Source organism: Ranitomeya imitator, chromosome 1 (genome assembly GCF_032444005.1).
Source record: "Ranitomeya imitator isolate aRanImi1 chromosome 1, aRanImi1.pri, whole genome shotgun sequence".
Classification (NCBI taxonomy): domain Eukaryota; kingdom Metazoa; phylum Chordata; class Amphibia; order Anura; family Dendrobatidae; genus Ranitomeya; species Ranitomeya imitator.
The window spans coordinates 774673842-774818020 of NC_091282.1; the positions used below are offsets into that span (position 1 = coordinate 774673842).

At 47.6% G+C, this 144179-nt stretch overlaps 2 protein-coding genes across 2 annotated transcripts; one reads left to right on the plus strand and one right to left on the minus strand.

Moving 5' to 3' along the window:
- The first annotated feature begins 32844 nt into the window (after nucleotides 1-32844).
- On the plus strand, nucleotides 32845-69273 carry LOC138645285 (uncharacterized). Its single transcript, XM_069734506.1, has 6 exons — nucleotides 32845-33288; nucleotides 57151-57250; nucleotides 63556-63785; nucleotides 68058-68199; nucleotides 68304-68454; nucleotides 68535-69273. The coding sequence occupies exons 1-6, from the start codon at nucleotides 32845-32847 to the stop codon at nucleotides 69196-69198; spliced, it is 1731 nt and encodes a 576-aa protein (XP_069590607.1). The 3' UTR covers nucleotides 69199-69273.
- A 21-nt stretch (nucleotides 69274-69294) lies between these two features.
- Nucleotides 69295-72085, minus strand: LOC138645345 (uncharacterized). Its single transcript, XM_069734635.1, has 5 exons — nucleotides 71933-72085; nucleotides 71367-71470; nucleotides 71127-71273; nucleotides 70228-70623; nucleotides 69295-69307 (listed from the first exon to the last, which is right to left on the minus strand). Exons 1-5 carry the CDS (start codon nucleotides 72047-72049, stop codon nucleotides 69295-69297), a joined length of 777 nt encoding a protein of 258 aa, XP_069590736.1. The 5' UTR covers nucleotides 72050-72085.
- Nucleotides 72086-144179: the final 72094 nt, after the last annotated feature.

The window sequence follows — 144179 nt, forward strand, 5'->3', positions numbered from 1 at the left end:
TCTTATCCTCCAGGTCTTTTATTAAATAAAATGAAATACTTTACATGACAATAACTGTGATACATTACAAATAAAACACAACAGAACAGAACATAAGAACAAAGCTCCAATCAGACGACAACAAACGACAAAAGCCACAAAGTAATAACCGGAAATGGGACAAAAATGGAGAAAGTTCATGACCTACAAATCAGGGACGAGAAAGAAAAATTCCACTAACATAAAAAAAAGCAAAACTAAAAGACAACAAACAAATACTCATAACTAACGTGAATACCTGTAAAAAATCATAAATAATAAATAGTATAAAATCATGTAAGACCCCAGCCCAGCTTCATTCATACTACTATATACAACCCCAACTACATTCACACCGTCCTATATACAATATTATATACAATATATACACTATAAACACATTATACTAAACCAAACCCTATACAACACCGCAAACACAAGAAAACCCTACTGGTCCCACTGCCTTACCTCACTGCCACCCCTTACACCACCACATTCACCCTACAACAAACCTAAACACAACACAGTGTATAACATAAATAAAAAAAACAAAAAACAATAACAAATGTTATTTATTTATTTTTTTATTTATTTTTTTTAATTTTTTTTAAATATATATACACAAATCTACTCTAACTATCCCGCCACCCCTGATCCAGCTCTGGCCACAAAGTTCAGGAATCATCCGAGCTAGGATCAGGCCCCAAAGTTTTTCCCCAGGCGGGGCCTGGGCCAGGCCAGATCAGTCTCTTATCACCGCCGTTGAACCCCCCAATCCCCCCACCCAACCTAACTAAGACCCTCTATTATACACACTATATACAATATATACAATACACTATATACAATATATACATAAACCAACATCACAGAACACAACCTACATTCTCACCACCCGAGGCTCAAGTTCGATGCCTGCAAACCTTCTATTCAGGGAACAGAAATACAAAACAAAAACCTAGGGTGTAAAGACATCAGCCCACCACCAGGATATAGGAGCGCTAACGGACTAAGGCATCCTGAAGGAGAAACCCCTCCAGAGATGGGCTGCCCTCCGGGCACCCAGTCTTTCGCACTCCAGAGAACGCACCTCCACCAGGGCACCTAGGATGCTGCTACAAACTTCATCTACTCGGAGGATTTTACTCTGCGTCGAAACTATAACTCGTGCGTTCCACGTGAAATACCTGACCACTGCGCTGACTAAGAATAAAGTGGCTCGGTCCCTTCTCCCGAGGTCTCTGAACGCTCCATAGGCCCACTCCGCATAGGACAGAGTGGCCAGCCGCGGCCAACCAATGGAAGCGCCCACCCTGTTGTACACCTCTGTATTAAAGGGACAATGAAGCAGGAAGTGCTCCATGCTTTCCAGCATGGTAGCGCAAGCCTCACGGGGACAATTCCTGTCCGCGGAGCTCCTGTGCTTCAAATTGTCCCTCACATACAACTTACCTTGGAAGCAGCGCCAAGTCAAGTCCCAATACTTTTTGGGGATCCTGCTAGAATTTAACAAACTCAACCCAACCTCTAGATCCCGACTCGGGCAGTCCTTGAGGACCAATGGTCTCTGAAAATGCGAAAGCAAGACCCGCATGTCGAGGAGTTTCCTCGGGAGGGACCTCACTTCCCACATTCCCAGACCCCACCGGCGCATCATTTTCAGAACCGGGGTAACATAAGCCGGGAGATGCCCGTGGGGTGTGCGAAGATCCTTCAATCTTCCCCCTGTCTCCCATTCCTGGAAGAAAGGCTGAAACCATCCCTTGCAGGAGAATAGCCACGGAGGAGCCCTCTCTTTCCAGAGGTTTGCCACGTTAACTTTCAAAAAGGTGTTCACTAGAAACACCACGGGGTTCACCATATTCAACCCCCCTAGTCTCCTCGTGCGATAAGTGACCTCCCGTTTGACTAGGTTTAGTCTATTCCCCCATAACATCTGGAAGAACAGACTGTAGACCCGTGTCCAGAGAGGCTCCGGCAAGACACAGACGCTGCCCAGGTAGATTAGCAAGGGGAGCAGGAAAGCTTTGCACAGGTCAACCCTTTCCCTCAGGGTCAAAGACCAACCCTTCCATTGGTCCACTCTTTGGGCGACACCTTTGATTCTGCCTTCCCAGTTTTTCGTGGGGTAATCACCCTGGCCAAATTCGATGCCTAGGACTTTGGCATGTTCTTGGGGTTTGGGGAGGGTGTCCGGAAGATCAAACGTGGGATCCCCGCCTCCCAGCCAGAGACTCTCACACTTGTCCTGGTTGACCTTGGACCCGGATGCCTCCGAGTAGCTCTCCACTTCTGACATCACCACCATCGCCTCCTCTTGCGAAGAAACAAAGACGGTAACGTCATCGGCGTAGGCCACTACCCTCAGGATAGCCTCTGGCGCCAACCCGCCCATCCTCACCCCCGCCAACGGTCCACAATCAACCCTTCTGAGGAAGGGATCGATCGCAAACGCGTAAAGCAAAGGGCTAAGAGGGCAGCCCTGGCGGACACCAGATCCCACCCCGAAAGGTTGTCCAATCCACCCGTTTACCAGAGGGAAAGTCTCAGCCCCTGCATATAAGGTCTTAAGCCAGTCCACAAACCCTCCAGGCAGACCATACCTCAAAAGAGTGGACCAGAGGTACTCGTGGTTGACCCGATCAAAGGCTTTTGCCTGATCCAGGGTCAGCAAGAACCCCTTCCAAAGGCCTGCCCTGCCCTGCTCCACGGCCTCTCGGACACCCAGAACAGCACTGAAAGTGCTACGGCCAGGAACGCAACAGTGCTGGGCCTCCGAAAGGAGCCGTGGCGCAAACTTCACCAGCCTGTTGAAGAGTATCTTAGCCAAAACCTTCCTGTCCACATTGAGAAGTGATATGGGACGCCAATTCTCAATGCGTGACGGATCCTTACCCTTTGACAAAATGATCAAAGCCGACCTCCTTAATGATCTCGGCAGAGTGCCCGAGGAGAGACACTCATTAAACACCTGAGTCAAGAGGGGGACCAAGGAGTCCCTAAAGGTCTTAAAGAACTCGGATGTTAAGCCATCCGGACCTGGCGATTTTTTGGGCCGGAGCCCATCGATCGCCAGTCTCACTTCCTCTTCCTTGATCGCTTGTGTCAAAACGCCCAGCGAGAGGTCAGCCCCTGGCTCTGGAACAGCTTCAGCCAGGAAAGCCGACATCCTGTTACGATCCAGTTCCTTCCTTCCCAAGAGGTGCGAGTAGTATGAACTGACGACCTCCAAGATCCCTGATCTGGACCTTCTCAGGGATCCCGTACTGTCCATCAGCCCTGTCACTATCTTACTATTCACTGACATCTTGCAGCTTCTGTAAGGGTCGGGTGAGTAGTACTTCCCGTAGTCCCTCTCAAAAACCAAAGATGCGTGCCTATCGTACTGACACCTCTTTAGCAAGGATTTCACACTGGAGATCGCCTCGCGGCTACCCCCAGTCGAGACAAGATGCTCGAGTTTCCTCTTCAGGCTCTGATACAGGCGATCCCTGTTCAGGCTTCTGAGGTTCGAGAGTTGCCGGAAGAATCTCGCCACCCGATGTTTGAACATCTCCCACCACTCAGACTTAGTGTTACTTAGGCCCAGCAGCGGTACCTGGCTCTGAAGAAATTCCTCAAAGGACCGTCTTACAGCTTCTTCCTCAAGGAGTGACGAATTCAGCTTCCAATAACCTCTTCCCATCCGAGGGGTCTCTGTAACGCTCAGAGAAAACATAATCAAACAGTGATCGGAGAATTCCACCTCCACAACCGACAACGGCGAGGAGACGGCCTCCTCCTTCAAATAAAACCTGTCTATCCTAGACCTGCACTGACTACCTCTAAAAAAGGTGAACCCCGCGTGGCCTGTGTTGTGCCGGATGTGGACATCCACCAGGCGTGCCTCACTTACTATCCTATTTAGCGCGACACAATCGTAAGCCAGCCGGTCTCCGGAACCTCCTCTATCACAGGGTCTCGTGACGTTGTTGAAGTCCCCTCCAAAGACCACCTGCCGGCTCGAAAATAAGAAAGGTTTGATCTTCATGAAGAGACACTTGCGGTCCCACTTGGACTGGGGACCGTAGATGTTAATGAGCCGAAGCTCCTGTCCCCCCATGGAGACATCTAGGATCAAGCATCTCCCCATTTCTAACTCGATCAATCGTCTGCATTCAACCACTGCGGTCTTAAAAAGGACCGCCACCCCGCTATACGGCTCGGCCGCAAGAGACCAGTAGGAGGGCCCGTGCCTCCACTCCCGCCTTGCCTTATGCATGGTTGATAGGTCGGTCAACCTGGTCTCCTGCAAAAACAAAATGTTGGCATCAAGTTGGCCGAGAAAATGAAAGGCCATGTACCTAGCCGCTTCTGACTTTATGCTGGCAACATTAATGGTTGCCAGCGTCAATGGGGTGGGTGCCGCCATCATGATTGATTGAATTAGACAGCCTTTTTCTTCCCACCCCCAACAGTTTCACCCTCTTACTCTGACATTGATGAGCTTTTAGTGCGTTTAAGACAAACAGACTCATCCATTCTCTCCTTACATACACTCTGGCCCTCGTCTGGTGGTCCTGAGGTAGTCCCCCCCCCAGAAGGCTTTGTGTTTGCCCCCTGAGAAAAAGACCCAGCGACCTCCTGAGCCCCAACAACCTTGTCCGCAACCTCCGGCCCCGGGTCCCCATCGCCCCCCTCTGAAAGGGAGTCCTGGAGGGCCCGGAACCGGTTAGAGAGATCCACCAGAGGGGGGGAGGCTGGACCTTCCAATGGCACCTGAATCAGGGCTACGGAGTCAGAGGGGTCGCACTCCAAGGAAGAGGCTCGAGGCCCGGACCCCCTCTTATCCTTAGTTGTTTTCCTGTTACCCTTTTTCTTTTGCTGTGACCACTCGCCCTCTCCCTCATCCAGACTGTCACCGGATGAAGGTTCCTGGGCAGACATGGCGTCCTTTTGCTCCTCCCTTTCAAGTCTCTTGACTTCCTCGCTCAATTCGTTGTCTTTAGGATCCTCAGCTGCAAGTGAAGCACCCGGGTCAGAGTTTAGGGTCATTACTCCCTGCCCCCTGTTCCCATGGCGCTGCTCCTGCCGCCTGATATTGGATGGCGGCAGCCTGCTCCTCACCGGTTCCCTGCCTCCTCCGCCTCTGCTGGTCCCTTCACCGGCGAGATTGGTCCCGGCTTTCGCCTGTCCCGCACTCGCCGCTTTCAGGACAGCATTGGCGAAGGAACGCGGACAGCGACTGAATGGCAGACGCGGTACTGAATAAGGTGCGCGTCTCTGACTGGGGAGCACATAGAGAGCTGCACGTAAAGGTGGTCTGTGCCAGTTCCCCCCTAGCATCACTCCCCCCCCCCTTTAGTGATGCACTAATTGGAAGACCCCCAGCCGGCCAGTGGGCACTAGAGGGGAGGGGTCCTACGGCCACTCCTACAGGGGTTAAATCCAGGTGTCCGGCCGAGAACTTTCTCTTTCACTCTCGGCAGGACACCTTCCGGTCGCGGCAGATCAGCGCTGAACACAGCGCTGGCCAGTCCTCGGTTGCCTTCCCTGCGGGCACATATACGCCGCCCGCAGGGGGTAACCTGGGGGCTGGTTTTAACCCCTCACTTTCCCCACAGTGCGCTGATCGGTCGAAATCGACCGATCAGCGTGCTGATTTATCACCTGGCCTGACCACCAGCCTACCCCCGGCAGACGCAGCCCTGATGCCTGTACGGGGGTATCAGGGGTCAGGCCGGAGAGGTCACAGGGCGGCTGAAGAGCGCGTTGTTCGGTCCCATGGGACCGAGCAAGGCGCTCAACAGCCGCGCAGCGGGAATCATGGCGACACCTCAGTAAACGCACCAAGCACAAACACATTATCACCTCCCCCCACTGCCCAAAACCTAAATAAAAATTATCCGGTAACCGCTGCCCCGTCAAATCCCAGCAATGGGGATGAATATGGTTACCTCCTGACGCCCCCCCTTCCGATTAGCGTTACAGGACCATCTACGGCCAATTATCCCCCTCTGTCTACTGATAGAATCCCCCCCATTGCACCGCATAATAACGGCGGACGAAGGCGTAGGCGCCGCACGTCCTCCCAATCTTCCTCCGATAACTCCCGTCGCCGTTCCCGCTACTCCTCTAAACGCCCCTCCCGTCACCGTCGCAGACGCAGCTTCCATAGGAGCCGCCGCAGATCCCGGGCCTCAGGATGGCTTTCATCAGCAACATCCGAGGGGTCCGAGGTATCGCTAAGTCCGGATAAGAGTCATCGTGAACGTGGCAAGTCCTCTAAATCGCGGGCACCCTCTAGGGCTTTCAGCCGGGGAGAACAATCCCCCGCGGCTTCCAGCCACAACAACCATCACGCAGTCGCTGAAGACGGAGCCATCAATCCGCCACTATGTGGTAGTAATCGGGCTCCCCCCGCGGCTTCCAGCCACAACTATCACCGCGCAGTCGCTGAAGACGGAGCCATCAATCCGCCACTATGTGGTAGTAATCGGGCTCCAACGCACGATACTCAGCACATCGGCCAGTCCCACGCTGTAGCGGGAGCCAGAGTTTCCCCGTCCTGCGACATCCCCCCGTCAACATCGGCGGGGGTTCCTCCAGGATCGGTGTCCACTCGTCCAGAATCACACAGCGGTGAGTGTTCCAAGGGTAGCGAGGAAACGTTACGCTACGGGGTTAATGTGAAGGAAATGGAGCTAACTTCAGCGTTAAAGGAGATAATCCTGCAATTATCTCAGGCAAGGGGAAATGTGGTGAACAATTCAATACCACAATCCGCTAATCTACACAAAGACGCCTTCTTCTGCGGGATCAGTCCGCTAGGCGCTCATATAGACCAGGAAACGAGACTGAAGATATGGAGCAACGATTACATAGATATATGGTCGCTGTTATCAGCCGACCAACAAACGGTGGATAAAGCGAACGATAGGGGTTTTGATAGGGGGAGATCGAAAATTGCTCTAACCATGAATAATTGGATCCAGGCCTTCGCAGTATTGGGCTGTATTATGGGCCAGAAACATCCGGAACGCTGCTCCGAATTGTTTATATATCAGGACATGATATATAGTTCGTACAAGTCGCACGGCGGTTCAGCCTGGCGAAGGTACGACGAGGAGTTCCGCAGGCGTCTGGCCCTACAGCCCAATCTAGGCTGGGGGGTAAAAGCGACAGACGTGTGGTTGCGTATGATGTTGTCTCAAAAGCAGCCCCCCTTTTCAGCCACGACCACTAATTACTCCGGAGCCGCAGGTCAGAACTCAGTGGTCGTGCGAAAACCCGGGGCCTGCTGGCTATATAACGAGGGAAACTGCCGTTTCCACGCGCTATGCAAGTTCAGACACGAATGCTCCGCTTGCGGGGGGGGACACCAAGCATCAAGGTGCACTCGTCAGCCGCACAAAGGGCCTACAAGGCAGAACCCCAGTGAGCGTAACCGCGATGGCCCCCTGGCTAAAGCTCTACCCCAATAAGAAAGCGGCTCAGCAGCTGCAGGCGGGATTCTCCGACGGGTTCTTCATTCCCTTTAGGCTAACAAGAACGCCAACCCTATCCGATAACCTTAAATCGGCTCGCGAATTCCCCAAAATTCTTAGGCAAAAAATTGGAAAGGAGGTAGAATTGGGTAGGGTAGCAGGCCCCTTTACGTCGCTCCCCTTCAAAAACATTAAAATATCACCGTTAGGCATCATACCAAAAAAGGAACCGGGTAAATATCGCCTAATCCATCATTTATCTCACCCAAAGGGCGATTCGGTTAACGACGCAATTACTCCAGAAGAAGCTTCTGTCTCATACGCGTCTTTTGATAGGGCGGTAGAATTAGTGCGGGCAGCCGGGACCGGCGCCCTGCTCGCCAAATCGGACATTGAATCGGCATTCCGTTTACTACCCGTGCACCCCGAATGTTTCCACCTGCTGGGCTGCAAAGTGGACCAACACTATTACTTCGACATGTGCCTCCCAATGGGATGTCACTATTTCGAGCTATTCAGCACCTTCCTAGATTGGGTAGTTCAGTACAAAACGGGCAGTAAATCCCTAATTCACTACCTCGACGATTTCCTGTTCGTTGGCCCCAGAAATTCTAAACTCTGCTCCGATCTACTAGAAAAATTCAAACCTATCTCACTCAAATTCGGCGTGCCATTGTCACCGGAGAAAACGGAGGGTCCATGTAATGTATTGCCCTTTCTGGGCATTGAAATAGACACCAACTTGATGGTGTTCCGCTTACCAGAGGATAAAATACAAAAAACCCTGCAAATGTTGAAAGGCTTCCGCGAAGTTAAAAAGGTAACCCTACAGCAAATGCAGGCGTTATTGGGTCTACTGACGTTTGCCTGCCGCGTAATGCCGGTCGGCAGAGCATTCTCACGCAGACTATCTCTGGCAACAAAAGGCGCTTCGCAGCCCGGCCATAGAATTAGGCTCACTCGTTCGCTAAAAGCTGATCTGCTGGTATGGCAGACGTTCCTGCAATCGTACAACGGTCACACGTGTGTCATGGCTAGAGAGATCACAAGCAAGGAATTAGGGCTGACAATAGGGTGGAACAAAAAGGAGGGTTTCGCAGCAATCTATAAAAACCAATGGTGCAAATCTGGTTGGCCAGAAAGATGGACGACAACAAAGTGGGGGCAAGACCCAGCCCTATGGGAATTGTTTGCGGTAGTAGCAGCGTTGGAGATATGGGCCGATCTGTTGAGGAACACGAACATTCGTTTCCAAACTAAAAATGTGAAAACAGCGAGGAGTCTAAATCACATGTCGTCTTCATCCTTGCCCATACTCGCTCTCTTGCGACGGCTCGCACTGATATGCCTAGAAAACAATATTTGGTGTAGAGCCACCGTGGTGGCGGAGGTTGACGAGAATATCATTAACCCATTGTTATTTTCCAATTGGCAGGCTTTCAGAATCCAGCAGCCCAACGCGCAACCCCTGGGTATCCTGTGTCCACTGTCCCTGTGGGATACAGTGGCCAATCATTGATGCCCTTAATCCGGGCCTCCGTTTCGCCAGCTACCTGGCAGGTGTATGGTAAGGCTTGGGAGGAGTGGTGCTCACTAATTCGGGGTAGGCCAGTCGATAAATGCGATCAAGCACGAAGCGCGGTGACAACTGATTTTCTAATGCGGATGAGAGGAGATGGGGCGTCGGGCACCTCGGCACAACGGAAATTATCGGGGCTAGCATTTTTCTTTCAATTATTGGGATGGGTAGACGTAACTAAGTCCTTTTGCATAAGACAAGCCATAAAAGGTTGGAAAAGGCTTCAGCCAAGCCAAGAATGTCGCCGCCCCATTTCACTGAGACTATTGCAGGACCTGATTGCGTTATCCCCGTCAGTCTGCTCATCGCAATACGAGGCAGCCCTCTTATCGGCAGCTTTTGCGACCGTCTTTTTCGGAGCACTGCGTATCAGTGAATTGCTACCGCGGTCAAAAAACGCGTCGGAAGGCGGCCTAATTAATGAGGACATAGTAATATGCAGCGACGCCCTGCGCATCAGGGTTAGAAAATCCAAATGCGATCCCACCGGTAGGGGAACATGGGTCCTGGTTAACTCCACTGATGGCCCAGCTTGCCCGCTAAAAATGGTTAGAAGATTCGCCGAGATAAGACACGCTGGTAGATTTTTCTTCACTCATACAGACGGGTCCCCCCTGACCAAGTACCAATTCCAGGCGATATTCAAGCTATGCTTGGAAAAAAACGGCGCAAACCCAAAGGAGTACGGAGCACATTCGTTCCGCATTGGGGCAGCCACGGAAGCGGCTAGGGCAGGAGTGCCAGAGGCCGAGGTGCAGAGAAGGGGTCGTTGGAAGTCCGCATGCTTCGCCAGATACATTAGACCCGACTTGCTTAATTAACATGTGTTGTCTCTTACAGGGGTTGAAGTTTGGGTGGTAGGAGATTCCTACGTTTACTGGGCCGAAAAGAGGGCCGAACGGCGGCCAGGAGGGATAAATCTTTACCTCCCGGGCATAAAAGTTAAATGGAGGGGTGTCAGAGGCCTCCAGTGGAAACAGGTGTTCAAAGAGATGGTTGGAATAGCAGGGATGGCGGAACACCCGGTGATAATGGTGGTACACGCGTGTGGTAATGACCTTGGCAAACAAAAGGTGGCCGAATTGTACAAATGGGTGACAACTGATATGGAAAGGTTCAGCTGTCTATTCAGGAACATGATACTGGTGTGGTCGGATATAACACCACGGGCCGTCTGGCACGGAGCAAGAGATAAAAAAGCCATAGAGCGGACAAGGAGCAAATTCAATGCTCGGATTGGAAAATATGTGAGAGGAAGAGGCGGTATCGTGATTCGTCACCACCAGCTACAAGGGGATAACACGCCACAATTAAGACCAGACGGAGTTCACCTAACGGACATTGGCCTCGATATTTTTCTGTCTGGTTTACAGGATGGGGTTGAACAGGCCTTAACATTGAGGGGTGGGGTCGGAGTCCCGCGTAGGTAGTACACGGGATCCTCCGTGGCGGAAGAAGCGGGGGAGGGCAAAGGTCGTAACCGCTCGTTGGGCCAATTCCCCTGTCGATCACGGACAGGAGCTCGGCGCGAGCCGCTCGTTACGATATGTAATTGCCCTTTCTCTGCTTATTTAATTAATAAACTGTGACCGACCTGTTCAACCCACCTAGGACTGTGTGTGTTTGATTACGGGACTGATGGGAGGGGGGAAGGCACTGGTTACGACACCCAGGTCTCCACAGTCTGGCAGACGCGGTACTGAATAAGGTGCGCGTCTCTGACTGGGGAGCACATAGAGAGCTGCACGTAAAGGTGGTCTGTGCCAGTTCCCCCCTAGCATCACTCCCCCCCCCCCCTTTAGTGATGCACTAATTGGAAGACCCCCAGCCGGCCTGTGGGCACTAGAGGGGAGGGGTCCTACGGCCACTCCTACAGGGGTTAAATCCAGGTGTCCGGCCGAGAACTTTCTCTTTCACTCTCGGCAGGACACCTGGAAGCGTTTGTCCCACCCACCCTCCCTTTTAAAGGCTAATTATGATACTAACCCGCAGGAGAATGTAAATGTGTAAATTATGTTGTAATATATAAAAAAAAAAAAAAATGTTTTTTTTGCATACGTATGTGATATAACTAACCCTGGTAACCTTTATTAAGTCACAGCGGAAGAAGCGGGGGAGGGCAAAGGTCGTAACCGCTCGTTGGGCCAATTCTCCTGTCGATCACGGACAGGAGCTCGGCGCGAGCCGCTCGTTACGATATGTAATTGCCCTTTCTCTGCTTATTTAATTAATAAACTGTGACCGACCTGTTCAACCCACCTAGGACTGTGTGTGTTTGATTACGGGACTGATGGGAGGGGGGAAGGCACTGGTTACGACACCCAGGTCTCCACAGTCCGGGTGACCGTGGTCACCACACAAGTTACACCTAATCCTGCCACAGGTAGCAGCAAGATGGCCGAGGTCCCCACACAGTGCGCATTTCTGGGTGGTACACTGCGCACTGAAGTGTGTGGGGCTGCAGCACCTGTGACAGACCTTAGGCTGCCCCCGGTAGAAAATCAAGATCCTGTCCCTCCCCAAAAATGTTGAGGAAGGGATATGGGTAACAGTGTTTCCTGAAACCTTCAATTTCACCATGAAGGTCCAGGCTCCTGACCAGATACCATGCTCATCGAGGGTCTTCTCGGGAATACCGACGATGTCGCCGTATCGTCCAACCCAGGTGGAGATGTCGACACAGTAAAGTGACTCGTTACTGGTCAAAACGGTCACCTTCCTGACTGAGTTCTGGCGGGATATTGCTACAGCGAGGAAACCCCGCCATTCGGGGCGACCCCAAGCCAGTTCGTGGCGAGACCAGAAAAGCTCAAGGCCCTCCGGTCTCATGAAGCTGACATCGAAGTAGGAGGTCCCATAGGGCTGGATCAAGGCAAAGATGTCATATGCCGCGAAGCCCATCCCCAGCAGGAGCTCAGCAACCTTTGACCGATCAGGACAGGCATCCTTGCTTACCCACTGGAGACGGGCCACGTTCCTACGGTTACTCCTCTGCCCCGGTGTCGGCAGAGACCAGACAGTCTCTGCCCCTCTATCTCGGAAGGTGGAAAGACCGTGTCTCTCTATCCAGGAAGACAGATCAACCTCCCTCCCCTCTACATTGATGGAACTCTCCCCTCTCCTCAGGGCGTCCAGGAAGCGCTGCTGCAAGTCACCATCCTCAGGGTCACCAGACAAGGACGCACTACTACCCCCAGCAGTGACAGCTCCTGAATAGCTTGGGGCTGAAGCCCCCGCCACCGCTGGGGGGGCAGCGGGACCACCACCTGCTTCCCCTCCACCAACACCAATAATGCTCTCCTCATTCACTCCACCACTACTCCCATCATTTGCAACACCACTACTCCCATCATTCACTCCACCACTACTCCCATCATTCACTCCACCACTACTCCCATCATTCCCCTTACCATTTCCACCACTTCCCGTCACTTTATTACCAGTATTGTCACCACCATTTTTCCCAGTGTTCTCTGCACCTTCCACAGTCACATCCATTCCTTCCTCACTTGTGTCTGGCTTCTCTGCACTCACTCCTGCTGGACCGGGGGAGGGGTGCAGCACCACACCCGGTTTCCCTTGATTGGTGCTGTGTTGTGTCTCTGGAGCTCCTTGCCCCCCCACTGCAGCAGTTTGCATTTTATTATCCTGGGCCTGCTGCTTGTTGGGGGGCGCCGCCTGCCCCGCACCCACAGACTTCGGGGTCCTGGTGTCACGTTTGGGCGCTGGAGCACTCTGTCCTCCTGTCACTGCAGGGCGCCCAGTGTTCCCTGCAGATGATTTTTCCTGCTTTTTTTTCCTTTTTGGACTCGCTGCTCCCCTGTCGCAGCCGCGTGCCTCTTCTCTGTTGAGGCGCACTGCGCCCCTGTCACAACAGTGCGCCCCCCTTTCGCCGCACCAAGTCTCTCGGACCTGCCCGCCACAGCCCCGGCGTCGGCCGGCTCAGCCGTAGTGAGCAGGGATGGAGTCTGCCCACACCGTCCCCCTTTCGCAACGGCGCGGACATCCCCCTCGCCCCCCTCAGCCCCGGTGAGAACCGGCTTAGCCGCAGAGGGCAGTGAGGGAAACTCCTCGGGGTCCCCTATGTCCGGCGCCGTGAGTACCTCCACAGCCTCGCCCCCTGCACTGTTCCCCGCACAGACGGCAGCACCGCCGGACGTCCTCCTCCTCTCCCCACCTTGCCTATGCCCCGGACCCACTGCAGAGCCCGTGCCTTTAGGTTTGGTGGGGTTTACACAGGAGGCGGTAGGTGTAACATCATCCATCAGTACATATCTGTAACTCACCACCTCCCGTGCGGTCTTCTTCCTTGTCTTCTTCCTCTTCTTGGATTCCTCTGCTGGTTCGTCCTCACCAAAGGAAAAGCTGTCCAGGTTCACTGGAGACTCCAGTTGTCGGATCTCCTCTAGCAGACCGCCCTCCTCCTCTTCCTCCGCTGACACTCCAGCCTGTGCTGTCGGAGTCCTCTGCCGTGCCGGGAGGCCGCTTCCCTGTTGTCGGCTCTGCGACTCACTCTCCCGGCTGGTTCCAGCTTGTAGGACTCCAGTCACAGCCACATCGTCCTCCTCCTTGTCGCTTAGGACGCCGGCTGGCGGCTCTCCTGAGGTATTTAACCCCTTCATTTCTGAGAACCGCCGCTGGTTCTTAAACCTCTCCAGGAAGGGACCTGCGCTTTTCTCAATCCCCTCCCAGAGGAGCACTAGCCGGACCATCTCATCTTTGAGGGCTCTGAACCTCTGGGAGGTCGCGGGTTTCTCTTTGCTAGAGGCTTGGGTGTTCAGGACCCGAGCCACCCGCAGCTTCTCCTTCAGCCCGGTCAGTGCTTTGCCGGCGTCCTCGTACTCACGTAGCATGGCGACCACTCGGGAGGAGAAGGTACTCGAGGACTCGCCGGAGCTCGTTTCCCCCCAGGATGTTCCTGGGCTCTCCTTCCTGGGGCCTGGGGCGCCCCTGTCTCCCTCTCTGGGCGGACTATGAGCCATCTCAGGGTTGGTGTAGGTGGGTATGGTTCTTCTCACCCGTCCCGACCTCCTCAGTCCCTCTTGGGCCGGTTGCTGCTGCTGCTCTCTGTCCCCCGCCGGCACAGACCGGGGAACAGAAGCCTGGGAAGCCTTGCCGGCCTCCCAGGAAGCCTGCCTCTCCCTGGGGAGAAGAGAGGCAGACTCTGGGCCTCCTGCTGGAAGTGCTGGAGCTCACAAGGCAGGTACTGCTCCTAGCAGGGTGTGGCTGATTGTGGGCACCTATCCTCCAGTCACCTCCAGAGCTGCACCCACTATTCTGCTAATACATCATGTCTTATCCTCCAGACACTTCCATAGCTGCACTCACTATTCTGCTGTTACATTGTGTCTTATCCTCCAGTCACCTCCAGAGCTGCAATCTCTATTCGCTGTCACATCTCCCTGCTGGGTCAGTGGTGGGATCCTGCACTCTCATTGGCTGAGCCTCCTGTCAGTCACCAGCAGTTCTAGCTGCACCTGTGGAGTGTTGCAGGGAAGTTACTGTACAGACTCGTCCTTATTCTCGAGGATGGAGCTCATTATAACAGATCATACTACAAATGACATCTTCCCCTATATAAGAGACGATTGGGTTATTGATCCTGTGCAATAGACCCTGGAAGTCCTCTGCATTTATCAGAGCGGACCGTGCTGGCTGAAAATCGTTCTGCGGCATTTTTTACATTTTTTTTTAATGTGGATTTATTTTCAAGCTATTTTATGCCCCAGAGAGTTGAATATTAAGCCACGCCCCTTTAAGAGTGCGACGCAAACGGCGTCATAAACATAAGAACTGGGTCCGAAACCGGTGGCCACGATCTGACCTAAAATTCCCCAAACGCGGAGCCTTTTACTCCGCAGATGACGCTCTGACAGTGGCGAATCTGCAATATGGCTACTAATGTTATTTCTTCTGGATCAGAAAGTAAGCGGAGGAATGTAGTCGCCCGCATCTGGTGATGAGCGACTCGGCCGACTCCAGTGGTTCCGCTCCACTTTGGCCAGGAAATTTGATGTAACCGATGTGAATTGAATGACTATAAGTTTAAAAAAAAAAAAACTTTTTAACCCCTTTCTGCCCTTTAGATTTCCGCACAATGGAGGCCGGCTGGGTGATTCACCGGAATCCAGGAATTTGGGAAATTCTAAACTAATTCACTTAGCTTAGAATCGATTCGCTCTGCTACATTGTGTCAGTGTCCATTTATTTATATTAAATGCAACAATGTATCAATGTGGAATGTTTATGTAACTGTACATCTGGTGGAATAACGTTCTCCTAGAGCTCTGCTGGGCCTTGTGGTCCCCCAGCAGCAGTGCCAGCACCGTTCCCCTTCCCTCTGCTGTTGCGAACGTCTCTCAGCGATGCCGTATAATGGATTCCTCCGTGTGGGCGCGATAAGTGATATTATCCCTTCTGAGTTGTGTAATTTGTTGGTATATGGCGAGGGCAGCACGAGAGAAGAGCGGTAAATGAAGCAGCAAATGAGATTGTAATTTTAGATTCTTCTTCTTGTCTGAATATTGTGCGAGAGACATCACAGCTCCTATTAATATTACAGCATCCTGCGGGCTCCAACCTCTAATCACAAAACTGGAGGTTAACGGGATCTGTCTAACTGCGCCCAGGAGACCTGGCGGCTGGGGGAGGGGGCTCTGACTACAGCATTTAAATCATAAACCAGGAATTATATACTTATCATCTTTTATTTTATGGCATTCACTTAGCATATTGAGAAGTTGGGACTGCTCTTATAGCGCCCCTAGAGGACGGGCTACGACATCACTATTACTTATTGAAATGGCGCCTCTAGTGGCAAATGCACATGGTGACAGTCGCACAAGTTCATCCATGTTGATTCAAAAGTAAGAGGGAAAGCAGCAGCCACATATTGGGGAGAAAATAATTTCATCCACCCCAAATCGGAATCAAGGTTTGATCAGCAGCGTGACATGCACATAGCCTGCCATATTGGACACAGTGCCCTGGGAGCATGTCCAGCATCCACCAATACAGCGCCCCTAGTGGTGGGTTGTTCACAGCACACGCAGATCTCCCCATGTCCAGTGCTCTCATGGTGCTGACCCAGTTCATCCTGATCTGCAGCTTTTCTATGTCGCCGGCTCCGTTTCTTCTGGGATATTGGGGCCGATGATTGTGCAGCCGGTATGGATAATCTCATATGTCAGGAGGTGACTCCTGTGCAAGAACGGTATATGGGCCCCTGTGCAAGAACGGTATATGGGCCCCTGTGCAAGAACGGTATATGGGCTCCTGTGCAAGAACGGTATATGGGCCCCTGTGCAAGAACGGTATATGGGCCCCTGCGCAAGAACGGTATATGGAGCCCTGCGCAAGAACGGTATATGGGCCCCTGCGCAAGAACGGTATATGGGCTCCTGCGCAAGAACGGTATATGGGCTCCTGCGCAAGAACGGTATATGGGCTCCTGCGCAAGAACGGTATATGGAGCCCTGTGCAAGAACGGTATATGGGCCCCTGTGCAAGAACGGTATATGTGCTCCTGTGCAAGAACGGTATATGGGCTCCTGTGCAAGAACGGTATATGGGCTCCTGTGCAAGAACGGTATATGGGCCCCTGTGCCAGAACGGTATATGGAGCCCTGTGCAAGAACGGTATATGGAGCCCTGTGCAAGAACGGTATATGGACCCCTGTGCAAGAACGGTATATGGGCCCCTGTGCAAGAACGGTATATGGAGCCCTGTGCAAGAACGGTATATGGACCCCTGTGCAAGAACGGTATATGGAGCCCTGTGCAAGAACGGTATATGGGCCCCTGTGCAAGAACGGTATATGTGCTCCTGTGCAAGAACGGTATATGGGCCCCTGTGCAAGAACGGTATATGTGCTCCTGTGCAAGAACGGTATATGGAGCCCTGTGCAAGAACGGTATATGGGCTCCTGTGCAAGAACGGTATATGGGCCCCTGTGCAAGAACGGTATATGGAGCCCTGTGCAAGAACGGTATATGTGCTCCTGTGCAAGAACGGTATATGGGCTCCTGTGCAAGAACGGTATATGGGCTCCTGTGCAAGAACGGTATATGGAGCCCTGTGCAAGAACGGTATATGGACCCCTTTGCAAAAACGGTATATGGGCCCCTGTGCAAGAACGGTATATGGGCTCCTGTGCAAGAACGGTATATGGACCCCTTTGCAAGAACGGTATATGGAGCCCTGTGCAAGAACGGTATATGGGCCCCTGTGCAAGAACGGTATATGGAGCCCTGTGCAAGAACGGTATATGGACCCCTGTGTAAGAACGGTATATGGACCCCTGTGCAAGAACGGTATATGGGCCCCTCTGCAAGAACGGTATAGGGGCTCCTGTGCAAGAACGGTATATGGGCTCCTGTGCAAGAACGGTATATGGGCCCCTCTGCAAGAACGGTATATGGGCCCCTGTGCAAGAACAGTATAGGGGCCCTCTGCAGCCCAATAGCTCCTCATAATGCCCAATCCCACCTATGTAGATGCATGTGGCCCCTCACCTCTTGGCCCTGTGCAGCTGCACCAATGATATGTCCACCCCTGGTATATGGGCACCGATAGTTCGGATAATTCTAGACTTACTAACATTACAATGCCCTGTCCTGAGACCACCTAGGACATCCCGGACCACCTACTTTTGGGCAGGTCTTGCATACACCTGCCCATTTTGACGGTTTGGTTGCCAGGATTGTGGCGGGTGTAATGCCATGTGATACTATATTAGGTTGATGCCCTTGTACTGATGCTAGCACACTGGGCGGATAATACAGGGGTGGGAATACTAAATCCCTACAGATGACCCCCCGGATACATTGCGTGCCCATGTCTCACTGTAGCCTCCTGCCATGATTGTGTCCTTACTAATAACATGACATACAAGCAGAACATGGTGCAGAGTCTGACACCCTGACAGCCGATAACCTAGCAACACTGACAGTTGGCACAAACGAAACTTTGATATATTTAACCATATATTTGTAGTAATGGCGGATTGTACCATTCTACCTATGGGGGGATCACCTCGATGTTCCATCCTCCGGAGGCGCATATGGCAGACCTGAGCCTGGTGTAGGGCGAGTGCGATATGTACCATTAGGATATATGTACGATATTGGACTGTACAGTGCTGCAGAATATGTTGGCGCTATAGAAATAAAACTTGTTATTATTAATATGTATTATATACCTTGGTGCCTGCGTCGTGGCCAAGAATATCCCGAAAAGTCCTCACCTTCCAGATCCCTGACACAGCACAAAAATCTGTTCTTCCTTCTCATTTTTAGTAATTAAATTTAATTACCACCTAATTAGTCCGGATTGGCGCGGCGCCCGCTGTAGGCTCTGTCATCCAGATCTAAGGGGAGAAGCAAGGACACAAGAGCCTGTGTGGCCCCTCTGTGGGGCATAGGCATAAGGAGGATCCTCAGTGCATGGGGTCTGGGGGATCCGGCAGAGCTGAACCCGGTTGTGCACATCTGTGTGAAGGGTTAACGGCGTCCGGCTGCAGATTCTGCATTTTCGGGGATGGATCCGGTGATGGATTCTGCCATTCTCATGACTGACGTCCAGAACCGGCTGCCGAGTGAGAACCTGCAGACGTGGCGATAAATGTGACTGCCGCCTGCTGAGCGGTAACGTGAGCGGAGAAGCTGCCGGTGGATGAGGCTGGGATCGGCCAATGTCAATCACCGGTGATTGGAAGAGATCAACCAGAACCGACATGGCGGGACTAGTCCTGTCCCAGATACGCCATGTACCAATCACTTGCTTTCAGGATCTCTGCTTGCTGTCAGTAAAAGGGAGCGTTCTGATGCTGCTTACATAATAATTTTATTTCTATAGCTCCAACATATTGCGCAGCGCTGTACAGTTGAGGGGTACACGTACCGACAATAAAGACAAAATAACACATTCAGTTACCATGTCTCAGCGTGGTCAATCTTCTGATCTGCCCCAAAGCTCCCCTGGTCGATGGCTCTTACCTGCACTCAGGACCGGACTGGCAATCTGGCAATTCTGGCAAATGCCAGAAGGGCCTGTCTGGTCATGGGCTGCCTTGTCTGCTATGTTGTTAACAGAATTGGTGTTCTTGAGACATCCATACTGTTAAGAGTTGTGACGGAGCAAAAAGTCGCTGACTCCATCACTTACCCCAGCAGGCCTCTGGTATCATTAGAAATATTGGTCTTGTAGTAAATCTTCCTTTCCTCCATCCAGGGTAATATTAGTAATATATCCCATCTGGTTCATGGGGACGGGGACAACATGGGCCTGTGTGATTTCCAATGCCAGGGCGGAATTTCCTCCCCAGTCCATACCTGCGCTGCACTGATACATTGTAACAAACCTTCAGCTGTGTGGACAGGACATTATATATTCCTCCATTCGTTGTTCTGCACAGAGTAGTGAGTGATGGCAGGAGAACGGCACCGTGTCAGCCATGTGTGGTCTGTGCGTGGACCCTTATAATTGTGTTTATACAGCAAGGTAATGACAAGATTATTTTACTGAATGGCTCCCAGGCTGCGGACCACCGGGCTGTACATCTGCGCCCCCGTTATTAGCCCAGGCTGAGGCCCGCAGCTCTGGATACCACATGGGTCTAGTCCCTGTCATTGGGGGGCGCTCTGATCACTGAGAGTTTACAATAAGAGAAGTCTCTACTGATGGTGTCAAACGGCCAAATATTTGGGTATAGGCCCCTGTTCACACGAGACCATGGACGACGAATGGTCATTCATCCGCAGGTGCAAAACAATCTTGGCCATCATCGGCCTGGTTACAATTTTTATTTTTTAGCCAATAGTACAACCAATGTAACAAGTGACAGGTCCCCCCCAGCTGAGAGAAGTGCTCTGCAAGGACTAGATCATTCACTCTGATAATAAGTTGGCGATCCAGGATGATAAACCAGCTCACCTCTATGGCTGGCTGATTTATTGTGATAATAAGCCAGTGCATACTACAGAGCTGCACTCATTCTGCTGTACAGTCACTGTGTCCATACATTATATTACTAATCCTGAGTTACATCCTGTATTATACTCCAGAGCTGCACTCACTATTCTGCTGGTGCAGTCACTGTGTACATACATTACATTACTGATCCTGAGTTACCTCCTGTATTATACTCCAGAGCTGCACTCACTATTCTGCTGGTGGAGTCACAGTGTACATACATTACATTACTGATCCTGAGTTACATCCTGTATTATAACCCAGAGCTGCACTCACTATTCTGCTGATGCAGTCACTGTATATATGCATTACATTACTGATCCTGAGATACATTCTGTATTACACTCCAGAGCTGCACTCACTATTCTGCTGATGCAGTCACTGTGTACATACATTACATTACTGATCCTGAGTTAAATCCTGTATTATACTCCAGAGCTGCACTCACTATTCTGCTGCTGCAGTCACTGTGTACATACATTACATTACTGATCCCGAGTTACCTCCTGTATTATACTCCAGAGCTGCACTCACTATTCTGCTGGTGCAGTCACTGTGTACATACATTACATTACTGATCCCGAGTTACCTCCTGTATTATACTCCAGAGCTCCACTCACTATTCTGCTGGTGCAGTCACTGTCTACATACATTACTGATCATGAGTTACATCCTGTATTATACCCCAGAGCTGCACTCACTATTCTGCTGGTGCACTGTGTACATACATTACATTACTGATCCTGTACTGATCCTGAGTTACATCCTGTGTTATACTCCACAGCTGCACTCACTATTCTGCTAGTGCAGTCACTGTTAGTGTTGAGCATTCTGATACCGCAAGTATCGGCCGATACTTGCGGTATCGGAATTCCGATACCGAGTTCCGATACTTTTGTGGTATCGGGAATCGGTATCGGAATTCCGATACCGAGTTCCGATACTTTTGTGGTATCGGGAATCGGTATCGGATCCATATTAATGTGTAAAATAAAGAATTAAAATAAAAAATATTGATTATACTTACCTCTCCTGAGGCCCCTGGACATCACCGCTGGTAACCGGCAGCCTTCTTTGCTTAAAATGAGCGCGTTTAGAGCCTTCCATGACGTCACGGCTTCTGATTGGTCGCGTGCCGCTCATGTGACCGCCACGCGACCAATCACAAGCCGCGACGTCATTCTCAGGCCCTAAACTCCTCATTCAATCAGAAGCCGTGACGTAATGGAAGGCCCTAAACGCGCTCATTTTAAGCAAAGAAGGCTGCCGGTTACCAGCGGTGATGTCCAGGGGCCTCCGGAGAGGTAAGTATATCAATATTTTTTATTTTAATTCTTTATTTTACACATTAATATGGATCCCAGGGCCTGAAGGAGAGTTTCCTCTCCTTCAGAACCTGGGAACCATCAGGATACCTTCCGATATTTGTGTCCCATTGACTTGTATTGGTATCGGGTATCGGTATCGGCGATATCCGATACTTTTCGGGTATCGGCCGATACTATCCGATACCGATACTTTCAAGTATCGGACGGTATCGCTCAACACTAGTCACTGTATATATACATTACATTACTGATCCTGAGATACATTCTGCAGATCTTTTATTATAAAAATGAAAAACATAACAATAATAATAGCAGAAAACATAACAAAAATATTAGTCAGAAAATAATCAGCATACTGAACACTGGTCCAGCTGCTCATTCTCTCCTCTCACACAGTATATACAGAATAACTACTTTGACCTCTGGTCCGGTCACCAAACAAAATAATAATAACAAATAAAATAAACAATGGCAAACAAAAACTATATACATTAACTTTTTTTTTTTTTTTATATAATTTTTTTTTTTTTTAGTTTTAAATAAAATAACTACAAATTAAACAAATATATACAATACTAAGCTATCCTTCTTTCCCAACCCCCCGCACTGACCTGAGAGCTGGCCCTGCGTCTCATGCCTCAGTCCATGTGCAATGTCCATAGGCCAGATCAGGCAGTGCCAGTTTTCCCCCAAACAACCCAGTGTCCCATAGTCCCACAAGATAATCCCACCTCCCCCCTTTTCCCACCACCCAACCTAACACCTACACCCAATTCTATATCCCTATATACAATATATACATTATATACAGCAGCACACACCACAATAATTACAAATCACAAAGCCCAAGTTCGGCGCCTGCAGCCCTACATCACTGTATAATGATCAAACAAAACAAAATCTACAGTGTCAGCAGTAGCCCACCACCAGGAAAGGAGATGACCAGACTAGTGCACACTAAAAGAAAAGCCCCTCCAGAGGAGCGGCCCTCCGTGTGCCCAGTCTCCCATACTCCAGAGAGCGCACCTTCACCAGGTCACCGAGTATGGTCCTAAACACATCTTCCACTGGGAGGATTTTTCGTTGCGTCGATACTAAGCACCGTGCGTTCCGCGTGTGATACCTAACCACTGCGCTAACTAGAAATAAGGTGCAGCGATCCCGACCACCAAGGTCTCTGAATGCTCCATAGGCCCATTCCGCATAGGAGAGACCGGCTAGCCGAGACCAGCCAATGGAGGCGCCCACCCTGTTGTACACCTCTGTGTTGAATGGACAATGAAGCAGGTAGTGGTCCATGCTTTCCAGCAAGGTACCACAATGCTCCCGAGGACAATTCCTGTCCTCAGAGCTCCTACACTTCAGATTGTCCCTCACACACAGTTTCCCATGGAAGCAGCGCCAAGTCAAGTCCCAAAACTTCGAGGGGATCCTGTTAGAATTCAAAAGATGCAAACCCACCCCAAGATCCCGACTTGGGCAGTCCCTGAGCGCCAGAGGCCTCTGGAAATGGGTCAACAGAACCCTACTGTCAAGGAGTTTCCTTGGCAGAGTCCTGATCTCCCACATTCCCAGACCCCACCGATGAATTACCTTCAGAACCAAGGTAGCGTAAGCCGGAAGATGTCCATGCGGTGTGCGAAGATCCTTCACTTGCCCTCCTGTCTCCCATTCCTGGAAGAAAGGCTGAAACCATCCCCTACAGGAGAATACCCACGGAGGAGCCCTCTCTTTCCAGAGGTTTGCGATATTGATCTTAATGAAGGTATCCACAAGGAATACCACAGGGTTGACCATACCCAACCCTCCTAGTCTCCTCGTACGGTAAGTAACCTCCCACTTGACCAGGTTCAGTCTATTCCCCCATAACAGTTGGAAGAACAAACTGTAGACCAGAGTCCAGAGAGATTCCGGCAAGATGCATACACTGTCCAGATAAATCAGTAAAGGGAGCAGATAGGTTTTGATCAGGTTTACCCTTTCCCTTAGGGTCAAAGACCAACCCTTCCATTGGTTCACCTTCTGAGTGGCGATCTCTAGCCTGCTGTCCCAATTTTGTTTGGGGTAATCCCCCTGGCCAAATTCGATGCCAAGGACTTTTGCAGAGACTTTGGGTCCTGGAAGGGTGTCCTGGAGATCAAAACCAGGATCTCCTCCTCCCAGCCAGAGACTCTCACACTTATCCCGGTTGATCTTGGACCCGGATGCCTCCGAGTAGCGATCTACCTCTGACATCAGCCACCCTGCCTCCTCATGAGAGGAAACACAGTGACATCATCGGCATACGCTACCACCCTCAGAGTGGCTTCCGGTGCTGCCTGGTCCATCCCGATCCCAGCCAACGGTCCACGCTCCACCCTCCTAAGAAGAGGGTCAATCGCAAACACGTACAGCAGCGGGCTCAAGGGACAACCCTGGCGAACACCGGACCCAACCTCAAAAGAGCTGCCAATCCAACCATTCACAAGCGGGAAACTCTCTGCCCCACTGTACAAGGTCTTAAGCCAATCAACAAACCCCCCCGGCAGGGTGTACGAGGTGTATGGATCAGAGCAGCGTATGAAAGGTGTATGGAGCGGAGTTGTGTGTGTACGATGTGTACGGAGCGGAGCCGTGTGTGTAAGAGGTGTACGGAGCCGTGTGCATGAGGTGTACGGAGCGCAGCCGCGTGTGTACGAGGTGTACGGAACGGAGCAGCATGAGAAAGGTGTACGGAGCGGAGTCGTGTGTACGGAGCACAGCCGCGTGTGTACGAGGTGTACGGAGCGAAGCAGCACGTGAAAGGTGTACGGAGCAGAGCCATGTGTGTAAGAGGTGTACGGAACCATGTGTACGAGGTGTACGGAGTACAGCCGCATGTGTACGAAGTGTACGGAGCACAGCCGCGTGTGTACGAGGTGTACTGAGCGGAGCAGCATGTGAAAGGTGTACGGAGTGGAGTCGTGTGTAAGAGGTGTACGGAGCCGTGTGTACGAGGTGTACGGAGCACAGCCGCGTGTGTACGAGGTGTACGGAGCGGAGCAGTATGTGAAAGGTGTACGGAGCCGTGTGTACGAGGTGTACGGAGCACAGCCGCGTGTGTACGAGGTATATGGAGCAGAGCAGCATGTGAAAGGTGTACGGAGCGGAGTCGTGTGTAAGAGGTGTACGGAGCCGTGTGTACGAGGTGTACGGAGCACAGCCGCGTGTGTACGAGGTGTACGGAGCGGAGCAGCATGTGAAAGGTGTACGGAGCGGAGTCGTGTGTAAGAGGTGTATGGAGCCGTGTGTATGAGGTGTACGGAGCACAGCCGCGTTTGTACGAGGTGTATGGAGCGGAGCAGCATGTGACAGGAGTCGTGTGTGTACGAGGTTTGCGGATCAGAGCAGAGTGTGAAAGGTGTATGGAGCGGAGCCACGTGTGTACGAGGTGTACGGAGCAGAGCCACATGTGTACGAGGTGTACAGAGCAGAGCCACGTGTGTGGAGCAGAGCCATGCGTGTACGAGGTATATGGAGCGGAGCAGCGTGTGCAATGTGTATAGAGCGGAGCCGTGTGTGTACGAGGTGTACGGAGTAGTGCCGTGTGTGTACGAGATGTATGGAGAGGAGCCGTATCTGTATGAGGTGTACGCAGCGGAGCCGTGTGTGTGCAAGGTATACGGAGCGCAGCAGCGTGTGCAATGTGTATGGAGCGGAGCGGTGTTTGTACGAGGTGTACGGAGTAGTGCCATGTGTGTACGAGATGTATGGGGAGGAGCCGTATGTGTATGAGGTGTACGCAGCGGAGCCGTGTGTGTGCAAGGTATACGGAGCGGAGCAGCGTGTGCAATGTGTATGGAGCGGAGCGGTGTGTGTACGAGGTGTACAGAGCAGAGCCGTGTGTGTATGAGATGTATGGGGTGGAACCGTGTGTACGGAGCGGAGCCGTGTGTGCAAAGTTTACAGAGCGCAGCCGCGTGTGTAGGAGTAGCTATGTGTGGCCATTATACGGTACGAAGTATCATGTGCTGCCAATATAGGTGAATTTAATGAAAATGTAGAATCCCTGTGGGTGGAGATAAGGGGAGGGGGAAAAAATAATAAATTACTGATAGGGGTTTGTTATAAATCTCCAAAAATAATGGAAGCAATGGAGAATATCCTCGTAAAGCAAATAGATGAAGCTGCGACTCAAGGAGAAGTCATTATTATGGGAGACTTCAACTACCCTGAAATAGATTGGGGAACAGAAACCTGCAGTTCCAGCAAAGGTAATCGGTTTTTGATAACTATGAGAGACAATTACCTTTCACAACTGGTTCAGGACCCAACAAGAAAGGGGGCACTGCTAGACCTAATATTAATCAACAGGCCAGACCGCATATCAAATATAAGGGTTGGGGGTCACTTGGGAAATAGCGATCACAAAATAATAAGTTTTCATGTATCCTTTAAAAAGATGTGTAGTAGAGGGGTTACAAGGACACTAAACTTCAGGAGGGCAAATTTCCAACGGATGAGAGAGGATCTTGGTGCAATTAACTGGGACGATATCCTGAGACACAAAAATACACAAAGAAAATGGGAGACGTTTATTAGCATCCTGGATAGGACCTGTGCACAGTATATACCGTATGGGAATAAACATACTAGAAATAGGAGGAAACCAATATGGCTAAATAGAGCTGTAAGGGGCGCAATAAGTGACAAAAAGAAAGCATTTAGAGAATTAAAGGAAGTAGGTAGTGAGGAGGCATTAAATAAATACAGAAAATTAAATAAATTCTGTAAAAAGCAAATCAAGGCAGCAAAGATTGAGACAGAGAGACTCATTGCTAGAGAGAGTAAAAATAATCCTAAAATATTCTTTAACTACATAAATAGTAAGAAACTAAAAAATGATAGTGTTGGCCCCCTTAAAAATAGTCTGGGTGAGATGGTGGATGAGGAAAAAGCCAATATGCTAAATGACTTTTTTTCATCAGTATTTACACAAGAAAATCCCATGGCAGACAAAATGTCTAGTGATAAAAATTCTCAATTAAATGTCACCTGCTTAACCCAGCAGGAAGTGCTGCGGCGTCTAAAAATCACTAAAATTGACAAATCTCCGGGCCCGGATGGGATACACCCTCGAGTACTGCAGGAATTAAGTACAGTCATTGATAGACCATTATTTTTAATCTTTAAAGACTCCATAATAACAGGGTCTGTGCCACAGGACTGGCGTATAGCAAATGTGGTGCCAATATTCAAAAAGGGAACAAAAACTGAACTCGGAGATTATAGGCCAGTAAGCTTAACCTCTACTGTGGGTAAAATCCTGGAGGGCATTCTAAGGGATGCTATACTGGAGTATCTGAAGAGGAATAACCTCATGACCCAGTATCAGCACGGGTTTACTAGGGACCATTCATGTCAGACTAATTTGATCAGCTTCTATGAAGAGGTAAGTTCCGGATTGGACCAAGGGAACCCAGTGGATGTAGTGTATATGGACTTTTCAAAAGCTTTTGATACGGTGCCACACAAAAGGTTGATACATAAAATGAGAATAATGGGGATAGGGGAAAATATGTGCAAGTGGGTTGAGAGCTGGCTCAGGGATAGGAAACAAAGGGTGGTTATTAATGGAGCACACTCGGACTGGGTAGCGGTTAGCAGTGGGGTACCACAGGGGTCCGTATTGGGCCCTCTTCTTTTTAACATATTTATTAATGACCTTGTAGGGGGCATTCAGAGTAGAATTTCAATATTTGCAGATGACACTAAACTCTGCAGGGTAATCAATACAGAGGAGGACAATTTTATATTACAGGATGATTTATGTAAACTAGAAGCTTGGGCTGATAAATGGCAAATGAGCTTTAATGGGGATAAATGTAAGGTCATGCACTTGGGTAGAAGTAATAAGATGTACAATTATGTGCTTAATTCTAAAACTCTGGGCAAAACCGTCAATGAAAAAGACCTGGGTGTATGGGTGGATGACAAACTCATATTCAGGGGCCAGTGTCAGGCAGCTGCTACAAAGGCAAATAAAATAATGGGATGCATTAAAAGAGGCACAGATGCTCATGAGGAGAACATAATTTTACCTCTATACAAGTCACTAGTTCGACCACACTTAGAATACTGTGCACAGTTCTGGTCTCCGGTGTTTAAGAAAGACATAGCTGAACTAGAGCGGGTGCAGAGAAGAGCGACCAAGGTTATTAGAGGACTTGGGGGTCTACAATACCAAGATAGGTTATTACACTTGGGGCTATTTAGTTTGGAAAAACGAAGACTAAGGGGTGATCTTATTTTAATGTATAAATATATGAGGGGACAGTACAAAGACCTTTCTGATGATCTTTTTAATCATAGACCTGAAACAGGGACAAGGGGGCATCCTCTGCGTTTGGAGGAAAAAAGGTTTAAGCACAATAACAGACGTGGATTCTTTACTGTAAGAGCAGTGAGACTATGGAACTCTCTGCCGTATGATGTTGTAATGAGTGATTCATTACTTAAATTTACGAGGGGACTGGATACCTTTCTGGAAAAGTATAATGTTACAGGGTATATACACTAGATTCCTTGATAGGGTGTTGATCCAGGGAACTAGTCTGATTGCCGTATGTGGAGTCGGGAAGGAATTTTTTTCCCCAATGTGGAGCTTACTCTTTGCCACATGGGTTTTTTTTGCCTTCCTCTGGATCAACATGTTAGGGCATGTTAGGTTAGGCTATGGGTTGAACTAGATGGACATATAGTCTTCCTTCAACCTTAATAACTATGTAACTATGTAATATACAGTATGGAGCATCATGTGCAGTCATTATACAGTATGGAGCATCATGTGCGGCCATTATACAGTATGGAGCATCATGTGCGGTCATTATACAGTATGGAGCACTGTGTGGCCATTATACAGTATTGAGCATCATGTGCGGCCATTATACAGTATGGAGCATCATGTGCGGTCATTATACAGTATGGAGCATCATGTGGGGCCATTATACAGTATGGAGCATCATGTGCGGCCATTATACAGTATGCAGCATCATGTGTGGCCATTATACAGTATGGAGCATCATGTGCGGTCATTATGCAGTATGGAGCATCATGTGCGGCCATTATACATTATGGAGCATCATGTGCGGCCATTATACAGTATGGAGCATCATGTGCGGTCATTATACAGTATGGAGCATCATGTGCGGTCATTATACCGTATGCAGCATCATGTGTGGCCATTATACAGTATGGAGCATCATGTGCGGTCATTATGCAGTATGGAGCATCATGTGCGGCCATTATACATTATGGAGCATCATGTGCGGCCATTATACAGTATGGAGCATCATGTGCGGTCATTATACAGTATGGAGCATCATGTGCGGTCATTATACCGTATGGAGCATCATGTGTGGCCATTATACAGTATGGAGCATCATGTGCGGTCATTATACAGTATGGAGCATCATGTGCAGTCATTATACAGTATGGAGCATTATGTGCGGCTATTATAAAGTATGGAGCATCATGTGGGGTCATTATACAGTATGGAGCATCATGTGCAGCCAATATACAGTATGGAGCATCATGTGCAGTCATTATACAGTATGGAGCATCATGTGCGGCCATTATACAGTATGGAGCATCATGTGCGGTCATTATACAGTATGGAGCACTGTGTGGCCATTATACAGTATTGAGCATCATGTGCGGCCATTATACAGTATGGAGCATCATGTGCGGTCATTATACAGTATGGAGCATCATGTGGGGCCATTATACAGTATGGAGCATCATGTGCGGCCATTATACAGTATGCAGCATCATGTGTGGCCATTATACAGTATGGAGCATCATGTGCGGTCATTATGCAGTATGGAGCATCATGTGCGGCCATTATACATTATGGAGCATCATGTGCGGCCATTATACAGTATGGAGCATCATGTGCGGTCATTATACAGTATGGAGCATCATGTGCGGTCATTATACCGTATGGAGCATCATGTGTGGCCATTATACAGTATGGAGCATCATGTGCGGTCATTATACAGTATGGAGCATCATGTGCAGTCATTATACAGTATGGAGCATTATGTGCGGCTATTATAAAGTATGGAGCATCATGTGGGGCCATTATACAGTATGGAGCATCATGTGTGGCCATTATACAGTATGGAGCATCATATGCGGTCATTATACAGTATTGAGCATCATGTGTGGCCATTATACAGTATGGAGCACTGTGTGGCCATATTTTTTTGTTTATAATTATTCTTTATGAATAGTGTGATCAGCAGTGCTAAATGGGTGTGGTTGGGACGTGAATATGGGTGTGGCTAGTGAATGGGTGTGGCCAGAGGTGTGGCCTAAAATTTGCAAGTTGGGAGGTATGCTGCAGGGACCTCGCTGCACGTGGCCTGTGAGTGACTAAGCAGGCTGCCAGGTGGGGCTTTCTGCTGGTCATCCTCCTCATCATCATCCACCTGGCACTCAGGCTGCAGCCCCATCTGCCTTTGCTCTCTGTTGTCAGCCATTTCTCTGAATCGATCTTCATTAATAAGCTTTTCCTTAAATGGTCCACTTTTTTCTCTAATGAAAGCTTTCCTGACTTCAAGCTCATTGATGTCAATTTTCAGTCTCCTTACCTCCGCCTGGAGCTGATTCTTCCTCGGTTTGGAGTAACTTGCAGCTTTGTTGCTTGTGCAGCGCAGCTCCTCCCGGAGTCTTCTCAGTGTCTTACTCGCGTCTTCATACTCACGGAGGTGGCTCATGACCCGGGAGGCATAGGTGGACACAGGCTCCCGGGGTCTCTGCAGCGCCCAACCCTCCTCAGTGAGGTCGGCCTCACCTCCGTGAGCACTCAGCTTTCCTCCGGAAGGGCCGCCATCTTGCACGCTAGCAGGCTTCTCCTCCATGGAAGCCTTGCGGCTTCTCTGTCTCTCTGCAGACCTGGGGGGAGTAGGAGCCACATTGCTGCGACTCCTGGTGGAGCGTCTCACCCCCGAATCCTCTGATGTGCAGGCTGGTTGCTGGTTCCTTCTGCCCCCCGCCAGCCTGGTCCGGGAAGCAGAAGCCTGGGACTTGGCTCCTTCACTCATCCCAGGAAACCCACTCCTTCCCTGGGTAAGAGAGAGAGAGCAGGTCCCCGGGTGGAGAGGTGGTGGCTCCCAGGAGCTCAGGAGCACACAGCAGGTTCAGCAGCGACCGCACCCACAATTGACACAATGAGCAGCAGCTGAGCTGCACTCACTACTCTGAAGGTGCAGTCACTGTGTACGTACATTACATTACTGTTCCTGAGTCACATCCTGTATTATACTCCAGAGCTGCACTCACTATTCTGCTGGTGCAGTCACTGTGTACATACATTACATTACTGTTCCTGAGTCACATCCTGTATTATACCCCAGAGCTGCACTCACTATTCTGCTGGTGCACTGTGTACATACATTACATTACTGATCCTGTACTGATCCTGAGTTACATCCTGTGTTATACTCCAGAGTTGCACTCACTATTCTGCTGGTGCAGTCACTGTGTACATACATTATATTACTAATCCTGAGTTACATCCTGTAATATACTCCAGAGCTGCACTCACTATTCTGCTGGTGCAGTCACTGTGTACATACATTACATTACTGATCCTGAGTTACATCCTGTATTATACTCCATAGCTGCATTCACTATTCTGTTGGTGCAGTCACTGTGTACATACATTACTGATCCTGAGTTACATTCTGTATTATACTCCAGAGCTGTACTCACTATTCCGCTGCTACAGTCACTGTGTACATAAATTACATTACTGATCCTGAGTACATCCTTACATCATGTATTATACTCCAGAGCTGCACTCACTATTCTGCTGGTGCAGTTACTGTGTACATACATTGCTGATCCTGAGTTACATCCTGTATTATACTCCAGAGCTGCACTCACTATTCTGCTGGTGCAGTCACTGTGTACATACATTAGATTACTAATCCTGAGTTATATCCTATATTATACTCCAGAGCTGCCCTCACTATTCTGCTGGTGCAGTCACTGTGTACATACATTATATTACTGATCCTGAGTTACATCCTGTATTATACTCCAGAGCTGCCCTCACTATTCTGATGGTACAGTCAATGTGTACATACATTACTGATCCTGAGTTACATCCTGTATTATACCCCAGAGCTGCACTCACTATTCTGCAGGTGCAGTCACTGTGTACATACATTACATTAGTGATCCTGAGTTACATACTGAATTATACTCCAGAGCTGCACTCACTATTCTGCTGGTGCAGTCACAGTGTACATACATTACATTACTGTTCCTGAGTCACATTCTGTATTATACCCCAGAGCTGCACTCACTATTCTGCTGGTGCAGTCACAGTGTACATACATTACATTACTGTTCCTGAGTCACATTCTGTATTATACTCCAAAGCTGCACTCAGGCTCTTATCCACAGGCAACAGTCAGTCCTATATCAATTAAGCTTAAAGGGCATGTCCACAATGTTTCGAAGGGCGCCTGCAGACCAGAGTATGAGAAATTGCCCAGGTTTCATCGAGAAAACTTGAATGTTTCTTTTTTCTAATTTTCATCATTGGGTACTTTTTTTTTACGTCTGAGTGTGTGCGATCAGTTTTTATACAGCTACTTAAAAAATGTACAAGATCAAATAGTTTTCTAAGGTTTATAATAGAAATGTGTCCGTGGAAATGCAAACGTCCTATTTATACTCTCGTCTGCAGGAGCCCTAAACCAAACAATGAAGAATCATTTGCTTGATATACAAAGCTCCCATGTGGGGGGGGTGGGAAGGGGAGCAGCCGGGGGAAGTCACCGGGGAGGGCAGTGGAGCGGGCAGGAGAAACCGCCGGGGAGGGAAGGGGAGCAGCTGGGGGAAGTCACTGGGGAGGGCAGTGGAGCGGGCAGGAGAAGCTGCCAGGGAGGGAAGGGGAGCAGCAGGGGCAAGTCACCAGGGAGGGCAGTGCAGCGGGCAGGAGAAGCCGCCGGGGAGGGAAGGGGAGCAGCCAGGGGAAGTCACCCGGGAGGGCAGTGGAGCAGGCAGGAGAAGGCGCCGGGGAGGGAAGGGGAGCAGCTGGGGGAAGTCACTGGGGAGGGCAGTGGAGCGGGCAGGAGAAGCCACCGGGGAGGGAAAGGGTGCGGCTGAGGGAAGCCACCGGGGAGGGAAGGGGAGCGGCCGGTGGAAGCCACCAGGGAGGGAAGGGGAGCGGCCGGTGGAAGCCACCAGGGAGGGAAGGGGAGCGGCTGGTGGAAGCCACCAGGGAGGGAAGGAGAGCGGCTGGGGGAAGCCGCCGGGGAGGGAAGGGGAGTGGCCGGGGGAAGTCACCGGGGAGGGCAGTGGAACGGGTGGGGGAAGCCGCTGGGGAGGGAAGGGGAGCGGCTGGGGGAAGGCGTCGGGGAGGGACTGGGAGCGGCCAGTGGAGGTCACCGGGGAGGGCAGTGAAGTTGGCTTGGGAAGTCGCCGCAGAAGGGAGTGGAGTGGGTGATGGAAGTCGCTGTGGAGGGGAGTGGAGCCGGTGGTGGAAGCACCCACAGAGGGGAGGGGAGCAGCCAGGGGAAGTCACCGGGGAGGGCAGTGGAGTGGGCGGTGGATGTCGCCATGGAGGGGAGTGGAGCCGGTGGTGGAAGCCCCCACAGAGGGGAGGGGAGTGGAGTGGGCGGGGGAAAGCCACCGCAGAGGGGAGTGGAGCCAGTGGTGGAAGCCCCCACAGAGGAGAGTGGAGTGGAGCGGGCGGGGAAAAGCCACCGCGGAGGGGAGTGGAGCCGTGGTGGAAGCCGCCGCAGAGGGGAGGACAGTGGAGCAGGCAGTGGAAGCCACAGAGGGGAGGGCAGTGGAGCAGGTGGTGGAAGCGTGCGGGGGAAGCTATCGCAGAGGGCATCGGATCGGGCGGGGGAAACACAACACTTATTCCTTATTGTTTCCTACAATGTATCGCGATCCTCTGTGACATGATATATTCTTACCTTCACTTATACATTGTAACAAATCTAGGGCAGGATAGAGATTAGTTCACAAAGAACGTCTACAAAGTATCAGACTTTACTTTGTACTTTTGTTGTGAATCAGTATTTACATAGGACTGCAGTAGCTGTGGATGGGGACACTGCGGGACATTAGTGGGTGGAGGTTGTCTCCTCTCTAATTCTCCACTTTGATTGTATCGTGCACAGGGGACTCTCTGCTAAGTGGATTGGAGCAAGGTGGAGGAATCTCTGACCTCGGGGTCAATGGCATGTATCAGGAGAGAGAAGCACTGGCGGATGATGGATGAGGCGGATGTGGGATTTAATGGCGGGGAGCCCACCTGGTGTTTAGGCTTTTGCTGCGCCTTTAATAGGCTAACATTGCAAAGCTCTCAGAAGATGGGTCATAGGTTTAAAGGGGGGAACCAATTAACTAATTATTGCTTATGAACCTTGTTATTTCACCTCTGCTCAGCCCCTCCACCAAATGCCATTAACAAAAATATTTTTCAAATAGTAAAGTGGGGGTGAGCTGACACAGGCGTCACTACTGGGGTATTATTAGGGAAGTCGTTTGTAGCGAGCGAAGAACTCAAATTATCACTGTGAAAACAGAATTAACTCCAAAGTAGGAGGTCCAGAACTGTCCACAGACGGGGGTGACCTGATCCATGGGAGGTCCTATCAATCTGGCCCCATCCACAGGAGCTTTGTTACTTTGTATGTTTTATACTGATTGAGTTTTGTAATAGTTTATGAACTTCTAGACAAGGATTGTAAAGTAGAAGATAAATATCGATGGAATGTATCTAGTGAGGAGACTTCCTATGAATAACCCACCTCATCCCAAACCTCACCACAGTCTTCATCCCAACCCTAACCCTAACCCATCTCTTCAACCTATCACTAACAACTGGTGTTTTCCCCTCAAGCTTTAAACATGCCTCAATCACACCTATCCTCAAAAAGCCCTCTCTTGACCCATCCTCTGTATCTAGCTATCTCCCTATATCACTTCTCCCCTATGCCTCCAAACTACTGGAACAACACATTTACCTTGAACTGTCCTCCCATCTCTCTTCTTGCTCCCTCTTTGACCGCTTACAATCCGGCTTCCGGTCACACCATTCCACTGAAACTGCCCTAACTAAGGTCACCAATGACCTCTTAACCGCCAAGAGCCCTATCCTGGATCTCATCATACCTAACAGACCGGACATTCAGCGTCTCCCACTCACACATCATCTCCTCACCTCGCCCCCTATCTGTCGGAGTCCCACAAGGTTCAGTCCTTGGGCCCCCGCTCTTCTCCATTTACACCTTTGGCCTGGAAAAGCTCATAGAATCTCATGGCTTTCAGTATCACCTCTATGCTGATGACACACAGATCTACATCTCTGGACCAGATATCACCTCCCTACTAACCAGAATCCCTCAATGTCTGTCCACTATTTCATTCTTCTTCTCCGCTAGATTTCTCAAACTTAACATGGACAAAACAGACTTTATCATCTTTCCCCCATCTCACGTGACATATCCAAGCCCTTTCCACTTCCTGCCGACTTCACCTCAAAAATATTTCACGAATCCGTTCATTCCTCAACCAAGAATCTGCAAAAACCCTAGTCCATGCCCTCATCATCTCTCGCCTTGACTACTGCAACCTCCTGCTCTGTGGCCTCCCCGCTAACACTCTCGCACCCCTCCAATCTATTCTAAACTCTGCTGCCCGACTAATCCACCTGTCCCCCCGCTATTCCCTGGCCTCTCCTCTCTGTCAATCCCTTCACTGGCTCCCCATTGCCCAGAGACTCCAGTACAAAACCCTAACCATGACCTACAAAGCCATCCAAAACCTGTCTCCTCTATACATCTGTGACCTCGTCTCCCGGTACTTACCTACACGCAACCTCCGATCCTCACAAGATCTCCTTCTCTACTCCCCTCTTATCTCCTCTTCCCACAATCGTATACAAGATTTCTCTCGCATATCACCCCTACTCTGGAACCCTCTACCACAACACATCAGACTCTCGCCTACCATCGAAACCTTCAAAAAGAACCTGAAGACCTACCTCTTCCGACAAGCCTACAACCTGCAGTAACCACCGATCGACCAAACCGCTGCATGACCAGCTCTATCCTCACCTACTGTATTCTCACCCATCCCTTGTAGATTGTGAGCCTTCGCGGGCAGGGTCCTCACTCCTCCTGTACCAGTTATGATTTGTATTGTTTATGATTATTGTACTTGTTTTTATTATGTATACCCCTCCTCACATGTAAAGCGCCATGGAATAAATGGCGCTATAGCAATAAATAATAATAATAACATTTATCAGTGATCTATAGGGTGAAGGGGCCAACTACTGTGATGGCTTTTTGAATGGGGACTACGGCCCAGAAAATATGGCTGGCCATTAAATAAGGCAAATTCTAAAGTGAGGGTTGAACAATAGGCACTCCTGGCTCCATGTAACTCAATTGGAAATGCCAAAACATCTGAGCGTTTGAGGCGGTTCCAGTCCACAGACCCCAAATTTATCACCTATCCATGCTGAGCATGGAGAATATTGATGTCTCCTGTGACTAGGTGGTGGCACATAATGTCTCCATTCACTAGGTGGTGGCACATAATGTGTCATTCACTAGGTGGTGGCACATGATGTCTCCATTCACTAGGTGGAGGTACATGATGTCCCCATTAACTAGGTGGTGGCACATGAAGTCCCCATTGACTAGGTGGTGGCACATGATGTCCCCATTCACTAGGTGGTGGCACATGATGTCTCCATCCGCCAGGTGGTGGCACACGATGTCCCTTTTCGCTAGGTGGTGGCACACGATGTCTCCTTTCACTAGGTGGTGGCATATGATGTCTCCGTTCACTAGGTGGTAGCACATGATGACCCTATTCACTAGGTGGTGGCACATGATGTCCCTATCACTAGGTGGTGGCACATGATGTCTCCATTCACTAGGTGGTGGCACATGATGTCCCTATTCACTAGGTTGTGGCACATGGTGCCTCCATTCACTAGGTGGTGGCACATGAAGTCCCCATTCACTAGGTGGAGGCACATAATGTTCCCATTCACTAGGTGGTGGCACATGATGTCTCCATTCACTAGGTTGTGGCACATGATGTCCCTATTCACTAGGTGGTGGCACATGATGTCTCCATTCACTAGGTGGTGGCACATGATGTCCCTATTCACCAGGTGGTGGTACATGATGTCTCCTTCACTAGGTGGAGACACATGATGTCCCCATTCACTAGGTGGACGCATAGAATGTCTCCATTCTCTAGGTGGTGGCATAGGATGTCTCCATTCACTAGGGGGTGGCACATGATGTCCCCATTGCTAGGTGTTGTCACAGGATGTCCCCATTCACTAGGTGGTGGCACATGATGTCTCCATTCACTAGGTGGTGGCACATGATGTCCCCATTCACTAGGTGGACGCATAGAATGTCTCCATTCTCTAGGTGGTGGCATAGGATGTCTCCATTCATTAGGTGGTGGCACATGATGTCCCCATTGCTAGGTGTTGTCACAGGATGTCTCCATTCACTAGGTGGTGGCACATAATGTCTCCATTCACTAGGTGAAGGCATAGAATGTCTCCATTCACTAGGTTGTGGCATAGGATGTCTCCATTGACTAGGTGGTGGCATAGAATGTCTCCATTCACTAGGTGGAGGCACATGATGTCCCCATTCACTAGTTGGAGTCACATGATGTCCCCATTCACTAGGTGGACGCATAGAATGTCTCCATTCTCTAGGTGGTGGCATAGGATGTCTCCATTCACTAGGTGGTGGCACATGATGTCCCCATTGCTAGGTGTTGTCACAGGATGTCCCCATTCACTAGGTGGTGGCACATGATGTCTCCATTCACTAGGTGGAGACACATGATGTCCCCATTCACTAGGTGGACGCATAGAATGTCTCCATTCACTAGGTGGTGGCATAGGATGTCTCCATTCACTAGGTGGTGGCACATGATGTCCCCATTGATAGGTGTTGTCACAGGATGTCCCCATTCACTAGGTGGTGGCATATGATGTCTCCATTCACTAGGTGGAGACACATGATGTCCCCATTCACTAGGTGGACGCATAGAATGTCTCCATTCACTAGGTGGTGGTACATGATGTCTCCATTCACTAGGTGGTGGCACATGATGTCCCCATTCACTAGGTGGACTCATAGAATGTCTCCATTCTCTAGGTGGTGGCATAGGATGTCTCCATTCATTAGGTGGTGGCACATGATGTCCCCATTGCTAGGTGTTGTCATAGGATGTCCCCATTTACTAGGTGGTGGCACATATTGTCTCCATTCACTAGGTGAAGGAATAGAATGTCTCCATTGACTAGGTGGTGGCATAGAATGTCTCCATTCACTAGGTGGAGGCACATGATGTCCCCATTCACTAGTTGGAGTCACATGATGTACCCATTCACTAGGTGGACGCATAGAATGTCTCCATTCTCTAGGTGGTGGCATAGGATGTCTCCATTCACTAGGTGGTGGCACATGATGTCCCCATTGCTAGGTGTTGTCACAGGATATCCCCATTCACTAGGTGGTGGCACATGATGTCTCCATTCACTAGGTGGAGACACATGATGTCCCCATTCACTAGGTGGACGCATAGAATGTCTCCATTCTCTAGGTGGTGGCATAGGATGTCTCCATTCATTAGGTGGTGGCACATGATGTCCCCATTCACTAGGTGGAGTCACATGATGTCCCCATTGCTAGGTGTTGTCACAGGATGTCCCCATTCATTAGGTGGAGGCACAGAATGTCTCCATTCGCTAGATGGTGGCATAGGATGTCTCCACTAAGTGACAGCACATAATTTTCTAGTTTGTGGCACATGGTGTCATTTTGTAGCTGATAGGACATAATGTCTTCATTGGGAAATAGGTGGTAGAAGTTTATCAGAGACCAGTTGGTGGCACATGATTTCTTTCGGTGGCACAAGTCATGTCAATCTGAGATATTTCACGGGGCCGGTTATTATTTGATTCATTGAGCCGGTGAAAGAGAACGGCTGCAGCATTTTACCATCACGGACGGGGGAGGTGAGCGCTGAGGATCGTGTCGTTTCAGGTCTCTTTCTATTAATAGACACCGACACCAAAAATACCGGTGAGGGCTGCTCATGGCGGAGACAAAAGATGCGAGTGGGAGGCTGAGATTTAAAGCCGGAGTTTTTAGCATTTTATCCGTCTCTGATTGCAAAGTGTGATGTACAAATCAAAGTAACATCTGGATGTGTTTAGTGCCGGAGCCGAGGCGGCAAATCACTTGTACTGTGGAGAATCCTGCCAGCCGCTAATAGATATCCTGGGCATCTGAGTACAGCGGCTGGAGCGGTGACTACAACTCCCAACATTCTATACAGTCAGAAAGTTATCAAGTGTAAAAAGATGGGGAAGAAAGACACAGCATTGCGTCATCTGCTCGTACATGCAGCATATTAGGACATCCGCATCTTGTATCATCAGATTGTACCAGGTCAGGTGTACGTACAACCCCTGGCAAAAATTATGGAATCACCGGCCTTGGAGGATGTTCATTCAGTTGTTTAATTTTGTAGAAAAAAAAGCAGATCACAGACATGGCACAAAGCTAAAGTCATTTCAAATGGGAACTTTCTGGCTTTAAGAAACACTAAAAGAAATCAAGAACACATAATGTGGTAGTAGTCAGTAATGGTTACTTTTTTTTAACCAAGCATAGGGGAAAAATTATGGAATCACTCAATTCTGAGGAAAAAATTATGGAATCATGAAAAACAAACAGACAAACAAAAAACACTCCAACACATCACTAGTATTTTTTTGCACCACCTTCGGCTTTTCTAAGGCTAGGTTCACATTAATGGGTTAACGCTAGCGGACTCCGTTACATGGCGAAATTGTCGCAATTAATGCCATGCAATGGATCCGTTAGCGCACCCATTGACGGCAATGTGCTAACGGATCTCTAGCGCATCAATAGCGCATGCCATTTTTGGCACGCGCTAGCGATGTCCCGTTGGTTTCGGACGGACCGCGGACGCTGCTTGCAGCATCCGAGGTCCTTTCCTCGCTAGCGCAGATGGAGTATCTGCGCTAGCCGGATTGGCAAATGCGATCCCTTTTGGGACAATGCGTTAGCGCAGTCCGTAGCGATATGCGCTAAATGGACTGCCCTAACGCAATGTGAACCTAGCCTAACAGCTTGCAGTCTCTGAGGCCTAGACTTAATGAGTGTCACACAGTACTCTTCATCAATCTGGCTCCAACTTTCTCTGATTGCTGTTGCCAGATCAGCTTTGCAGGTTGGAGCCTCGTCATGGACCATTTTCTTCAGCTTCCACCAAAGATTTTCAATTGGATTGAGATCCGGACTATTTACAGGCCATGACATTGACCTTATGTCTTTTTTCAAGGAATGTTTGCACAGTTTTTTCTCTATAGCAGGATGCATTATCATCTTGAAAAATGATTTCATCATCCCCAAACATCCTTTCAATTGATGGGATAAGAAAAGTGTCCAAAATATCAACATAAACTTGTGCAATCATTGAAGATGTAATGACAACCATATCCCCAGTGCCTTTACCTGACATGCAGCCCCATATCATCAATGACTGTGGAAATTTGCATGTTCTCTTCAGGCAGTCACCTTTATAAATCTCATTGGAACGGCACCAAACACAAGTTCCAGCATCATCACCTTGCCCAATGCAGATTCGTGATTCATCACTGAATATGACTTTCATCCAGTCATCCACAGTCCACGATTGCTTTTCCTTAGCCCATTGTAACCTTGTTTTTTTCTGTTTAGGTGTTAATAATGGCTTTCGTTTAGCTTTTCTGTATGTAAATCCCATTTCCTTTAGGCGGTTTCTTACAGTGCGGTCACAGACGTTGACTCCAGTTTCCACCCATTATCTCCTCATTTGTTTTGTTGTGCATTTCCTGTTTTGGAGACATATTGTTTTAAGTTTCCGGTCTTGACGCTTTGATGTCATCCTTGGTCTACCAGTATGTTTGCCTTTAACAACCTTCCCATTTGGTCCAGATTTTAGACACAGTTGACCGTGAACAACCAACATCTTTTGCACCATTGGGTGATGATTTACTCTCTTTTAAGAGTTTGATAATCCTCTCCTTTGTTTCAATTGACATCTCGTGTTGGAGCCATGATTCATGTCAGTCCACTTGGTGCAACAGCTCTCCAAGGTGTGATCACTCCTTTTTAGATGCAGAATAATGAGCAGATCTAATTTGATTCAGGTGTTATTTTTGGGTATGAAAATTTACAGGGTGATTCCATAATTGTTTCCTCAGAACTGAGTGATTACATAATTTTTCCCCTATGCTTGGTTAAAAAAAAGTAACCATTACTGACTACCACATGTTTTGCTCGATTTCTTTTAGTGTTTCTTAAAGCCAGAAAGTTGCCATTTGAAATGACTTTAGTTTTGTGCCATGTCTGTGATCTGCTTTTTTTTTCTACAAAATTAAACAACTGAATGAACATCCTCCAAGGCTGGTGATTCCATAATTTTTGCCAGGGGTTGTATAATATGAGGTCATGTCAAGGCCTCGAATCCTGCACTTCTGATGACGCTCTGACCAGGGTCTGCCTCAAAGAAGTAATGAACTACCAAGAGGCAGCAAAACACATGAAACGGGCAATCTGAGAGCTAACATTAAAGCAGCAAAACTGTAGCTGCAGCTCTGGATGTGACTGGAGTATGAGCCGTGATGTTACTCGCATGGACAGCAGTGCTGCTTCCTCAGCCAAGTCTATTTCATGTCTCCCCCTTCCCCCATGTTGGACTAGATATCTACAGATTGCAGAAACCAATCAATCATAAATATCAAAGCATCCACTGTGCAGGCACTAAGTCAGAACACATGTACCCTGCTCCGCAGTCAGCCGGAGCCGTCTCCACAGATTACAGCTGAACGCAGAACCAGCACTCACAGCCCGTCGTCACCCCCCATCCACAACACCCCAACTTCTCTGTTTCCATTGGAAAGGAACAAAGGAGAAAAAATGTCTTCTGCACCACGGGACAGAACATGGAGCGAAAGGGATAGGGACTAGTGATGAGCGAATATACTCATTACTCGAGATTTCTCGAGCACGCTCGGGGGTCCTCCGAGTATTTTTTAGTGCTTGGAGATTTAGTTTTTCTTGCCGCAGCTGAATGATTTACAATCTAAGTACATGTGGGGATTCCCTAGCAACCAGGCAACCCCCACATGTACTTATGCTGGCTAACAGATGTGAATCATTCAGCTGCGGCAAGGAAAACTAAATCTCTGAGCACTAAAAAATACTCGGAGGACCCCCGAGCGTGCTCGAGAAATCTCGAGTAACGAGTATATTAGCTCATCATTAATAGGGACGTCATATTCATTCAGTTATAAAATCCACAAAAACTTCCCCAGGTTGAGCAAGAGACCAAAGAGACTGATGGGACTAACTATCTGCACTTGTATTGTAGTCAGTTGTTATGATAGGCAATTCAGTACCACAATGGACATAGCGGTCAGAGCACATACAGTGATCTGACAATAACCCAAAATCATAGAACGAGCTCTGAGACGTGGGAACTCTGCAGACCGCAATCCCTAATCCTCTCCAAACAACACTAGAGGCAGCCGTGGATTGCGCCTAACTCTGCCTATGCAACTCGGCACAGCCTGAGAAACTAACTAGCCTGAAGACAGAAAATAAGCCTACCTTGCCTCAGAGAAATACCCCAAAGGAAAAGGCAGCCCCCCACATATAATGACTGTGAGTAAGATGAAAAGACAAACGTAGGGATGAAATAGATTCAGCAAAGTGAGGCCCGACTTTCTTAACAGAGCGAGGATAGGAAAGATAACTTTGCGGTCTACACAAAACCCTAAAGGAAACCACGCAAAGGGGGCAAAAAGACCCTCCGTACCGAACTAACGGCACGGAGGTACACCCTCTGCGTCCCAGAGCTTCCAGCAAAACAATTAGACAAGCTGGACAGAAAAAATAGCAAACAAATAGCAAAGAAGAACTTAGCTATGCAGAGCAGCAGGCCACAGGAATGATCCAGGGAAAAACAAGTCCAACACTGGAACATTGACAGGAAGCCAGGATCAAAGCATTAGGTGGAGTTAAGTAGAGCAGTACCTAACGACCTCACCACATCATCTGAGGTAGGAAACTCAGAAGCCGCAATACCACTTTCCTCCACCAACAGAAGCTCACAGAGAGAATCAGCCGAAGTACCACTTGTGACCACAGGAGGGAGCTCTGCCACAGAATTCACAACAGTACCCCCCCCTTGAGGAGGGGTCACCGAACCCTCACCAGAGCCCCCAGGCCGACCAGGATGAGCCACATGAAAGGCACGAACAAGATCGGGAGCATGGACATCAGAGGCAAAGACCCAGGAATTATCTACCTGAGCATAACCCTTCCACTTAACCAGATACTGGAGTTTCCGTCTTGAAACACGAGAATCCAAAATCTTCTCCACAATATACTCCAACTCCCCCTCCACCAAAACCGGGGCAGGAGGGTCAACAGATGGAACCATAGGTGCCACGTATCTCCGCAACAATGACCTATGGAATACATTATGTATGGAAAAGGAATCTGGAAGGGTCAGACGAAAAGACACAGGATTAAGAACCTCAGAAATCCTATACGGACCAATGAAACGAGGTTTAAACTTAGGAGAGGAAACCTTCATAGGAATATGACGAGAAGATAACCAAACCAGATCCCCAACACGAAGTCGGGGACCCACACAGCGTCTGCGATTAGCAAAACGTTGAGCCCTCTCCTGGGACAAGGTCAAATTGTCCACTACATGAGTCCAAATCTGCTGCAACCTGTCCACCACAGTATCCACACCAGGACAGTCCGAAGACTCAACCTGTCCTGAAGAGAAACGAGGATGGAAGCCAGAGTTGGAGAAAAATGGCGAAACCAAGGTAGCCGAGCTGGCCCGGTTATTAAGGGCGAACTCAGCCAAAGGCAAAAAGGACACCCAGTCATCCTGATCAGCAGAAACAAAACATCTCAGATATGTTTCCAAGGTCTGATTGGTTCGTTCGGTCTGGCCATTAGTCTGAGGATGGAAAGCCGAGGAAAAAGACAAGTCAATGCCCATCCTACCACAAAAGGCTCGCCAAAACCTCGAAACAAACTGGGAACCTCTGTCAGAAACGATATTCTCTGGAATACCATGTAAACGAACCACATGCTGGAAGAACAATGGCACCAAATCAGAGGAGGAAGGCAATTTAGACAAGGGTACCAGATGGACCATCTTAGAAAAGCGATCACAGACCACCCAAATGACTGACATCTTTTGAGAAACGGGAAGATCTGAAATAAAATCCATAGAGATATGTGTCCAAGGTCTCTTCGGGACCGGCAAGGGCAAAAGCAACCCACTGGCACGAGAACAGCAGGGCTTAGCCCGAGCACAAATCCCACAGGACTGCACAAAAGTACGCACATCCCGCGACAGAGATGGCCACCAAAAGGATCTAGCCACTAACTCTCTGGTACCAAAGATTCCAGGATGACCAGCCAACACCGAACAATGAACCTCAGAGATAACTTTATTCGTCCACCTATCAGGGACAAACAGCCTCTCCGCTGGACAACGATCAGGTTTATTAGCCTGAAATTTTTGCAGCACCCGCCGCAAATCAGGGGAGATGGCAGACACAATTACTCCCTCCTTGAGGATACCCGCCGGCACGGACAAACCCGGAGAGTCGGGCACAAAACTCCTAGACAGAGCATCCGCCTTCACATTTTTAGAGCCCGGAAGGTACGAAATCACAAAGTCAAAACGGGCAAAAAACAGCGACCAACGAGCCTGTCTAGGATTCAACTGCTTGGCAGACTCGAGATAAGTCAAGTTCTTATGATCAGTCAATACCACCACGCGATGCTTAGCTCCTTCAAGCCAATGACGCCACTCCTCGAATGCCCACTTCATGGCCAGCAACTCTCGGTTGCCCACATCATAATTTCGCTCAGCAGGCGAAAACTTCCTGGAAAAGAAAGCGCATGGTTTCATCACTGAGCAACCAGAACCTCTCTGCGACAAAACAGCCCCTGCTCCAATCTCAGAAGCATCAACCTCGACCTGGAACGGAAGAGAAACATCTGGTTGACACAACACAGGGGCAGAAGAAAAACGACGCTTCAACTCCTGAAAGGCTTCCACAGCAGCAGAAGACCAATTGACCACATCAGCACCCTTCTTGGTCAAATCGGTCAACGGTTTAGCAATACTAGAAAAATTGCAGATGAAGCGACGATAAAAATTAGCAAAGCCCAGGAACTTTTGCAGACTTTTCAGAGATGTCGGCTGAGTCCAATCATGGATGGCTTGGACCTTAACAGGATCCATCTCGATAGTAGAAGGGGAAAAGATGAACCCCAAAAATGAAACCTTCTACACACCAAAGAGACACTTTGATCCCTTCACAAACAAAGAATTAGCACGCAGGACCTGAAAAACCGTTCTGACCTGCTTCACATGAGACTCCCAATCATCCGAGAAGATCAAAATGTCATCCAAGTACACAATCAGGAATTTATCCAGGTACTCTCGGAAGACGTCATGCATAAAGGACTGAAACACTGATGGAGCATTGGCAAGTCCGAATGGCATCACTAGATACTCAAAATGACCCTCGGGCGTATTAAATGCAGTTTTCCATTCATCGCCTTGCTTAATTCGCACCAGATTATACGCACCACGAAGATCTATCTTGGTGAACCAACTAGCCCCCTTAATCCGAGCAAACAGATCAGATAACAATGGCAAGGGGTACTGAAATTTAACCGTGATCTTATTAAGAAGGCGGTAATCTATACAAGGTCTCAGCAAACCATCCTTCTTGGCCACAAAAAAGAACCCTGCTCCTAATGGCGACGATGACGGGCGAATATGCCCCTTCTCCAGGGATTCCTTCACATAACTGCGCATAGCGGTGTGCTCAGGCACGGATAAATTAAACAGTCGACCTTTTGGGAATTTACTACCAGGAATCAAATTGATAGCACAATCACAATCCCTATGCGGAGGTAGGGTATCGGACTTGGGCTCATCAAATACATCCCGGTAATCAGACAAGAACTCTGGGACCTCAGAAGGGGTGGATGACGAAATTGACAGAAATGGAACATCACCATGTACCCCCTGACAACCCCAGCTGGACACCGACATGGATTTCCAATCTAATACTGGATTATGGACTTGTAGCCATGGCAACCCCAACACGACCACATCATGCAGATTATGCAACACCAGAAAGCGAATATCCTCCTGATGTGCAGGAGCCATGCACATGGTCAGCTGGGTCCAGTACTGAGGCTTATTCTTGGCCAAAGGTGTAGCATCAATTCCTCTCAATGGAATAGGACACTGCAAGGCTCCAAGAAAAACCCACAACGCTTAGCAAACTCCAAGTCCATCAAATTCAGGGCAGCGCCTGAATCCACAAATGCCATGACAGAATACGATGACAAAGAGCAGATCAAGGTAACGGACAGAAGAAATTTTGACTGTACCGTACCAATGGTGGCAGACCTAGCGAACCGCTTAGAGCGCTTAGGACAATCAGAGATGGCATGAGTGGAATCACCACAGTAGAAACACAGACCATTCAGACGTCTGTGTTCTTGCCGTTCAACTCTGGTCAAAGTCCTATCGCACTGCATAGGCTTAGGTTTAATCTCAGGTAATACCGCCAAATGGTGCACAGATTTACGCTCACGCAAGCGTCGACCGATCTGAATGGCCAAAGACATAGATTCATTCAGACCAGCAGGCATAGGAAATCCCACCATGACATCCTTAAGGGCTTCAGAGAGACCCTTTCTGAAAATCGCTGCGAGCGCAGCTTCATTCCATTGAGTGAGTACGGACCACTTTCTAAATTTCTGACAATATACCTCTATCTCATCCTGACCCTGACACAGAGCCAGCAAAAGTTTCTCTGCCTGATCCACTGAATTAGGCTCATCGTACAGCAATCCAAGCGCCAGGAAAAACGCATCAATATTACTTAATGCAGGATCTCCTGGCGCAAGGGAAAATGCCCAGTCTTGAGAGTCGCCACGCAAAAAAGAAATAATAATTCTCACTTGTTGAGCTGGGTCACCAGAGGAGTAAAGTTTCAAGGCCAGAAACAGTTTGCAATTATTTTTGAAATTCACAAACTTGACTCTATCACCATAAAACAAATCAGGAATAGGAATTCTTGGTTCAAACATAGACTTCTGAACCACCAAATCTTAAATCTTTTGTACATTTATAACGAGATTATCCATCGAAGAGCACACACCCTGAATGTCCATGTCCACACCTGTGTCCTGAACCACCCAAATGTCTAGGGGAAAAAAAAGGCAAAACACAGTGCAAAGAAAAAAAAATGGTCTCAGAACTTCTTTTTTCCCTCTATTGAGAATCATTAGTACTTTTGGCTTCCTGTACTGTTATGATAGGCAATTCAGTACCACAATGGACATAGCGGTCAGAGCACATACAGTGATCTGACAATAACCCAAAATCATAGAACGAGCTCTGAGACGTGGGAACTCTGCAGACCGCAATCCCTAATCCTCTCCAAACAACACTAGAGGCAGCCGTGGATTGCGCCTAACTCTGCCTATGCAACTCGGCACAGCCTGAGAAACTAACTAGCCTGAAGACAGAAAATAAGCCTACCTTGCCTCAGAGAAATACCCCAAAGGAAAAGGCAGCCCCCCACATGTGAGTAAGATGAAAAGACAAACGTAGGGATGAAATAGATTCAGCAAAGTGAGGCCCGACTTTCTTAACAGAGCGAGGATAGGAAAGATAACTTTGCGGTCTACATAAAACCCTAAAGGAAACCACGCAAAGGGGGCAAAAAGACCCTCCGTACCGAACTAACGGCACGGAGGTACACCCTCTGCGTCCCAGAGCTTCCAGCAAAACAATTAGACAAGCTGGACAGAAAAAATAGCAAACAAATAGCAAAGAAGAACTTAGCTATGCAGAGCAGCAGGCCACAGGAATGATCCAGGGAAAAACAAGTCCAACACTGGAACATTGACAGGAAGCCAGGATCAAAGCATTAGGTGGAGTTAAGTAGAGCAGTACCTAACGACCTCACCACATCACCTGAGGTAGGAAACTCAGAAGCCGCAATACCACTTTCCTCCACCAACAGAAGCTCACAGAGAGAATCAGCCGAAGTACCACTTGTGACCACAGGAGGGAGCTCTGCCACAGAATTCACAACAGTCAGTGACCACACAGAGAAGGCAAACTGCGCATTATTATAATGTATACAGTGAGCTCCCCCTAGTGGTGGCTGCAGACAGGATCTTATCATGTAGCTCTGTATACAAGGATCAACCCCTAGAGGTGGCTGCAGACAGAATCTCATTATGCATCTCTGTATACAGGGGGCTCCCCCTAGTGGTGGCTGCAGACAGAATCTTATCATGTATCTCTGTATACAGGGAGCTCCCCCTAATGGTGGCTGCAGACAGGATCTTATTATGTATCTTTGTATACAGGGAGCTCCCCCTAGTGGTGGCTGCAAACAGGATCTTATCATGTATCTTTGTATACAGGGAGCTCCCTCTAGTGGTGGCTGCAGACAGGATCTTATCATGTATCTTTGTATACAGGGAGCTCCCTCTAGTGGTGGCTGCAGACAGGATCTTATGTCCTGTACCCCGTGTTCTGGGTCCTCCTTCAGTTGTACAGTATATATCTGCGGTTATAATCAAGCATTTTCCGCCTTTAGTTACCCATGAGATGATTCCCTGTGCAGAAATAGCCATGCTCCGGAGTTCTGGAAATACGTGGTGTCTTGCGAGGGGCGGACAAGCCAGAGGACTGAGTGTAATAACGTACTGTGCTCCAGAAATAATCCAGCTCTGACCTCGGCTGCGTTAAATCGATGGCGTGAATATAGACATTACATCTGCAGTGGGCTGTGCTGTTCACAACATGACGGCTCTTAAAAGTTTATAGGGGGAGATAATAAATGGAAAATGTCAAGGACAGGAGCGGAGATGGCGGAAGAGCAGGCAGAGCCTGGATAGGTTGTCGTCCACTCGTGCACCAGCCTGGGTCAGTGATGGGGTTAATATCACACAGACACTAATGACCAAATATCCACACAATTAGGAATTTAATTTCTAAATGTTTTTACTTTTCCTGGAAAATGGCAAGCTCTGTAGTCGGCAGCGAGGTGTAAGGAACGAGCTGCGGCTAATGGACGCCCTCATTACCCTCGGCCAGAGCAAATTACACACAAATCTTCTCTGCTCCAGCAAGCCCCAGTAATGGAGGCCTAATGACAGGGCCGTGCACGGAGCCGTGCGCTGCGTTATCTGCCTGCACTGGCGAGGCGGGGGTCTCCATCCAGCAGGAGAGGACATTACTTCCATCTGTAATAAAACGCGTGCTGAGCCAAGAATATACCTGTCCGCCTCGTCCACGGCCCCATGAGCCACTAATGCGGTCAACGGCCCTGATGACATCATCACTGCAGTGACATCATCAGAGGACAGCCGCTCCACAATGGCTCCCTACTTGTGGCACGGCCGAAGTTGTTACAGAGAATGAAGCGTTTCTACCGGAGAATTATTGCAATTACACGTTTTGTTATACACATTTATTTCATAGTTACATAGGTTGGAAAAAGCCCCCGGTCCATCGGGTTCCACCTTTCTCCACCAATTGTACATTTTGTCACTAATTTAACTTCAACTCACAATGTTCTGTGTAATGAGGAAATCATCCGGCCCTTGTATGAAAGCTGTTATAGTTTCAGCCATTACCACCTCTTGTGGTCGGCATTCCACAGTCTGACTGCTCTAACTGCAAAGAACCCTTTCTTATTTAGCTGCCGGAATCGCCTTTCCTCCACCTGTAATGAGTGCCCCCTGGTCCTTATTATGGTCCTTGGAAGGAATGAGTCCTGTGCCATCCTCTGTACTAGCCACACATATATTTATACATAATAATGAGATCCATTTGAGGTATCTTTTTTCTACGCTGAAGAAGCCCAACATTTCCAACCTTTCATCATATGAGAGGCCTCCATCCCATGTTATATAGGAGAGACCTCCATCCCGTGTAATATAGGAGAGGCCTCCATCCCGTGTAATATAGGAGAGGCCTCCATCCCGTGTAATACAGGAAAGGTCTCCATCTTGTGTAAAATAGGAGAAGCCTCCATCCCGTGTAATATAGGAGAGGCCTCCATTCCGTGTAATATAGGAGAGGTCTCCATCTTGTGTAATATAGGAGAAGCCTCCATCCTGTGTAATATAGGAGAGAAGTCCATCCCGTGTAATATAGTAGAGGCCTCCATCCTGTTTAATATAGGAGAGCCCTCCATTCCGTGTTATATAGTAGAGGCCTCCATCCTGTGTAATATAGGAGAGCCCTCCATTCTGTGTTATATAGGAGAGGCCTCAATCCCATGTAATATAGCAGTGGCCTCCATCCTGTGTAATATAGCAGAGGCCTCCATCCTGTGTACTATAGGAGAGATGTCCATCCCGTGTAATATAGTAGAGGCCTCCATTCTGTGTAATATAGGATAGGCCTCAATCCCATGTAATATAGGAGAGGCCTCCACCCTGTGTAATATAGGAGAGGCCTCCATCCTGTGTAATATAGGAGAGATGTCCATCCCATTTAATATAGCAGAGGCCTCCATCCTGTGTAATATAGGAGCGGCCTCAATTTCGTATAATATAGGAGAGGCCTCAATCCCGTGTAATATAGGAGAGGCCTCCATCCTGTGTAATATAGGAGAGGCCTCCATCCTGTGTAATATAGGAGAGATGTCCATCCCTTGTAATATAGTAGAGGTCTTCATCCTGTGTAATATAGAAGAGGGCCCATCCTCTATAAGCTAGCAGAGGCCTCCGTCCCGTGAAATATAGGAGAGGCCTCCATCCTGTGTAATATAGGAGAGGCCTCCGGGATTTTATCTCTTTTTATACACCCTAAAATCTTGCTTGCCTTTGCAGCTGCTTGCTGACATTGAGTGCTGCTGCTCAACTTTCTTGTAACCAGAATCCCCCGTCCGTCTCCTGTTCTGTAATCCTGAGTATTCTCCCATCTAAAATATATGCAGCAATAGGATTACTCCGTTCTCGGTGCATTGCCCATCAGACGTGTTATTCAGATTATTCTGGAATATTGTAATGTCAAGGTTAGATTTTAGTATCCTACAAATCCCTGCGGTCCCCATTGCTCCCGGTAGAGATCCTTGTGCTCCCCACTGCTCCTGGTACAGATCCCTGAGGTCCCCACTGTTCCCGATACAGATCCCTGCGGTCCCCGCTGTTCCCGTAACAGATCTCTGCGGTCCCCGCTGCTCCCGGTACAGATCCCTGCGGTCCCCACTGCTCTCGGTATGGATCCCTGCGGTCCCCACTGCTGCCGGTACGGATCCCTGCGGTCCCCACTGCTCCCGGTACGGATCCCTGCGGTCCCCACTGCTCCCGGTACAGATCCCTGCAGTTCCCACTGCTCCCGGTACAGATCCCTTTGTCCCCATTGCTCCCGGTACGGATCCCTGCGGTCCCCACTGCTCCCGATATGGATCCCTGCGGTCCCCACTGCTCCCGGTACAGATCCCTGCAGTTCCCACTTCTCCCGGTACAGATCCCTGCGGTCCCCACTGTTCCTGGTACAGATCCCTGCGGTCCCCGCTGTTCCTGTAACAGATCCCTGCGGTCCCCACTGGTCACGATACAGATCCCTTTGTCCCCATTGCTCCCGGTACAGATCCTTGCGGTCCCCAATGTTCCCGGTACAGATCCCTGGGTTCCCCGCTGTTCCCGGTATGGATCGCTGCGGTCCCCACTGCTCCTGGTATGGATCCCTGCGGTCCCCACTGCTCCCGGTAGGTACAGATCCCTGCAGTTGCCACTGTTCCCGGTACAGATCCCTGCGGTCCCCACTGCTCCCAGTACAGATCCCTGCGGTCCCCGCTGTTCCCGGTACAGATCCCTGCGGTCCCCGCTGTTCCCGGTACAGATCCCTGCGGTCCCCGCTGTTCCCGGTATGGATCCCTGCGGTCCCCACTGCTCCTGGCACGGATCCCTGCGGTCCCCACTGCTCCCGGTAGGTACGGATCCCTGCAGTTGCCACTGTTCCCGGTACAGATCCCTGCGGTCCCCACTGCTCCCAGTACAGATCCCTGCGGTCCCCACTGTTCCTGGTACAGATCCCTGCGGTCCCCGCTGTTCCTGTAACAGATCCCTGCGGTCCCCACTGGTCCCGGTACAGATCCCTTTGTCCCCATTGCTCCCGGTACAGATCCCTGCGGTCCCCGCTGTTCCCGGTATGGATCCCTGAGGTTCCCAGAGGTCCCGGTATGGATCCCTGCGGTCCCCACTGCTCCTGGTACGGATCCCTGCGGTCCCCACTGCTCCCGGTAGGTACGGATCCCTGCAGTTGCCACTGTTCCCGGTACAGATCCCTGCGGTCCCCACTGCTCCCAGTACAGATCCCTGCGGTCCCCACTGTTCCTGGTACAGATCCCTGCGGTCCCCGCTGTTCCTGTAACAGATCCCTGCGGTCCCCACTGGTCCCGGTACAGATCCCTTTGTCCCCATTGCTCCCGGTACAGATCCCTGCGGTCCCCGCTGTTCCCGGTATGAATCCCTGAGGTTCCCAGAGGTCCCGGTATGGATCCCTGCAGTTGCCACTGTTCCCGGTACAGATCCCTGCGGTCCCCCCTGCTCCCGGTACGGATCCCTGCGGTTCCCACTGTTCCCGGTACAGATCCCTGCGGTTCCCGCTGTTCCCGGTATGGATCCCTGCAGTCCCCACTGTTCCCGGTACAGATCCCTGCGGTCCCCGCTGTTCCCGGTATGGATCCCTGCGGTCCCCAGTGGTCCCAATATGGATCCCTGCGGTCCCCACTGCTCCCGGTACGGATCCCTGCGGTCCCTGTTGGCATATGCAACAGATTGGGACTTATTATAAGTGAAAGGAGGACTTTATACTAACCAGACAGCAGATGGCGATAGTGTGTAAAGTCATATACTTGCTGTAATGTGGGGAGGGAAGCTCTCAGTGGTTGGTTGTTTTCTTACTTTCGGTTTTGCTTTTCTTCATGAATGTGTTGTCTTCAGTGCACGGACTGTGTGACACTGAATTGTATCTCATGTTTATCCAGTATGAAGTAAATACTGTTTACTCAAGATATCTTGCTGATTGAAGCTTTCCTAAGTACAGCGGTGACTGCAAGAAGACGCACTCTGCAACAGGTTATGGGCCCAGGCATCCCAGATAAGCCCAGGCACCCCAGATAACCCCAGACATCCCAGGCACCCCAGATAACTCCAGGCAACCCAGGCACCCCAGACACTACAGGTCTGCACTACAAGCTCAGGCAGAAGGATCCCGGTTTATAGCCCAGATAACGGAGCACACAGATAAGCTCTGTAAACAGAAGGAACTAAATCCAGATACAGAGTGACAGAGGAATTCAGCATCCCAGGAGCTGGATATAATTGCAGAGAATTCACAGGACATACAGGAGAATATCTTCAGTACAACTCTCTAAACAAGTAAGACTATATAAAGATGATGAGTAACACAACTGAAATTTACAGTAGCTAAACTGAATAGTGAAATTATCAGTTATGGAAATTCAAAGTAGAGATGCTGTTATCTAAGGATGATCTATGGGAAGTAATTGTTACAGCAAGACCAGATCAAGATAATCAGACATGGGATAAGAAGGATATAAAAGCTAGAGCCACCATTAGCTTATTAGTGGATGATGCTCAATTAATACATATAAGAAATGAAGAAACAGCTAAGGGAATGTGGGAAGCATTAAGAAAACTGTATGAAAGGAACTAGCAATGTTAAGCTGAAATTACCCACAAGCGATGATTGCATTTTAACAGGATATGTTGATGCAGATTGGGCTGGAGATCCAACTGACAGATCTACCAGTGGACATATTTTTTTCCTCTCAGGTGGACCAATAAGTTGGACAAGTAAGAAACAGTCAATTGTGACACTATCTTCAACAGAAGCAGAATATGTTGCCGCAGCACATGCGAGTCAAGAAGTACTGTGGTTAAGACAATTGTTGACAGAATTAGGACAACCACAGTTGGCACCAACAAAACTAAAAGAGGACAATCAAGGATGTCTTGTTCTTGCTCAGATGGAAAGAGTCAACCCAAGAACCAAGCATATTGATGTGAAATATCATTTCTTGAGAGATCATCAGGAACACGGAGTCTTGAAGTTAGAGTACTGTCCTACTGAAGAAATGACAGCAGACATTTTCACGAAGGCGTTGAATGCTCATAAACATCAGAGACTAATAAAAGAGTTGGGTTTGATTGAATAAGTCCTTACTGTTGAGAAAGGGTGTTGGCATATGCAACAGATTAGGACTTATTATAAGTGAAAGGAGGACTTTATACTAACCAGACAGCAGATGGCGATAGTGTGTAAAGTCATATACTTGCTGTAATGTGGGGAGGGAAGCTCTCAGTGGTTGGTTGTTTTCTTACTTTCAGTTTTGCTTTTCTTCATGAATGTGTTGTCTTCAGTGCACGGACTGTGTGACACTGAATTGTATCTCATGTTTATCCAGTATGAAGTAAATACTGTTTATTCAAGATATCTTGCTGATTGAAGCTCTCCTAAGTACAGCGGTGACTGCAAGAAGACGCACTCTGCAACAGTCCCCACTGCTCCCGGGATGGATCCCTGCGGTTCCCACTGCCACCAGTACAGATTTCTGTTGTCCCCACTGCAGACTATATGCCATTTAGAGAACGTACCATTTATGACAACTTTGTTTTCTGTCATTTAGCCAATTCCTTACCCATCTGCATATAGTTTCCCCCAGTCTCTGCTTATGGAGCTTCAGTCTAAAGGTACCTTCACACTAAACGATATCGCTAGCGATCCGTGACGTTGCAGCGTCCTGGCTAGCGATATCGTTCAGTTTGACACGCAGCAGCGATCAGAATCCTGCTGTGATGTCGTTGGTCGGGGCTAGAAGGCCAGAACTTTCTTTGGTCGCTGGCTCTCCCGCTGACATCGCTGAATCGGCGTGTGTGACACCAATTCAGCGATGTCTTCGCTGGTAACCAGGGTAAACATCGGGTTACTAAGCGCAGGGCCGCGCTTAGTAACCCGATGTTTACCCTGGTTACCATCCTAAAAGTAAAAAAAACAAACGCTTCATACTTACCTTCCGTTGTCGGTCCTCCGGCGCTGTGCTTTCCTGCACTCACTGTGAGCACAGCTGCCGGAAAGCAGAGCGGTGACGTCACCGCTCTGCTTTCCGGCCGCTGTGCTCACAGCCAGTACAGAGAAGCACAGCGCCGAGGACAGACAGCGAAGGTAAGTATGAAGCGTTTGTTTTTTTTACTTTTAGGATGGCAACCAGGGTAAACATCGGGTTACTAAGCGCGGCCCTGCGCTTAGTAACCCGATATTTACCCTGGTTACCAGCATCGTTGGTCGCTGGAGAGCTGTCTGTGTGACAGCTCTCCAGCGACCAAACATCGACGCTGCAGCGATCCGGATCGTTGTCTGGATCGCTGCAGCGTCGTTTAGTGTGAAGGTACCTTAAGGCTGTTATGTGGAACAGTATCAAATGCCTTTGCAAAGTCCAGATAAATCACATCAGCCACATTACCTACATTCAGATTTTCCCTTACCTCCTCATAGAAATCCAACATGTTAGTTAGACATGACTTTGTGAATCCATGTTGGCTGTCAGTTATTATATTATTATCTACAATATATTTCTGCAGGTCATCTCTTATAATGCCCTCAAAAATTTTGCACACTACTGATGTCAGGCTTACCAGATGGTAGTTGAATGGATCCACCTTCTTACCTTTCTTAAGTATCGGTACCGCATCAGCCAGTCCTGTGGCACCGATCCTGTTACAAGAGAGTCTAAGAATATGAGATGCAGGGTTCTGTCAATTACTGAGTTCAGCTCCTTTGGTATCCGTGGATGATGACATCTGGACATTTCCTTTGTGTGCATTGGAAAAGCACAAAAAAACAGAAAAAAAATTGGACATAATTTTACACAAAACTCAAAAACGGACCAGACAAAATTGTTTGCACGTTTCCAAAATTGTGGGCAACCAATTGTGATTCAAGCATGTGATGCTGGTTCACACTCACCTGTGGCAAGTATGAAGTGTGAGCAATATGAAAATAATACCTGAAACCAGATAAAAAGGGGAGACGTTGCCTCAATTTTTGCATTGTGTGTGTGTGTCACACTACGCATGGTTCTCCACTAAAAGAGAAGAGAACTGTCTGAGGACTTGAGAACCAAAATGATTCAAAAATCTTAAAAATCTCAAGGTTACAAGTCCATCTCCAGAGATCTTGATGTTCTTTTGTCCATGGTGAGCAATATAATCAAAATGTTTACAACCCATGGCACTGCAGCTAATCTCCTTGGACGTGGACGGCACTGAAAAACTTGCTGCTTGGTTGACACACAAGGCACTCCGGATGGTGGATAAGCAGCCCCAATGAAGATCCAAAGAAATCCAAGCAGTTCTGCAGACTTGGGGTGCATCAGTGTCAGTCCACATGTGAATGAAAAGCTTTGGCAGAAGACCCAGGAGGACCCCACAGATACATAAAAAACTACACTGCAGCTTGCCAAAATGTACACGAGTGAGCCAAAGTCTTTCTGGGAAAGCGTCTTGTGCACAAATGCAACCAAGATAGAGCTTGTTGGTGAAGCACATCATTCTACTGCTTACCGAAAACCGAATGAGGCCTACAAAGAAAAGAACATAGTACCTACAGTCAGATATGGTGGAGGGTCACATATATTTTGGGGATCTTTTGCTGCCTCTGGCAATGGGTGCCTTGACTGTTTGCAAGGCATCATGAAATCTGAAGATTACCAAAGGAGTTTGGGTGGCAATGTAGTGGCCAGTTTCAGAAAGCTGGGCTTGCGTCATAGGTCATGGGTCTTAGACAGGACAATGACCCCAAACATACTTCAAGAATCCCCCAGAAATGGATGGAAACAAAGCACTGGAGAGTTGTGAAGTGGCACCAATGAGTCCGGATCTAAATCCCACTAATCATCTGTGGAGAGATCTGACAATTGCTGTTGGGAGAAGGCGCCATCACATATGAGAGACCTGGAGAAGTTTGTAAGAAGAGTCATCCAAGATCCCAGCTGAGAGGAGTAAGAAGCTTGTGGATGCTTATAGGAAGCGATTAATTTAAAGTTATTTATTATAAAGGGCACAACCAAATATTAGGCTGAGGGTGCCAACAGTTTTGTCTGGCCCATTTTGGGGGTTTGTGGAAATTTATGTCAAATTTGCCTTTTTTCTCAGTTGTTATTATGTTGTTCCAACACATACAGAGGAAATAAACATGTGTATAACAAACATGGGGAATTGTAATAATGTTCTGGGAGAAATATTTCATTCTGGAACAATTTCAAGGGTGCCAACATTTTCGGACTTGACTGTATATCCACCAGTGCAGCAGATTTGGGTTTTTGCATTGGCGGCAATGTGGGGGTATTACAAAGGGTTTCCAGTGGTTTTAATTTTGGGGGTCTCTGATGTAGTGAACCTGGACCCCAGAGCCTGCGAGGCTCAATCATGGCCCAAGAGATTCACACTATGAGATCCAGACCCTCACATTTTCCACAGTTGCGATAACTGGGGACATGCACACATGGTCCCCTGGGTGGGTGTTCTTTATCATGTATTGTCTTTTCAGGGAATTCTGGGGGCCGATGACCAGATCCCGGCCACAAGCTGCCCCCTATTATCTCAGCTCGATGGGTTCAGTCTGCAAACTGATAAAGACCAGAATGAAGGTGAGGGGTCCGGGGACTTAAATCTGAGCCGGGATCCCCTGGGGGCCCATAACCTGTCGCTCCCATGTACCAGAGCTCAGAGTGTTGTGAGAAGTCACACTGGAACCACAGAGACATTTGTAAGAAAGATGAGATCTTTTCACAGCCCAGGACCTCCATGAAATACTAAACTTCTGGAGGAATGTACAGGGCAGAGGGCAGGACGGGACCCTCCAATGCCTGAGGCTTGTCTACCAGGAGGGTTCAGTCAAAGGCCAAGTCCATGCACCGCAGAGCAGCCACAAATACAGCTGTTCCAGCTATTATGCTCTAGTCACATCCAGAGCTGCATTCACAATTCTGCCAGGTGCCATGCAGATCGTCAATGGTAATGATAGTTCACTATTGCTCTACCTCTCCTGGTGAAGTGGGTGTAAATCTGTCAGGGTGCCCTAAAAGTCCCAAATATTTGGGGAGCTTTCCATGGGGAAATGGCACAGCTTCAGCAGTATCAGTATGGTCAGACACAGCTGTATGTCATGGTGGAGAAGGAGCCGACAGATCCCTGCTCCACCACCTAATCTGGGGACCCATTGCAGATCTGCAGGGACCATCAGGTCAGGTGACTGGCAGCAGAGAGCGGCTCCCAATCAGAGGAGAAACTCTGGCAAATGGGTTGCTTGTATGGGGGCATCATAGTGTGGGGGTGTTTATGGGGGCATTACACTGTGTGGGGCCAGTGGGGTCCATCATACTGTGTGTAATGGCATCATACTATGTGGGGAGCACTGTGTCCATCATACTATGTGGGGAGCACTGGGGCCATCATACTATGTGGGAAGCAGTGTGGCCAACATACTATGTGGGGAGCACTGGGGCCATCATACTATGTGGGGAGCACTATGGCCAACATACTATGTGGGGAGCACTGGGGCCATCATACTATGTGGGGAGCACTGGGGCCATCATACTATGTGGGGAGCACTGGGGCCATCATACTATGTGGGGAGCACTGGGGACATCATACTATGTGTGGAGCACTGTGGCCATCATGCTATGTGTGGGGCACTGTGGCCATCATACTTGTTGGTGGAATGCGGAGCATTATGTGTGGGGGGATTGCAGGGACATTATACTGTGAGGGTATCCTACTATATGCAAGCACTGTGGCCATCAAACTGTGTGTGTCTATAGGGGCTTTACAATGTATGTGGGCCTATGGAGTCCATAAATACTGTGTAAGGGGAATCATACTATGTGGGGAGTGCTGAGGGGGCACTGAGGTGGCATACTATGTGGAGCGCACTGAGGGCATCATACGATGTGGGGGCACTGAGGGCATTATACCATGTGGGGGCACTGAGGTGGCATTCTGTTGAGGGCACTGAGGGCATCATACTATGTGGGGGCACTGAGGGCATCATACTATGTGGGGGCACTGAAGTGGCATTCTATGTTGAGGGCACTGTGGGCCTCATACTATGTGGGGGCACTGAGGGCATTTTACTATGTGGGGGGTCACTGTGGGCATCATATTCTGTGGTGGATTTCAGGGTCATTATACTGTGTGTGAGGCCATGGCATTACTGTACTGTGTGGGCTTTAGCAGGAGAATATTTCTGGTTGGGGCATACGCAGTATGGGGGGGAGATTGGGGACGGGCTCAGAGTACAATATAAATTGCTGCTGCGCTGCGTGTCGCTTTTCTTGTCTTTCACAGTTGGGGGCATAAGACGGGATATAACTACTATTTCCACCACCGCCATATAGCGGAGGATATCGCGCATGTGACGTCTGACATGGATGGAGCCTCCTGTCTGGGGACTGTATGGCGCGGACTACTGAGAGCTTCCACCGTGATGGATGATGTATCAGCAGATGTCTCGCAGAGTGACAGCAGTAACATAGTGGGGACTCTCGCGTATCTCCTGCTCTCTCACCGCTATCACATGATGAATTTGTTCCATATGTGTCTTTGACATCTGAGAAATGGAATTTTAGAAAGTTTGAAACTTTGCAGATATTTAAGGAGTGTTTGACCCGAGCTCTAATTCTCCATTTAAAGTAAACATTTTAGTAACCTGTGGGATCGGGCAGCAGCAGTGAGTAAGGGGCAGGATCAGGAGGGCGCCTTGCAACACTGTATTAATGGTGCATACAATGTATCAAACAACAGTTGTATAAACAGTGTCCATGTCACCACCAGAGGGCGCTGAGCTAAAGCTCTACATGGCATAGGGGCAGCTCCTGCGTCTATGAAGGTCACACAGAGGGGCTCCATTAGATTGGCCCCATTGATAGAAATTAGGGCCAAACGAGCATTGTCCTCCTGTGGGGTGAACTAGTTTGTGGGACACATATTTCTTGGGGTCAAGATGGAGGGGGTGTTGGTTGCAGACTTATTGGGTATATTGAGAAGTATTCCTGTCATTGGACAGCAGTTAATGGTGGGATTAAAGGGATATTCCCTTTTAGATGACATCAGGATGAGTGACTGTCTGAGGTCTAGGACCCCCAAAATAAAGGGGCTGTGGTGCTGGTGACATTTTTCAGACACATTGGCGCCCACTGCTGCCCCATTCACTTTAGCGGGGTCATAGCTCTACACCACCTGGACTGGACCCCATAAAGGGATGGTATATATCAGCATAATTTTCTATGGTGTGAATACCCCTTGAATGGATGATGGGTGTGGTATAGCGGCTGCTAGTGATGGAGCGGTGATCACGGACGATCTATCTGCGGATTACATTATGCGGGCGCCTGCGGCTGATGATCCGTCAGAGCTTAGTTATATGGGATTAGTCTCCATGTTTTCCGCTTTTATTGATAGCGTCATTTAATGTCTTTATATCCCGCCGTTCTGCATATCTGCGGGGCTGACAGTCCCCCATCACTGCCAGGACCGCGTTACACCCGCCATCGCTCACTCTCAGCTATTTTGCCAATAAACGTCCACATCATCATTATATATTTGAATGAAGAATTTGCAGCGATGGCGGTAAAGCGTGCGGCTGGTAACAATGTAGCGGTGATAAACGCTGGCGCTTTATATCGCCCAATAAACAATTCAGTCATCACGCCCGCGTCTGCTGTGAAATGTTGATTAACATCTCGTTTCCTGTGTAAACAGCCACATTTCATCCCATCATCTTTATGAGAATCTTAATTAGTGTGAACACAATGGAGCGTGTGCCCGGCCGGGAGATCGGCAAGCGTCCTCTGGGGGCGGCTAAAGGCAGGAAGGAGGGTCACCAACACTGGTGGACACTGGGACAAGGGCTCTATTCATTACACTCAGTCTGTGCAGCATGAAGGAGCAGTGCATTAAAGAGCAGATGAAAAAGCCTGTACAGTATGGAGGGACAGTCTGTTATAGAGTGGAGAAAAACAAGTCGGCAACAAGAAAACGCGATATATTGTTCACAAAAAAAAGAAAACAAGTCTGTGCAGTAAGGTGAAGCAGTATATTATTCAGCAAAAAAATATGTGCAGTAAAGAGAGGCAGTCTACTGTAGAGCAGAGAACGTGTCTGCAGAATGAAAAGTGTGTTGTACAAAAGATAAAACAAGTTATATGAAAAAGTTTGGGCACCCCTATTAATCTTAAGCTTAATGTTTTATAAAAATTGTTTTTTTGCAACAGCTATTTCAGTTTCATATATCTAATAACTGTTGGACACAGTAATGTTTCTGCCTTGAAATGAGGTTTATTGTACTAACAGAAAATGTGCAATCTGCATTCAAACAAAATTTGACAGGTGCATAAGTATGGGCACCCTTATTTTCTTGTTTTAAATACTCCTACCTACTTTTTACTGACTTACTAAAGCACTTGTTTTGGTTTTCTAACCTCATTGAGCTTTGAACTTCATAGCCAGGTGTATGCAATCATGAGAAAAGCTACTTAAAGTGGCCACTTGCAAGTTGTTCTCCTGTTTGAATCTCCTCTGAAGAGTGGCATCATGGGCTCCTCAAAACAACTGTCTAATGATCTGAAAACAAAGATTATTAAACATAGTTGTTCAGGGGAAGGATACAAAAAGCTGTCTCCGAGATTTAACCTGTCAATTTCCACTGTGAGGAACATAGTAAGGAAATGGAAGAACACAGGTACAGTTCTTGTTAAGGCCAGAAGTGGAAGGCCAAGAAAAACATCAGAAAGGCAGAGAAGAAGTCAAGGACAATCCTCAGACCACCTCCAGAGAGCTGCAGCATCAACTTGCTGCAGATGGTGTCACTGTGCATCGGTCAACTATACAACGCACTTTGCACAAGGAGAAGCTGTATGGGAGAGTGATGCGAAAGAAGCCGTTTCTGCAAGCACGCCACAAACAGAGTCGGCTGAGGTATGCAAAAGCACATTTGGAGAAGCCAATTTCTTTTTGGAAGAAGGTCCTGTGGACTGATGAAACCAAGATTGAGTTGTTTGGTCATACAAAAAGGCGTTATGCATGGCGGCCAAAAAACACAGCATTCCAAGAAAAACACTTCCCACCCCCAGTAAAATTTGGTGGAGGTTCCATCATGCTTTGTGGCTGTGTGGCCAATGCCGGCACCGGGAATCTTGCTAAAGTTGAGGGACGCATGGATTCCTCTCAGTATCAGCAGATTCTTGACAATGTTCATGAATCAGTGACAAAGTTGAAGTTACGCAGGGGATGGATCTTTCAGCAAGACAATGATCCAAAACACCGCTCCAAATCTACTCGGGCATTCATGCAGAGGAACAATTACACTGTTCTGGAATGGCCATCCCAGTCCCCAGACCTGAATATCATTGAACATCTGTGGGATCATTTGAAGAGGGCTGTCCATGCTCGGCGACCATCAAACTTAACTGAAATGGAATTGTTTTGTAAAGAGGAATGGTCAAAAATACCTTCATCCAGGATCTCATTAAAAGCTACAGGAAGCGACTAGAGGCTGTTATTTTTGCAAAAGGAGGATCTACTAAATATTAATGTCACTTTTCTGGTGGGGTGCCCATACTTATGCACCTGTCAAATTTTGTTTGAATGCAGATTGCACATTTTCTGTTAAGACAATAAACCTCATTTCAAGGCAGAAACATTACTGTGTCCAACAGGTATTAGATATATTAAACTGAAATAGCTGTTGCAAAAAAAAAATTTTTTATAAAACATTAAGCTTAAGATTAATAGGGGTGCCCAAACTTTTTCATACAACTGTATATAGCATGGAGAAACAATGTCTTAAAGAGCAGATAAAATAAATTTACAAAGCAAAAGGAAGCAGTGCATTATAATGCAGAGAAACAAGTCTGTGCAGCATAAATGTGCAACAGAGTAGAGATGGCAATGTGTTATAGGGGTGTATGTGTAAAACCTTTGTAATTTTGAGAGGCAGTCTGTTATACAGCAGATACAGAAACCTGTGCAGCATGTAGCGGCACTCAATTGTGTAGTGAAATACAAGTAAACACCTGCCTGTGCGGCACTAGGAGGTAGTATATTGTACAGCAGATATGGCTTGTGCAAATAGAAGTTGGTGGCCTGATAGGAGAGGAGTTAATACACATTAGACGAGCTTAGGTCAAGCCCACCGCTATCGGCTGACAGTTTCATGTATGGGGGCCTCCTGACTCCCCCCAGATGTTTGAGGATAAAAGGGTCCAGGATGTCTGGTGTCGGACTGCCAATTATTTTATTCTCCGCAACGTAAGTAGCGGTCTGTCAGAGATTCAACAAAAAAAACACTGGAGCAGCCAGGACTCCACATCCCGCAGCCAGGACCCCACACCCCTCCAGTCACACATCCATAGCCAGAACCCCACACCCATGGCCAGGACCCCACATCCGCCTCCAAGACCCTACATCTGCCCCAGACATCTTGCTGCTTTGGTAGGCTGTGAGATGCCTGCCCTGGGTGACACTTAGTAACAGGTCTGATGTTTGCTTTCTGGCGCACAGGGTAAAAGAAGCAGAATATATATAATTTCCTTCTTCAGGGTTGTGGGTACGATTTAGTGCAGCAAGGAAAAAACGTGTTCTATTTTATATGTAATTTAGAACAGAAGAATACAGAGCTTTAAAAAGTTACAAAAGATGAAATAATAAAGACACAAAGCAAAGACGTATAAATAAAAAAAAATCTAAGCGGAAAAGCTTTTTATATTTATATGAGGGGCAATTTTTTCCAGAGAAGATCATGGCAGGAATGATGACAAATCTACTAATCACAAATGGAGGCGATATACAGTAATCAGGGGTCTCATCCACACCCTGCACCCCTCCTCCTGGCTCATTGTATGCATGGATAGATGGACGCAAAAACATGATTCTACTTTGTCATATATTCCAACAGGAAACTCCTCGCGGAATAATGTGACATCACGTTTTCAGTCATCACTCCTAGACACAACGAACACAACTATGAGAATTGAAAAATTGGGGTTGATACATTTCTCTGGTTTCTCAAGGCCGAAAATCCTGGCGCTAAAACCCCCAGACATGATTATGTACCACTACCAGAGATCCAGTCACAAGATACTGATGATGGAGGCGAAAGGCGGTCACCAGATACTGATGATGGAGGTGATGAGCGGTCACCAGATACTGATGATGGAGGCGACGGGCAGTTGTAACACCCCAGGTTCCTGGTTGTTAGAAGGGGGAGCTCTGATCCAGTTTGTGAGTTGCTCCCCTATATATGTTATGGCTGGAGGGAAAGTAGAGTAGTCTGTCAGAGGGACAGAGCACAGTCAGTCTGTGAGAGAGACAGAGAGAGTCAGGAAGACTGAGCGAGAAAGAGAAAAAGGAGCAAAGGAGAGTTGAGAGCTGGAGAGAAGCTGCGACTGAGCTTCCTCCACGCTGAGTTGAGTTCAGATACCAGTAGCTGGAAGACCGAGGTTGTGAGGGTAACTCTATGCCCCATGGCAAAAACCGGCAGACGGTTGGACTTCAAGCCACCTGTCCACCATTAACACCCAAGGACACAGTAGCAGATAGAGCCCGGGTCGTGGTAGAGATCCTGTAAAAAGGCTTGAGTTACCTGTCCTACCAACAAGGGGGACAGAGAGAAAAAGTGAGAACCTTGTGTGAAGCCTAAGGCAGCAAAGGACTACAACACCACAGCTCTAGAGGGAAGGCTTCCAACCCCACCTGGTTAGGGGGATTCCAGACTCGCTTCCAAGCTGGCCCGACCATATCAGCACCTGTGATTCGGTACCCTGGACTGTGGCTGTCTACCATCAGTAAACCAGGTAAAGAGACTGCAACTCTGTGTCCTCCGTTTATTTTCCTGCACTACACCATCCTTGCCAAACACACCGGGAGCCCTGGGGACCCAGCTTCACCTATGGGAAGCCATACCATCCCTGCTGCCATAACATCACCACAGAGGACCCATCACAAACTTTTATCGTTTCACAAACCCCTTTAAAGACCGTCCCTTTTACTTGGGCGCCCAGGGCCACGGACCAAGTCGCCGCCGCCGTGACACATCCCTTTAAGTACCTGACCGAGTACACCACAGCCCTGGCGGGCGTTCCACAGTCACCAGATACTGATGATGGAGGCGAAGGGAAGTCACCAGATACTGATTATGGAGGCAACAGGCGGTCACCAGATACTGATGATGGAGGTGACGGTTCGATCACCAGATACTAATGACACTTACATTTCTCTTTTCTTTTTACATTGCTGCATTTTTTTCACATCTTCCTTAGGCCATGTTCACACAGTGCGTTTTTTACTGCGGAACCGGAGCGGTATTGCCGCTGCGGTTCCGCAGCAGTTTTCCATGCAGGGTACATAACAATGTAACCCTATGGAAAACAGTCACTGCTGTGCACATGGTCCGTAATTTCGTTTAAAAAGCCGCGCAGAATAGCTGCGGCAAAAAAGAAGGAGCATGTCACTTCTTTTTCCTGAACCGCAGCGGTTCTGCACCCATAGACCTCCATTGTGAGGTCAAAATCGCAGTAAAACCCGCAGATCAAAAATATATCTGCGGGTTTTACTGCGGTTTGATGTGCAGAACCGCTGCAGCAGGAAGTGCGGGGAAGCGGGAGGAAGTGCGTGGGCGGAAGTCCGTGGGCGGCGTGTGTGGTCCTGACTGTATCCCGAAGAGACTGTCATCATGGAGGCATACCGTCGCATGGGGATCGATGTCGGGCGTCTGATTGATCTGCTATGTCTGCGTGTCCGTCCCCATGCGACGATATGCCTCCATTGTGCTAAGTCGCCGTATGGGACTACTACTCCCATCCGGTATTTAGGATGGGAGAGTTGTCCCTGTGTCCGGCGACTTACACAATACTAAAGTTTACACCAAACACCAACACAATACACATACATGACACACACAGTACAGTACATACAACACATAACATAGAGTATATACTCACCATACACCACACTTGTAGGCGAAGCCCTCGATCCTCAAGGAAAAAATCCAAAAATAATAAACCAAATTCATACTCCCTGTCCGCAGAATCCATAAAACGATTGTCCCACGACGATCGGCTGCTCTCCGGCGATACACTGCCAGGAGCGAAGCTCCTAGCAGTGTATCGCGTACTGTCCCGGAGTTCAATGGCGCCGGCGTCTCGGTTAACGGCAGTACAGCTGCGTTGAACTTTCCCACGCAGCACTGCCGTTAAGCGAGAGTGCCGGGGTCAATGACCGCCGGTAAACTCGCTCGCGCATGCGCAGTAACACACCGACAGGAACTATGGCTCCTGTCAGTGTGTTTCTTCAGTCATGGAGAGCAGACACATCTCTGGATGTGTCTGTTCTCCATGGAAGATCTTCGTGGGACCCTCGATGGATTTCTGCGGACAGGGCCAGGGAGTATGAATTTGTTTTTTTGTTTTGCCTTTTTTTCAGGTCGAGGGTCTTCAGGACGGATTAGGCGTTAAATAAAATATGGTCAAAAAGTGGGTGTCTTTATTTCATTAAAATATTTTTTCTAGTCTTTGTGGTTTTTTTTGTTAACCCTTTCATTGGCTTAATAATGGATAGGCGTCTCATTGACGCCTCTCCATTATTAACCGGGCTTAATGCCACCTTACAATAGCAAGGTGGCATTAACCCCTCATTACCCCATATCCCACCGCTACACGGGAGTGGGAAGAGAGGGGCTAAGTGCCGGAATTGGCGCATCTTTTTGATGCGCCTTTTCCGGGGCGGCTGCGGGCTTATATTTGTAGCCAGGGGGGGGCAAATATCAATGGCCCCTTTCCTAGGCTATGAATATAAGCCCACGGCTGTCTGCGTAGCCTTTCTGGCCTAAAAATATAGGGGGACCCCAACACGTTTTTTTTTTAGGGGCCCCCTATATTTTAGTGCCAGAAAGGCTACGCAGACAGCTGTGGGTTAATATTCATAGCCTGGGAACAGCCATGGGTATTTTAACCCCTTCCCGGGCCTCAAATATTGGCCCACAGCTGTCTGCTTAGCCTTTCTGGCCTAAAAATATAGGGGGACCCCAACACGTTTTTTTTTTAGGGGCCCCCTATATTTTAGTGCCAGAAAGGCTACGCAGACAGCTGTGGGTTAATATTCATAGCCTGGGAACAGCCATGGGTATTTTAACCCCTTCCCGGGCCTCAAATATTGGCCCACAGCTGTCTGCTTAGCCTTTCTGGCCTATAAATATAGGGGGACCCCAACACGTTTTTTTTTTAGGGGCCCCCTATATTGTAGTGCCAGAAATGCTACGCAGACAGCTGTGGGTTAATATTCATAGCCTGGGAACAGCCATGGGTATTTTAACCCCTTCCCAGGCCTCAAATATTGGCCCACGGCTGTCTGCCTAGCCTTTCTGGACTAAAAATATAGGGGGACCCTATGTATTTTTTTAGGGGGTCCACATATATTATAGTAACCCTTTAATAGGATTAATAATGGATAGGCGTCTTATTGACGACTCTCCATTATTAACCGTGCTTAATGCCACCTTACAATAGCAAGCCTAAAGGATCCCTTTAGGGGTATGGTTAGGGTTAGGATCCCTGTAGGGTTAGGGTTAGGGTTAGGGTTTGGATCCCTTTAGGGTTAGGGTTAGGATCCCTTTAGGGTTAGGGTTAGGATCCCTGTAGGGTTAGGGTTAGGGTTAGGATCCCTTTAGGGTTAGGGTTAGGGTTAGGATCCCTTTAGGGTTAGGGTTAGGATCCCTGTAGGGTTAGGGTTAGGGTTAGGATCCCTTTAGGGGTAGGGTTAGGGTTAGGATCCCTTTAGGGTTAGGATCCCTTTAGGGTTAGGGTTAGGATCCCTGTAGGGTTAGGGTTAGGGTTAGGATCCCTTTAGGGGTAGGGTTAGGGTTAGGATCCCTTTAGGGGTAGGGTTAGGATCCCTGTAGGGTTAGGGTTAGGGTTAGGATCCCTTTAGGGGTAGGGTTAGGGTTAGGATCCCTTTAGGGTTAGGGTTAGGGTTAGGATCCCTTTAGGGTTAGGGTTAGGATCCCTGTAGGGTTAGGGTTAGGATCCCTTTAGGGGTAGGGTTAGGGTTAGGATCCCTTTAGGGGTAGGGTTAGGGTTAGGATCCCTTTTGTGGTTGGGTTATGTTTAGGATCCCTTTTGGGGTAGGGTGCTTAGGGTTATGAGCCCTAACCCTACCCTAACTATTTCAGTTTATAGTGTGTTTTTTACTGAATGTTGTTGATTGTCGCACGAACCACTCAGGATTGACGGCGACAGAGCTAGTGGTAAAACAACTGCACACAAACGTTTTTATTGGTGTTTGTGTTTTCAGTTTATGCTTGTGTTCAATGATTAGGGGTTACTTTGAAATATTTCCAGCAATTGTGTAACATTACTTGGTCGTGCTATAGATTATGAGATGACACTATTGTATTTATTGTAGGTTCGTGATTATCCGGCCTTGTGGGACCCAGCCGATGAATCATACAAGGATAAATACTTCAGGGAACTAGCCTGGACAAAAATAGTGCGCGACCTTATCCCGGATTGGGACAAATATCCAGGGAGTACACAGCAGCAAATCGGTAATTTTAATTAAATTTATTTAGTAAACCTTGAGTAGATTAAAAATATAATTTGTTTAGATCTCACAAAAAATGTTGTTGTATTTTGTAACCTTTTTTGGTAGATAACGATGTGAGGAAACGTTGGCGCTCCATCAGAGACCGTTTTACAAAGTTCCTCAATGAATGTTCAAAGAGTGGCTCTTCGCCAAGCAAAAGTAAATTCCCCTTTAGTGAAGAGCTGCAGTTTCTTGTGACCAGTAGGACATTGAGAAAGTAAGTTAAAATCCACTCCACATGATTATTTATATATAATATGTTGTGCGAAAAATTAATATTTTTTTTTTCACCAACAGGACGGAAGGAAACATGTCGGTAGCTGATTTGGAGGACAGCGACAAAGAGGATGGAGCAGGCAGTTCCTCTGGAGTGGGAGGGACCATCTCTACCTCCACTCCCACAGCTTCTGCTGAATCAGCATCCACTTCAGCAGCTGCTGCATCAACATCTAGTTCAGCAGCTGCTGAAGCATCTGATTCCGCAGAAGCTGTGAGAGTGGAGAAGAGAGCTGTCTATCCGGTGGCAGCAGAGAAAAAAACAAAAAAAACAAAGAAGAACCAAGATGACCAAACTGTCCAAATAGCTTGTGACACGTTAGATTTATTAAAAAAATCTAGTTCCGATGACCATTGCGACTCATTTGCACAAACTGTCGCAAGAAAAACACGCTCCCTGCCACCGGATAGACAATCTCTTTTCATGTCTATGGTCCAGATGTCCCTCACTGCTCTGGAGGACCCTGCTCCGATTTCTCCCTACAATGAGGTTCTGATGGGGGTGTTGGGACTTTTCAGGCCCCGACACCGAACACCGGAAACAACAGCTACCAGACCCCAGTATTTGGCCCACAGCCAAGGAAGTTCTGGAGACAGAGGCAGTTCGCAGCATATGGGGGGAGCACCATATCAATCTGAGGGATCAAATTTCCTCTATTCTCCCGAATATACATTTCTGAATTGAACGTGGGCAAAAGTTTTCAGTGGCACAGAGTTTTTTTTGTTTTTTTTTTTAGCTCCAGTTGCCTGTTGGTTTTGAAAGGGGTTTTTTTTTTTTTTTCTAATTGAAAAATCTTTTGTAAAGATTACAAATAATTTGTGTTCTTTTAAATATATTATATTTCACACAAAATATTCTCTTCTTTATTACAATGCGGACAAGGCCGCTATCCTGGGTTTATGGGCTATCAATTTGTGGTTTATGTGTTGATGTGTTAACAATTGTATACGTCATACTGCTATTATTTTCGTAAAACACCAACAATTTTTTAGACATAAAAAAAAAGATAACAAATTACACCCAAATAGATTTTTTTGTTTATATTACAACCAATTTTTTCAAACTGTTTTTGGTCACATGAAACAAAAAATTTTTTTTCAAACTTTTGTGTTGGTTGATGGCGTTTCTCATTCTTCGGGATGTTGTCAAAACTGTTATCAGCGATGTCGGCAACATTTTTTGGGGGGTCAGTGTAGATGCATCCTTCTCTGCTGGTCAGGCTGCTCAACACCAGCACAGGAGTATTGCCAGTGCACGGCACCTTCAGGACTCATAAAGTAGTCAGTGAAGGATTCTCTCACACGCACACCAGAGTTGGACGGCCTACCCAGACCCCCGTTGACCACTGGATTAAATACTGGCTGCTGGTACTCCACATCAACGTCAGTGTTGTACTCACGAGCATAGTTGTGGAGTACACAGCAAGCCTTTATCACAGCATCAACGGTGTCTGTGTCCAACTGAATGGCAGTGTGAAAGATCCTCCACTGACTAGTCATGATCCCAAAGGTGCATTCCACATATCTGCGTGCACGACTCAGCCGATAATTAAAAATCCTACGTCGGGCATCCAGTCCCCTTCGTGGGTATGGGCGCAGCAGGGTTGTCGTTAAGGGAAACGCCTCATCCGATACCATCACGAAGGGCACTGGATGTGTGGAACCCGGCAAAGGTCGTGGGGCTGGGAGCGTGCCGCCATCTCGAAAAATTTGCATCCCAATCTGTGACGTTCGCAACACCCGAGAATCCCCAGTACTACCATAGGCACCAACGTCAATGGCAACAAATTTGTAATGGGCATCAGCCACCGCCATCAGGACCACTGAAAAATACTTCTTATAATTAAAGAAGCGTGATCCTGATCGTGGTGGCTGCTGAACCCGAACATGTTTACCATCGACTGCACCTATGCAGTTTGGGAAATTGGCCACAGACTGAAAGCCTGCTGCAACCTGCAGCCAAGTCTCCTCGGTTGGGGAAGGCATCACCATGGGCTGCAACTTCTGCCAGATGACGGTACATGTACACCTCACAATGTTAGAGATGGTAGATTTACCAACTCTAAATTGGAGGTGCAGGGATGTATAGCTCTCTCCTGTGGCCAAAAATCTGGAAAGAAACAAAAAAGAAAATTAGAAATGTCACACAAAAAGGTAATTACAACATGTCACAAGTTAAGGCCACTATTATATGCGTCCAGCACCATTCAATAATGCTGGCATTAACACCCAGCACAACACAAAGGGTGTTAAAAACATTAATAAGGCATGATGGGACTTGTGCACACACGCATGCGAGATATGACCGAGTGTTGCATGGTAATCCCCGGACCTGCTGCATGCACTCCGTTGTGGAGCGTGCGGCTCCATGTATTGGTATGTGGGTGCAGACTCCGCTCCAGAGTGCAGGCGGCAGGGCCGGGGTTTACCATGCAACACTCAGCCTTATATCTCACGTGTGTGTGTGTGTGTGTGTGTGTGTGTGTGTGTGTGTGTGTATGTATGTGTGCCCCCTGTCCAACAAGAGGACTGGGTGGGTTTAATCACACATACTGGACACAGACAAGTAAAATACAGACCTAACAACATTCCCCCCCAAAAATTGTTACTTACCGCAAGGTGATGAGCAGCCTTTCCTCAGCAGAGATGGACTTCCTCATCACCGTGTCTTGCAGTGTTAAATGGGGTGCCAGGATGGTAAGCAGTCTGTCAAAGGCAATAATTGGTAACCGACAAAACGATATAAATTTTTCAGGATATCTGAAAATTGCAAAAGAACAACAAAAAAGGGTTACTTCACAAGTATTGCTTGCAAAAAAAGGTAAATTAGTCATTCTATATATTTCTACTTACCTCCTCAAATCATTGTACAGCACATGAAAGTGCCCCTTCTCAGTTCGGTCTTCTACAAGCGGGTGCACCCACATTCGTTTCTGCACACGTCTTCTCTGCCGCCGCTAAATAGAAAAATAAAAAATTTTTTTGTAAACACAACAATTTGAAAAATATATCAAACATGCCTGGAAAACAATGCCGATTATGTAAGGGTACGTGTCCACATTCAGGAAGGCCCACCCCATTCTGGGACGCAATGATGCCAGATGTGTTCATTGTACAAATCCAGCATCATCACACCCGACGCATAGGGCCCTGTTTTATTCATTGCGGAGCCGCAGTTTCACAACAAGGAACACGGACATGCTGTGATCATAAAAGACGCGCAGCATGTCCGGAGTCGCAGGGCTGACAGATGACACACAGTGGACACGTGATTTCATGACATCACCTCCAGTATGCTGTTACATGTGGACGCTGCATGTTTGGCGCTGCGGCCACCCGCAGCGCCAAACATACAGCGTTTCCAGAACGTGGACATGTACCCATAACCCAATATATAAAACAAACAGACATCTGCTTACCTGACGTGCATGTCGATTCAGAATTAGAAGCATCAACCCCAGGATCGCAATCCGGTGTGGCGTGCGGAGCTGGATCCGTGGGCTGTCATCTGGACGACGCTCAGCACGTCCACTCATTTTGATGTGTAAGTTCCAAAATGGAGGATGGAAGAAGAAAAGGGTTGGACAAGGAAATTACATCATTTTTTTTTTTTCCCCCCCACTGCAGTAAACTTTATTTCTGTCAAACACAGACAATCTGCAGACAAAACTGCATCAAAAAACGCACTAAAAAACGCACTAAAAAACGCATCAAAAAACGCATCAAAAACGCACCAAAAACGCACCAAAAAACGCACCTGCGTTTTCTGCAGAGACCTGCGTTTTCAGTCAGGAAAAAAAAAGGATGGAAATCCTGAACGTGTGAACATAGCCTAAAAGCTTTTGCAAATTGCTGTATAATCTCAGGTGCTCAGGTTTCTTGCTGCTATATAAAATGATCTGGTGTTGGGGTCTGAGCTGGGAAAATTAGATGGAGAGCTGTTTGGACAGGTGTGATGAGAGCGTTTTCTCTACTCTGTACAGCGCTGCAGAATAGGTGGCCGCTATATACATGCAGGAGATGAAAGGGTTGGCCACATGCACTGACTATGCAGTAGATATGGAGCTGCTGATTCTTGCAAGAGGCAAAAATAAACATTTGACCTTTTTGGCATCAGATTAAAGTCAATGAAATGTTAAAAGATGAAAATAAACTGCGGCAATGAAGAAGATGATTCACGTGGAACTTTCTGAATCTGAAATCACCAGGTGTCTATGGAAACGTATTAGCCGTGTGTACGGACATCTGGGGAGAAGTATGGATGGAGGGGGTTGTAAGTGGTGGGTTGTAAGTGGTGGGGATGGGGGTGGGATGTGTTGGGGATAAGTAGACAATATGGTGGGGATGCGATGAGGTTACGGATAGCACATGATGGGAACGCAGACATGATGTGGTTAGGATATGGGTGGGACGTGATTTGTTTCCATGGGTCATGGTGTGGAAGAGGAGACGATGTGGTTGTGATGTGATGAGGATACGGATGGGACATGATCAAGACATGGAGATGATGTGGTCGGGACATGGTGGGGCAGATGGGATGCAGTGAGGATGCGGGTGGGACGTGGTAAGGATATGGATGGGATATGGTGGATACATGGAGACTATGTGGTTGGGACGCAGTGAGGATACAGATGGGACATGGTGGGGATGAGGAGAATATGTAGTCAGGATACGGATGGAACATGGTGGGACGCAGAGACTATGTGGTCGGGATGCGGTGAGGATACAGATGGGACATGGTGGGGATGAAGAGAATATGTGGTCAGGATACGGATGGAACATGGTGGGACGCAGAGACTATGTGGTCGGGATGCGGTGAGGATACAGATGGGACATGGTGGGGATGAAGAGAATATGTGGTCAGGATACGGATGGAACATGGTGGGACGCAGAGACTATGTGGTCGGGATGCGGTGAGGATACAGATGGGACATGGTGGGGATGAAGAGAATATGTGGTCAGGATACGGATGGAACATGGTGGGACGCAGAGACTATGTGGTCAGGATGCGGTGAGGACACGGATGGAACATGGTGGGGATGAAGAGACTGTGGTCGGGATGCGGTAAGGATACGGATGGAACATGTTGGGGATGAAGAGACTATGTGGTCCGGATGCGGTGAGGATACGGATGGGACATGGTGGGATGCAGAGACTATGTGTTGGGATGCGGTGAGGATACTGATGGGACATGGTGGGAACACTGAGACAATGTGATGAGGACACGGATGGGATGTGGGGAGCAGTTGGGGAGGTTGCAGAGGTCCAGTGATGATGTGGGCGAGATGTAGTACCACTTTCTCATAGACATTGGGGCACATGTCGTTGGATCAGAACGCTGGATGTGTAATGTGCCAGATAATGAGCGCTAACAGCTTACAATTTACATGGACCGACTGCTCAAACCAAGCACAGGCACTTGGTGCAATATCTGTCAATGATTTCCGTGCATAATCCAATGTAGTTCTATTTCCTTGATTTGTAAGTAGGGACAAGGTGGCAGGCTGAGTGTTTGCTCTAGAAGTATATCTCCTAGAGCCCCGGCCCCGCCACCGTGTTGTCAGTGAAAGGTTTTCCACTTGTTTGTATAAAAGCCGCTGATCTGCACAGCGATGCAAATTAACACCTCTTAATAGCTGCTAAATAACCAACTAATTACTTGTATCTTCAATGGCGAAAACGCGCGAGAGACGCTAATAACACATTATTTGCTAATTATTAGACACCGGCCCAATTTTGCTGACAACAAACCGTTCTGTGTTGTCATTAACCTCCCGGGTGCCAGACAATGAGGGGAACTGTGCAGAAATGTGTAATATTATAAGATAATAACCCAACTGTCATGGTGTCCTACACCGATATCACACAATCAACAGAGCGAGACATGAGCGACTAGTCCCAATAACCATTATTACATGCAAACCGAAAGGTCCATAAAGCAATCCACCACACAGAGGATAAAATATTCCAAGAACACGGATACAGTCCAGTAATGGGATAAATGCCCCGGGAGAAGAGAGTTTCTCCAAGTCTCTCTGGGGTGTTGGCCTTAGCATCAGCATCCCACTGTACAGGATCTATGTCCTGGTCTCATGTCCTCCTCAAGCCCCTTTGTTATATCCAGGGGTAGGCAGATAGATTCAATGGTTTTCAGGCCCCCCCCAGTCCTAGGGACTGTGACTCAGATCAAGGCACTACAGGGGGTGATTTGAGCCATTTGGAGAGCAGAGGGGTCATGAATGGACAGTCAGGAAATGTCAGCAGGAGTTCATCGAGAGGCATGGACACATTCATAATAATCTGACCTTTTGTAAGATAATTAAGACTCTATACAAGACGGGGAATACACAGAATGATACAGAAAAATAAGACAACACTCCTAAACTCAGTAAAAATATGAACACAATGAACCCAACACACCATATCACACCTTCACACCAACAATCCACATCAGTAAATATCAATAATCCACCAGTATCCTCCCCATTGATCCCAAAGCCAACCTCACAGCAACTACCAGAGGGTTGTGAGCAGTGATAAATGGGGAGTTGGTGCTGTAGTATAAGGAGTGTGGACCCCACTTATTATTGAGTCCGGCTTGTTCTGTATTGAAGATTTTATAATTACATATACAGGTGTGAGTCGCCCACCAGGGCAGCTTGGTATACGGCATCGGGTCCTGTCGTTATTAAAGGGGATGTCACGGTGGCTGCGACCCGGTCCATGGCCCTGGGACTCTGTAAAAGGTCTTTAAAGGGAATTGTGATAAAATCTGTCATGATGCCATCTGTGGAGTTCAGTCAATTCAGACCGACCGACAGAGTTCAGACCGACGCTGCTTTAAAGGGGTCCTCTGGGGGATGTTGTTTCAGCAATGATGGTGACGCTTCTCACAGGTGAAGCAGGGTCCCCAGGGCTCCCAAGGTGTATGGGCGATGATGGTGTATGCCAGTCAATGAGTAAAGGACACAGCGTTGCAGTCTTTACCTGGTTTACTGAACATGTCAGAGGCCTCAGACCAGGGTACCGGCAACAAGTACATTAGGTGTTCACGCAGCCCGGAAACAAGTGAAATCCCCTTGGCAAGTCAGGTTGGGAGCCTTCCACTTTGCGCTCGCTATAAGTCCCTTACTGCCTGAAGTGTCCTAACAAGGTCCTGATTCTTTCCCCTGTCCTGGGACATGTACCTCTATGGCAGCTTGAGCTGTTCCTACTGGGGTCTCTGCATGGTGACTCCAGGCTCCAGAATGCTGCTGTACCACAGGCTTAATTTGGGCAATATATGTGTAGTTCTGTGCTCTCGGGTTCTGCTATGGGGCTTGCAGCTCCCCTCAGGCTCCCGTTACTCGGTCTCTGCGTTCTGGCTCCTTGGAGGCCCACTCGCAGCCTCCTTGAGCCCTATTCTCACCTCTGTGCTCTTTTCCTATCACTGTCTGCTTCAGACTAAACTAGCTCCTCCTCCAGACCAGGATCTTTATTCAGGGAAGCTGCCCTAAAACCGGGTTTTGAGCTCCCCCTCCTGGCCTAGATTCAGAAGGTGTTGTGTGTGTGATTTACCTGCCAAAGAGATCCCTCTTGTTTCCAGGCATAGCACTACTCTTCCCGAGAAGAAGGCAGAATTACTGTGGTACCCAAACACCTGGGGTGCCACATGTGCTTCTCACAAAATTAGAATATCACCAAAAAGTTTATTTCAGTTCTTCAATACAAAAAGTTAAACTCATATATTATATAGTCATTACAAATGGAGTGATCCATTTCAAGTGTTCATTTCTGTTAATGATTATGGCTTAAAGCCAATGAAAACCCAAATGTCATTATCTCAGTAAATTAGATACAGGGGTGGATTAAGGGTAGCCAGGGCCCCAGGCTGTTCAGACACTGTGGGCCCCCCCCCCCACCCCACCCGGGTCATGTGACGGGGGTCATGTGACGGGGGTCATGATATACCCGAACCAGATTATTCCAGAAAAATGGCCGGGCCCTACTCTACTGTAACCTATTAAATATTTGGTAGAATCTGCAATACAATTTAGGTACCGTATATACTCGAGTATAAGCCGAGATTTTCAGCCCAAATTTTTGGGCTGAAAGTGCCCCTCTCGGCTTATACTCGAGTCAATGTGGGTGGCAGGGTCGGCGGGTGAGGGGGTGAGGGCGCTGAGGTATACTTACCTAGTCCCAGCGATCCTCGCGCTGTCCCTGCCGTCCCACGGGCTTCTGTGCTGCAGCTTCTTCCCCTCTTCAGCGGTCACGTGGGACCGCTCATTAGAGATATGAATAAGCGGCTCCACCTCCCATAGGGGTGGAGCCGCCTATTCATTCCTCTAATCAGCGGTGCCGGTGACCGCTGACAGGAAGAGCTGCGGCACCGAAGACCAGGCAGAGGGACAGCGCGAGGATCGCCAGGACTAGGTAAGTATAGCATATTCACCTGTCCTCGTTCCAGCCGCCGGGCGCCGCTCCATCTTCCCGGCCGGCGCCTCCATCTTCCCGGCGTCTGCGCTCTGACTGTTCAGGCAGAGGGCGCGATGACGCATACAGTGTGCGCGGCGCCCTCTGCCTGATCAGTCAGAGCAGAGACGCCGGGAAGATGGAGGCGCCGGAACGAGACGCCGGGAGCTGCAATCAAGGGAGGTGAGTATGTGTTTTTTTTTTTTATTGCAGCAGCGGCGGCAGAGATTTCTATGGGGCACAATGAACGGTGCAGAGCACCGTATATGGCACAGCAATGGGGCACAATGAACGGTGCAAAGCACCGTATATGGCACAGCAATGGGGCACAATGAACGGTGCAGAGCACCGTATATGGCACAGCAATGGGGCACAATGAACGGTGCAGAGCACCGTATATGGCACAGCAATGGGGCACAATGAACGGTGCAGAGCACCGTATATGGGCACAGATATGGGGCACAATGAACGGTGCAGAGCACCGTATATGGGCACAGATATGGGGCACAATGAACGGTGCAGAGCACCGTATATGGGCACAGATATGGGGCACAATGAACGGTGCAGAGCACCGTATATGGCACAGCAATGGGGCACAATGAACGGAGCAGAGCACCGTATATGGGCACAGATATGGGGCACAATGAACGGTGCAGAGCACCGTATATGGCACAGCAATGGGGCACAATGAACGGAGCAGAGCACCGTATATGGGCACAGATATGGGGCACAATGAACGGTGCAGAGCACTGTATATGGCACAGCAATGGGGCACAATGAACGGTGCAGAGCACCGTATATGGCACAGCTATGGGGCACAATGAACGGTGCAGAGCACTATATGGGGCACAGCTATGGGGAAATAATGAACGGTGTAGAGCACTATATGGCACAGCTATGGGGAAATAATGATCTATTTTTATTTTTGAAATTCACCGGTAAATGCTGCATTTCCACCCTAGGCTTATACTCGAGTCAATAAGTTTTCCCAGTTTTTTGTGGCAAAATTAGGGGGGTCGGCTTATACTCGGGTCGGCTTATACTCGAGTATATACGGTATATTTTGACCAATAATATCACATACAAGGAACAAATACCACCGCAACATGACCAGACCACAAATTACAACCACAGTGATCGAATAATATCACATACAAGGAACAAATACCACCGCACCATGTCAAGACCACATATTACCACCACTTGGTGACCAAATATCACATACAAGGGACAAATACCTCAACACCATTTCCAGACCACATATTACCACCACATAGTGACTGAATACTACAATACTGATCAGTAAAAAACAACAACACAATACTATCACCATAAGTGCCAGTATTCACAGGAGATCTGTACTTAGTATGCAGTGTCTGTGTAGAGGTAATACAGTGATCACTGGTGACATTATACACAGGACCTCTATATAGTATACAGTGTATAGTGTCAGTGTATAGGTAACACTGACTCACCAGTGACGTCTCTAGGTGAAGTCCTTCATCTTTCATCCAGCACAGACAGCCATCATTTCTTCCAGACAGGACTCGTTTCTGCAGGAAATAACACAGTTATCTCGAGCTCCGCTTGTAGAACACATTACTTAATTTTTCACAACTTCTACATTACACCACATGAAGAAAAAAAGGCGATCTAGTGTCACTCTGCACAGTAACAGGACTGCCCCCCATTTAAAACAGTATACTCAAAAAATAAAATAAATACATCACTGCAGTAATAATATCCCTTAATTAGCCCCTATGGTAATAATATTCCACATCCTGGCCCCGTGTGTCTCATTCCTGGCTCCAGCCATATGTTCTCGCATCCTGCCCTCATGAGTATCCATTCTACCCCATATGATCTCCCCATCCTGCCCCATCTGTCTCCATCGTATCCATCCTGCCCCATGATCCAATCCTGCCCCATGTCTTTCATTCTGCCCCGTGTCTCCAATCATGCCCCGTGTCTACATTCTGCCCATGCCTCCAGTCCTGCCCCCAGTGTGTCCAGCAATCTGCCCCAGTATGTCCAGCATATTGCCCCAGTGTCCAGCAATCTGCCCCAGTGTCTCCAGCATATTGCCCCCAGTGTGTCCAGCATTGCCCCCAGACAGTGTGTCCAGCAATCTGCCCCAGTGTGTCCAGCATATTACCCCCAGTGTGTCCAGCAATCTGCCCCTGTATGTCCAGCATAGTGCCCCAGTGTGTCCAGCATATTGCCTCCAGACAGTGTGTCCAGCAATCTGCCCCAGTGTCTCCAGCATTGCCCCAGTGTCTCCAGCAATCTGCCCCAGTGTTCTCCAGCCATCTGCCCCAGTGTCCTCCAGCAATCTGCCCCAGTGTCTTCCAGCATTGCCCCAGTGTCCTCCAGCATTGCCCCAGTGTCCTCCAGCCATCTGCCCCAGTGTCCTCCAGCAATCTGCCCCAGTGTCCTCCAGCCATCTGCCCCAGTGTCCTCCAGCAATCTGCCCCAGTGTCCTCCAGCATTGCCTCAGTGTCCTCCAGCATTGCCCCAGTGTCCTCCAGCCATCTGCCCCAGTGTCCTCCAGCAATCTGCCCCAGTGTCCTCCAGCATTGCCCCAGTGTCCTCCAGCCATCTGCCCCAGTGTGTCCACCGTTATAAAAAAAAAAAACAACAAAAAAAAACAAGCAGTCTCCTCACCTGTCCTCGCTCCAGGCGGCGAGCTCCCTGCAGCAGAGCACACTCGCCGGCGACTGACAATGACGTCAGACGCCGGCGACGTGTGCGCCTGCGGCCGACATCAGCCGCCAGCCTCCAATTAGCTGGCGGCTGTTGTTAACTATTGACGTGCGGGAGCGCGCCCGCACATCAATAGGAAACCGCCGCAGCGCCGGAAAGGGGCCCGGTGAGCAGATGAGAAGGGGCCCGATGCGGGCCCCCTCTCTCTGCCCACCGGGTACGGCGGGGGGGGGCACATAAATGCCGGCGGCGGCCGCCGGCATTCACAGAATCACAGATGATTATCAGAGGGTCAATCTGTGCGGTAGCCCAGGGCCCCCCCAGACCACTGGGCCCTGGGCTACCGCCCATATTGACCCTCTGATAATCCGCCCCTGATTAGATAGTAAATGATTTTAAAATCCGAAATATTGGCCTACTGAAATGTATGTTCAGTAAATGCACTCAATACTTGGTCGGGGCTCCTTTTGCATCAATTACTGCATCAATGTGGCGTGGCATGGAAGCAATCAGCCAGTGGCACTGCTGAGGGGTTATGGAAGCCCAGGTTGCTTCGATAGCAGACTTCAGCTCATCTGCATTGTTGGGTCTGGTGTCTCTCATCTTCCTCTTGACAATACCCCATAGATTCTTTATGGGGTTAAAGGGAACCTGTCACCCACAAAATCGAAGATGAGCTAAGCCCACCAGCATCAGGGGCTTATCAACAGCATTCTGTAATGCTGTACATAAGCCCCCAATGTATCCTGAAAGATGAGAAAAAGAGGTTAGATTATGCTCACCCAGGGGTGGTCCCACTGCGGTCCGGGTCCGATGGGCATCGCAGTCCGGGGCTTCCCATCTTCTTACAATGACATCCTCTTCTTGTATTCATGCTGCAACTCTGATGCAGGTGTACTTTGTCTGCCCTGCTGAGGGCAGAGCAAAGTACTGCAGTGCGCAGGCGACGGGCCTCTCTGACCTTTCCCGGTGTCATCGTAAGAAGATGGGAGGCCCCGGACCGCGATGCCCATCGGACCCGGACCGCAGCAGGACCGCCCCTGGGTGAGTATATTCTAACCACTTTTTCTCATATTTCAGGATACATCAGGGGCTTATCTACAGCATTCAAGAATGCTGTAGATAAGCCCCTGATGCTGATGGGCTTAGCTCATCTTCGATTTTGGGGGTGACAGGTTCCCTTTATTGCATTACAATGAAACCCTGCAAAGTGCCGTGGATGAAGCTGCTCCTCCTATACATAAAACAACTCGGCACAGACGGCAACAACCGTGGCACACGCTGCAAACACGTTTCCTGCAGCGGTGCTCCAGGTGCGCAGAACGTCTGTGGAGAAAATCTAATCTACCCGAAGATTTCATCCATTATAAGTTCATGCTAAAGACATACAATTCTGCCCTTCACCTCTCCAAACAAACCTACTTCAACACCCTCATCACCTCCCTGTCCAATAACCCTAAACGTCTCTTTGACACGTTCCAGTCCCTACTCAACCCAAGAGCGCAGGCCCCAACCACGGATCTCCGTGCTGACGATCTGGCCAATTACTTCAAAGAAAAAATTGACCATATTCGACAGGAAATCATCTCCCAATCTCTTCATACCATGCACTGTCCTCCCTCCCCCACTGCATCTAGTTCACTCTCTGACTTTGAACCAGTTACAGAAGAAGAAGTAAGCAGGCTCCTTGCATCTTCTCGCCCGACCACTTGCACCAGTGACCCCATTCCGTCACATTTCCTCCAGTCCCTTTCCCCGGCTGTCACCTCTCACCTAACAAAAATATTCAACCTTTCCCTCACTTCCGGTATTTTTCCCTCCTCATTTAAGCATGCCATCATACATCCATTACTTAAAAAACCATCCCTCGACCAAAACTGTGCCGCTAATTATAGACCTGTCTCTAATCTTCCCTTCATCTCTAAACTCCTCGAACGCCTGGTCCACTCCCGTCTTACCCGCTATCTCTCAGATTACTCTCTTCTCGACCCTCTTCAATCTGGTTTCCGCTCTTTACACTCTACTGAAACTGCCCTCACTAAAGTCTCTAATGACCTACTAACAGCTAAATCTAATGGTCACTACTCCATGCTAATTCTCTTGGATCTCTCTGCAGCATTTGATACTGTGGATCATCAGCTCCTCCTCACTATGCTCCGCTCCATCGGCCTCAAGGACACCGTTCTCTCCTGGTTCTCCTCCTATCTCTCTGACCGATCCTTCACTGTATGTTTCGCTGGTTCCTCCTCCTCTCACCTTCCCCTTACTGTTGGGGTTCCTCAAGGATCAGTCCTAGGCCCCCTCCTCTTCTCTTTGTATACTGCCCCTATTGGACAAACAATCAGTAGATTTGGCTTCCAGTACCATCTCTATGCTGACGACACCCAACTATACACTTCTTCTCCTGATCTCACGCCTGCCTTATTAGAAAACACCAGTGATTGTCTTACCGCTGTCTCTAGCATCATGTCCTCCCTCTATCTGAAACTAAACCTGTCAAAAACTGAACTCCTCGTGTTTTCTCCCTCTACTAACCTACCTTTGCCTGACATTGCCATCTCCGTTTGCGGTTCCACCATTACTCCAAAGCAACATGCCCGCTGCCTTGGGGTCATCCTTGATTCTGACCTTTCATTCACCCCCCACATCCGATCACTGGCTCGCTCTTCTTACCTGCATCTCAAAAACATTTCTAGAATTCGCCCTTTTCTTACTTTCGACTCTGCAAAAACTCTTACTGTTTCACTTATTCATTCTCGTCTGGACTATTGTAACTCTCTACTAATCGGCCTCCCTCTTACGAAACTCTCCCCGCTCCAATCTGTCCTGAATGCTGCTGCCAGGATCATATTCCTCACCAACCGTTACACCGATGCCTCTACCTTGTGCCAGTCATTACACTGGTTACCCATCCACTCAAGAATCCAGTACAAAACTACTACCCTCATCCACAAAGCACTCCATGGCTCAGCACCACCCTACATCTCCTCTCTGGTCTCAGTCTACCACCCTACCCGTGCCCTCCGCTCCGCTGATGACCTCAGGTTAGCATCCTCAATAATCAGAACCTCCCACTCCCGTCTCCAAGACTTTACACGTGCTGCGCCGATTCTTTGGAATGCACTACCTAGGATAATACGATTAATCCCCAATCCCCACAGTTTTAAGCGTGCCCTAAAAACTCATTTGTTCAGACTGGCCTACCGCCTCAATGCATTAACCTAACGATCCCTGTGTGGCCTATATTAAAAAAAAAAGAAAATTAATTAACTGGTTCATGCAGCTTTACATGAACACCCAAGCCTTAAACTATGGCTGGTCCGAATAAATATAGCAATTGTTACCATCCACCTCTCGTGTCTCCCCTTTTCCTCATAGTTTGTAAGCTTACGAGCAGGGCCCTCACTCCTCTTGGTATCTGTTTTGAACTGTATTTCTGTTATGCTGTAATGTCTATTGTATGTACAAGTCCCCTCTATAATTTGTAAAGCGCTGCGGAATATGTTGGCGCTATATAAATAAATATTATTATTATTATTATTATTATTATTAAGGTCAGGCCAGTTTGCTGGCCAATCAAGCACAGTAATACTGTTGTTTGTAAACCAGGTATTGGTACTTTTGGCAGTGTGGACAGGTGTCAAGTCCTGCTGGAGAATGAAATTTCCATCTCCAAAAAGCTTGTCGTCAGAGGGAAGCATGAAGTGCTCTAAAATATCCTGATAGACAACTGCGCTGACTTTGGTCTTGATAAAACACAATGGACCTACACCAGCAGATGGCGTGGCTCCCCAAACCATCACTGACTGTGGAACCTTCACACTAGACCTCAAGCAGCTTGGATTGTGGCCTCTCCACTCTTCCTCCAGACTCTGGGACCTTGATTTCCAAATGAAATGCAAAATTTACTTTCATCTGAAAACACCTCGGACCACTGAGAACAGTCCAGTTCTTTTCTCCTTGGCCCAGGTAAGACGCTTCTGGCGTTATCTCTTGTGTTGTGAATTCTGTGGCAGAGCTCCCTCCTGTGGTCACAAGTGGTACTTCGGCTGGTTCTCTCAGTGAGCTTCCGTTGGTGGAGGAAAGTGGTACTGTGGCTTCTGAGTTTCCTTCCTCAGGTGATGTGGTGAAGTCGTTAAATGCTTCTCTATTTAACTCCACCTAGTGCTTTGATCCTGGTTTCCAGTCAATGTTCTAGTATTGGACCTGTTTCCTCCTGGATCGTTCCTGTGGCCTGCTGCTCTGCATAGCTAAGTTCCTCTTTGCTATTTGTTTGCTGTTTTTTTCTGTCCAGCTTGTCATTTTGTTTTTTACTGCTTGCTGGAAGCTCTGGGACGCAGAGGGTGTACCTCCGTGCCGTTAGTTCGGTACGGAGGGTCTTTTTGCCCCCTTTGCGTGGTTTTTGTAGGGTTTTGTGTTGACCGCAAAGTTGCCTTTCCTATCCTCGCTCTGTTCAGAAAGTTGGGCCTCGCTTTGCTAAATCTATTTCATCTCTACGTTTGTCTTTTCATCTTAACTCACAGTCATTATATGTGGGGGCTGCCTTTTCCTTTGGGGTATTTCTCTGAGGCAAGGTAGGCTTATTTTCTATCTTCAGGCTAGCTAGTTTCTCAGGCCGTGCCGAGTTGCATAGGCAGCGTTAGGCGCAATCCACGGCTGCCTTTAGTGTGGTTGGAGAGGATTAGGGATTGCGGTCAACAGAGTTCCCACGTCTCAGAGCTCGTTCTTGTTTTTTGGGTTATTGCCAGGTCACTGTATGTGCGCTGACCTCTATGTCCATTGTGGTACTGAATTACCTTTCATAACAGTACTGGAAGCCAAAAGTACTAATGATTCTCAATAGAGGGAAAAAAGAAGTTCTGAGACCATTTTTTTTTCTTTGCACTGTGTTTTGCCTTTTTTTTCCCCTAGACATTTGGGTGGTTCAGGACACAGGTGTAGCAATGGACATTAAAGGTCTGTCTTCATGTGTGGATCAGCTCACGGCAAGAGTACAAAGTATTCAAGACTTTGTGGTTCAGAATTCTATGTTAGAACCGAGAATCCCTATTCCTGATTTGTTTTTTGGAGATAGAACTAAATTTCTGAGTTTCAAAAATAATTGTAAACTATTTCTGGCTTTAAAACCTCGCTCCTCTGGTGTCCCAGTTCAACAAGTTAGGATCGTTATTTCTTTTTTGCGTGGCGATCCTCAGGACTGGGCATTTTCCCTTGCGCCAGGGGATCCTGCATTAAGTAATATCGATGCATTTTTTCTGGCGCTCGGATTGCTGTACGATGAGCCTAATTCTGTGGATCAGGCAGAGAAGAATTTGCTGGCTCTGTGTCAGGGTCAGGATGAAATAGAGGTATATTGTCAGAAATTTAGAAAGTGGTCCGTACTCACTCAGTGGAATGAAGGTGCGCTCGCAGCTATTTTCAGAAAAGGTCTCTCTGAAGCCTTTAAGGATGTCATGGTGGGATTTCCTATGCCTGCTGGTCTGAATGAGTCTATGTCTTTGGCCATTCAGATCGGTCGACGCTTGCACGAGCGTAAATCTGTGCACCATTTGGTGGTATTACCTGAGCTTAAACCTGAGCTAGGCGTTGTGGGTTTTTCTTGGAGCCCTTGCAGTGTCCTATTCCATTGAGAGGAATTGATGCTACGCCTTTGGCCAAGAATAAGCCTCAGTACTGGACCCAGCTGACCATGTGCATGGCTCCTGCACATCAGGAGGTTATTCACTTTCTGGTGTTGCATAATCTGCATGATGTGGTCATGTTGGGGTTGCCATGGCTACAAGTCCATAATCCAGTTTTAGATTGGAAATCCATGTCGGTGTCCAGCTGGGGTTGTCAGGGGGTACATGGTGATGTCCCATTTCTGACTATTTCGTCATCCACCCCTTCTGAGGTTCCTGAGTTCTTGTCTGATTACCGGGATTTATTTGGTGAGCCCAAGTCCGATACCCTACCTCCGCATAGGGATTGTGATTGTGCTATCGATTTGATTCCTGGTAGTAAATTCCCAAAAGGTCGACTGTTTAATTTATCTGTGCCTGAGCACGCCGCTATGCGGAGTTATGTGAAGGAGTCTTTGGAGAAGGGGCATATTCGCCCGTCATCGTCGCCATTGGGAGCAGGGTTCTTTTTTGTAGCCAAGAAGGATGGTTCGCTGAGACCTTGTATAGATTACCGCCTTCTAAATAAGATCACGGTTAAATTTCAGTACCCCTTGTCGCTGTTATCTGATTTGTTTGCTCGGATTAAGGGGGCTAGTTGGTTCACCAAGATAGATCTTCGTGGTGCGTATAATCTTGTGCGTATTAAGCGAGGCGATGAGTGGAAAACTGCATTTAATACGCCCGAGGGCCATTTTGAGTATCTAGTAATGCCATTCGGACTTGCCAATGCTCCATCAGTGTTTCAGTCCTTTATGCATGACATCTTCCGAGAGTACCTGGATAAATTCCTGATTGTGTACTTAGATGACATTTTGATCTTCTCGGATGATTGGGAGTCTCATGTGAAGCAGGTCAGAACGGTGTTTCAGGTCCTGCGTGCTAATTCTTTGTTTGTGAAGGGATCAAAGTGTCTCTTTGGTGTTCAGAAGGTTTCATTTTTGGGGTTCATCTTTTCCCCTTCTACTATCGAGATGGATCCTGTTAAGGTCCAAGCCATCCATAATTAGACTCAGCCGACATCTCTGAAAAGTCTACAAAAGTTCCTGGGCTTTGCTAATGTTTATCGTCGCTTCATCTGCAATTTTTCTAGTATTGCTAAACCATTGACCGATTTGACCAAGAAAGGTGCTGATTTGGTCAATTGGTCTTCTGCTGCGGTGGAAGCTTTTCAAGAGTTGAAGCGTCGTTTTTCTTCTGCCCCTGTGTTGTGTCAACCAGATGTTTCGCTTCCGTTCCAGGTCGAGGTTGATGCTTCTGAGATTGGAGCAGGGGCTGTTTTGTCGCAGAGAAGTTCTGATTGCTCGGTGATGAAACCATGCGCCTTCTTTTCCAGGAAGTTTTCGCCTGCTGAGCGTAATTATGATGTGGGCAATCGAGAGTTGCTGGCCATGAAGTGGGCATTCGAGGAGTGGCGTCATTGGCTTGAAGGAGCTAAGCATCGCGTGGTGGTCTTGACTGATCATAAGAACTTGACTTATCTCGAGTCCGCCAAGCAGTTGAATCCTAGGCAAGCTCGTTGGTCGTTGTTTTTTGCCCGTTTTGACTTTGTGATTTCATACCTTCCGGGCTCTAAAAATGTGAAGGCGGATGCTCTGTCTAGGAGTTTTGTGCCCGACTCTCCGGGTGTATCTGAGCCGGCGGGTATCCTCAAAGAGGGAGTAATTGTGTCTGCCATCTCCCCTGATTTGCGGCGGGTGCTGCAAAAATTTCAGGCTAATAAACCTGATCGTTGCCCAGCGGAGAAACTGTCCCTGATAGGTGGACGAATAAAGTTATCTCTGAGGTTCATTGTTCGGTGTTGGCTGGTCATCCTGGAATCTTTGGTACCAGAGAGTTAGTGGCTAGATCCTTTTGGTGGCCATCTCTGTCGCGGGATGTGCATACTTTTGTGCAGTCCTGTGGGATATGTGCTCGGGCTAAGCCCTGCTGTTCTCGTGCCAGTGGGTTGCTTTTGCCCTTGCCGGTCCCGAAGAGGCCTTGGACACATATCTCTATGGATTTTATTTCAGATCTTCCCATCTCTCAAAAGATGTCAGTCATTTGGGTGGTCTGTGATCGCTTCTCTAAGATGGTCCATTTGGTACCCTTGTCTAAATTGCCTTCCTCCTCTGATTTGGTGCCATTGTTTTTCCAGCATGTGGTTCGTTTACATGGCATTCCAGAGAATATCGTTTCTGACAGAGGTTCCCAGTTTGTTTTGAGGTTTTGGCGAGACTTTTGTGGTAGGATGGGCATTGACTTGTCTTTTTCCTCGGCTTTCCATCCTCAGACTAATGGCCAGACCGAACGAACCAATCAGACCTTGGAAACATATCTGAGATGCGTTGTTTCTGCTGATCAGGATGACTGGGTGTCCTTTTTGCCTTTGGCTGAGTTCGCCCTTAATAATCGGGCCAGCTCGGCTACCTTGGTTTCACCGTTTTTCTGCAACTCTGGGTTCCATCCTCGTTTCTCTTCAGGGCAGGTTGAGTCTTCGGACTGTCCTGGTGTAGATACTGTGGTGGATAGGTTGCAGCAGATTTGGACTCATGTAGTGGACAATTTGACTTTGTCCCAGGAGAAGGCTCAACGTTTCGCTAATCGCAGACGCTGTGTGGGTCCCCGACTTCGGGTTGGGGACTTGGTTTGGTTATCTTCTCGTCATATTCCTATGAAGGTTTCCTCTCGTAAGTTTAAACCTCGTTTTATTGGTCCGTATAGGATTTTTGAGGTTCTTAATCCTGTGTCTTTTCGTCTGACCCTTCCAGATTCATTTTCCATACATAACGTATTCCATAGGTCATTGTTGCGGAGATACGTGGCACCTATGGTTCCATCTGTTGATCCTCCTGCCCCGGTTTTGGTGGAGGGGGAGTTGGAGTATATTGTGGAGAAGATTTTGGATTCTCGTGTTTCAAGGCGGAAACTCCAGTATCTGGTTAAGTGGAAGGGTTATGCTCAGGAAGATAATTCCTGGGTCTTTGCCTCTGATGTCCATGCTCCCGATCTTGTTCGTGCCTTTCATATGGCTCATCCTGGTCGTCCTGGGAGCTCTGGTGAGGGTTCGGTGACCCCTCCTCAAGGGGGGGGTACTGTTGTGAATTCTATGGCAGAGCTCCCTCCTGTGGTCACAAGTGGTACTTCGGCTGGTTCTCTCTGTGAGCTTCCGTTGGTGGAGGAAAGTGGTACTGTGGCTTCTGAGTTTCCTTCCTCAGGTGATGTGGTGAAGTCGTTAGGTGCTTCTCTATTTAACTCCACCTAGTGCTTTGATCCTGGCTTCCAGTCAATGTTCTAGTATTGGACCTGTTTCCTCCTGGATCGTTCCTGTGGCCTGCTGCTCTGCATAGCTAAGTTCCTCTTTGCTATTTGTTTGCTGTTTTTTTCTGTCCAGCTTGTCATTTTGTTTTTTACTGCTTGCTGGAAGCTCTGGGACGCAGAGGGTGTACGTCCGTGCCGTTAGTTCGGTACGGAGGGTCTTTTTGCCCCCTTTGCGTGGTTTTTGTAGGGTTTTGTGTTGACCGCAAAGTTGCCTTTCCTATCCTCGCTCTGTTCAGAAAGTTGGGCCTCGCTTTGCTAAATCTATTTCATCTCTACGTTTGTCTTTTCATCTTAACTCACAGTCATTATATGTGGGGGCTGCCTTTTCCTTTGGGGTATTTCTCTGAGGCAAGGTAGGCTTATTTTCTATCTTCAGGCTAGCTAGTTTCTCAGGCCGTGCCGAGTTGCATAGGCAGCGTTAGGCGCAATCCACAGCTGCCTTTAGTGTGGTTGGAGAGGATTAGGGATTGCGGTCAACAGAGTTCCCACGTCTCAGAGCTCGTTCTTGTTTTTTGGGTTATTGCCAGGTCACTGTATGTGCGCTGACCTCTATGTCCATTGTGGTACTGAATTACCTTTCATAACACTCTTGGTCATGAGTGGTTCCTTGATACAAGTAATGTGACACATGTCCAGGATACATCTGTGTGTGGTAGCTCTTGAAGCGATGACTCCAGCAGCAGTCCACTCCTTGTGAATCCCCTCAAATTTTTGAATGGCCTTTTCTTAACAGTCCTTTCAAGGCTGCTGTATCCCTGTTGCTTGTGCACCTTTTTCTACCACACTTTTTCCTTCCACTCAGTTTTCCATTAATATGCTTGGATACAGCACTGTGCGAACAGCCAGCTTCTTTAGCAATGACCTTTTGTGGCTTACCCCCCTTGTGGAGTGTGTCAATGACTGCCTTCTGGACATCGGTCAAGCCAGCAGTCTTCCCCATGATTGTGGAGCTACTGAAACAGACTAAGGGACCTTTTTAAACACTTAGTAAGCCTTTGCAGTTGTTTATTGTTAATTATTCTAATTTACTGAGATAAGAACTTTTGTGTTTTCATTGGCTGTAAGCCATAATCATCAACATTAACAGAAATAAACACTTTAAATAGATCACTCTCTTTGTAATGACTCTATATAATATATGAGATTCACTTTTTGTATTGAAGAACTGAAATAAATTAACTTTTTGATGATATTCTAATTTTGTGAGAAGCACCTGTATGTTTTATTATTGCTCAAATTTTCACATCACTCAGGTTATGTTTATTTGGCAGCAGTTACATTCTGTTACCATAAACTGAGTGTGGAAGATGGAGAAATATGAGGATTGTTGTTTTTCACGGTGTCAAACGCAACAAACAAGACGCAGTGACGTCCTCGCTCAAGGTCAATAATATTGTTCTGCTCAGTAAAACAGTAAATGACCTAAAATGTTTTCTTCTCTGCTGCTCAACTAACCTTTTCGTATTTCATCCTGGTTCCACTAGAAATGGAATGATTCCCCCAACACATGAACACAATATAAATATTAATATACCTCAAGGGCAAAGACACTGTACTGGTAGCATCAGTAACATCCTGTACATGGGGGTAGTATTATAATAGTTATATTCTTGTATATAGGGGCAGTATTATAGTAGTTATATCCTTGTACATAGGAGCAGTATTATAGTAGTTATATTCTTGTACATAGGAGCAGTATTATAGTAGTTATACTCTTGCACATAGTAGCAGTATTATAATAGCTATATTCTTGTACATAGGGAGTATGCGGAGAGGTGAGGTATCTGACTGCCTGAGTGCGTGTATGTGGTGCGGTGCTGTTTGTGTGTGTGTGTGGTGTGGTACTGTGTGTGTATTGGAGATGTGTGTATTGCAGAGATTGTGTTATGTAGGCAATCCAGTGACACAGTGTGCCAGCAATCAGAGCACATACAGTGATCTGACAATAACCCAAAAAACAATAGAACGAGCTCTGAGACGTGGAATCTCTGTAGACCGCAATATCTGAACCTATCCTAAACACAACTAAAGGCAGCTGTGGATTGCGCCTGACACTACCTATGCAACTCGGCACAGCCTGAGGAGCTGACTAGCCTGAAGATAGAAAAACAAGCCTGACTTGCCTCAGAGAAATACCCCAAAGGAAAAGGCAGCCCCCCACATATAATGACTGTTAGCAAGATGAAAAGACAAACGTAGGGATGAAATAGATTCAGCAAAGTGAGGCCCGATATTCTAGATAGAATATACTCTGAGGGGGCTATGTTATATTCTGTGGAGGGGCTGCATTATACTATATGAGGGGGGCTGAATTATACCCTTTGAGGGTGCTACATTATATTCTATGGGGGGCTGCATTATACCTTTTCAGGGGGTTGCTTTATATTTTGTGGGGTGCTGCATTATACCCTATGAGGGGGGCTGCACTATATTCTATGAGGGAAGCTACATTATATTCCATGAGGGGGGCTACTTTATATTCTATGAGGAGGCTGCATTATATTCTACGAGGGGGGGGGCTACTCCAACCCCTGCTACATAATTCTATTATATTATTTATATGTAGCTACATAGTGGGCCCCAAGGATGATTTTCTCTGCTGCGCCCAAGGTGCTCCAGACCAACACTGATTATAGTAGTTATATTCTTGTACATAAGATCAGTATTATAGTAGTTATATTATTGTACATAGGTGCAGCATGATGTTGCTATCTGTCGCTACTTTGTAAAAAATTTGTTTCCACGATTGTGACTCTGTGGACAGTAATGGCTGGAGCTGAACCGCCCCTCCACCCCCACGGCATAAGGGAAGGTCAGCATGACCATGGGATGGAGGGAGGGGTTGGAGTAATAGGTGGGGGCTTAGGGGAAATGCAGGAGTTTAACTGGTGGTGGGGGTGTGTGGCTTAGCAGTTCCCGCTCTCTGGGCAACTGGTGTCCCGCCCTCCCGCCCTATTTGTTTTGCGGTTATGTTGGTGGTGGTATTTTATTTTGATGGTGGATTTTTTTGTCATCAGGGGTCATTGTGGCCTGGGTGGCTGGGGGGAGTCCTTGGAGTTGGTGGAAATTGGGTTGGGGGAGCCATTGGCTTATGGCTCCTCTGCATTTAGAGTTCAATTGGTTTTGGATCTGGTGACTTGGGTGGGGGTTCTGGCAGGGGTGGTCGGTTCCCCTGGTATTTTAGCGTGAACAGTGAACCCGCTGGGGTTTTTGGTGCTCCTGAGCCAGTGTGGTAACGGCTGGTTTTGATAATGGTCACGCTATGCTGTGTTGATCACCAGATTCCTGGGAGCTCCAAGGACTCCTTCACAGTTTAAAAGTTTGGTGGTTTTATATATTTCAATGTATGTTGTTTATGTTAAATAAATAAAAGGCTGCTGTGGCCGATATTATTCCAAAAGAATTTGTTGTATGTGTTTTATTTGAGGTTAATGGGGCTTGCACCAAGGAGTAAGTGCAATAATGGGTTGGGGTAGGGTTGGACCCCCTTACCCCAATTGCTCGACATTACCAGGGTCATGTGTATGTGACTGGATAGGAACCGCCCCCCAGACAGTGCAGGGGGGATCCACTTGGGAATGTCAGGGTGGGTGATGGCCAGGCAGGGGTTACTTTCCAGCACATATGAGTGGGCGATGGGAGATGAAAGAGACAAATGTGAGCGGTTTATGACACAGCAGAGAAAAATCCACAAAGAGAAAAGCAGAAAAAAATACAATCTAGAATTTCAGAGGAAAAGCCACAAACAGGACGGGAGTGTGTAATAGAAGATGAAACGAGTCTGATGAAAGTGACAGGGCGCAGAGTACCGGCTCCATACTGCAGGGGTCACTTACTTTATAGGCAGAGCGGAGCAGATCTATTAGAAGGTAGCAATATAGACCTCTGAAGGCTCAACATTAGGAAACAGCTCTAGTGATAAATTACCTGAAAATTCCAGATGCCACTGATGACGCCGTATACCCCATCCGCCCCAAATCCATGCAGCAGGACATTATTATTATTATTATTATTATTATTATTATTATTTATTGTTATAGCGCCATTTATTCCATGGCGCTTTACATGTGAGGAGGGGTATACATAAAAACAAGTACAATAATCTTAAACAATACAAATCATTCCCGGATTTGGAAAACTGTGCCGCTGTCGAAGGAGGGGCAGGTACAACACAAGAACACAAGGCAGCATCATGTACAGGGGCATCAAACATAATGTGTGAAGGTGCACAATGGGGTCATCACACTGTGTGAGGAACACAATGGGGTCATCATAATGTGCGAAGGACGACAGTGGGGTCATCATAATGTGTGAAGGAGCACAGTGGGGTCACCATACCGTGTGAAGGAGCACAGTGGGGTCATCATACCGTGTGAAGGAGCACAGTGGGGTCATCATACCGTGTGAAGGAGCACAGTGGGGCATCATACCGTGTGAAGGAGCACAGTGGGGCCATCATAATGTGCGAAGGAGCACAGTGGGGTCATCTTAATGTGCCAAGGAGCACAGTAGGGTCATCATAATGTGTGAAGGTGCACAGTGGGGTCATCATAATGTGTGAAGGAGCACAGTGGGGTCATCATAATGTGTGAAGGAGCACAGTGGGGTCATCATACCGTGTGAAGGAGCACAGTGGGGCATCATACCGTGTGAAAGAGCACAGTGGGGTCATCATAATGTGCAAAGGAGCGCAGTGGGGGCATCATACTGTGTGAAGGAGCACAGTGGTGGCATCATACCTTGTGAAGGAGCACAGTGGCGGCATCAATACCGTGTGAAGGTGTACAGTGGGGTCATCATACTGTGTGAAGGAGCACAATGGGGTCATCATAATGTGCGAAGGAGCATAGTGGGGTCATCATACTGTATGAAGGAGCACAGTGGTGGCATCATACCTTGTGAAGGAGCACAGTTGGGGCATCATACCGTGTGAAGGTGTACAGTGGGGGCATCATACTGCATGAAGGTGCACAGTGGGGGTATCATACTGTGTGAAGGAGCGCAGTGGGGGCATCAAAATGTGTGAAGGAGCACAGTGGTGGCATCATACCTTGTGAAGGAGCACAGTGGCAGCATCAATACCGTGCGAAGGAGCACAGTGGGGTCATCATACTGTGTGAAGGAGCACAATGGGGTCATCATAATGTGCGAAGGAGCATAGTGGGGTTACCATACTGTGTGAAGGAGCACAGTGGTGGCATCATACCTTGTGAAGGAGCACAGTGGCGGCATCAATACCGTGCGAAGGAGCACAGTGGGGTCATCATACTGTGTGAAGGAGCACAATGGGGTCATCATAATATGCGAAGTAGCATAGTGGGGTCATCATACTGTGTGAAGGAGCACAGTGGGGGCATCATACCGTGTGAAGGAGCACAGTGGGGGCTTCATACCGTGTGAAGGAGCACAGTGGGGGCATCATACCTTGTGAAGGAGCACAGTGGGGACATCATACCATGTGAAGGAGCACAGTGGGGGCATCATACCGTGTGAAGGAGCACAGTGGGGGCATCATACCATGTGAAGGAGCACAGTGGGGACATCATACCATGTGAAGGAGCACAGTGGGGGCATCATACCGTGTGAAGGAGCACAGTGGGGGCATCATACTGTGTGAAAGAGCAGTGTCTCTCCTGGATACAGCTGTAACCCTATATAGTGATCGGATCCCTGTCTGATCACTGACTGTCCGTATTTCTGACTGTATTATCCATATTAATCCAGGGTTACACATTTTAATCTGCAATTTTCTGTAGTTGTTCTTTCTGCACCTATTAATATCCTCCCTGCTCACTGCGGTGTCCCTATGGGGCGTTTTGGCACACGAATGCACGGGCGGGCACTCCGGCATGCTGATTACACACTATTAGAGCTGGCATTTATAGAATCATCTTCCGACCCTCCAGAAACCAGCAGAGAAGCCCGGGGACGATCTGTGGCTCATGAGAGCGCAATTACATGATGAGCTGAATTCAGTAGCGTAGCTACCTGGGGTAGCAGAGGAGGCGGTCGCCCAGGGCCCGGCGCTCTGAGGAGGCCCACCCGAAGCGACGCTACTGTAAATATCGGCGCATGCAGTTCACCGATGCAGTTACATTCTGCAGTAGAGCAGGGAGAATCGATCTCCTTGCTCTGCCACCCGGCCGCTATGGGGCCCCTGAGCAGGCGGGGGCCCCAGTGCCAGCAGTGGGCCCCCCGCCCATCATCGCAAGGTCAACTGTACCGGCATTTAGCCGATACAGCTGATCGGATTGATGGTTAAAGGAGCACTATTGCTCCTTCTCCCATCATCCCCCTACCCCCTGTCAGCGTCTGACGTCACCAACGCAGACACTAACAACGGGCGCAATTACGTCACTAATTAGCTCACGCTGTCAGGAGATGAGCGGGCGCTCAGAGCTGCGGAGGAACCAGGAAGAAGAGAGGTGAGTATTTATTTATTTTTTATGGGGGCTGCCTTATATTACATGGTCTGCCTATGTGGGTGCTGCCTTATATTACAGTGTCTGCCTATGGGGTGCTGCCTTATACTACAGGGTCTGCCTATGGGGTGCTGCCTTATACTACAGGGTCTGCCTATGGGGTGCTGCCTTATACTACAGAGCCTGCCTATGGGGGTACTGCCTTATATCACAGGGTCTGCCTATGGGGGTGCTGCCTTATACTACAGGGTCTGCCTATGGGGTGCTGCCTTATACTACAGGGTCTGCTTATGGGGTGCTGCCTTACAATATAGGGCCTGCCTATAGGGGTGCTGTCTTATACTACAGGGTCTGCCTGTGGGGTGCTGCCTTATACTACAGGGTCTGCCTGTGGGGTGCTGCCTTATACTACAGGGTCAGCCTATGAGGGGTGTATTATACAATATAGAGTAGGCCTATGGGGAGTGCATTATACTATATGGAGGCTTATCGGGAGTGCATTATACTATATAGAGGCTATCCAGGGGGGCCAGGGGTGAACCTAGCCACACTGCTGCCTGAGGCAAACTTCAAAACGGCACCCCCCCCAAACACATATATAGTACAGCCCCCTATAGGGCTCCCATTTCATATACAGTCCCCCCACACATTACATGAGTGATAACTATTATATATTCTACAATAGGTCATAAATCAGACAGTATAGTCCTCCATACAGTATTTTGGGCACCACAGTGCTCCATACAGAATAATGAGACCCATATATTGCTCCATACAGAATAATAAACCCCATATATTGCTCCATACAGAATAACATGCCCCATATATTGCTCCATACTGTATAATGAGCCCCACGTGATGCTCCATACTGTATAATGGCCACACAGTGCTCCATACTGTATAATGGCCACACATAATGCTCCATACTGTATGATGTCCACACATGATGCTCCATACTGTATAATGGTCACACATGATGCACCATACTGTATAATCAAATAAATAAGGCAGCACACTGTAGCTCTAAAACATGCAAACATGAAAGTTGAACTGCATTACTGCACTAGAAATATGAAAAAATGAGAGTGTTTAGCGCATAAATTGGCCAATTCATGTGTATCTGGTTGCCACATTAGGGCATCTCTCTTATACCAGGTCCTACACTTTCCTTTCCTCGCTGAGAATAAACGTTTTCATCTGAATGGGTACCTGTGAAACCTCTTTTTAGACTAAATTTCTCTCTCTCTGTGGAGGGGTAATGGACCTGCTGAGATTAAAACACCTGTGGCTAGGAGGCGGAGTGCTCAGTCAGAAGACTAGTGAATACAAATTTCAAAAAACTGACCGTCACATCCAAACATAGATCAAGTGTGAACAGGTGCTGAACCTAGAGTCACCAACTCGTACACAGTCAAATAAATAAGGCAGCACATTGTAGCGCTAAAAAATTTAAATTTTCATACTGTATAATGGCCACACAGTGCTCCATATTGTATAATGGCCACACATGATATGTAGCACTGTGTGGCCATTATATTGCTCCATACAGTATAATGAGCCCCACATGATGCTCCATACTGTATAATGGCCACACAGTGCTCCATACTGTATAATGGCCACACATGATGCTCCATACTGTATAATGGCCACACATGATGCTCCATACTGTGTAATGGCCACACAGTGCTCCATACTGTATAATGGCCACACATGATGCTCCATACTGTATAATGGCCACACATAATGCTCCATACTGTATAATGGTCACACATGATGCACCATACTGTATAATGACCTCACATGATGCTCCATACTGTATAATAGGCCCACATGATGCTCCATACTGTATAATGGCCACACATAGTTACTCCTACACACGCGGCTGCGCGCCGTACACCTTGCAAATACGGCTCCACTCCATACTCACGTGGCTCCGCTCCATACACCTCGCACACACCCGGCTCTGCTCCATACACCTCATACACACCTGGCTCTGCTCCATACACCTCGTACACATTCAGCTCCGCTCCATACACCTTGTACACATTCAGCTCCGCTCCATACACCTCATACACACACGGCTCTGCTCCGTACACCTCGTACACATTCAGCTCCGCTCCATACACCTCGTACACACATGGCTCCGCTACATACACCTTGTACACACACGGCTCTGCTCCATACACCTTGTACACACACGGCTCTGCTCCATACACCTCGTACACATTCAGCTCCGCTCCATACACACACAGCTCTGCTCTGTACACTTTGTACACATTCAGCTCCGCTCCATACACCTCGCACACACACGGCTCCGCTCCATACACCTCATACACACACGTACCATTGCAAGCAGCACAGCAGAGTCCTGCAATCCATGGAGGTCTCGATCATGTGACCCGTGACTCCTCCCCTTCTGTGATCTCATCACAGGTCTTGTCTGCACAGAGCAGCCAATATGTGTGTGCTGCTCTGCAGGTGCAGGGATGACGGCTCATATTGCACACTGTGGGTTGTGAGCAGGGGTGTGTGCACCGCACTAGTGACAGCAAATGTCAGGGATTATGGAGAGTCGGCACCAGGTGTTCTGACCGCCGCTCTACCGCCCCATGTCTTTCAGTGAAGACTGCCGCCGGAAGCAAAGGGCTCAACTTGCCCCATGATAGCAGCGCCCGTGAAGGGGGCATTATACAGTGTGAAGATTACAGTGAGGAGGGCCATCGTACAGTGTGGGGATTACAGTGAAGGGACCATCATACAGTGTTGGTGCCATCAAACATTGGTGCCATCAAACAGTTTGGAGGCTACTAAGGGATCAGTATCTGTGTGGGTGGTACTATACATTGAAGGGGCATTATACTGTGTATAAGAAAGCATCATGCTGTGTATAGGGGAGCTGTACACGGGGGAGACTCTGGACATTATTAAATGTAAAGTGGGCACTTATTGTTATAGGGGAACTCAGGTTACTGTGACTATCAAAGGGGCACACAGAGAGCATTATTACTTTCTAGGGGGCAAAATATGGGCACTGTTTTCTAAGGCACTTGCATCCGGCATTACTATATTATAGAGGGGTGCTTTAAAATTTAGAGGGCACAGAGAACCACACAGCAGGTGCAGTAATAGGGACACATACGGCAGCAGCGGATCAGTATTGGGGTATCAGTTGCAGTAATAGGGACACATGGCAGCAGAGGCTCAGTATCAGGGTATCAGGTGCAGTAATAGGGACACATACGGCAGCAGCGGCTCAGTATTGGGGTATCAGTTGCAGTAATAGGGACACATGGCAGCAGCGGCTCAGTATTGGATCAGGAGCAGTAATAGGGACTCATACAGAAGCAGCGTCTCAGTATTGGGATATCAGGTGCAGTAATAGGGACACATATGGCAGTGGCTCAGTATTGGGGTATCAGGTGCAGTAATAGGGACACATACGGCAGCAGTGGCTCAGTATCGGGGTATCAGGTGCAGTAATAGGGACACATACGGCAGCAGTGGCTCAGTATCGGGGTATCAGGTGCAGTAATAGGGACACATACGGCAGCAGCGGCTCAGTATTGGATCAGGAGCAGTAATAGGGACACATACGGCAACAGCTCAGTATTGGGGTATCAGGGGCAGTAATAGGGACTCATACAGCAGCAGCAGCAGCTCAGTATTGGGATATCAGGTGCAGTAATAGGGACACATATGGCAGCAGCGGCTCAGTATTGGGGTATCAGGTGCAGTAATAGGGACACATACGGCAGTGGCTCAGTATTGGGGTATCAGGTGTAGTAATAGGGTCACATACGGCAGCAGCAGCTCAGTATTGGGATATCAGGTGCAGTAATAGGGACACATATGGCAGCAGCGGCTCAGTATTGGGGTATCAGGTGCAGTAATAGGGACACATACGGCAGCGGCTCAGTATTGGGGTATCAGGTGCAGTAATAGGGACACATACGGCAGTAGCGGCTCAGTAGTGAGGTATCAGGGGCAGTAATAGGGTCACATACGGCAGCAGCGGTTCAGTATTGGAGTATCAGGTGCAGTAATAGGGACACATACGGCAGCAGCGGCTCAGTATTGGGTATCAGGTGCAGTAATAGGGACACACGGCAGCAGCGGCTCAGTATTGGGGTATCAGGTGCAGTAATAGGGACACATACGGGCCTACGGCAGCAGCGGCTCCATATTGGATATCAGCAGGATGAGGAGTTTGTGCAGGTTGGGAATAGATGATGATAGGGCTGGGATATGAGAAGTTAAATATGTCTTTGTTGTATTCTCTGCAGGTGAGTCGTTGCTGGAAGAAGTCATGTTGGTCTGGGCCAGATGGAAAAGACGGGAATAGTGAACGATTCCATCAAAGAACATCAGCGGTAAGTCATTATCTGTAACTGTGCTGTGATCTGTTATATGTTCTGTAGGGCTGGTATCTACCACTGACCATATGGCGGTAATATCAATATTGGTCTTTATATAGAGATTATCTTCAGTAATAGCGCGGTCATCTGCTGAGGTTCTCCACTATTAGGGGGCGTCACCGAGTTGTAATGAAGGATATTTGGTTAGTGGCCCACTCAGAAGCTTCGCCCCCCCTCAACCAAAACCCTAGCTACGTCTCTGGTTCAATTAATGGTGTTCACCTGGATCACTTACAAGTCTGAGCCGCCTCACAACCACCATCATCAGCAGCAGTGAAGTGCTAACATATAGAATGGAACAAACTACTTGCACCTAATGTATCACACAGCAAATGTGTCAGGGCACCAAAGGCTATATAGTGCTATATTCTGCAGATTATTACACCACTGACCTCTACAGATCTGTAGAACATCGCTCCTCCACGTCCTGATAGATACATAGTGATATGTCCTGCAGATTATTACACCACTGACCTCTACAGATCTGTAGAACATCGCTCCTCCACTTCCTGACAGATACATAGTGATATGTCCTGCAGATTATTACACCACTGACCTCTACAGATCTGCAGAGCATCGCTCCTCCACCTCCTGATATGCATAGTGATATGTCCTGCAGATTATTACACCACTGACCTCTACAGATCTGCAGAACATCGCTCCTCCACCTCCTGATATGCATAGTGATATATCCTGCAGATTATTACACCACTGACCTCTACAGATCTGCAGAACATCGCTCCTCCACCTCCTGATATGCATAGTGATATGTCCTGCAGATTATTACACCACTGACCTCTACAGATCTGCAGAGCATCGCTCCTCCACCTCCTGATATGCATAGTGATATGTCCTGCAGATTATTACACCACTGACCTCTACAGATCTGCAGAACATCGCTCCTCCACCTCCTGATATGCATAGTGATATATCCTGCAGATTATTACACCACTGACCTCTACAGATCTGCAGAACATCGCTCCTCCACCTCCTGATATGCATAGTGATATGTCCTGCAGATTATTACACCACTGACCTCTACAGATCTGCAGAACATCACTCCTCCACCTGGGTCACATTCACCTGGGCAGTGCATTTTACACAATTGGGTAAATCTCCTCTTTTTTCCTTTGCTCACGGTTTCCAGGGTAACATAATTTGAATAAGCAAATAGAGAAGCGTCTGATGACCGGAGCGACAGCGAGTAATGAAATCTCCTCATCTGCGAGTGAGGAAGGAATGAAATCTTGTCACAGTCCTGACAGATGGACATATGAGGACTGTCACGTACAGAGAGTCAGCGCTCATCTCTGTGGTCACAGCCCACACCGACACATCCTGATGGGAAGTTACAGTTGTATCACAAATTTATGATTCATATGGAAAAAGCGAAACAAAGTAGCAGAGTCCAGATTATCAGTGTAATGTATGTACATATTGATTGCACCAGCAGAATAGTGAGTGCAGCTCTGGAGTATAATATAGGATGTAACTCAGGATCAGTAATGTAATATATGTACACAGTGACTGCACCAGCAGAATAGTGAGTGCAGCTCTGGGGTATAATACAGGATGTAACTCAGAATCAGTAATGTAATGTATGTACACAGTGACTGCACCAGCAGACTAGTGAGTGCAGCTCTGGAGTATAATACAGGATGTAACTCAGGATCAGTAATGTATGTACACAGTGACTGCACCAGCAGAATAGTGAATGCAGCTCTGGGGTATAATACAGGATGTAACTCAGGATCAGTAATGTATGTATACAGTGACTGCACCAGCAGAATAGTGAGTGCAGCTCTGGAGTATAATACAGGATGTAAATCAGGATCAGTAATGTAATGTATGTACACAGTGACTGCACCAGCAGAATAGTGAGTGCATCTCTGGAGTATAATACAGGATGTAAATCAGGATCAGTATAGGATCAGTAATGTAATGTATGTACACAGTGACTGCACCAGCAGAGTAGTGAATGCAGCTCTGGGGTATAATACAGGATGTAACTCAGGATCAGTAATGTATGTATACAGTGACTGCACCAGCAGAATAGTGAGTGCAGCTCTGGAGTATAATACAGGATGTAACTCAGGATCAGTAATGTAATGTATGTATGTAGCGCCCGCCAGGGCCTAGGGGTACTCAGTACCGGGTCCAGTCGTCATTAAAGGGGTGGTCACAGTGGCAGCGACCCGGTCCGTGGTCCTGGGTGTCCAAATTAAAGGGAAGGTCTTTAAAGTGGTTATTAGAAATAAGAATGTTTGTTATGCCATCTGTGGTTTTCGGTCAGGGATAAGCCACACTGCTCAAAGGGGTCCTCTGGGGAGTGATGGCACTGCAGCATGAATGTTAGGGCTTCCCACAGGTGAAGCTGGGTCCCCACTGCTCCCAGTTTATTTGGCAGAGATAGTGTGGTGCCAGAAATAATCAGGAGGACACAAGGTTGCAGTCTCTTTACCTGTTGACAGGTGATTCACGGCCACAGTCCAGGGTACCGGTAACAGGTGTTGGTGAGGTCCGGTCGGCCTGGAAGCAATTATGGATCCCCTTTTCCAGCTGAGGTTGTAAGCCTTCCTTCTTGTGCTTTAAGGCGAGTCCCTTGCTGCCTAAGGGTACCGTCACACAGTGCAATTTTGATCGCTACGACGGCACGATTCGTGACGCTCCAGCATCGTAACAATATCGCTCCAGCGTCGTAGACTGCTGTCACACTTTGCAATCTACGACGCTGGAGCGATAATTTCATGACGTATGTGCGATGTAGAAGCCGTTGGTTACTATGCGCACATCGTATACGATATATGTTACACCATGCGATCATGCCGCCACAGCGGGACACTAGACGACGAAAGAAAGTTTCAAACGATCTGCTACGACGTACGATTCTCAGCGGGGTCCCTGATCGCAGGAGCGTGTCAGACACTGCGATATCGTAACTATATCGCTCGAACGTCACGAATCGTGCCGTCGTAGCGATCAAAATTGCACTGTGTGACGGTACCCTAAGGCTCCACACAAGGTCTTCTCTTTCCCTGTCCTAAGACATTACCCACATAGTAGGCAACGCAAACCTTTTTACAGGTGTCTCTAAGATGACTCCAGGCTCTGTATGTTGCTGTTCCTTCGGGTGTGGGTGTGGACAGATGACTTAGAATCTTCTGCCCTCCGGTATCTGCTACGGGACATACAGTTCCACACAGCCTCGGGCTCCCGGTGCCCGGTTCCTGCACTTCAGCCTGGAAAGAGCTAAGTCGCAGCTTCCTTCCAGCTCCTTAATTCTCCTGTGTTTATTCCCTCTAGTATGTTCAACAGATACACGCTGTCTGCTTCTCCTCTCTAGCCTGTAGCTGCAGCACCACATGGCTGCACGGCCCCAACTCCTCTCTCTCCTTCCACTGTCTGTCTGACACCAACTCATGAACTCTTCCACCAAGCCAGAATATATATCTAGGGAAGCTCCCCTGAAACCGGGCCTAGAGCTTCCCCTTCTGGCCTGGAGTCAGAACATGTTGCATGTATGTGCCACCTGTTAAAGGGATCCTCCTCGCATCCAGGCATGGCATTGCCTTCCCCGAAAGGAAAGCGACACCAGTGAAACAGCCGGGTTCCAGGGTGTTACATGTACACAGTGACTCCACCAGCAGTATAGTGAGTGCAGCTCTGGAGTATAATACAGGATGTAACTCAGGATCAGTAATGTATTGTATGTACACAGTGACTGCACCAGCAGTATAGTGAGTGCAGCTTTGGAGTATAACACAGGATGTAACTCAGGATCAGTAACGTATGTACACAGTGACTGCACGAGCAGAATAGTGAGTGCAGCTCTGGGGTATAATACAGGACGTAACTCAGGATCAGTACAGGATCAGTAATGTAATCTATGTACACAGTGACTGCACCAGCAGAATAGTGAGTGCAGCTCTGGAGAATAATACAGGATGTAACTCAGGATCAGTAAAGTAATGTACAGTACAGACCAAAAGTTTGGACACACCTTCTCATTTAAAGATTTTTCTGTATTTTCATGACTATGAAAATTGTACATTCACACTGAACACATCAAAACTATGAATTAACACATGTGGAAGTATATACTTAACAAAAAAGTGTGAAACAACTGAAATTATGTCTTATATTCTAGGTTCTTCAAAGTAGACACCTTTTGCTTTGATGACTGCTTTGCACGTTCTTGGCATTCTCTTCATGAGCTTCAAGAGGTAGTCACCGAGAATGGTCTTCCTACCATCTTGAAGGAGTTCCCAGAGATGCTTAGCACTTGTTGCCACTTTTGCCTTCACTCTGCGGTCCAGCTGACCCCAAACCATCTCGATTGGGTTCAGGACTGGTGACTGTGGAGGCCAGGTCATCTGGTGTAGCACCCCATCACTCCCCTTCTTGGTCAAATAGCCCTTACACAGCCTGGAGGTGTGTTTGAGGTCATTGTCCTGTTGAAAAATAAATGATGGTCCAACTAAACGCAAACCGGATGGAATAGCATGCAGCTGCAAGATGCTGTGATAGCCATGCTGGTTCAGTATGCCTTCAATTTTGAATAAATCCCCAACAGTGTCACCAGCAAAGCACCCCCACACCATCACACCTCCTCCTCCATGCTTCACGGTGGGAACCAGGCATGTAGAGTCCATCCATTCACCTTTTCTGCATCGCACAAAGACACGGTGGTTGGAACCAAAGATCTCAAATTTGGACTCATCAGACCAAAGCACAGATTTCCACTGGTCTAATGTCCATTCCTTGTGTTCTTTAGCCCAAACAAGTCTCTTCTGCTTGTTGCCTGTCCTTAGCAGTGGTTTCCTAGCAGCTATTTTACCATGAAGGCCTGCTGCCCAAAGTCTTCTCTTAACAGTTGTTGTAGAGATGTGTCTGCTGCTAGAACTCTGTGTGGCATTGACCTGGTCTCTAATCTGAGGTGCTGCTAACCTGCGATTTCTGAGGCTGGTGACTCGGATAAACTTATCCTCAGAAGCAGAGGTGACTCTTGGTCTTCCTTTCCTCATGTGAGCCAGTTTCTTTGTAGCACTTGATGTTTTTTGCCACTGCACTTGGGGACACTTTCAAAGTTTTCTCAATTTTTCAGACTGACTACCTTCATTTCTTAAAGTAATGATGGCCACTCGTTTTTCTTTACTTAGCTGCTTTTTTCTTGCCATAATACAAATTCTAACAGTCTATTCAGTAGGACTGTCAGCTGTGTATCCACCAGACTTCTGCTCAACACAACTGATGGTCCCAACCCCATTTATAAGGCAAGAAATCCCACTTATTAAACCTGACATGGCACAGCTGTGAAGTAAAAACCATTCCCGGTGACTACCTCTTGAAGCTCATCAAGAGAATGCCAAGAGTGTGCAAAGCAGTCATCAAAGCAAAAGGTGGCTACTTTGAAGAACCTAGAATATAAGACACAATGTCAGATGTTTCAGACTTTTTTGTTAAGTATATAATTCCATGTGTTAATTCATAGTTTTGATGCCTTCAGTGTGAATTTATAATTTTCATAGTCATGAAAATACAGAAAAATCTTTAAATGATGTGTGTCCAAACTTTTGGTCTGTACTGTATGTACACAGTGATTGCATCAGCAGAATAGTGAGTGCAGCTCTAAAATATAATACAGGAGGTAACTCAGGATTAGTAATGTAATGTACAGTATGTACACCGTGGATGCTCCAGCTGAATAGTGAGTGCAACTCTGGAGAACAATACAGGATATAACTCAGGATCAGTACAATATCAGTAATATAATGTATGTACACAGTGACTGCACCAGCAGAATAGGAAGTGCAGCTCTGGAGTACAAAACAGGATGGAACTCAGGATTAGTAATGTAATGTATTTACACAGTGACTGCACCAGCAGAATAGTGAGTGCAGCTCTGTAGTATAATACAGGATGTAACTCATGACGTATGGGGTACACTTGACTCACCAGCGCCTCTGACACTATCCCCTTATTCCCAAATTCTTATCCATACCGCCCCCACCCTATAGTAACATCAGTTGTAACACCCAAAAATGACATTACACCTGTTTTGGATTAAATTGCCACAGCAGCCTTTTATTAACAAACAATTACAAAATTAAATAAAAACCCAAACTAGGAAGAGGTGGTCCTTGAAGCCACAAATTAAGGATTTTCAATGTTCCTATTATAGATATTCCTTTTGGCCTCCAGGCTTAGTCTTAAGGTACTTTCACACTAAACGACGCTGCAGCGATCCAGACAAAGATCCGGATCGCTGCAGCGTAGCTGTTTGGTCGCTGGAGAGCTGTCACACAGACCGCTCTCCAGCGACCAACGATGCCGGTAACCAGGGTAAACATCGGGTTACTAAGCGCAGGGCCGCGCTTAGTAACTCGATGTTTACCCTGGATACCATCCTAAAAGTAAAAAAAACAAACGCTTCATACTTACCTTCGGCTGTCTGTCCCCGGCGCTGTGCTTCTCTGTACTGGCTCTGAGCACAGCTGCCGGAAAGCAGAGCGGTGACGTCACAGCTCTGCTTTCCGGCCGCTGTGCTCACAGTGAGTGCAGGAAAGCACAGCGCCGGGGACAGACAGCCGAAGGTAAGTATGAAGCGTTTGTTTTTTTTACTTTTAGGATGGTATCCAGGGTAAACATCGGGTTACTAAGCGCGGCCCTGCGCTTAGTAACCCGATGTTTACCCTGGTTACCAGCGAAGACATCGCTGAATCGGTGTCACACACGCCGATTCAGCGATGTCTGCGGGAGATCCAGCGACCAAATAAAGTGCTGGCCCTCTAGCCCCGACCAACGACATCACAGCAGGATTCTGATCGCTGCTGCCTGTCACACTGAACGATATCGCTAGCGAGGACGCTGCAACGTCACGGATCGCTAGCGATATCGTTTAGTGTGAAGGTACCTTTACCCCCAGCCGCAAAGCACCAGCTTCGCTTGCTGGCAGACCGCAGGTAATTAAGTGCTCCAGCCGAATGCTGACTTGTCCTTTGGCAGTTTTCCAATAACTGCCCTGCAGTCTCTCAGCCCAAAGCTCCTTCACTCCGCCCTTCTGGGTCCCTCCCCTCACCAATTTAAAAAACTCCCGGCAGCCCACTTAACCCTGCAATGCCCATTAACCCCCTGTGGCCCTGATTTTGCATGTGACCCCGTCATGGCGGCCTCCCCTGATGGCCCGAGGGGCCAGTACGGCCTTTCTGGATCAGTAATTTAATGTTTGTATACAGTGACTGCACCAGCAGAATAGTGAGTGCAGCTCTGGAGTATAATACAGGATGTAACTCAGGATCAGTTCTGTAATGTATTTACACAGTGACTGCACCAGAATAGTGAGTGCAGATCTGGAGTATAATACAGGATATAACTTAGGATTAGTAATGTAATGTATATGCACAGTGACTGCACCTGCAGAATAGTGAGTGCAGCTCTGGAGTATAATACAGGATGGAACTCAGGATTAGTAATGTATGTATGTACACATTGGATGCTCCAGCAGAATAGTGAGTGCTGCTCTGGAGAACAATAGAGGATATAACTCAAGATCAGTACACTATCAGTAATATAATGTATGTACACAGTGACTGCATCAGCAGAATAGGGAGTGCAGCTCTGGAGTATAATACAGGATATAACTCAGGATCAGTAATTTAATGTATGTATACAGTGACTGCAACAGCAGAATAGTGAGTGCAGCTCTGGGGTATAATACAGGATGTAACTCAAGATCAGTAATGTAATGTATGTACACAGTGACTGCACCAGCAGAATAGTGAGTGCAGCTCTGGAGTATAATGCAGGAGGTAACTCAGGATCAGTAATGTAATGTATGTATACAGTGACTGCACCAGCAGAATAGTGAGTGCAGCTCTGGGGTATAATACAGGATGTAACTCAGGATCAGTATTGTAATGTATGTACATAGTGACTGCACCAGCAGAATAATGAGTGCAGCTCTGGAGTACAATACAGAATGTAACTCAGGATCAGTAATGTAATGTATGTACACAGTGACTGCACCAGCAGAATAGTGAGTGCAGCTCTGGAGGATAATACAGTGTTGTGCCTTTGGCTTATTAGGGGCAGGAACAGCTTATTGCACATGACTTTCTATAGTGGCACTTCTGCACTTTGCAGGGAAATGAGTCGTCGCTCTGGAGAGGGGCCACAAGCCTTTATATCTCGGCCTGAGTGCTATAAGTTACTGTGTTTATTACATCCAGTACAAGTGCTGCTTGTTTTGTGATGAGCAGCGGCGCCTTTCTTCCCAGTAACTACCTCAGGAGCGAGCGATAAATTACGAGGATATAAAATCTATATCTTTCTCATTAGCTCGGTGATCGCAGGTTCCAGGCATCGCGCTCGGCCTCGCTGCGTCCACAACATTTATTTATGATAATGGTCGAATCAGCCAATTTCTTTTGGGGATCTAGTCTCAAAATGGAGAGAGCGTAGGCGGTGCCGTCAGAGATCCTGAGAGCGAAATCATTCTACCTGGAGGTGATGAATAATGGAGCCCAGTATAATTTTCTGCTCCAAAGACCTTCGATGATTACCTGACCTATGGCCTGGTGGTGTACGGTCCTGTGTAAAGTAAGTGCCCCCCACCAAATGCTAAAATCTCTACCAAAAATTTGTCTGCAAAAGCTTTTATACACCTGAATTCCCAGTGACTAGAGGTGCTTACAGGGGAGGGGTGTGAATACTTTCCATACCCTGTGGTAAGCATATACGGTAGTTGTACACTTTTTACACTGCTTTTTAAAAGTTTCTTCAGTTACTTTTGTGTTTTCTCTGCTGCCATCTTTGTTCAATTTCCCCTGGTCAGTTTTCTATTCCCTGTCCGGCATCAGAGGGATGAACACTTTTCTTTGTATCGGATTTGGTTTCATCCTTTCTACGGTTTTCTACAGTGGCATGTAAAGGTTAGTGCACCTCTGGTCAAAATTACTGTTATTGTGAACACTCCAGCAAGTTGAAGATGAAATGATCTCTAAATGTTACAGATGACACATTTCCTTTTGTATTTTAGGCAAAAAAATAAATCCTCTTTTAAATTTAAAAAAAGTACAAAAAGGAAAATGGGTCAATGCAAAGGTTTGGGCACCCTGCATGGTTAGTACCTAGTAGCACACGCTTTTGCAAGTATTAGCTTGTAAAGACTTTTTGAAGACAGACAAGAGTCTTTCATTTCTTGTTTGAGGGATTTTCATCCTTTCTTCCTTGGAGAATTCCCCCAGTTCTGTGAGATTCCTGGGTCATGTTGCTTCATCTGCTATTTGAGGTCTAGCCACAGATTTTCAATGATGTTCAGATCAGGGGACTGTGAGGACCTTGTAAAACCTTCAGCTTTTGAGGTAGTCTATTGTGGATTTTGACTTGTCTTTAGGATCATTATCCATTTGTAGAAGCCATTCTCTTTTTTCCCCTTCAGCTTTTTCACAGATTGTGTTATGTTTGAATCAAGAATTTGTTGACATTTCATTTTAACCATTCTTCCCTGCACCTGTGAAATGTTCCCTGTGCTATTGGCAGCAACACAACCCCAAAGCATGATTGATCCACCCTCATGTTTTAGGCTATGTGCACACGTTGCAGATTTTGCTGCGGATCCGCAGCGGATCTGCAGCTGTGGGTCCGCAGCAGCTTTCCTTTTACAGTACAATGTAAACCTATGGGAAACGCAATCCGCAGTGCCCATGCTGCAGAAAAAACTGCGCGGAAACACTGCAGGTTACATTCCGCAGCATGTCAATTCTTTGTGCGGATTCTGCAGCGCTTTACACCTGCTCCATAGTAGGAATCCACAGGTGTAAAACCGGAGGTGGAATCCGCATAAAATTCGCAGGTAAAATGCAGTGCCTTTTACCTGCGGATTTCTAAAATCCGCTGCGGAAAAATCCGCAGAGCTCCAAACTACGTGTGTGCATACCCTTATAGTTGACTAGATGTTCTTTTCCTGAAGTTCTGTGCCCTTTTTTCTCAACACATACCTTTGATCATTTTGGCCACAGAGATATTTTAACCTCATCAGTCCACAGGACTTGTTTCCGAAATGCATCGGGCTTGTTTACATGTTCTTTTGCAAACTTCTGACTCTGAATTTTATGGTCAGGATGCAGGAGAGGTTTTCTTCTGATAACTCTTCCATAAAGGCCATATTTGTGCAGGTGTCTCTGAACAGAAGAACAATGTGCCACAACTCCAGAGTCTGCTAAATCTTTTGCAGTCAAGCAGGGGTTCTGATTTGCCTCTATAGCAGTCCTACCAGCAGCTCTCACTGAAATGTTGCGTGGTCTTCCAGACCTTATCTTGACCTACAGTAACTGCCATTTCTTAATTACATATTGAGCTGAGGAAAGGGAAACTTGTAAACGCTTTATCTTCTTATAGTCTTTTCCTGCTCTGTGGGCCTCCACCATTTTCATGGCGCTTGGCAGCTGCTTAGAAGAACCCATGGCTGCTGTTTTTGTCACAAAGTTAGAAGAGGCTGTGTTTTACTAAAGCTGGGAAATTTGCATCACCTGGCCTATCCTAACGATAGTAGTGAACAAACCATAACCCTAACAGCCTAAATTAATGCTGGAAACCTTGGTCAAAGTTATTTGAGCACGCAAATCTCCAAGGGTGTCCAAACTTTTGAATTTGACCATTTTCCTGTAATTTATTAAGTGAAAAAATGACAATATATATATTTTTTTCTGTCTAAAATACAAAGGAAATGTGTAATCTTTAACGTCATATCAGGAGAGTTTTTGTGGAGATTCTCAATGCTGCTGGATGGTGGAAAGATGTCAGTCCGAGATGCCAATGGTACCAACAGACAATCCTGGTCGTGTCAAAGTTCAACGTGGTCATGCATTATATAATACATACATAGTCAGAGTATAAATTTCACATATAATAATGAAGATCCTTTAAAAATGCATTTAAAAACTTACTTTAAAATAATGTCTACCAAAATGCAATCACCGGACACTGTTGGAGCAGAGCGCACACTTTGGGGCCGATTTGTTTCTTTTGCATCTTTCTTTTATAGTTTGGTGGATTCTTCGCCACATTTACGCCGTACTCCTCTCTTCATTTGCGCCTTTTTTTATGTCATTATTTTGTGTTCCTCTGTCATAATGTCATTATTTTTGCCTGATTCATTTTACCTAAATTCCCTTCAGTGGTCCATCATGGGAGTCATTTTATGGACGCCAGAAATGTTTGCTTAATTTTATTTGGATATTTTGCAGACTAACCTTTTTTGCAACAGAAATGAGAATTTTTTACTTTGCACAAAATTGTTGAACCGCATATGCCATTTTGAAGAAAAAGGCAACTATTATAGCAAGTCAAAGGGATGTTAAAAAAAATGCAAAATGCTAAATCGCTGCTAAAGTTTAATTTTAACCTTGTGCATGAAAGCAAAAAACTGAACAAAGTATGACAAAAGCTGAACAGTCTCTGACCTTGTGGGGAATACTAGTCTCTGGACAGGTAGTGATCCTCGCTGTCTCTGTACTCGTCTGGTCAGTGGTGATGTCCGCACCCCAGGTGCTTGTTGCTGGACTCCTCTAGATTCCTTTTACTGGTTCTGTCTTTCTGCCCCTTCTCTGGCTTCACATTTGTCCCATCCCAGGGTAAGATGAGCCAACAGCACAGATTTGAGGCTTGGCGGGTGACCAGCCACTAGATGTTGCAGCCATGATTGTCATTTTTAGATGTTTTCGCCTAACTAAATACAAGAATATCTCATCCCTGGAATGGGAAACGTGCGATTTGCCGGTAATTATATAAATGCGGCTATAAATAATCCTGAAAAGAACATTTATTTATGTTACATATAAACGTGAAGATTTAATTGGACTCTAAGGTATGTGCACACGTAGAAAGCTCCTCTGTGGATTTTTCCGCAGCGGATTTGATAAATCCGCAGTGCAAAACCTCTGCGGTTTTTCCTGTGGATTTATCGCAGTTTCTATTGCGGATTCTGCTGCAGTTTTACATCTGCAGTTTTCAATTCGAGCAGGTGTAGAACCGCTGCGGATTCCGCACAAAGAATTGACATGCTGCGGAAAATAAAACGCTGCGTTTCCGCGCGTTTTTTTCCGCAGCATGTGCACTGCGGATTTCGTTTCCCATAGGTTTACATTGTACTGTAAACTTAAGGGAAACTGCTGCAGATCTGCAGCAAAATCCACAACGTGTGCACATACCCTAAGGCCGGGATCACACATGTGCAAGATACGGACGAGTCTCGCAGGTGAAAACCCAGCTCTGGCGCCAGCACTCCACAGTGGAGCATGCAGCAGCACATCAATACATGGAGCTGCACGCTCCGCTCCGGAGTGCCGGCGCCAGAGCTGGCTTTTCACCTGCGAGACTCGGCCGTATCTTGCGTATGTGTGATCCCGGCCTAAGAGAGAAAACCGCGCACAACACGTTTCATCGCCGATATTAATATACTTTTTTTTATATCTTTTACTGTGGTTCTTAAAGGGCTGGTGTCTGCAGCGCCCCAGAGATCTGGTCGTTGCAGTATGACACTCTGCCGCTAAGGGGAGTGATGGTACGACTGATGGCACTGAAGGAATTCTACTGACCAGGTATCACCAGCACACATTACACTTCACACTCCGGCCACTAGGGGGAGAAAAAGGCTTTATTTATTGGGCCCCTCCTCACACTGGTAAAACTAGGGGTTGGATAGGAAGTTAGTCAGAAGCTGACTGGGTTGGATTCAGGTAACATCCCGTGGCAGGGGGTGTTGCAGGGAAAAGACACAGGGGGGTCCCTGTCAGGTGTGGGAACCTGGCAGGTGCCTAGCGAACAGAGCAGAATGTTACGGAACCGCGCCTGCACACCCCGCGGCGGTATCCTAAGAGAGTGACACGAAGGGAAAGATATTGTGGAACAGTGAGAAACGAGATCAAGCACAAAGGAGAGCCAGTAGGAGTCGTGCCGTGAGACCGAGGCAACATCCTACTGAGGCGCGCAGCCGGTGGCCGGAACACCGCGGGAGTAACTGACTCTAGGCCTTACTTCGAACTCCGCAGGGTAGTTAATTATAGGTTGGCTGTCTACCTTAAATTTCCTACGAAGACATAGGGGGCAACGCGTGGAGAGGGGCGTCTCTAGGGTCCCGGAAGAGCTCCGAGCCTTCCCGTCATACGGGTGCGTCCTAGCCATAACATATCTGGGGGACGAGAAACTAGTAACATCTGGAACAAGAGAGAGAGAATTAGAAAGAACGAACGAACGAGAACAGAAGTTGTGAGGACTATTCCGAATGCTCAGCAGGGTAGCACTACAACACACAGGCGCTAGTGGTAGGCACTGATTTCCACCTGCAAAGGGAACTCTGGATGTGCCCATCGGACCGGCCGGTCTCAGAAAGCCCTGTTAAGCGTGCTCTGGATTGAGGATCCTGAAGTCTTCAGTAAAGAGGCAAAGAGACTGCAACCTTGTGTTGACTGCACATCACACCATCACCATCTACCTTACTGGGAAGCCCTGGGGACCTACTTCACCTGTGGGAAGGTATACCATCTAGCTGCCATTCCATCACCCCAGCGGACCCCACAGCAGCGTCGGTCACCCTGACCGAACACCACAGGTGGCGTCACGAATCCCTGACACACTCCTATCACCTTTTATTGGACGCCCCTTAGCAGGGTCACGGACCGGGTCCAGCCACCGTGACAGCCTCAGAACCGAATCAGAGAGGCCCGATACAGAGAACTTGTGGCCCTGTGTCTGGGGGAGATCCATGTCCAGTCTTCTGATTTATCTCCATAGACAAGATCTCTGCTTGCTGAATGGACAGGTTTCTGTCTTTCTAGCTTCAGAAGCTTAAGGCCGGGATCACACATGCGAGAAATACGTCCGAGTCTCGCATGGTAATACCCGGCATTGCCGCCGTCACTCAGGAGCGGAGCGTCGGCCGCATAGCAATACATGCAACCGCACGCTCCGCTCCTGAGTGACGGCGGCAATGCTAGGTATTACCATGCGAGACTCGGACGTATTTCTCACATGTGTGATTCCAGCCTAAAACTTGATTTTAGGGTGTGGCTTTCTTTTTTGTGATGCTGCACACTCCTAATGCCCAGGCGACTATTTAATGTGGTTTCTCTGTGTTTGCTGTCTGCCGCGCTTTGTCTATCGTCGGCAGGCACCGAGGATGTCACCTTGTAAGAAATACATGGCTGCCATAATATGTTTACAGACGGTGAGCCCATTCCTTCCCATCAGTGAGATGAGTGGGGCGATAAGCCCCCCCATTACGGTGCCGGCCAGCGTGAACATGTATAATATCGCTGGGGGAAGCTGCCAATCTCCCTGAATATTTTTGGCATTTTGAAATAAGAAACAGGAATGTTTCAGATCTTTTCACGATTGTAAAGTCTTCATGGAAGCTGCCAAGTGCGGCCTCCGCTGAATATTCCGGATATGGCCTGGGCTCCGGTGAGCGGCGTTATATTCACGCTGCCACATCTAATTGTGTCTCCGGCTGAAGGCAACCAATCAGAACTTGCACAGCAGTATCCTCGCTCCGAGGGGCTTGTCTCATGGTTTCCCCTTTTCTTGCCCAGTTACAGATGTGCCAGAGTGAGTCGTATCCTGGCCGTGGGCCCAGCCATCGTGTACCGGCTGTGAAATCGACCATATGGCGATCAGACAAACGCCTATCCTGACCGCACGTAAACTGTACATCTGGGGTCATATATAACAAACATCGCAGGACTTAGACTAGAAAATCTATATGGGAGATATATAGTGGCACAGAGCGGTTGTCTTAGCCAACGGCTTGCTGTAGACAATCCACTGCGAGCTGAAGACATCAGCTGCACAAATCCTGATAGTTTGTTACAATGTATCAGTCAAGAGTCCAGGCCATTGAGTTCACAGAGGAGTTCTCTATTCTTTACCTCTGAGAAGTATTCAGTCAGAAAAGGGTTAATGTAAGCAACAATGTTTCTATTTACTGACAGCGAACAGATAGTTTGAAAATAAAGGGAAATTGAAACAAAGTTTATCAGAAAGTTGCAAAACTTTTCATCATACACTGATTCTTCTCCAGGCAAGACAACTTCCCTACAGCTGTAATATCCCGCTCATCTGCTTCAGGTGTGAGGCGACGCTCACCAATCCATGGGATCAGCGATCACATGAATGATGAAAGCCCTTCTGCCTCCATCATGTGTTCTTTCACCCCGTGTAACCTCCTACACCCCCCATCTCTGGACTTAGTTATGATGCCGATCGTCCGTCATCCCCCCAAACCTCACATAAAGGATATTATCCAATCAGCGGCGTCCTGTATAAGCCCCGGGAATCGCCGCCAGGATTATAAATTAAGATTTCATTTTTTATTCTTTGCCAAAATAACATAGAAAACACTCAAACGAGCTGAACACCGTTCTCACCAAATAAGCGCAGATTCGGGGACCTTTAAATTCTTTTAATAAAGGGGCGGCCGCTCACTGCCAAGTTTCTATGGATAGAATCGAAAAAAAACACAGACGGAGGGAAAACAACATGAAAGGAATACAAGCACGGGGTGATGTCAGAGCCCTGGAACCGCCACCTATTTCTTCCTGTGTGTTGGTATTTTTGCTGGCAGTGTGTAACTATTGCCGCTGCGGAATTATTGATTTGGTGCCAAGTTGCAAATGTTACAAGAGCGGCAGATGGAATGAGGATGAAAGCAGGTTCGCTGCGGTTACTGCAGCCAGTCATCCCCGGTTGCAGATGTGAAGACGGAGACGTTGTTAAACCGCAAAAAATCTCGCAAACAGTGAGAGCGATATTAGTGGCGCTGAGTTTTCGTGCATCACTCCGGGGGGAGTATAAAGGTTACTGAATTGTATACAATAGCGTCATGTAGAAATTGGGTTCATATCCAGGCTTTATGGCTGTCGTTACCAGCGAGGGACGCATCTATCACGGAAGTTCTGTAGTTTTCTCGTAGACTCACAAAATAGTCACTGATTACGATGTGCGCCACATTTGTTAGGACTTTTTTTCATCACTAAGGCTGACAGTAAAAGTGGTGACAAGAGAGAAATTGGAGTCAAATGTATCAATAATGATAAAGTGCAGGACAGGGAAAAAGGAATCAAAATATTAAATAACTATTAGGCTAAGTGCACACGTTCAGGATTTCTCGCAGAAAATTCCTGAGAAAACCGGACATTTTCTGCAAGAAATCCGCAAGAAAACCGCATGCGTTTTTGCCGCGGTTTTTTCCGGACACTTCCCAATGCATTTAGTAGTGGGAAATCCGCAAAAAAACCGCAAAATTAATGAACATGCTGCGGTTTTTACCGCGATGCGTTTTTTTCACGGAAAAAAACGCAACATGTGCACAAAACATCTGAATTCATTCTAAATGATGTGATGCTTATTGTATGCAGTTTTTTTGCGGTTTTATAGCATTTTTATCTGGAAAAACCGCAAAAAAAAACGCTAAAAACTGCAACGTGTGCACACAGCCTTACTGCAAGAAACGATTTAAAAGACAAAAAAGTAAATAATGATTATTATTTAAACCCAGAGGACACAATCGACACATGCTGGTGGATGAACCAAAGGCAAAAAAAACGCTGGAAGTAGGAACGCAAGTGAAAAAGATAAAACGTAATCAATTCAAAATAACAAATGCACAATGGAAATAGTAGTAAAGTATCAGGGTATGTTTCCACGTTCAGGAAACGCTGAGTGTTTGACGCTGAGTAGAGCCGCAGCATCAAACACGCAGCATCCAGATGTTACAGCGTAGTGGAGGGGATTTCATGAAATCCCGTCTCCACTATGCGGTAAAACACGCAGGCGGCATACCTGCGTAAACGGACATGTGGCATGTCTTTTCAGAACGTAGCATGTCTGTTTACAATGTGGCGACGCTCCATCTCCACGTCATAAATTTACCATAGACTATAATTAGATGCGATAAAATTGCATCTAATGATTAGTCACATGCGTAGAAACTGCGTAGATGCAGCTTATTACGCATGTCACATGCCGGCTTACCTGTCCCGCCGCCGGAAGCCCCTCGTGCACTGCAGTTCTCGCGGTAACTTATGTTATCGCGAGTACTGCCGTGCACGTGACCGGGACTTATCTCCGGTCACTAGTCTGGTTCTCGCAAACAGCTGATCAGCTGATTGTGCGAAAGCTGCAGTGTAGGTTATTACTGGGGAGTTATCTCCGGCGATCATCTACCGGCTCTGCTACATCTAGATGTCAGGCATCCAGATGTAGCAGAGCCGGACTCGTCTACACTGTGTGCACATACACCACACAACATACACTACACACAATACAATATACACCGTGCAACAACATGCGACGACATGCGACATATGACATGCGACAACATGCAACATGTGACATGCAACAACATGTGGTGACATGCGATATGCAACAACATGCGACAAGCGACAACATGTGACATGCAACAACATACGACATGCAACATACGACATGCACCATACAACATACACCACATACATACAGTACATACATATAGACATACAGTACATTAAACAGATTACATACTCACCATCACTTGTCACTTTGATCCCCGAAGCCAGTGTCACCTGTAAAAAATATTAAAATAATAAACAAACACTATACTCCCTGATCCGCAGAAATCCAATTAAAACGAGTATCCCACGACGATCTCCCGTGGAGAGCAGCAGCATCAGCTGATGCGACCGCTCTCCAGGGGCTCCAGGAATACAATGAAGGAAGATATCTTTCCGCACTGTATTCCTCCGCCACTGTAAAAAATAGTCCCTAGTCTCACTTGTGGCACTGCTGTGTGAGAAAGTTCCCACGCAGCAATGCCATAAAGTGAGACCCTGAACTGAGGTAACCTCAGTGATATACACTGCAGGAGCCATTGTCTCCTGTCAGTGTGTCACTGGAGGGCCTATAGAGCAGTGACATCACCCGATGTCACTGTTCTATAGGGGAGATCATCGTGGGACACTCGTTATTAATTGGACTACGGCGGACAGGTAGTATACGGTTTATTATTTTTAATTTTTTGCAGGTAATCGAGTATGGTAAGTATGGTTAAATTAAGAATAATAAAATACTTTTTTCTGGCTGTGTCTTTATTTTGTTTTTTTATCACTTTCACTACTCTAGGATTAATAATGGATAGGCGTCTTATTGACGCCTCTCCATTATTAACCCATCTTACAGATGCGCCATTTCTGGGGCGGCTGGGGGCTGGTATTTGTAGCCCGGGGGGCCAATATCCATGGCCCCTCTCTAGGCTATGAATATCAGCCCGCAGCTGTCTGGTTAGCCTTTCTGGCTATAAAATATAGGGGGACCCCACGTCTTTTTTTTGTGGGGGCTCCCCTATCTTTATAGCCAGTAAAGGCTACGCAGACAGCTGCGGGCTGATATTCATAGCCTAGAGAGGGGCCATGGGTTTTACCCCCTTCCCAGGCTACAAATATTGGCCCCCGGCAGTCGGCTTTCCCCCGCTGGCGCAGAAAATTGCGCGGGAGCCCATGCCGTTTTTTTCCCATTTAACTTAAACGTTAATTCATAAACATCGGCCTTGCTATTACAAATCTACTAGATGGTGGCCCAATTTTAACGGGTATTCTAGAATAAGTATGTATGTACGTTGCGCTGTGAGTTGGGGTTAAATTCCGCGCCAATATCGCTGATTGGTCACGGCCGGCTGCGTATTATATAGCACAGCCACGTAGTATATAGCACAGCGATCTAGTATATAACACAGCCCACGTAGTATATAGCACAGCCACGTAGTATATAACAAAGCCAATGTAGTATATAACAAAGCCCATACAGTAGATAGCACAGCCACGTAGTATATAGCACAGCCCACATAGTATATAACACAGCCACGTACTCTATAGCACAGCCGCAGTAGATGGCACAGCCACGTAGTATATAGCAGCCACGTAGTAAATAACACAGCCCACAAAAAGAATGAAAATAAAAAATAGTTACATACTCACCTTCCGTCGTCCACCAAAGCTGTCCTGCTCCTCGCAATGCGGCCGGCAGCTTCCATTCCCAGAGATGCATTGCAAAATTACCCAGATGACTTAGTGGTCTTTGCCAGAGACCGCTAAGTCATCTGTGCAATTTCGCAATGCATCTCTGGGAACGGAAGCTGCCGAGAGCATCGGTAGGAGCCGGAAGGTCAAAATAGCATGATTTTTTATTTTTTTTATTACTTTTACCATTATAACTTTTTACTATTGATGCTGCAAAGCCAGCATCAATAGTAAAAAAGTTGGTCTGGGATGGGGAGTAGGGAGGGGCCAATTCGCGGCCACACTGCCGGCCGCGACCAATCAACGACTCGGGATTTCCATTACAGACAGAAAGACAGACAGACAAACAGACGGAAGTACCCCTTAGAAGATTATATAGATAGATGGATAATCTATCTATAGATATATTTATAGATAGATATATCTATAGATACATAGATATACTAAACATCGGGCTTGGTATTATCTATCTATCTATCGTATCTATCTATTATCTATCTATCTATCATCTATCGATATATATATTTAGCTATCTATAAATATATCTATCGGTAGATATATTTATAGATAGATAATAGATACGATAGATAGATACAATAGATCTATTATCTATCTATTATCTATATATCTAGTGTCCAACATCTCTACCCCAGTGTGTCCAGCATCTCTGCCCCAATGTGTCTAGCATCCTGCCCCCAATGTGTCCAGCATCCTGCCCCCAAAATGTCCAGCATGTTGCCCCCAGTGCCTCCAGCATATTGCCCCAGTGTCTCCAGCTTTTTGCCCCCACTGTTTCCAGCATTCTGCCCCAGTGTGTCCAGCATATTGCCCCCAGTGTGTCCAGCAGTCTGCCCCAGTGTGTCCAGCATATTGCCCCCAGTGTGTCTAGCAACCTGCCCCAGTGTCTTCAATATTGCCCCAGTGTGTCCAGCAATCTGCCCCAGTGTGTCCAGCATATTACCCCAGTGTGTCCAACAATCTGCCAAAGTGTCTGACTCCAGCATATTGCCCCCAGTGTGTCCAGCAATCTGCCCCAATGTGTCCAGCAATCTGCCCCAGTGTCTCCAATATTGCCCCAGTGTGTCCAGCAATCTGCCCCAATGTGTCCAGCAATCTGCCCCAGTGTCTCCAATATTCCCCCAGTGTGTCCAGCAATCTGCCCCACTGTCTCCAGCATTGCCCCCAGTGTGTCCAGCAATCTGCCCCAGTGTGTCCAGCATATTGCCCCGGGCCCCTCGGATTGCCATTCGCAAAAAAACCACAAAAAAACGAGTTCTCCTCACCTGACCGGTGCTCCAGCGACGAGCTCCCTTCAGCAGCGCGGACTTGCCGGTGACTGACAATGACGTCAGATGCCGGCAACGTGTGCGCTGTGCCTGCGGCCGACTTCAGCTGCCAGCCTCCAATTGGCTGGCGGCTGTTGTTAACTATTGACGTGCGGGCGCGCGCCCGCAGGTCCATGGGTGAAACTGCCGCAGCGCCGGTAGGGGCCTGGTGAGCAGATGAGACGGGGCCTGATGCGGGCCCCCTCTGCCCACGGGCCAATATGCCAGTCAGGGCAGTAATGCCCTGATGGCAGTGGGCAATCTGTGCGGTAGCCCAGGGCCCCCCCGTACCACTGGGCCCTGGGCTACTGCCCAGAATGAACCTATTATAATCCACCTCTGATCGCACCCCACACATAGGGCCCTGTGTTTTACCTTGAGGCGCAGCGTCGCCGCAAGGTAAACGGACATGCTGCGATCTAAAAAGAAGTGCCACATGTCCGGAATCGCAGGGCTGCCGGATGCATTTTACCACGCATAGTGTAGACGGGATTTCATAAAATCCCTTCCACTAAGCTGTAACATCTGGACGCTGCGGATTGAACGCTGCGGCTCCACGCAGCGTTCAATCCGCAGCTAGTCCGGATATAAAACGGCCCGTGGACACATACCCCAAGATGAAAACTGCTCACCCACTAAATATACCCGATGAGCGTTTCACGAATACTTCATCGGGGTCTTCCTGTTCATAAATGTATTAAAAAGAATACCTGAACATTTGCCAACTGAACATCTTTAAATTCAGATCTCCACTTGGTCCCATGAGGTTGTTCTGACATACTCTGTATTGCTGTGTATCCTGCGCCTTCCACTGTGTAACGGAAATACGTTACATTTTATCTTAGGCCGTGTTCACATGTAACATAAATGTTGCATTTTGTTTCTGCACAAAATACGCAATAGCAACTATCACTCTTCTATATAACCTAATGATTTTTAGTGGGGAGGGAAGGGGTTTATTTGAATTTTGGGATGATCCTATTGCACTGACCTGGACAATCGTGTTACCCGATCATTTTTACTACACAATGAAGACTATAAAAACAAAACCCAAGAAACTGTAGAAGAATTATGGTTTTTTTTGTCCCACGTGGAATTTTTCTCCCATTTTTCTGTACTTTATTTGGTTGATTGAATGGTGCCCTTAAAAACTACAACTAGTCCCAAAACGACTCTATGGACATGTCGATTGAAAAATAAAAATGTTCTGGATCTTGGGGGAAAAAAACAGAAGTGCAAAAATGAAAAATAATAATAATGATAAATTTTATTTATATAGCGCCAACATATTCTGCAGCGCTTTACAAAAATCACCCGGCGTTAAATGCACAGAAGCCACAGTCTTCTTGCGCTCTCGTTCGCTGTCCGAGAAGTGTTACATATGACAAAATGTAAATCGCTGCATTTCCGCTGCGCCTGCATCGGCCTCCCTGTAACCTGTCCTCTCACTGGAGTTCAGTCATTAATCAGCATTTTGCTGATGGGGTTAATAATCGAGCATTGTAAGCGATTTGCGCTGACGCCACCTTAGCCGCGCAATCAGTGGAATTTCGTATTTAATAAACTTTAGCTCCTGTAATTATCCTGCAGCATTGTGAGCGCAGCTCCGGAGACTGTGGACCGTCAGTGAAATGTACTTTTAATTATCTGAATTAAGCCTCTTAATGTTATTAGCGCAGGATTAGTCGCCGGCGCGGCACACAACATGTGATGTTTACTCCTGCTGCACTAAATGCTGCTCCACTGCTAATGCCATTAACAATTCAATATTCTCCAAATTCCAAATTTAATTCAACTTTGACCCCAATCCTTCCCATCACCGAGGACAAGGCGCTGTCGTGTGCCCAGACTTGTCCCAGTGATAATAGGAGTCAAACTGCGAAATCTCAGCACCCAGGAATCGCCCGCTTTCATGCTTCTATTTCAATATTTGCATTACTCTCACAGTCAATTTACATATAGATGCAGAGAATACTCTGCTCACCTCCAGAGCTGCATGCACAATTTGCCCTCTGACAAAGACATGAACAGTCTATAATTTTAAGGGTAGGTTAATTTTAACATTGAGAGATAGAATATCAAAAATAAAATCCAGAAAATCATATTGTATAAATTATATAAATGTATTTGCATTTTGCAGCGAGTAATAAGTATTTGATCCCCTACCAACCATTCAGAGTTCTGGCTTCTACAGACCAGTTAGATTCTCCTAATGAACTCGTTACCTCCATTAAAGACAGCTGTCTTACATAGTCACCTTAAGGGTATATGCACATGTCAGGTTTTTTTCCTGACAAAATCCAGAGATTTCTGCCAGAAATTCGCGTTTTTTTCCGCGCGGATTTTTTGCGGTTTTTGCGCGGATTTTTTGCGGAATTTTTGCGTTTTTTTTTTTTTTTTCCTGAAAGTCATTTTGGCTAAGAAATCTGCAAAAAATCCGCAAAAAGAATGAGCATGTCCATTTTTTTTGCGGAATGCATTTTTTTTGCGGTAAAAAACGCATCCATCTGAACAAAAAATCCGGAATGAATTCTAAATGATAGGATGCATATTTTTAGCGTTTTTGATGCGGAATTATAGCGTTTTTATAGCGAAATTCCGCAAAAAAAACCGCTAAAAATCCGGACGTGTGCACATACCCTTAAGGCTAAGTGCACACGCTGTGGATTCCATTGCGGAATTTTCCGCAGCGGATTTTCAAAATTCGCAGTGAAAAACCGCTGCGATTTTTACTGCGGATTTACCGCGGTTTCTTTTGCGGTTTCCTCTGCGGGTTTTCACCTGCAGATTTCTATTGGAGCAGGGGAAAACCCGCAGCGGAATCCGCAGAAAGAATTGACATGCTGCGGAAAATAAACAGCTGCGTATCCGCACGTTTTTTTCCGCAGCATGTGCACTGCGGATTTCATTTCCCATCGCTTTACATGGTACTGTAAATGCATGGGAAACTGCTGCGGATCCGCAGCTGCGGAAATGCTGCGGATCCGCAGCAAAATCCGCAGCGTGTGCACATATCCTTAGGCTGCCATCACACTAGCAGTATTTGGTCAGTATTTTACATCAGTATTTGCAAGCCAAAACCAGGAGTGGGTGATAATACGGAAGTGGTGCATACTGTATGTTTCTATTATACTTTTCCTCTAATTGTTCCATTCCTGGTTTTGGCTTACAAATACTGATGTAAAATACTGACCAAATACTGCTAGTGTGACGGCAACCTTAGACTCCTGTCCACAGCCTCAATTAATCAGTCAGACTCTAACCTCTACAACATGGGCAAGACCAAAGAGATTATAGGAATGCCAGGGACAAGATCATAGACCTGCACAAAGCTGGAACGGGCTACAAAACCATAAGTAACACGCTAAGTGAGAAGGAGACAACTGTTGGTGCAACAGTAAGAAAATGGAAGAAATACAAAATGACTGTCAATCGACATCGATCTCACCTCGTGGAGTATCCTTGATCATGATCACTACACGGGGGGAACTTGTTAATGATCTCAAGGCAGCTGGGACCACAGTCACCAAGAAAACCATTGGTAACACATTATGCCATTGTCACGGTTTATGGGGAGGATACCTTTATCATCCCCACCAATTCGTCAAGAACCGGGGTTGTTTGGCTGCCCCTGGTTCTTTCTTAAGGGGATTTATCTTAATCCCACTTCCCAGTTCCGGTTTGGAACTTGCAACTCTCTGGCACCCCCCGTACCCTCAGGCCAGACAGGGCACTGCATCTAGTATAATTATTTGCCAGAAAGGCTGCCTTACTTTGTACTGGCTAATGGGCACACTGCAGGGAGGGCAATATAACTACTCCCACTCAGGTGGGAACAACGCCTCCCAAACGCCCAGGACAAATCTGTTGCCACCAGCTCAGATTTCTTAATTATTAACGGGTCCAGAGCCAATCCAGCTTAGTAGCGTTATTCACCTCAGAGTACGTGACAGTTCGTTATAGAGCAAGGAGAGACAAAGCTAGTAATTTTATATTTTACTCCAAAAAAGGTGGGCAGTGTTTACAGAAGTATAAACAGATATTATAAATGGGACAAGTATCGTATGTACAGTACAATTACAAATAAAATGGGATTAAAGTTGAAAAAACACTTACATTTCATTTAGATCATTTCATCTCCTGGCTGCCCATGTGCTCAGGGACACACATCTAGATGCATCACGCATCTGTATAGCAGCTAGACCCCGGACAAAAGACACACAACTCAGCAGGGTTAAGATATGCCCTCTAATCGTGACATCACTGAGTGGGCTGAGTTATGAAATGCACTCCTCTTTTCTCAGAGTTATAACAAACCATTTTTTGACATAGCTCGCTGTATGAACCTTGTATATGGACGACACAATGATCAGGAGGTGCACGACGTCGGGGGGGATTTTTTAAGTGTAAACACGGCGTAGTTACACTACCCGCTTATGGAGAAACCCGCTCCTTGCACTCATTGGGTTTAGCTTCTAGCGATTTCAGGGAGTTAGGCTGGGTTCCCATTGCGTTATGGGACCGCGTTAAACGGACAGCGTTGCACGGCGAAATTAACGCCGTGCAACGCGTCCGTTAACGCGCCCATTCACGCTAATGGGAACGCGCTACACTAGCGCGTGCCATGTTCGGCACACGCTAGCGACGCGCCGGAGATTCCTGGCGCGCCGCGGACGCTGCTTGCAGCGTCCGAGGCGCGCCCGCGGTCCGTTCCCCGCTCTCGCAGATCGGGGATCTGCGAGAGCGAGGACGTTACCGCGACCCCGAACGCGGCCCCATAAAAAACATTGCGTTAGCGCTAGCGCTAAACGGATTGCACTAACGCAATGTGACCCTAGCCTTATACAGTGGGGCAAAAAAGTATTTAGTCAGTCAGCAATAGTGCAAGTTCCACCACTTAAAAAGATGAGAGGCGTCTGTAATTTACATCATAGGTAGACCTCAACTATGGGAGACAAACTGAGAAAAAAAATCCAGAAAATCACATTGTCTGTTTTTTTATCATTTTTTTTTTGCATATTATGGTGGAAAATAAGTATTTGGTCAGAAACAAAATTTCATCTCAATACTTTGTAATATATCATTTGTTGGCAATGACAGAGGTCAAACGTTTTCTGTAAGTCTTCACAAGGTTGCCACATACTGTTGTTGGTATGTTGGCCCATTCCTCCATGCAGATCTCCTCTAGAGCAGTGATGTTTTTGGCTTTTTGCTTGGCAACACGGACTTTCAACTCCCTCCAAAGGTTTTCTATAGGGTTGAGATCTGGAGACTGGCTAGGCCACTCCAGGACCTTGAAATGCTTCTTACGAAGCCACTCCTTCGTTGCCCTGGCGGTGTGCTTTGGATCATTGTCATGTTGAAAGACCCAGCCACGTTTCATCTTCAATGCCCTTGCTGATGGAAGGAGGTTTGCACTCAAAATCTCACGATACATGGCCCCATTAATTCTTTCATGTACCTGGATCAGTCGTCCTGGTCCCTTTGCAGAGAAACAGCCCCAAAGCATGATGTTTCCACCACCATGCTTTACAGTAGGTATGGTGTTTGATGGATGCAACTCAGTATTCTTTTTCCTCCAAACACGACAAGTTGTGTTTCTACCAAACAGTTCTAGTTTGGTTTCATCAGACCATAGGACATTCTCCCAAAACTCCTCTGGATCATCCAAATGCTCTCTAGCAAACTTCAGACGAGCCTGGACATGTACTGGCTTAAGCAGTGGGACACGTCTGGCACTGCAGGATCTGAGTCCATGGTGGCGTAGTGTGTTACTTATGGTGGGCCTTGTTACATTGGTCCCAGCTCTCTGCAGTTCATTCACTAGGTCCCCCCGCGTGGTTCTGGGATTTTTGCTCACCGTTCTTGTGATCATTCTGACCCCACGGGGTGGGATTTTGCGTGGAGCCCCAGATCGAGGGAGATTATCAGTGGTCTTGTATGTCTTCCATTTTCTAATTATTGCTCCCACTGTTGATTTCTTCACTCCAAGCTTGTTGGCTATTGCAGATTCAGTCTTCCCAGCCTGGTGCAGGGCTACAATTTTGTTTCTGGTGTCCTTTGACAGCTCTTTGGTCTTCACCATAGTGGAGTTTGGAGTCAGACTGTTTGAGGGTGTGCACAGGTTTAAACAGGTGCCATTACTACAGGTAATGAGTGGAGGAAAGAGGAGACTCTTAAAGAAGAAGTTACAGGTCTGTGAGAGCCAGAAATCTTGATTGTTTGTTTCTGACCAAATACTTATTTTCCACCATAATATGCAAAAAAAATGATAAAAAAACAGACAATGTGATTTTCTGGATTTTTTTTTCTCAGTTTGTCTCCCATAGTTGAGGTCTACCTATGATGTAAATTACAGACGCCTCTCATCTTTTAAGTGGTGGAACTTGCACTATTGCTGACTGACTAAATACTTTTTTGCCCCACTGTATATCTCTTGATAGACATCTGGAATATATAATCCTTATATCTCTAGCCTTGATCAGTGCCAATATATATAACTTGAAAAGAACAATAGAATCCCATGCTTTCTGTACCAGTTTTAGCCAGTATTAGGTGGGAGGGGGAAATGAGGAGTGTAGGATGAGGATTCCAGCCTTCTGCTGGCAGGCACAGGAAACTGCAGCTGAAAGCTCTGTATATGTAATTGAAGTAGTCAGAACTTCTTCCTATTTCCTTACAGCCATAAAGGTTTAAAATCCTGCACAAGGTCCCCCTGCTCAAGAAGGCACATGTGCAAGCCTGTCTGAAGCTTGCCAATGAACACCTGGATGATTCTGTGAGTGATTTGGAGAAGTTCCTATGGTCAGAGGAGAAAAAAAATTTAAGTCTTTGGCATTCTCTCAACTCGCCATGTTTGGAGGAAGAGAAATGCTGCCTATGACCCAAAGAACACCATCCCTACTGTCAGGCATGGAGGTGGAAAAATTGTTTTCAGAGTGTTTCTCTGCTAAGAGCACAGGACTACTTCACCGCATCAATGGGAGAATGGATAGAGCCATGTACTGTAAAATCCTGAGTGGAGTGACAACCTCCTTCCCTCTGCCAGGACATTACAAATGGGCTGTGGCTGGGTCTTTCAGCAAGACAATTGATATCTCTCAATGTTAAATTTAAACTACCCTTAAAATTATAGACTGTTTATGTCTTTGTCAGTGGGCAAATTTACAAAATCAGCAAGGGATCAAATACTTATTTCTCCCACTTTACATATAGATGTAGAGAATACTCCACTCAACCTCTAGAGCTGCATGCACAACTTACATATACCCCAGAGGCGTAGCTCAGGGTTCAACTCAAAAGGGCGAAACATCGGAGTGGTCCCTAATCAGGTAACCCTGATTACAATTTCGGTGGCGGCCCATAATTACAGGTATATGAGAACCACAGCAGATAATGCTGTTGTAACTGAAAATAAATATCTACAAATGGATGTCACTGCCATATGTTGACATATAGTGGTAGAACATATAGAGATCACCGTACAGTTATACTGTATATAGTGACTTACAGAGGATGTTCTTTCTGGTTGAAACGTTCACTTTTGCCGTCTTTTCCATCTGGCCCAGACCAACATGGGGACTTCTCCGGCCAGGACTTACCTGCCGAGATTACAATAAAGACATTTGACTTCTCACATTTCCAGCGCCATCACCATCTATCCCCAACCTGCACAAGCTCCTCATCCTGCTGATACCCCAATACTGAGCCGCTGCTTCCTTGTGTGACCTTATTACTGCATCTGCTTTGTGGTACAAAAACAGCACGCCTTAGTGCCTCACATAATACTGCCACCGCTGTGCCCCCCATATAATAATGTCACCGTTGTGCCCCCCCACAGAGTGCCACTACTGTGCCCGACATGCCAACACTGTGCCCCCCACATAATAATTCCACCACTGTGCCCCCCACATAGTAATGTCACTATTGTTCCCCTCACATAGTAATGCCACTACTGTGCTCCCCATGTGGTAATGCCACCACTGTGCCCCCCACATAGTAATGCCATTGCGGTGCCCCCACATAGTGCTACTACTGTGTCCCTCACATAATGCCACCACTGTGCCCCCCACATAATGCCATTATGCCCCCACATGTCACTACTGTGCTCCCACATACTGCCAATACTGTGCCCACTACATAATGCCACCACTGTGCCCCTCTCATAATAATGACCACCACCATAGAATGTAATACAGCACAGCCCCCATAGAATGTAATGCAGCGCAGCCCCCATAGAATGTAATACAGCACAGCCCCATAGAATGTAATGCAGTACAGCCCCCATAGAATGTAATGCAGCACAGCCCCCATAGAATGTAATACAGCACAGCCCCCATAGAATGTAATACAGCACAGCCCCCATAGAATGTAATGCAGCCAGCCCCCATAGAATGTAATACAGCACAGCCCCCATAGAATGTATTGCAGCCAGCCCCCATAGAATGTAATGCAGTACAGCCCCCATAGAATGTAATGCAGCCAGCCCCCATAGAATGTAATGCAGTACAGCCCCCATAAAATGTAATACAGCATAGCCCCCATAGAATGTAATACAGCACAGCCCCCATAGAATGTAATGCAGCCAGCCCCCATAGAATGTAATACAGCACAGCCCCCATAGAATGTATTGCAGCCAGCCCCCATAGAATGTAGTGCAGCCCAGCCCCCATAGAATGTAATGCAGCCAGCCCCCATAGAATGTAATGCAGCCAGCCCCCATAGAATGTAATGCAGCCAGCCCCCATAGAATGTAATGCAGTACAGCCCCCATAAAATGTAATACAGCACAGCCCCCATAGAATGTAATGCAGCACAGCCCCCATAGAATGTAATGCAGTACAGCCCCCATAGAATGTAATGCAGCACAGCCCCCATAGAATGTAATGCAGTACAGCCCCCATAGAATGTAATGCAGTACAGCCCCCATAAAATGTAATACAGCACAGCCCCCATAGAATTTAATGCAGCACAGCCCCCATAGAATGTAATGCAGCCAGCCCCCATAGAATGTAATGCAGCACAGCCCCCATAGAATGTAATGCAGTACAGCCCCCATAGAATGTAATACAGCGCAGCCCCCATAGAATGTAATGCAGCGCAGCCCCCATAGAATGTAATACAGCACAGCCCCCATAGAATGTATTACAGCACAGCCCCATAGAATGTAATACAGCACAGCCCCATAGAATGTAATGCAGCACAGTCCCCATAGAATGTAATACAGCACAGCCCCCATAGAATGTAATGCAGCACAGCCCCATAGAATGAAATGCAGCACAGCCCCCATAGAATGTAATACAGCACAGCCCCCATAGACTGTAATGCAGCACAGCCCCATAGAATGTAATGCAGCACAGCCCCCGTAGAATGTATTGCAGCCAGCCCCTATAGAATGTAATGCAGCCAGCCCCCATAGAATGTAATGCAGCACAGACCCATAGAATGTAATGCAGCACAGCCCCCATAGAATGTATTGCAGCCAGCCCCATAGAATGTAATGCAGCACAGCCCCATAGAATGTAACACAGCCCCCCCATAGCCCCACAATCCAGTTATCACTCATTGATGTATATATAAGAAAAAACACTCTACTCACCTTTCCTCTTGCCCCGCACTGCTCCAAGCTCCGGTCTCAGCAGCTGCAGTCTGCCCGCCCGACACACAGCAGGTGCGTGATGATATGACGTCATCGCGCACCTGCAGTGTCAGAGGCAGAGTGGGGAATGATGGGAGAGAAAGCGTCAGCAGACGCTCTCTCCTCCATCATTGCATTCAACTGTACCGGCGTCTATGCCGGTATAGTTGAATGCGGGGTGCCGGGGAGTGTGCCGAGAGCGGGGGGAGTGTGCTGAGAGCGGGGGGAGTGTGCCGAGAGCGGGGGGAGTGTGCCGAGAGCGGGGGGAGTGTGCCGAGAGCGGGGGGAGTGTGCCGAGAGCGGAGGGAGTGTGCCAACAGCGGCGCACTCGAGCGGCCCACTACTGCCACCGGCCCTGACCACCACTGTGTCCCCCACATAATACCACCACTGTGCCCCCCCATAATGCCATCACTGTGCCTCCCACATAATGCCAATCACTGTGCCTAGCATATAATAATGCCCACCCCTGTGCCCCTTACATAATAATGATCACCACTGTCCTGGTACATAATAATGCCACTACTGTGTCCCTACATAATAATGCCTACCACTGTGCCCCTTACATAATGCCCACCACTGTGCCTCTTACATAATAATGACACCAATGTGCCCCTACATAATAATGGCCACACCTGTGCCCCTTACATAATATTGACCACCACTGTGCCCCTTACAAAATATTGACCACCACTGTGCCACTTACAAAATATTGACCACCACTGTGCCACTTACATAGCAATGCGACCACTGTGCCCCCCACATTATAATGCCACCACTATGCTCCTACATAATACCACCACTGTGCCCCCCACATAATACCACCACTGTGCTCCTACATAATAATGCCACCACTGTGTTCTCTCACAACATAATTGTCACCACTGTGTCCCTCACATAATGCCACCTCAGTTCCCCCACCACATAATGCCCACCACTGTGCCCAATACATAATAATGCCCACCCCTGTGCCCCTTACATAATAATGACCACCACTGTCCTGGTACATAATAATGCCACTACTGTGTCTCTACATAATAATGTCACCACTGTGCCCCCACATAATGCCACCTATGTGCCCATTACATAATGCCACCACTGTGCCCCCACATAATGCCTACCCCTGTGCCCCTTACATAATAATGCCACCTCTGTGTCCCTTATGTATTAAGACCACCACTGTGCCCCTTACGTAATAATGACCACCACTGTGCCCCTATGTAACAATGCCACCATTGTTCCCCTTACATAATAATGACCACCACTGCGCCCCTTACAAAGTAAAATTCCTCCTTTGTGCCCTTTAGATGGTAAATGTGGCCCCTTTTCTAGGGCATTTACACAGGGCATTAATATTTTCTATATTAATGCCCTGTGCAAATGCTCTATAAAAGTGTCTCTATTTTGCCCCTAGAAAGTAATAATGCTCTCTGTGTGCACGTTTGACTATCACAATACTCTGAAGTGCCCCTATAAGGCCTGGGTCACACTGGCGTATTGCATCCGATGCGAGAGCATTGGATGCAATATGCTAATGACACTCGGCTCCTGCTCGCAGCAGAGCAGGAGCCGAGTGTCATGCGTCTGTGCTCCGATTCTCTCGCACAGGGAGGATCGGAGCACAGCTGCGGAAGAGGCGGAGAAATTAATTTCTCCATCTCCTCCATTGCTGGGGTTCGCTTATAACGCACATCACTCGGATGATATCCGAGTGGTGTGCACTGTCTCACTCGCACCCATAGGCTTATATGGGTGCGAGTGAGCCAAGAGTTTTCCTCGGTCCGTGACAATCGCAGCATGTTGCGAGTGTCTCGGACTGAGGAAAACGGCCGACAAAAAGTCGGCTGCTGGAAGCGGCACCATATGCTAACATTGGTCCGAGTGCAATGCGATTTTTTATCGCATTGCACTCGGCCGTATTACGGTCTAGTGTGACCCCGGCCTAACCATAATGCTTCTTAAGTGCCCACTTAAAGGGACACTGTCACCTGGATTTGGAGGGAACAATCTTTAGCCATGGAGGCGGGGTTTTGGGGTTTTTGATTCACCCTTTCCTTACCCGCTGGCTGCATGCTGGCTGCAATATTGGATTGAAGTTCATTCTCTGTCCTCCATAATACACGCCTGCACAAGCCAAGATTGCCTTGTGCAGGCATGTACTACGGAGGACAGAGAATGAACTTCAATCCAATATTGCAGCCAGCATGCAGCCAGCGGGTAAGGAAAGGGTGAATCAAAAACCCCAAACCCCGCCTCCATGGCTGAAGATTGTTCCCTCCAAATTCAGGTGACAGTGTCCCTTTAACCTTTAATAAGGTCCCAAGTCCTCTAGTGCAGGGGTCCCCAACTCCAGTCCTCAAGGCCCACCAACATGTCATGTTTTCAGGATTTCCTTAGTCTTGCCCAGGTAATAATTGCATCACCTGTGCAATGCAAAGGAAATCCTGAAAACATGACCTGTTGGTGGGCCTTGAGGACTGGAGTTGGGGACCTCTGCTCTAGTGAACAGCTCCTCTATACACAGTAAGATGCCCCTACAGTTTCTCTGCACACAGTATGATGACCCGCCCAGGTCTCCAAACAAATGGACTATCAGGATGCAGCAGACCCATGTAGTAAAGATGGCGACAACACAGGTGCAAAATACTTATGAGGCAACCACTCACAGCCTACCCATTCATGGAGGGGGTGATTGCTAAGTATATGATTGCACAGTAGAGGCCTGTATAGGGTGCTGGTCACACGCAGGTAATGCACAGTGTCTAGTGCACAGCCTATTAGTCACGCCCATACTATTAGATCGGCTCTATCTAAATGCATCCCATTTGAATAGACACCCCAGTTGCGAGCTTGCATATCTTGGCCAAAGTATCGACTAATACATCACATATTTTTATATGTATTTTCTGCACTTTATCTTTCATGATGCAGCCAGGCCCATTATTTTTGGTCTTGTAAACTGTGGCCTCTGTTTACATGGGATGTGTCACGATAATGTAAAAACATGTCATATTGTGAGTTTAGTCTCATAAGGTTACATGGCTTTCCAGGCACACACTGCAGATTCGACCTCCCTTTGTCCCCTTTTGCATTCGCGCATACCAAGACAAAGCCCTATGGCAGACAGTCTGTGTAAGTTAATACCAATGTGTGAGCAGTTTATGGCTTTTAGCTGCACCAGACTCTGTGAAAACTACTCATTCCCTCCTCCCGCACAATACCAGCCAAAACTGGTATAGCCACTTCCAAACTGAAGGCATTTCTTTGCTCTATTAACGGGATATATAGGGGCACCGATCCGGGCTAGGGATATAAGTATTATATATTTCGGACAGGCTCGGACTGGCCCACCAGAGAACCAGAGGATTTTCCGGTGGGCCCAGGCACTGACACCTGCTGGCATACTGGCCAGCAGCTGCCTAGGGCCCCCCACTGCTCCAGGGGCCCCCAGTCAGTGGCTATGGGGCCCTTGAGTCAAGGGGGCCCGCCCTGTGCCAGTAGCAGCAGCTGGAGACAGGATCCTGTCCCCGCTGCTAAAGCAAAATGAATATTCACGCTTCCCTACGCCTCTATGGGCGTGGAGAGGAGTGAATACCATTTCTCTTTAATAGCGGGCACTGTTAGCCGCAGGCTGCAGCTAACACTGCCCGCATGTAAAGCCCCACCACCGCACCACACACGCACAAAGCACTGCACACAGACTCACAAAGCAGCTCACCTCCCGGCGTCCTGCTTCCTGTCTGAGACAGCCCAGCTGGATGACGTCATCATCCAGCGCGCTGTCTCAGACAGAAAGCTTCCAGTGAGGAAGAGGCTGCTGGGATGTGCTGCTGCTGCAGGGAGGTGAGCTGTGCTGTGTGTGTGCGCGTGTGATGAGCTCCTGCTGCGATGAGCTGTGCTGTGTGTGTGTGATGAGCTGCTGCTGCGGTGAGCTGTGTGTATGTGTGTGTGGTGAAGGACAATGATGGAGGTGATGTGCAATGATGGTGGTGGGGGGGAGACAATGATGGAGGTGATGGGCACTGATGGTGAGGGGGAAGGCAATGATGGAGGTGATTGGCAATGATGGTGGTGGGGGGTGCAATTATGGAGGTGAGGGGATGCAATGATGGAAGTGATGGGCAATAGTATAAAAATTACTAGCTTGTCTCTCCATGCTCTAAACGAACTGTCGCGTCTTCTGAAGTTAATTACGCTATTGATTTTGTTGGCTCTGGACCCTTTAATCCTTAGAAAATTTGAACTGGTGGCAGCATACTTTGTTCTGTGTTTGGGAGGCTTTGTAGCGACTGCGATGTTGAGAAGTATTATTCCCGCCTGAGTGGGAGTAGTTATATTGTCCTCGCTGCAGTGTGCCCATTAGCGAGTACATAGCAGGCAGCCTTTCTGGCGACTAATTATCCTAGGTGCAGTATCCTCACTGACCTGAGGGTAAGGGGGCGCAAGAGAGCTGCAACTTCCAAACCGGAACTGGGAAGAGGGATATAGATAAATCCCCTTCAGAAGGAACCAGTGGCAACCAAACAACCCCGTGACAAATTGGTGTGAGTTGTGGGGATGATAAAGGAAGCTTCCCTGTGAAATGTGACAGATTGGTGGGATCCGTGACATATTGGCGGCAGCACGGTGGGATCCGTGACAGGATGCATTTAGATAGCGCTGGGCAGCCTGCCTGATCAAATAGTATGGGCGTCACTAATAGGCTGAGAACCAGATACTGTGCATTACCTGTGTGTGACCAGCGCCTTATATGCTTTTGTGCAATCATATACTAAGCAATCATCACCCCCTCCATGAATGGGTAGGCTGTGAGTGGTTGTCTCATCAGTATTTTGCACCTGTGTTGCCGCCATCTTTACTACATGGGTTGGCTGCATCCTTATAGTCTGTTTTGTTTGGAGACCTGGGCGGGTAAACATCGCTGCCCGTTTTTATGCTGAGTTCATTCTTGAATTTTTGGAGGATTTTACTTCTCTTTTTGTGGCTTTGCTATTTAGTACAGTATGATGCCCCTGCAGTTCCCAGTTACAGAGTATGATGCCCCTACAGTTCCCATATACACAGTATGATGCCCCTACAGTTCCCATATACACAGTATGATGCCCCTACAGTTCCCATATACACAGTATAATGCACCTATAGTTCCCATATACACAGTATGATGCCACTTCAGTTCCCATATACACAGTATGATGCCCCTACAGTTCCCATATACACAGTGTGATGCCCCTACAGTTCCCATATACACAGTATGATGCCCCTACAGTTCCCATATACACAGTATGATGCCCCTGCAGTTCCCATATACACAGTATGATGCCCCTACAGTTCCCATATACACAGTATGATGCCCCTGCAGTTCCCATATACACAATATGATGTCCGTACAGTTCCCATATACACAGTATGATGCCCCTACAGTTCCCATATACACAGTATGATGCCCCTGCAGTTCCCATATACACAGTATGATGCCTCTATAGTTCCACTATACACAGTATGATGCCCCTACAGTTCCCATATACACAGTATGATGCCCCTACAGTTCCCGTATACACAGTATGATGCGCCTATAGTTCCTCTACACACAGTATGATGCCCCTACAGTTCCCATATACACAGTATGATGCACCTAAAGTTCCCCTATACACAGTATGATGCACCTACAGTTCCCATATACACAGTATGATGCACCTAAAGTTCCCATATACACAGTATGATGCATCTACAGTTTCCATATACACAATATGATGTCCGTACAGTTCCCATATACACAGTATGATGCCCCTACAGTTCCCATATACACATTATGATGCACCTACAGTTCCCATATACACAGTATGATGCCCCTACAGTTCCCATATACACAGTATGATGCCCCTACAGTTCCCATATACACAGTATGATGCCCCTATAGTTCCCATCTACACAGTATGATGTCCCTACAGTTCTTAAATACACAGTATGATGCCCCTATAGTTCCTCTATACACAGTATGATGCCCCTACAGTTCCCATATACACAGTATGATGCACCTATAGTTCCCATATACACAGTATGATGCCCCTACAGTTCCAATATACACAGTATGATGCGCCTATAGTTCCTCTACACACAGTATGATGCCCCTACAGTTCCTCTATACACAGTATGATGCCCCTACAGTTCCCATATACAAAGTATGATGAACCTATAGTTCACATATGCAAAGTATGATGAACCTATAGTTCACATATACACAGTATAATGCCCCTACAGTTCCCATATACACAGTATGATGCACCTACAGTTCCCATATACACAGTATGATGCACCTACAGTTCCCATATACACAGTATGATGCACCTACAGTTCCCATATACACAATATGATGTCCATACAGTTCCCATATACACAGTATGATGCCCCTACAGTTCCCATATACACAGTATGATGCACCTACAGTTCCCATATACACAGTATGATACCCCTACAGTTCCCATATACACAGTATGATGCCCCTATAGTTCCCATCTACACAGTATGATGCCCCTATAGTTCCTCTATACACAGTATGATGCCCCTATAGTTCCTCTATACACAGTATGATGCCCCTACAGTTCCTCTATACACAGTATGATGCCCCTACAGTTCCCATATACACAGTATGATGCCCCTACAGTTCCTCTATATACAGTATTATGCCCCTACAGTTCCCATATACAAAGTATGATGAACCTATAGTTCACATATACACGGTATGATGCCCCTACAATTCCCATATACACAGTATGATGCACCAATAGTACCCATATACACGGTATAATGCCCCTACAGTTCCCATATACACAGTATGATGCACCTATAGTTCCCATATACACAGTATTATGGCCCTCCAGTTCCTATATACACTGTATGATGCCCCTACAGTTCCTCTACACAAAGTATGATGGCCCACAGCTCCTCTATACACAGTATAATGGCTCTTGCATTAGCTCCCAAACTGTATAATTGCCCCCAAACTTTGAGGGTCCACCATAGTGATCCCTACAATGTATGAGGGCCCCACTTACTTTACGATGTCCCCATATTAGTTCCCATGCACTTTAATAGTCTCATCACTTTATGAAAAACCCACACTGTATCAGGATCCACCACACTTTTATGCCCCCACACAGTCAGGCCGGCGTCACACACAGCGTATGAAAATACGGTCCGTATATTACGGCCGTAATACGCTGAAAAGTGCCGTAATTAGTGGTCCGTAGCTCCTCCGTAGGCAGGGTGTTTCAGCGTTTTTTGCGCATGGCATCCTCCGTATGTAATCCGTATGTCATCCGTACTGCGTGTTTTTATCGCAGGCTTGCAAAACCGACATACGGCTATACAAGGGATCCATGTGTAAAAAAAAAACAACATATATACTGTCTATATATATATATATATATGTCAGTAGATACATATATGTATATATATTAATATTTCATCCAGCGCGATATAGCAGAAAGCCGGTAATTCAATTACCGTCTTTTGCTTTCTCCTTCCTAAACCCAACATGATATGAGACATGGTTTACATACAGTAAACCATCTCATATCACCATTTTTTTTTGCATATTCCACATTACTAATGTCAGTAGTGTGTCTATGCAAAATTTGGCCGTTCTAGCTAGTAAATTAAGGGGTTAAATGGCGGAAAAAATTGGCGTGGGCTCCCGCACAATTTTCTCCGCCAGAGTAGTAAAGTCAGTGACTGAGGGCAGATATTAATAGCCTGGAGAGGGTCCACGGTTATTGGCCCCCCCCCCTGGCTAAAAACACCTGCCCCCAGCCACCCCAGAAAAGGCACATCTGGAAGATGCGCCTATTCTGGCACTTGGCCACTCTCTTTCCATTCCCGTGTAGCAGTGGGATATGGGGTAATGAAGGGTTAATGCCACCTTGTTATTGTAAGGTGACATTAAAGGGACACTGTCACCTGAATTTGGAGGGAACAATCTTCAGCCATGGAGGCGGGGTTTTGGGGTTTTTGATTCACCTTTTCCTTACCCGCTGGCTGCATGCTGGCTGCAATATTGGATAGAAGTTCATTCTCTGTCCTCCATAGTACACGCCTGCACATGCCTGCAATCTTGCCTTGTGCAGGCATGTACTACGGAGGACAGAGAATGAACTTCAATCCAATATTGCAGCCAGCATGCAGCCAGCGGGTAAGGAAAGGGTGAATCAAAAACCCCAAAACCCCGCCTCCATGGCTGAAGATTGTTCCCTCCAAATTCAGGTGACAGTGTCCCTTTAAGTCAAATTAATAATGGAGAGGCGTTAATTATGACACCTATCCATTAATAATCCAATACTAGTAAAGGGTTAAAAAAAAACACACACACATTATTAAAAATTAATTTAATGAAAAAATAACAAAGGTTGTTGTATTAATTTATTCTACTCTCAATCCACTCACTGAAGACCCTCAATCTGTAAATAAAAAAAAATAATAAACCAACAATATACATACCTTCTGAGGATCTGTCACGTCCAACGATGTAAATCCATCTGAAGGGGTTAAAATATTTTGCAGCCACGAGCTCCGCTAATGCAGCTGCTCATGTCTGCAAAACCCCGGAGATTGTAGGTAAAGTAGGTCATCTATATATATGATTGTCTAAGGGTTTTTCCGTCTGTCTGTCTGTCTTTCTGTCTGTCTGTCCTGGAAATCCAGGCTCTCTGATTGGTCGAGGCCGCCAGGCCTCGACCAATCAGAGACCGGCACAGCATCGACGTAGAAATCCCGCGTCTCTGATTGGTCGAGCAACGGGCACAGCGACGATGATGTCATAAAGGACGTAGACATCCCGCGTCTCTGATTGGTCGAGGCCGCCAGGCCTCGACCAATCAGCAATGGGCACAGCGACGATGATGTCATAAAGGACGTAGACATCCTGCGTCTCTGATTGGTCGAGGCCGCCAGGCCTCGACCAATCAGCAATGGGCACAGCGACGATGATGTCATAATGGTTGCCATGGCGACGATGATGTCATAAAGGTTGCCTCGATCAATCAGCGACGGACACAGTCTGCCGCGAATTCTGGAATCATCATTGTCCATATATTACAGGGACATGCATATTCTAGAATACTCGATGCGTTAGAATCGGGCCACAATCTAGACATATATACATACGTTATATAGACATAGAAATCCCGCGTCTGATTGGTCGAGGCCGCCAGGCCTCGACCAATCAGCAACAGGCACAGCGACGATGATGTCATAAAGGACGTAGACATCTCACGTTTCTGATTCAGCGACGGGCACAGTATCGACGTAGATGTCATAATGGTTGCCATGGCGACGATGATGTCATAAAGGTTGCCTCGACCAATCAGCGACGGGCACAGTCTGCCGCGAATTCTGGAATCATCATTGTCCATATACTATGGGGACATGCATATTCTAGAATACCCGATGCGTTAGAATCGGGCCACCATCTAGTTGACCTATATTTACCTGCATTTGCAGTGAGGCGCCCTCTGCTGGCTGTTCCTAGATCATGGGAACTTTCCTAGAAAGTTCCCTGGCTTGAGATCATAAGAGGGCGCCCTCTGCTGGTTGTCCTCATATGAACTCGAGCCAGGGAGCTTTCTAGGAAAGTTCCCACGATCTAGGAACAGCCAGCAGAGGGCGCCTCACCGCAAATGTAGGTAAATATAGGTCAATGACCTCTTTTACCTTCATTCCCTGGGGTTTTGCAGCCACGAGCATCAATGCATTAGCGCAGCTCGTGGCTGCAAAATATTTTAACCCCTTCAGATGGATTTACATAGTTGGACTTTACAGATCTGCGGAAGGTAAGGATATTGTTGTTTTTTTTTTTTTTTTTTTTTACAGAACGAGGGTCTTCAGTGATTGGAATGGGCGTTCAATAAAATATTACAACAACCTTTGTTTTTATTTCATTAAAATAATTTTTAATAATGTGTTTGTGTATTTTTTTAATCCTTTACTACTATTGGATTAATAATGGATAGGTGTCATAATTGACGCCTCTCCATTATTAATTTGGCTTAATGTCACCTTACAATAGCAAGGTGGCATTAACCCTTCATTACCCCATATCCCACCGCTACACGGGAATGGGAAGAGAGTGGCCAAGTGCCAGAATAGGCGCATCTTCCAGATGTGCCTTTTCTGGGGTGGCTGGGGGCAGGTGTTTTTAGCCATGGGGGGCCAATAACCGTGGACCCTCTCCAGGCTATTAATATCTGCCCTCAGTCACTCGCTTTACTACTCTGGCAGAGAAAATTGTGTGGGAGCCCACGCCAATTTTTTCCGCCATTTAACCCTTTAATTTAGTAGATAGAACGGCCAAATTTTGCATATACACACTACTAACATTAGTAGTGTAGAATATGCAAAAAAAATGGGAATATGACATGGTTTACTGTATGTAACCAGGTCTCATATCATGTCAGGTTTAGGAAGGAGAGAGCAAAAGTCGGCAATTGAATTGCTGGTCCGTGTGTGAGCCGTATTTTTGGGGCTTCCATAGACTTTCATTGACGTTTTATTTGCGCAATACGGTGACAAACGCAGCATGCTGCGATTTTCTACGGCCGTAGAAAGCCGTATAATACTGATCAGTTTAATACGGCAGATAGGAGCAGGGGCATAGAGAATAATTGTGCCGTATGTTTTGCGAGTTTTACGGACGTAGTTTCTGCACTCTTACGTCCGTAAAACTCGCAAGTGTGACGCCAGCCTCACACCACAAGGTTTAACTAAAATTAAAAAAAACCTTCCCTAATCCAGGCCCGGACGAGTAAAGCGGGGACAGAGGACCAATGCATTGATGTCATCGCACCGGTGCACGCCGATACAGTTGAAAGTAGTGGTAGCTCTGGGTGGGCCACTCCAAGAGCGGGGCTTGTGTCTCCCAGAAGCTACACTACTGATATAGACTCTGATAATACTCCACTCACCTCCAGAGCTGCATGCACAATTTAGTGTTGGCCTTTATTTTCTGCTGCTTTGCGGGCTGTAGAGATCACACAACGGAAACCAATATCTACAACAAGCAAACAGATTACAATTCTCTTTTTTTGAAAGTAGATTGGATAGTTGGAGCTGCAATGTGATTGGTCGCTTGCTGTAGGAAGCTTTTCTAATTTTCCTTTGCACTAAATCCAACTCCCAGAACGCAATGCACTACTGACTATGGAAAACTTCAGCAGAATTGTGAATGCAGCTCTGAAGGTGATTGGAGCATTCCCTGCACTATTAACACTGTTGCTATTCTTATGATCTTATGATTATAAGCCCCTGGAATAAAGTGAGGGTAAAATCTGGGACATGATGATGAGAGTGGAGACGCAGCGCCATGTAATGCGCCGAGGATGGTAAAGCCGCGTCCATTAGCCAATTGTCCCGTGACGACCTCCAGATGATATTCGGCTATTCAGACACCTGTTGTCTCCATGAGATCCCATTAAAGTGTCTGATGAGTGTGTAATCCTGCCCTCCATCATCAGCGCCTGCCGCCTTTTCACATGTTTCTTCGTTTTAAGTCGTAAATAAAGGCTAACGTTTTTTGATACCTGACGCCATAACTCGGGGGTCTGACGTTTGCGCCCACAGCTGGTGCGGCACATGTGGGGTTTATTCTTGTAGGATGTAAGTGTGCGCTATGGATTCATGTTTCTTCATTCTCTCTGTGTCATGGCCCCCCATAATGGTCGGCACCCAACTTTTCCACGCACAGATACAACTAAAGTGACTTGAAAGCCGAGGGGTAGAGGTAGAGTCCTGCAGGTTGTATGACCCCGGGGATTCCGTGGTGCACATCCAGAAGGAACATGACTCTATAAATTCGCTAGGCGACCTGCGTCCGCTCGGTACTCCTCCATGTTTTACCTTCCGTGAAGTCGTCTCATTATCTCCTTTCTAAGAACAAAGTCAGAAGTTTCCAGGAGGACGAGCAGCTCCGGCGAAAGTCGGCGAACGCAGCGTAACCTTTTCATCATTGTCCATACAGATCTGTGTCACCCGGGAATTGCTCAGCTCTGTGCACAGAACGATGTTCTGTGAAGGTCAAAGCCGCTCGGTTTCTGATTGCGGAGGGTTTGTACGCAGCCGGTTCTGTCGGTGCAGTACTGTACACGGACTGTGAGATATCTGGTGCTGGGCCTGCTGTCGCCTGTCGCTATCATGATTGCAGCCTGGACCCCAGATTCAGACTCAGTTCATTGGCAGCAAACTAAATGTGACGTTTCCCAGAAAGTTGGTTGTTCTGCTCGGACGTCTCTCCCGACCCACAAAGACTAATGAAGAAAAGTGAGAGAAGGGGGTCACAAAATAAGATTATGCAGGAAGGAACAAGGTGAAGAGGAAGACCATCGAATCATTGGCTTGATACAATAAAGATAATGGTGGAGAAGATCCTAGTGACCTATGTAGGCTACACAAAACCGATCTTCCTAATAATAATAATCTTTATTTGTATAGGGCCAACATATTCCGCAGCGCTTTACAGTTTAACAGTTTCAAACACAACAGTCATAAGTAACAACGTTAACAATACAATAATTAAAGCGAAATAAAACGACCCTGCTCGTGAGAGCTTACAATCTACAATGAGGTGGGGGAGATACAAAGCACAGGTGTGTATTTACAATGATGTATTTACAATGATGGTCCAGCCATCTTCAGGGGGTGGGGGATGGATGGGGATAGTGAATGGGCTACACACACACACAAACATAAAATGACTTTGATTAGTGAACATGATAGGCCGCTCTGAACAAATGTGTTTTGAGGGAGCGCCTAAAATTATGCAAATTGTTCCTACAGAGCGATCATCTGACAAGATGCCATGGCTCAGGATTTAGCCAACGGCCGTTAAAGAAGAGGTTGCCACTCGCCTGCCCTGCCACCGCAGCTCCCCGCCTGCTCCTCCAGTCTTTGGATCTTCCGCCACGGACTAGACCTAACATGGACACATCATTAACATTCATGCCAGGTCACGGGAGGATCTGCAGGGCGATGAGTATAATATTTTATTATTTTTTTAACCCCTTCCTGGTTCTAAAAAGGGTCCAACAAAATGTCGGCCAGAATCTGACATTTTTGGGGAAACTTGTAATGATTTTGATTAGTTATAAATGCTTTCACCCCTCTTTATTCAGGACTCATTTTGTTTGCAGTGTAACAAACGATCAGGACCGGAGGGAGGCTTGTGCTGATGTTTGGCTCGCAGAGGACCGTCTGTGCCAACACACAGGGGCGGATTATAAGAGGGTCAATCTCGGCGGTAGCCCAGGGCCCAGTGCTGTGGGGGGGCCCTGGGCTACCGCACAGATTGCCTGCCGCCATCAGGGCATTACTGCCCGTGCCCTGACTGGCATATCATTTATGGGCCCGGTGGACAGAGAGAGGGGGCCCGCATCGGGCCCCTTCTCATCTGCTCACTGGGCCCCTACCGGCGCTTTGGCGGTTTCCTATTGATGTGCGGGCGCGCACCCGCACGTCAATAGTTAACAACAGCCGCCAGCCAATTAGAGGCTGGCAGCTGAAGTCGGCCGCAGGCGCAGCGCACACGTCGCCGGCGTCTGACGTCATTGTCAGTTGCTGGTGAGTGCGGGCTGCTGGAGGGAACTCGCCGCCTGGAGCGCTGGTCAGGTGAGGAGAACTCGGTTTGTTTATTTTATTTTTTTTTGCTAACCCAACGGCAATCCGGGCGGGCCAGATTGCTGGACAGTCAGTGACACTGTCTGACTGGGGGCAATATGCTGGAGCCGGAGGACACACTGGGGCAGATGATAGCTGGACACCCTGGGGCAATGCTGGAAACACTGGGGCACACTGCTGGACACACTGGGGGCAATGCTGGAGACACTGGGGCAGATGATTGCTGGACACACTGGGGCAATGCTGAAGACACTGGGGCAGATTGCTGAACACACTGGGGCAATATGCTGGACACACTGTCTGTGGGCAATGCTGGACACACTGGGGGTAATATGCTGGGCACACTGGGGCAGATTGCTGGACACACTGGGGGCAATGCTGGACACTCTGGGGCAATATACTGGACATACTGGGGCGGGACTGGAGGCATGAGCAGAATATAGATACAGGGCATTATTGGAGACACGGGGCAGAATGAAAGACATGGGGCAAGATTGGATCATGGTGCAGGATGGATATGATGGAGACAGATGGGGCAGGATAGGGAGATCATATGGGGTAGAATGGATACTCATGAGGGCAGGATGGGAGAACATATGGCTGGAGCAGGAATGAGATACACGGGGCCAGGATGGGGAATACTATTACCATAGGAGCTAATTAAGGGATATTATTACTGCAGTGATGTATTTATTTTATTGTTTGAGTATACTGCTTTAAATCGAGGGGGGGGGGGGCGGGGGGGCGGTCCTGTTACTGTGCAGAGTGACACAATATCGCCTTTTTTTCTCCATGTGATGTAATGTAGAAATTGGGAAAAATGAAGTAACGTGTTCTGCAAGCGGACCTTGAGATAACTGTGTTATTTCCTTCAGAAACGAGCCCTGGCTGGAAGAAATGATGGCGGTCTGTGCTGGATGAAAGAAGAAGGACTTCACCTAGAGACGTCACTGGTGAGTCAGTGTTACCTATACACTGACACTATACACTGTTTACTATATACAGAGCTCCTGTGTATAATGTCACCAGTGATCGCTGTATTACC

Coding starts and splice junctions, on each gene's coding strand:
- LOC138645345 (XM_069734635.1), bottom strand. CDS start 72,049: ATGAGTGGACGTGCTGAGCGTCGTCCAGATGACAGCCCACGGATCCAG. Junction 71,274..71,366: donor CTGTACAATGATTTGAGGAG/GTAAGTAGAAAT, acceptor TGCAATTTTCAG/ATATCCTGAAAAATTTATAT. Junction 70,624..71,126: donor AGGCTGCTCATCACCTTGCG/GTAAGTAACAAT, acceptor GTTTCTTTCCAG/ATTTTTGGCCACAGGAGAGA.
- LOC138645285 (XM_069734506.1), top strand. CDS start 32,845: ATGGAAGTCGCTGTGGAGGGGAGTGGAGCCGGTGGTGGAAGCACCCAC. Junction 63,786..68,057: donor ACCAGATACTGATGATGGAG/GTGATGAGCGGT, acceptor TATTTATTGTAG/GTTCGTGATTATCCGGCCTT. Junction 68,200..68,303: donor GAGTACACAGCAGCAAATCG/GTAATTTTAATT, acceptor CTTTTTTGGTAG/ATAACGATGTGAGGAAACGT.